Source organism: Engystomops pustulosus, chromosome 2 (assembly GCF_040894005.1).
Source record: "Engystomops pustulosus chromosome 2, aEngPut4.maternal, whole genome shotgun sequence".
NCBI lineage: Eukaryota > Metazoa > Chordata > Amphibia > Anura > Leptodactylidae > Engystomops > Engystomops pustulosus.
Genome location: NC_092412.1, coordinates 194,495,604 through 194,631,500, shown reverse-complemented (window position 1 = coordinate 194,631,500; position 135,897 = coordinate 194,495,604). Strand labels below are relative to the sequence as shown.

At 42.5% G+C, this 135,897-nt stretch overlaps 3 protein-coding genes, 2 long non-coding RNA genes and 1 pseudogene across 5 annotated transcripts in view; 4 read left to right on the top strand and 2 right to left on the bottom strand.

Moving 5' to 3' along the window:
- Positions 1-52,227: 52,227 nt before the first annotated feature.
- WDR77 (WD repeat domain 77) lies at positions 52,228-60,113 on the bottom strand. Its single transcript, XM_072137699.1, has 10 exons — positions 59,850-60,113; positions 57,910-58,095; positions 57,320-57,461; positions 57,199-57,248; positions 56,613-56,683; positions 56,053-56,107; positions 54,484-54,555; positions 54,242-54,350; positions 53,543-53,611; positions 52,228-52,957 (listed from the first exon to the last, which is right to left on the bottom strand). The coding sequence occupies exons 1-10, from the start codon at positions 59,932-59,934 to the stop codon at positions 52,801-52,803; spliced, it is 996 nt and encodes a 331-aa protein (XP_071993800.1). The 5' UTR covers positions 59,935-60,113; the 3' UTR covers positions 52,228-52,800.
- Positions 60,114-60,269: 156 nt separating this feature from the next.
- Positions 60,270-65,581, top strand: ATP5PB (ATP synthase peripheral stalk-membrane subunit b). The gene is made up of 7 exons (XM_072137700.1): positions 60,270-60,428; positions 60,762-60,798; positions 62,101-62,246; positions 62,509-62,672; positions 63,633-63,758; positions 64,526-64,705; positions 65,419-65,581. The coding sequence occupies exons 1-7, from the start codon at positions 60,401-60,403 to the stop codon at positions 65,488-65,490; spliced, it is 753 nt and encodes a 250-aa protein (XP_071993801.1). The 5' UTR covers positions 60,270-60,400; the 3' UTR covers positions 65,491-65,581.
- Positions 65,582-70,769: 5,188 nt separating this feature from the next.
- On the top strand, positions 70,770-89,514 carry LOC140119070 (uncharacterized). Its single transcript, XR_011853317.1, has 6 exons — positions 70,770-71,003; positions 71,553-71,596; positions 78,393-78,496; positions 84,527-84,624; positions 86,474-86,550; positions 89,328-89,514. It is a non-coding gene; the product is annotated as an uncharacterized lncRNA (long non-coding RNA).
- Positions 84,510-120,544, bottom strand: LOC140119071 (uncharacterized). The gene is made up of 3 exons (XR_011853318.1): positions 120,470-120,544; positions 86,321-86,430; positions 84,510-84,598 (listed from the first exon to the last, which is right to left on the bottom strand). It is a non-coding gene; the product is annotated as an uncharacterized lncRNA (long non-coding RNA).
- Positions 95,339-112,297, top strand: LOC140119991 (adenosine receptor A3-like; annotated as a pseudogene).
- Positions 120,545-131,436: 10,892 nt separating the features above from the next.
- Positions 131,437-135,897, top strand: part of LOC140119069 (adenosine receptor A3-like) — an 8,008-nt gene continuing 3,547 nt past the window's right edge. The window contains exon 1 of the mRNA XM_072137698.1: positions 131,437-132,115. Within this exon, the coding sequence (XP_071993799.1) occupies positions 131,733-132,115 (383 nt within the window). The 5' untranslated portion in view covers positions 131,437-131,732. The remainder of the gene's footprint in view (positions 132,116-135,897) is intronic.

Below are 135,897 nucleotides of genomic sequence, written 5' to 3'. Positions count from 1 at the left end.
AGGAGAATTATGTACAATTGAACGCAACAATGTTTCTTTCCATATTCAAAGTCAGCTCGTACACACTGCATCACAGCCATCAAGGAGTTAATCCAGTCAAGTGCACAGAGCACCGTCCTGCGTACACTGACAACAGAGGAGGGACCCGCTCCCCTCTGCTCCACACACACTGCTGCAATATATCACAGTCATCAAGGAGTTAATCTGTACAAGTATACAGAGAGAGATCCCGTCTACACAGATAACAGAGGAGGCACACTGCTGCTGCGATATATTACAGCCATCAAGGAGTTAATCTGTACAAGTATACAGAGAGAGATCCCGTCTACACAGATAACAGGAAGGACCCGCACATCCCCGTTTTCCACACACATTGCTGCTGCAATATATTACAGCCATCAAGGAGTTAAAGAGATCCCGTCTACACAGATAACAGGAGGGACCCGCACCCCTCTGCTGCTGCATATGTTCAGTGGAGACGGATATCTCCGCACACACTGCCCTGGTTGTAAATCTCAGCTGTCCATAGCCTACAGTGGGATAAGACAAATGGCCCAACACTTGTTGCACTGAAGGGACTGGGCTTCTCCTGGGGGCAGGGGCGGTTGGGTTCTGTCTTTCCAGATTGACAGATACAATAGCCAATAAGAGTCTGAATTCCATCTGCATGGACATAGAGTCTTCCTACCTTTGAACCATGGCAATTTTGTCCAAGGATTTTAAAAGATCAGCTACTGTGTTGGCTAAATAGTTGTTATGAAAAGGGAAGACAAAAGGTGATGTTTTCTCTGATTTGTTATCTGATTGCAGTAATGCGTGTATTAATACAGATATAAACACACATAATAATGTCCCATAATTAATAATAATCTTCCCATAATATCTGTTAATCATACAGTTTGGTAAGTCACATATTAGGAAGGAAAAAGGAAGATATAATTGTTGTAATGTAAGAGCTGTTGTCCAGTATTGAAATAGATGGTTTTATTAGGATAAAATTACAGTTCTGCTATGGGTCAGCGAGAAGCAATTGGTATTGGACTATGATTGTAAGAAGATCCATTGGGGGATATTTATCATACCCCGGTGCTAGTGCGTAACTCCACTGCTGCATTTTCGCAGTGCGATACATAAAGAGGCTTCAGTATGGGGCAGGGCACTGTGCAGCATTTATTCTACACTAGGCCACGATAAAGATCTGTGGCTTCTTTGCCATTTTCTTCTTTGATGAGTTCAATAGGAAGGATTATTTACAGATGATTTACTGCATGTCATAGTTATTTTTATGTTCAAATTGTTGTTATTAAGACATTACATGAATTCTTCTAATGTATCCTTCGTTCCCCTCCAAATGAAGAGAACATCATCAATATACCATTTGCGGGTAATGATGGAATTTGTATAGTCTTGCAATTTATCACTGAGAACCCGCTCTTCGTCGAACCACCCAAGGAACAGATTGGTGAAGGTGGGTGCGCAGGCTGCCTCCATCGCAGTTCCCTGACTTTGGAGGAAGAAGCGGGCATCAAATACAAAATAGTTATGTTTGAGGATGAAATCTAACGGTTTCAAAATAAATGGTTGTCTCATGTGGCTTATGTCATCGTATCTCTGAGAAATGCTCAACTGCCTTGCAGCCATCACCATGACCAATGCTGGTGTAGAGGCTCTCCACATCTACTGTAACCAGCCATTCATTCTCTTCCAGAGTGACATCAGAAAACTGTTTCAGCATTCTGTCATGTGTGTAAGAGGGAAGATTATACACATATTGGCCAAGCTCGTTGTCCAACCACTGGCTGCGTCTTTTAAATTTTTATGTACTTTGAGGAACATATGAAAGATTGCTATTTCTGGATTCCTGACAGAGAGAAAGTCATTTTCACAGTCCTCCTTCACCATTGTGCTATAATCTCTGAGGAATGCTTCAATTGGGTGTCCCCTTAAGGTCCTAAAGCATTTTTATTGAGTAATTGCCTTTTGGCTTCACTGGTATACATTTCTTTGGGCCAGATGACCACATTACTGTCTTTGTCAGATTGTTTAAATACAACATCCTCCAATTTTTCCCAAAGCAGTTCTTTCTTTGGAGGTCAAGCTATATTTACTTTGTGTGTCTTCCAAGTTTTTAATATCAAGGGAGACAAGATCAATTAATTAATTAATTTCTGGCCAAATAGATGTAAATTTTTTGACAACTTCAAATTTATTAGGCTTCGAGGGAACAAAAAAAACTTTCTTTAAGACAGAGGTCTGGGCTTCTGTCAGGGAGTGATGCGATAGATTTATTATCTGCTTTTCTTCCTCTCAATTGGTTGGAGTTAGTTTTTGTAACCTCCCCCTCCAGATATTCCTCTGTTTTCCCATCTCTGGCAATCTCTTAAAAAAGTTGTCTGTTGGACAGAAATATCTGTACTACTTTTTAGAATGTTAGTCAAAGTTCTAGGTTGGTCTTGGACTAGATCAGATTCTGCCTGATCCATTCAGCCTCAGTACCAGATGTATCACTGATTTCAGATCCTGTTGGATTTCATGCCTGTTCTGGTTTTCTATTGTATCCTGTTCTGGGTGATTTACTGGGGGTGGTGTTCCCAGCTATTAATGCTCCCCAACGTAAAGTCCCTCTGGTCCCTAATAAAAAAAAGAAAGACATTTATATTTTTTTTTACATGAGTATAATAAAAGTTATGTTTTAAAAGACACACTCACTCTTTTTCCACTCATCCCCTTTTTCACTTACCTAATATACTGACTTTCTTGGTGGTATACACCTGTGAGTGATCTACACACCAGTATTGATTCTCTTCTACTGCTATTAGAGAGGCCATGCCACATAGGCCGTCCTGTCTGGAGCGGGGCTGGGTAGCGGGTAGTAGCTGTACATGCAGGTGGAGGCTGAGGTGTTGTGCAGAGTGTAACCTGTGCTGCACGGTAGCAACTATGAGGCCAACAGTGTGAATGGCGATAACCTGTGAGACTGGTGATAGCAGGAGAGCATGGCCAGGCTCCAGAGTATCCACAGACAGTGCATAGCTTTCCTTACACGTCCTGGTTCCCCAAAATTGTTGGCAGTACATCAAATGTGCTACAACAGTGTCAGTGCTGTCTATGGTAGGCTGATCCAGGCATCCTGCCAGTGCCATATAGAAGAGCATATCTCAAATCTGTCACACAAAGTATTCTCCACAAGTATGAGACTCATATTTGACTATAAGGAAACCTGCATACTGACATCTGCGGTTGTGGTCCGGTACTGCAGTCCACGTGTTATCAATGTGTCACGTGTAGCTAACCAGAGAAAACAGTCTGATAGATGATGTCACTGGCTTGTCCAATGCCCTTTAAGGGTGTATAATTGTGTTACCCAGCAACAGTTTATAACAATGGACCACAAGCGGATGATACCTGACTTATTTTTCACTTTCCCATAAACTTCTATGGGAGGGTAGAGACCAAAACACTTACAGGAATAGGAAGTGCTCTAAGTTTTCTACAGTCTCCTCACAGATCAGTTAAAAACATGTTCATCCAAATGGGTCAGTTTAAATGAATGTGTCAGTGTGCTATCTGTAAAAAACATGGATGAAAACACATTGATGTGCATGTAACCATGGACAGCTTCCCGAGTATAGGGCAGTTTATCAAGACTGTTGTTTTGTGTTTTTGTCTTGTACTTGTAAACGCTGCAGAGGAATTGGGTGAAAATTATAATAAAATTGTTGAACAGAAGAGGCCACACCCCTTCCTGATGTTTTTGAAAAAGGGGTGTGCAACACAGATATATTCCATAAGTCTCACATTTTGGTGTACGGTAAGACTTGTATGAAAATGTGAGACGATTTCCATATAGTTGTTGCCATAAACTGTTTTTCAGTTGGAAAGTACCAGGGGCATAACTTTAGGCCATAGGCCAGGAGTGTATGATACCCATGCACACTTTCATACACAATTTAAATATCAAAAAACATTTGACCTTAGGGCGGTTTAACTACAACTCTGCTGGGAACAGAGCTTTTTGAATCAGTGGTCCGAAAACTATAGGACCCTTTCACAAGAATCGCATTTTCATCTTTGACCCACTTTCCATTATGAGGTTAAACACCGGAAAAAAAAGTTATTATATTTTGATTGATCTGACATTTTGGGATGCGGCAATACCTAACATGTTTATGATTTTTACTGTTTGTTTGTTTGTATTTATATCAGTTCTAGGGAAAGGTGGGAGATTTGAAAAATTTTTTTAATATAGTTTTTTTTTTTTTGCTATTTCTTAGACCCTCTAGGGTACTACTGTATTTCAGTATTTGGCATTTTTGCACAGTATTCATTAAAATGAGACACTGCAGAATCTGCAGAAACCAGACAGCCTCGGGTCTGCCGAGACTGCCAGGTCTGTCAGGGCAACTGATCTCCGGGGCTTGAAGCTTTGCCGAAGGCGTTTAAAGGGTTAACAACAGCGATTGGTGCTAGCACCGATGGCGGGTGTTAGCAGTGGGTGTTTGCTGCAAAATTCAGCAAATGCCCACCTTGTTTGGAGAGGGCTCAGCCTGTGAGCCCTCTCCATACCCTCGCAGGCGCAATGTGACGTATTACTACATCACATGTCGATAAGGGAATAACTTCATCCCTCAAACTATTTAAAACACCATGTAGGAAGCTTGTTAACCCTTTTAGTATTTTACAAAACTTCAAACAAAATGAAGGTTTGATTTTGAATGCGCCATGTCATAAAGCTGGAATCATCTCAGACTGGTTTCTTGAACATGACAATGAGTTCACTGTACTCAAATGGCCTCCACAGTCACCAGATCTCAATCCAATAGAGCATCTTTGGGATGTGGTGGAACGGGAGATTCGCATCATGGATGTGCAGCCGACAAATCTGCGGCAACTGTGTGATGCCATCATGTCAATATGGATCAAAATCTCTGAGGAATGCTTCCAGCACCTTGTTGAATCTATGCCACGAAGAATTGAGGCAGTTCTGAAGGCAAAAGGGGGTCCAACCCGGTACTAGCATGGTGTACCTAATAAAGTGGCCGGTGAGTGTATATTAGGAAGTATTTTCCCGAGTAAGAGGAGACCCCCCTATATGGATGTAACCCACTGTCAGGGCACATGGCGAAGCGCGGAATGGAAGGAGCGCCATTGAGCTTTTGTGTGTAAAGCTGATAGCCTCTCCACTAGTATGTAATATAAGTGGAAGAAACACTGAAATTGCACAACATGCTGAACAAACTACTAGGTCAGTGTCATGTACCAAAAACCAATCACTAATAAAGATAAAACATAGAAATATTTATTGGTATACTCTAAAAACACCTAAAAGGCACTCCCAAAATGTGCCATCCTATCTCTGTAAAAATAAGACAGAGTAATCCTCCTCACTAATGCCTAAATGTCTGGCATACACATGGACAAAGTGCAGATAGTAAAGGTCAATAATACAACAATGGAAGATAAACATACTAGCTGAATGGAAATGTGAATATTATAGATAAATATCACCCAAGTCCATGTGTGTAAGGAGGAGAAAACGTCCCCACGCGTGTCGCCGCGCTTTTGTAGTGCCATGATGTGTTTGCAGAGCCTCTGAGGCCGCATTCACATGTAGCGTTTTGAAACACAATACAACGGCTCCACCCGCAATTGTATGTTGAGGTAAGATTGCTTTTCCTTTGTGGAGCCTTTGTGTTGTGTTTTTAAATGCAACCAAAATGCCACATGTATTACAAACCATTATTCCAGAGAATTTGTAAACATTCTCCCTCATATTGTGGCCTCCTCTCCTCCCTTAAATTGTGGCCTCCTGTCCTATTGTCCCTCATATTGTGGGCTCCTGTCCTCCATTCTTTCTCATATTGTGGCCCCTGCTTTCCATTGTCCGCTTATTGTGGCCTCCTGTCCTAAATCTCCTTTATATTATGGCCTCCATTTTCCACCCTCTCATATTGTGGCCTCACACCACCACCTATTGTGAAAAGCTATAAGATTGACAATTCTATGGACACAATCAACTAGTTATAACAGATGAGGAGGGGCTCACCAGGCAGTGTGACCTGGCTACAGTCCAAAATAACACATGTATCATACAACCACCTACTGTGTCACTGTGGTCCTCCTGTTTTACCACACCATAAGCAAAAGCCATCACCTTAGCCAGCAAAACACACATAAAAGATGGGGGGCCGACATATTGGCAAACCTGGAGGTGGAGACGGATGCGGCGGCTTCAATCTATGCAACAGAACGTAGATACAGGTAGGCTCAGGCTTATAAGTCAAGCGCCAGGGCAGAGCTTCAATGTTGAAGCAAAGCTCTGTGAAAACTGGAAAGGTTTCTCAATTGAGTACAGAGCAGCATGTTACCTTAAATTATGTGAAATCTTGAATGTGTGCAAGAATAGGCAGCAGCTGCCTTGTAAGATGGAGCAGCTACCTTCACACAGAAACACTGCGTGTAGTGAAAGCAGGAGCGGATTCCGCCTCCTGGTCCCTTCTCTGCAGCTATAATGTGTTGGCTCAGGGACTAGGATGTTGGATAATACAGGATACGGTGGGACAGTGGTGAAAAACTGGGACTGTCCCGCCGAATCCACGACTGTTGAGAGCTATGCTCCATGTGGCCCATGATCTGGCCGCAAATTGTGTGGATGGATCATGGGCATCCATACATTTGTGTGAATGAGGCCTTGAAGGGGTTTTTCCAAGAGTCAGAGAAAAAAGGAAACGCTGCGTTTACAATTAAAAGGCAGTGAGGAGGAGTTACTCACAATCACAGATGAGATTATGATTCATAACAGTAGCAAAATTGCACTTATGAAGTAGCAATGAAAATAATTCTATGGTTGGGGGTCACCACAACATGAGAAACTGTAGTAAAGAGTCATGGTATTAGGAAGGTTGAGGACCACTGCTATACATCATAGCGACCTATGAGTTCCTGCTGCTTCCCTAAACATGATTGCAGTGCTGGTAATGGTATCTAGTAAGGCAGCATAAACTCCTTAAAGCATAGACATCTATGATATAAAGGGTCCCATCAGTGACAGTATAAATTTGCCACTCTCCGTTCCTAAAAAAAACACAGTCAATATAATGTCCCCTATGTGCTCTTCAAAATGACCACACTGTGCTCCCTAAATACGCAGATAATACACTGTGACCCTTAAATATGTTATAATATACACTCACCGGCCACTTTATTAGGTACACCTGTCCAACTGCTCGTTAATACTTAATTTCTAATCAGCCAATCACATGGCGGCAACTCAGTGCATTTAGGCATGTAGACATGGTCAAGACAATCTCCTGCAGTTCAAACCGAGCATCAGTATGGGGAAGAAAGGTGATTTGAGTGCCTTTGAACGTGGCATGGTTGTTGGTGCCAGAAGGGCTGGTCTGAGTATTTCAGAAACTGCTGATCTACTGGGATTTTCACGCACAACCATCTCTGAATGCACAGTACGTCGAACTTTGTGGCAGATTGGCTACAGCAGCAGAAGACCACACCGGGTGCCACTCCTTTCAGCTAAGAACAGGAAACTGAGGCTACAATTTGAACAAGCTCATCGAAATTGGACAGTAGAAGATTGGAAAAACGTTGCCTGGTCTGATGAGTCTCGATTTCTGCTGCGACATTCAGATGGTAGGGTCAGAATTTGGCGTCAACAACATGAAAGCATGGATCCATCCTGCCTTGTATCAACGGTTCAGGCTGGTGGTGGTGGTGTCATGGTGTGGGGAATATTTTCTTGGCACTCTTTGGGTCCCTTGGTACCAATTGAGCATTGTTGCAATGCCACAGCCTACCTGAGTATGGTTGCTGACCATGTCCATCCTTTTATGACCACAATGTACCCAACATCTGATGGCTACTTTCAGCAGGATAATGCACTATGTCATAAAGCTGGAATCATCTCAGACTGGTTTCTTGAATATGACAATGAGTTCACTGTACTCAAATGGCCTCCACAGTCACCAGATCTCAATCCAATAGAGCATCTTTGAGATGTGGTGGAACGGGAGATTCGCATCATGGATGTGCAGCCGACAAATCTGCGGCAAATGTGTGATGCCATCATGTCAATATGGACCAAAATCTCTGAGGAATGCTTCCAGCACCTTGTTGAATCTATGCCATGAAGAATTGAGGCAGTTCTGAAGGCAAAAGGGGGTCCAACCCGTTACTAGCATGGTGTACCCAATAAAGTGGCCGGTGAGTGTATATTAGCGTATAGTTTCCCCTCTCATTAATTCATTTTTATTGTACATACTCGAGTATAAGCCCACAAAAAATTAGCTGGGACCCCCCCCCTAACTCGGCTTATACTCGAGTTCAAGAAAAAACCCAGTGACGCCCTCCCCACCCCTCTCCCGGCAGGTTCTCTTCTATCGATCAATGCTCCGCTATCGGCTCCTAGTCCCCGCGCGGTCCGTCGCAGGGATCGTGTAGTCAGCCGCTCACTGACATTCAATTGTGTGCACCAGCATCGGCACACAAGCTGCTGATGTCATGGTGCCTGCAATAGACCGTGCGGGGACATGGAGCCGATACCTGAGCATCGATCGACCTGCCGGGAGGCGGGGGGGGGGGCGCCGGAAGGTGAGTACATTTTCTTTTTGCTGGCTATATACTACAGGGGGCTGGCAGGCTATATACTACAGGGGGCTGGCAGGCTGTATACTACAGGGGCTGGCTGGCTATATATCTACAGGGGCTGGCTGGCTATATACTACAGGGGCTAGCTGGCTATATATCTACAGGGGCTGGCTGGCTATATACTACAGGGGGCTGGCAGGGTTTATATACTACAGGAGGTGGCAGGCTATATACTACAGGGTCTGGCTGGCCTTATACTCAAGTCAATAGGTTTTCTCAGTTTTTTGGGTTAAATTTAGGGGTCTGGGCTTATACTAGAGTATATGCGGTAACTCCAGCAACTCCTCTTAAAGCTGCCTCACAGCTGCCCCGTTATAAATTTCGTTAACACATCACCCCCTTAGAAAAATAGCACAGCACCCCCATAGAATGTAGCACAGCACCCCTCATTAAAAATGTAGAACAACACTGCAAGACAGTAGTATTTGACAATCTGAACAGGAGGCGCCACTGACCATAAAATTAGCACGGTTAGATGCCGTGCCGTTCCACGCTGTATGAATTTTTACACTCTACAAAGCAGAGCACCCCATTAACTCTCATAGTCCTGAATACAAACACCATTGCCTCCAGCACTTTGGCAATCCCCTTTATCTCTTTGAATTGACTAATGTAAGAAAACCCCCCAGTATATATGTAGCCCTGCATGTGCCCCAGTATATAGGTAGCCCAGAACATGCCCCCAGTGTGTATGTAATACAGCACATGCCCCCAGTATATATGTAAGCCAGCACATGTCCCTAGTATATATGTAGCCCAGCACATGGTCCTATTATATATGTAGCCGAGCACATGACCAGCAGTATATAGGTAGCATAGCATATGCCCCCAGTATATATGTGGTACATCCAGAAATAAAAAAAATATGTATACTCACCTACCCACACTCCTTTAGCGTCCTTCTTGCTGCTGGTGTCCTCAGGAGGTGCCGATGACGATAGTGCCACCTGGAACACACGGCAGAAGGCAGAAGTAAGGCGGTGCTTCCTTACTCAGTAATCAGTGTTCTGTGCATCTCAAAGACACACCTACTGTTGATTACTATTGAGGACCAGAGCAGCACCCCCACCCACCATCATCCTGGGACTGGATTCAAGTACAGGGTGATGGTGATCACACAGACAGAAGGAAAGCCTTGTGCAATCCTAGGGAGAGGAGGGGCTGTATCTGAAGTTGATAATGCTGATCCCAGCTGTTTAACCATTAAGACATGAAAGCATGAAAGTGGTTTTTGGTTCTCTCCTCGCTACATACACATATTCAGAGAGGTACACGCTGGAGAACGCAAGCGTTTCAGGTGGAGAGGGATTGAGCGAGTCTTTAGGCCCACGAGGGGCGGAGACATGAAACGCAAGTTAATAAATCGGGAAACATACTGGATGTTCATATGAGTGAGTCGCCTACCTCGGGGGCTTAATATCAGGCAGGACTTGATTCTTACGTATTGGTATATACTTTATGCTTTTGTCATTGAGAAATATTGGCGTTGTACACACTCGTGTCCAAACCTGGCCTGGGATTGACCACTTTTTTCTATGACTTTCTATAAAAGTTTTCTTTGTGTGTTGTATGTGCATTTTAGTTTGGTATCTTAATGTATGTAAGCATTTCACCGAGCAGGACAGTATGTCTGGATACATGACAGATTGCATAGTTGATTGGTTGAGTATCTGTATAGGGTCTGTAGGATCTTGAGTTTTCGTATATGCACATATGTATTTTTCATTTATTCTAGAACTTGATTGTACTCACCCTATATAAGCGGAACTTTTCCTAGGGAATACTCGTGTTGTATTCCTTGCTTTGCTCCGTTATCACACATGTATTTTTATTTGCTCCCATTTTCATCCATATATGTGTTTTTTAATTATGTTCCGATCATGTGATCACAAAGGAGGAGTTTTCTCGCAACGTGATCACGACGGAGGGACTTTTAAAATGGGATGGAAGGTTCAGACTATTAAACCATGAGTAAGGCATACAGCCGAAACACGTAGGTCATGTTATCATTGGCAGGATTTGGGATTAGTGGATCCTCTGAGCCACCATGGGAAGTGGTACTAGTCAACACCAGGGACCGGAATCTAAGTGGAACCTGGTCTTCACCAAAGCCCGATGAAAAGCGAGATGGTCTTGCTGCGGCAGGGTACCACCAGGTTGCTCCACAGCCACTAGCCCGCGGTGGCAGCCGAGGACGAGGTACCTTAGCAGAAGACAGTGTCGAAGTCAGATTCAGGGTCAGGGCAGGCAGTAGAGATGCAAAGTCAAATCCAATCCGGGGTCAGCAAGGGAGGTCTAGGCCGATGGTAATGGGAACACAGGAGTACGGGAGCAGGAACGCAGGAGCACGGGAACTGGAACGTAGGAACACGGAAACAGAAATGCAGGAACACACAGGACACAGGGGAACTCATGAGCAGGAACACATAGGATCGCAGGAATATTGCAGGGGAGCTTTCTGTAAGGTAGGCACATATATCCGGCAAGGTGTGCAGGAAGAGGCAGGCTTGAATAATCTTGCTGAAAATGGGCAGCGCCAATTAACGGCGCGCTGGTCCTTTAAAATTACTGAAGGTGGGGTGCGCGCACCCTAGGAGGATGCGCACGCCACGCTGCCGGAGTCGGCGCTGGATCGTGGCGAGGTGAGTGACTTGCCGGGGGACTGGGGCAGTGGTGAGGAGCACGGGTGAGTATGCAACCTGGGAGTTAGGTTGCAGGAGCACCTGTGACAACCATGTGGATGATCATGTATTTTTAATGCATACTAATAAAGAAGATACAGTTTTTACTTTTCATCCGGTCTACATCCATCCTTATGCGCACGTGTGCTGGGATCTCCTGTTTTTGCTTCACGGTTTGCTCTTCCGGCTTCGGAGTGATCATCGTGCACCAGTGCCGACGTGGACTGAAACCTGTAGTTCAGGGTGAGCTGGACATTTTTCCATTTTTCCTACAGAGAGATGATAGGTAGATTGATGCTAGAAATTAAATGTGAAAGATAATATAGATTTATAAATAGATGATAGATTTACAGATGCATACATATAAAGTAGATTCTATATAGTTAGCTTGATAGACAATAGAAGATAGATGCAATAGAAGAGACATAGAGGATCGATTGATTGACAGTTGGAAAAACAAAGAGATCGGGTGCTATCCAAACAAGTGCAACATCCCCCACCGGGGCCTAGCCTTAAAGGGGAGGCCTGGAGACAGCCGGGGCCCGCGATACCGGAGTGGCTGGCGGTTGCGGCCTAAGCACGCTATTGTCACGGTGCTTGGTACGGGGGAACCGGAGGGCTGTCCTACAGCCTGGCAGGTCTCCAGCAGGGTGGTGTTGGCAAGAAATGATGAGGGAGCGGCTGCTATAGCGGATCTCCCTGGGGCAACCCCTTAATGTCCCGAGTGTGAGTCTCTGGGTGATGGACAGGGTGCCGGTGATGAAGGCAGGGGTAGTAGCAGGGACCAGGCAGAAGTTGAAGAAAACAACTTACAGTTCTTTATTGGAACCGCAGGAACATCAGCAACGTGCCTTTAACAAGATGGTGGAGTACTGGAGAGGTATTTGGAGGGAGCCACAGGATGTATTTCACCAGCCTGGATGTATAGGGCAGGCTGGGAGGCAGCTGTGTCCTAGAGGATGCTTCAGCTCGGTCCTGGATCTCTTCAGGTATCACCCTTGAAGGTAGGAATGATACCCCTTTTCCTCACTACACTACCTCCAGTCTTATCTTCCACTTCTCCTCTGGGGAGAGTCTCCTCTAGAACATTCTGGGCTAGGGGGTTTTATTACCTCCCTTTGGTCAGGTGGTGGCTGCTCCTCCAATTACCTCTCAGTGCACAATCACAGGATGTAACACAGACATTGGTCAATAGCATCTTGCATTATACAAAATACTTAACCTCTGCCTTGCCAGGCAGGATTAACCACTGCAATTTCCCCTTGATCCTATAAGGACCATGTAGTGTAATGTGGTGTTACCTACAGGTGGGACGTATTCGCAAGCACTACCTCGCCATTGCATCGGCGAGGGTGTTGCATACCCCGGGGGCAATTGAAAGAGCCGCCCTCGGCTCGACTACAGATGTTTTGGGGCACAAAGGGGGCTAAGGGCACTTCTGGGAAGTGCAGGCTATGTGAGGTGTAGGGACAAACCGCCCATGGTCCTGGAGACAGGCACCTGGGTTGGTGTCGGACTAAGACAAAAATGTAGCTGTATGACAGTTGGTCGCTGACGCCATTAAACCGAACTGTACAGTAGGAAAGGTGTGGTGTCATGTCCTGTAATCCACTCCTTGCACCAAGGCCTGTATATTTGTTTGATCAACGCTTCTTCCCTGGCGGCAATTATATGGTGTCTATCTGCATTGCGTTAGCATATGCGACACGAGTACCTCCTGACTGACAACCTTACCCATGTATGAGTGGCATCCAGGTGCTATCTGTGTAACACCCCCGGTCCCCTAAAGACCCGCAGTTTACGGACTACCCCCATGTGCAAACCTCAGTTTGAGGGATCAGGTAGTGGTCAGTGTTTAACATAAAAGACGGTCCGACACAGCCACACTACAACCTGAAAAGCCTATGAAAGGGTTAATGCAGACTACTGGCAGATATGACAGTGTGCAACAGGTTAGCAAAATCACATTGGCTTAGCAGCCCAATGGGTACACATCTTATAACATTGCAAACGTTACAGAGGTAGATAGGCTACTCAGGGTAGCACGGTAGTAAATGTCTCTTTCCTGCAAAGAAAAGGCATAAAAAGTGCAAACAGAATGTCCGTACCTAAAAAGGAAGGCATTAAGTGCAAAATGATAGTCAATAGACATAGCAACTTTTCCCTGGTAGTATCTGGCAAAAGTCTCTCAGAAGGTCTCTAATGACAAAGTCCATCTTCTGGGTACAGCCCTTGATGTGGGGGAAAAGTGCAATAAGATGCAAAGGGTCTCCTCTGGTGTGGAGGGACAGAGTCCTTTGAAGAAATCTCTGCTGTGGCAGAGGAAGGGTGCTATCATAGCACATAATCTCTTGACTGAGATAAATAAGGGTAAGAGTCTCAGGACAGTCTCTGGCTCTTTGGGGAAAATGGAGATAAATACAATATTTACAATGGACATAGTACCTGGAGAGGGCGACAGCCCTTCAGGGATTAGTCAGTATCGCTGGGTTCAGCAAAGACAGGATCCAGCTCCTGTAGGGAATCCTGTCTATCCTCAGCGGGAGTAGGTACCGGCTGGGGACACCCGGTGGCAGCAGTGGGTACTGCAGGTGCAGCAGCATCCTCCGGACCTTCAGGAGGAGGAGCGCTGTCGCCCGGGGTGTCGGCTGTTCCAGCCGGGGGCTCAACTGAGCCAGGGACCACAGAGGGGTCCAGGAAAAAGTAAACGGAGTCCAGCGGCCGTGCCGCGGCTCCTTCCAGCTCCGGTTCTTCCGGGGCCGGGTCATCACCCCATTGGTAACCGGCAAGGGGAGATGCGGGCCTAGATGGAACCTCCGGACAAGGTTCACTAGCCGGGATGTCTTCTCCCACAGAAGAGCCGCGGGACCTGGCAATGCTCCCGGCTGGGGAACCGGTGGGGGTGGCGCCCTGTATCATGCCCGGCCCATGGATAGCAATGGGACCCGTACTCACAATAACTGTGGATGGGGCATTCACGTGGGTCACCGCCCGGGGACTTGCAGCCGAGGAGGAAGAGGTGTTCGGGGATTCCGGCCACTCGTCGTCCTCATACCAGTCATCGTGCGGGTAGTAGCGGTCCTCATCGGAGTCGGGGATCCGGATCACTCCAGCCGCCCAGGGTCCTCGAGGTCCTTCCTGCAGGGAGAACTCGATGCACTCGCCTGGCTTGAGGTTGTGCTGGCTCTCCGGCAGATCAGGCCTCTTGACGGACCGGCGGGGTATAAATACTTCCCGTCCGGTGTAGTCCTGGGTAGCGAAGCCATAGCCCTTCCGCTTGTCGAAGAACCGGACCATGCCGGTGGTGCGGTTCTTCTCGACCCAAGCTCCCGCTGTGGATCTGCCGGCCATATACCGCTGGACCTCCTTCTCTCGGCGTCGCTGTTCCGAGACAGCGTCTCGGAGTCGCCGGCGGGTGGCCTCACCTCGGCCTTGAGGCTGCGGAGGTTTCGGTGCTGGGGCTCGTGGCTCCGGTTCGGGTTCGGATCTCCTCGGACGACAGGTAGGTGCCGGAACAGGAGCAGGAACCACCGGAGGGTCAGGAACCACTACAGCGGGGCTAGCAGGCCGCGCAGCAGGAGGAGCAGGCCTCGGAGCAGGTGGAGCAGCAACACTAGGCCCAGGCGTTGGCTCCGCAGGAGTCGGGGCCTCCCCACGTGGCGCCTCCACGTGGACCCGCGGTACCGGGATGGTAGCCGGGATGGGGACGAGGAACCGCCCGGGTGGAATTTGATACTGCGTCACCGTTTGGTAGCATGTCCTGGTGACGAAGGCCCGAGTCAATCCTCGGTGCAGCCGATGTCCAGCGGAGGGTCTTCGGACAGGCTGCGCAGAGACCACCACCATAGTCTCTAAGACCTCATAAAACTCCGGACGCTCCACCGGAGGGAAAGGCGGAGGACCCCACATGGCGTTGTCCTCTCTGTCCAAAGTCCACTCCAGTTCTGGCGCTTCTCTGAGGCAGGGCAGGAAGTCCGCCTCGAGCCAGTGGGAGGAGTCTAAGTCCTTCCCGCCAAGAGCTGTGGCGGGCTCAAATTTTTCCTGCGCCACAGGAGGCGGGGTTCGCGCCCTTCGCGCGTGGGTGGAGCTTGATGCGTCATCTGGATTTCCCGCCAGTGAAGGTTTTGGCGGGCTTGAATTATTTGCTGCGCCACAGTTTCTGAGGTAAAAATCTTCAGGCGCGGCAGCGCCGGATGTAGCAGAGCTGGTACAGTTCTTGCCAGGATTAACCTCTGGAGTGCGGGAGCGGCGCTCGACAGCACGTGGCAGCAGTATAACACAGTTCATTCCAGAAGCACACAAAGTCTTGGGCCTAAACCCGGATGGCAGCAGGGTTAGGCAGCACAGTCTTTTCAATAAAAGAAAGTCTTTAATGCCGTAATAAGGCACAGAAGTAAAATCCTGTTCGTGACGCCACTTGCAACATCCCCCACCGGGGCCTAGCCTTAAAGGGGAGGCCTGGAGACAGCCGGGGCCCGCGATACCGGAGTGGCTGGCGGTTGCGGCCTAAGCACGCTATTGTCACGGTGCTTGGTACGGGGGAACCGGAGGGCTGTCCTACAGCCTGGCAGGTCTCCAGCAGGGTGGTGTTGGCAAGAAATGATGAGGGAGCGGCTGCTATAGCGGATCTCCTTGGGGCAACCCCTTAATGTCCCGAGTGTGAGTCTCTGGGTGATGGACAGGGTGCCGGTGATGAAGGCAGGGGTAGTAGCAGGGACCAGACGGAGGCAGAAGTTGAAGAAAACAACTTACAGTTCTTTATTGGAACCGCAGGAACATCAGCAACGTGCCTTTAACAAGATGGTGGAGTACTGGAGAGGTATTTGGAGGGAGCCACAGGATGTATTTCACCAGCCTGGATGTATAGGGCAGGCTGGGAGGCAGCTGTGTCCTAGAGGATGCTTCAGCTCGGTCCTGGATCTCTTCAGGTATCACCCTTGAAGGTAGGAATGATACCCCTTTTCCTCACTACACTACCTCTAGTCTTATCTTCCACTTCAGGCAGGGGCTAGGCTCTTCCTGCACTGGTCTGGTATGCTAGAGACTCTGAGCTGCTGCTCAGCTAACTACTCTCTGCTTGTGTCCTACAGACCCAGAGGGCCTGACTAGGACCGGGCTATTCTCCCTTCTGGGAGAGAGTGCTCTCCTCTCTCTCCTGAGAGAGACTTCTCCCTTTCTCCTCTGGGGAGAGTCTCCTCTAGAACATTCTGGGCTAGGGGGTTTTATTACCTCCCTTTGGTCAGGTGGTGGCTGCTCCTCCAATTACCTCTCAGTGCACAATCACAGGATGTAACACAGACATTGGTCAATAGCATCTTGCATTATACAAAATACTTAACCTCTGCCTTGCCAGGCAGGATTAACCACTGCAATTTCCCCTTGATCCTATAAGGACCATGTAGTGTAATGTGGTGTTACCTACAGGTGGGACGTATTCGCAAGCACTACCTCGCCATTGCATCGGCGAGGGTGTTGCACAAGCATTACCCAAATAAAGTATCTAATTTAAAAGCCAAAAAAAGAAGGCAGTCCAATAAAGTGAAAAAAGTACAGCGTTTATTTCACCTCATGTGCAATGTTTCAGCTTCAGTCAGCCAGTCAGTGCTTGAAAAAGGCTGACTGAAGCTGAAACGTTGCACATGAGGTGAAATAATAATACAGTGAGCCCTGGGCAAATGTCCAGTTTAGTACCCCCTAACGCCGGCCATGGTCATATTTACTGTCACTGTTCTTATACTATTTTTGAAAGCCTTCTTGCAAATAAATGTTATTTTTTAATACATTTTAATGTTTCAAGCCTTAGTATTTGCCAGCAAAAAGAAGCGTCAACATTTTACCTTTGGTTTTTTCACTATATATACAGGGAACCACCATACTGAATATTATTCAAGCACTCCAGATTCAATCCTGACCTGCCAGTTTTCTGTCAGACTTTGCACGTTCTTTTAGGTGTAAACTGCTTGCACAGGTATTTAAAAAGTGTCTGCACCACAATTGTGTCACATGCTACCCTTTTGTGGCACGGCTGCACTAGGCATTATGCGACACAAATTAGCTGGTGTTTTGGTGCTCAGTCAGACCGTGCCCCAGATTTATCAAGCCAATCTGACATAATTGTGCCACACACCCTATGTTAAAGGTGCACCACAAAAAAGTTGTTGAACTCTGTCGGGCCAGTGCAGGGAGTGCCAGATTCATGATTTCTGGTGCATGTTCTTCATTAATCTGGCGCCCCCCGCATTTAGTGCAGTTTTCACTACTCTTTGTAAATGTGCCCCATTATCCTTATCTGAAGATAATCTTTCACTTGGAATTGCTATTTCCCCTTCCATTTTCTTTTATCTTTCTTACTTCAGATTATCCTCACGAAATAAACAAACATTTGAAAAATTGAGAGATATAATACATTTTAGTAACTTTAAATTTACAACTATCATGTGTCATGAAACAACAGAACATCTCAGAATCCGTTAAATGCATAAATAAGTTATGAGGTTATTCACACATGTTTTAATATTGTTTAAAAATTGTAATAATTGCTACTTACTGATATACTTTTTATAAGGAAAAATACTGTTTAAATTTCCTTATCAGTGCATTTTTCGTTCTTATTCTTAGACCTCCTCAGCTTGTCTGTGACCTATATGAAACTTGTATAAAAATGACCCCACCGATTACATTATTATTAGCCTTTCAGCAGTAATCACTAATCATTTAGGCATGTGTGGCCTAAACTAGGGACCAACTAGGGACAACATATCAGGCACTGAAATGGCATATTTCTTGAGTGGAGAGACGGAACATCTCCACTGCTATCAGCGCATGCTCAAGATTCGTTTGCAGGGGTCAGTGAGAAGAGTGTGAAGACAAGGAGGCAATGAGCCACTTGGAAGAGGGAGGTTTTATTATTTTAAAATGCCGGATGACTAGTGTTTTCTGGAGGATGACGGGGGTGGGGACTCTACTCCATGACAAATACTCCCCAAATTCCCAGGTCACAAGGTGTCAGGGAGCCAAATAAACTTGAATATAAGTTATTATTTGATCTAAAAATGCCAGAATTTTTATAAAAACTGTTTGGAGATATGCTGCTGTGGTATGAGTGGTATTTTAAATTTACAGATGTAGAGCTGCACCACTAACTGCTTGTAACTCCAACTCTCCTTTCACTTATTAACCCCTGGTACCCCACTAGTCTATGTAATCTTGCAGGTATGAATCTTTGAGCCACTCTGCCATCCTATTCACCTTGGACTTTGTATATAACATGATGGCGGCATTATTTATTTATTCATCTATTCATTCAATTATTTATCTAATTCTGATACATTAAAGGACAAAAGCTTGTATACCATTTATATGCCTGTAATCTGAAAGGGTTAACTGTTGTATTTCTATTATCATTGTTAAATGTATCTTCCTGAGGTTTACCTTTTGCTGTCATTGGCTGGTGGGCTCAGAGTGTCTAGATAGAGCTACAGAGATTTATATCTCTGACCACTGACACTCAGTAACGTTCCTGCAAGCAGACGATGTTCATTATTGTCCAGCTAATCTACATTCTGCCAGCTTCTAAAGGAATGAGTTATTGCTAACCTGCTTTTTTTAGCTTTTTGGAGGCTTCCTGTAAAAGGAACCGTAAGTTCTTTAAAGATCTCTACTGTGTGTGTCCCTGGCCTGCTACTAACATCACGGGCCTCCCACATATTCTTACAATTGGAGAATTTTGTAAATAGGCACAGAGTATATAAGCAAATGTAAAATAAAGTACAGTATCAGCAAAGGTTCACTAGAATTTATATCTGTGCGTATGGTTCTTGTTTTTTTTTTTTTTTTTTTGTGTTGCACAGAACTTCCTTCCTGCCTTAATTTAGTTTCTGCAAAAGAGTGTTAAATATAAGTAATACTAAAAAGAGATGGGTGATCTGTATAGTACAAGTTAGAAGGCAAAACCCCATTCTTTTGTTTACGATCTAACCAAACTGTAACAATTTGCTTTCTTTGTTTTCATAACAAACAAAAGAATTCAAGCTTCCCAGTGCATTGTATAAAATATTTCATGGGGCCATCAGGAAGTACAATTTGTCCTGCAAATAATAAGCCCTAAGATGGCTCTGTAAAAATCTAAAAGCTAAGGATTGTGGAATATGGAAAGTGAAAAACTGAAATACTAACTCAGAAAAAATAGGTCCTGAATGGAATTTGTCACCAGCTCCATTCAATCTCCACCAGTAAGGTATAAAATATCCTTTTAAGCATTTTCTCTCATAATCTCCACATCTTGGGAATTACAGCACCTTGAATCATTGTTTTGATATCACATTTTCACTAAAAACAGGTTGCAGAAGTCAATTACACCTGCACTGCACATATACCATTCTGCTTTCTCTAAGCATTTGCATTAGAATATAATTGTGTGTTATAACTCACCATGTACCCTAATAGAATCCTCTGTTTAGTCCCAGGAGTTGGCTCCGGTTTGGATGCATTTCAAAATACTGACTTGTCTGTGCTCTCAGCCCTCATCTTTGTGCTCCTGTACAGCTCCTCCCTCTTGCTCCTTCAAAGAGATAACAGCCTGGTGAGCTGACATCTGTGGGTGAAAGAGGAGCTCTACAGGATCACAAAGGTGGGGGCCAAGAGCTGAGCAGTCTGCAGCACAGACAAGGCATGTGTTGTTTTTTTAAATGCATGCAGATGATTCTGTCTGGGTGCAAGGTAAGTTATAATACACAATTATATTCTAATGCAAATGCTTAGTTAAGGCATATTTGCAATGCAACAGTAATGGACTTATGCAACATGTCTTCAGTGAAAAATAAGGTCCCTGGTGACAGCTTCCCCTTAAGATTATCCAAAGATACAGGTAGTAAAAAAGTGTGAATTGGATTTATCTGCAGCTTACCATTTCCATCTATGTCTGTAACTGGCTGTATGTCTGGTTTTATAGTTCACAGCAGGGCTTGGATGAGGCATTTTGGTGCTCTAGGAAGACAAGAAAAATTGTTCCCCTCCTCCAAACTTAGCCGAATAAGGGCCAATCTTAACAGTAAAAATGAAATGCACATAGATACCAATGACTAGGCCGGACATATAAATATTTACCAGCAATGATAAACAGTACAGATAAAATTTCTTTTATAAAAATAGACCAAAAATTAATTTACTACACACATCAATATATACCACAAATAAATGAACTGCACATCTGGGCTGCACTCGGGCACAGACATCATTTACTGTAAGGCTGCTGCTGTCTTCTTCTATATCTGTGTTGGTCTAGTCCAGTGGTGGCGAACCTATGGCACGGGTGCCAGAGGCGGCACTCCGAACCTTTTCTGTGGGCACCTGGGCCATTGCCCCAGTACACCAGACAGGACTCAAAGAATTTTCCTGCAGTTCCAAGCAACTTAAAAGATGCTGCTTTCAGTGATATTTTAAACTGATACTTACTTGGGACTGTAGAATGTGTAGACAGGCCTAATTATCTCTGACGGACTTCCTGCGGGCCCCATGATTCTCTGTGTACATAGGGACACTGGAAAGAAGCTACAATGATGCAAATTTTTCCTCCTCCTTTCTACTGTGTTGGTGTCCTCAAGAGGCCAATATGATTGAACATTGTTGAAGAACAGGGAGCAATAAGATACTGCTCTAATTTTGGTTGGCACCTTGCGATAAATGAAGGGGATTTGGGTTTGCAGTTTAGGCACTCGGTCGCTAAAAGGTTCGCCATCACTGGTCTAGTCCATCCCGCTCTTCTTCCTGTAGTCTCCTCATTGTTGCCAATCCTTTGCCATCAAGTAGAAAAGGTCATGGAAACTTCTCCCAGTCATGACTTATCTCTGCAGAATTTGCCACCAGGTGTCTGTGGCCTATGGAAAACAGCTCCATACTCCATCCCTAAAAATATCACTGTCAATATAATGTCTCCTAGATAACAGTGCCCCCTGCATATACAGATAATACACTACTACCTATCAAATTACTATAATATATACTTCCATATAATTTCCCCATTTATTCATCCGGTAGCCCCAGAACACTTCACCAGTGTATAGGTAGCCCATGTCCTCAGTATAAAGCCAGCCTGCCCCTGTAGTATATAGCAGCTTGCCCCTCTGTAGTATATAGCCAGCATGCCTCCCTGTAGTATATGACCAGTGGTTTGAAAAAACACTCCTTAGCGTAAAACGGTCCCATACCCACGCTGCTTATGAAATAAAGTTGTTTTATGGGTGAGTGCCACCACTGTGTATCTTTCATGGATCTAGTACTTTGATTCTTGATCGGGCAACCTCTGATCGACTGACCCATTGTTGCCATTATAGCGGTGAATCGATTTGCTCATGCGTAGTATGCCAGATGCAGACCATGGGTAGTGCCCATCTATTGAACTCTCCTATTGCATGACATCCCCTGTAGTATGTAGCCAGCCTTCCCCCTGTAGTATATAGCCAACATTCCCCCTGTAGTATATAGCCAGCCTACTCCCATAGTATATAGCCAGTCAGCCCGCCTAGCATATAGCCAGCCTACCCTCTCTAGGATAAAGCCATGCAGAAAAAAAAAATCATATAATACATACCTACCTGCGCTCCCTGCAACCACTTGGTCCATCTCTCAATCTATGATCAGGTGATACGTACAGCTTAAGATCTTAAAAAGACATATATTGCTGATCGCTACTTAGGGGATCGCCCCAGGATGGGAGGCAACGGCAGCACCCTAGGCGATCACCTACCCTCGCCTATTCCTTGTCCCGGGCCTGGTTCACAGAACCACAACCATCTACAAGGTCCTAGATACAATATAGTCCAAGATATGGGTTTCTAAAGTGATGCTCTCCCTCCAGCTTCTCAGCCTGCCTAATATCAACTTACACATAATACAGCAGACACCCATATGGAGAGCTCTCACCTCCTCCTCAACTATTATTGGGCATGTCTCTAAGGGAATTGGACTTTCTAGTATAAGATTGCACTGCCCAAGTCTTAGGCACTATATTAGTAAAATGACAGTAGAATAGAATAACCATAAGTTGAAAAGACTTTTGCACTTGTACTCTATGTAGATTCACTTATAATTATTAATTATAATTATTTCAGACCTATTCATATTCTACTGTCTAGTAGGTAATAGAGCTGTATTATGGTTATTTTGGTGTTTCTGTATCACTGTATCGGACTAAACTGTTACTATGAGTGGTAAATGTTAAACATAATCTGATTTAAAAGTAAACTTCTCTAGAAAACAACCCATCATTCAAAAACTATTTGGCGCTGTGCTAAAGGGTGGATCCAACTATTAAAAATAATGTTTATTTATAAGTAGCTGGCTTGATGTTCATATTTCCATGAAGAAGGGATTTCCCATATTCTTAAAAGCTGGAGAAACATACTGCCTTGTTTAATTTAAGAATAACTTATTTTTACAGCACAGGAGCTTTTTACATTGTGTGTTTTATATATACACTCACCGGCCACTTTATTAGGTACACCATGCTAGTAACGGGTTGGACCCCCTTTTGCCTTCAGAACTGCCTCAATTCTTCATGGCATAGATTCAACAAGGTGCTGGAAGCATTCCTCAGAGATTTTGGTCCATATTGACATGATGGCATCACACAGTTGCCGCAGATTTGTCGGCTGCACATCCATGATGCGAATCTCCCATTCCACCACATCCCAAAGATGCTCTATTGCAGTGATGGCAAACCTTTTAGAGACCGGGTGCCCAAACTTCAACCAAAACCTACTTATTTACCATCGAGTGCCAACTTGACAATTTAAACAGTAATTTATTGTTCTCTTTTGTACCACAACAGTTAATCGTATCAGCCCCCTGAGGACACCAATACAGTTGAAAGCAGGAAGGCAAATTCAGACATCATTTTAGCTTCTCTCCAGGGTCTCTCTGTACAGGAAGAATCGTGGGGCCAGTAGTAGGACCTCCAAAAATATTCTGGGCCTGTTTACACCTTCTAACTTCTCTTGCAGTTCCAATCAGTCAAAGATACGTCACTTTAAAAGAGTGCCAATAGCTGCATCTCAATTGTCTAGGACTACAGGAAGATTTAAGTCCTGTCTGGTGAACTTTGTCCTGGGGCGACAGCCTGGGTGCCCACAGAAAGGTCCCCGAGTGCCACCTCTGGCACCCGTGCCATAGGTTCGCCATCACTGCTCTATTGGATTGAGATCTGGTGACTGTGGAGGCCATTTGAGTACAGTGAACTCATTGTCATGTTCAAGAAACCAGTCTGAGATGATTCCAGCTTTATGACATGCCGCATTATCCTGCTGAAAGTAGCCATCAGATGTTGGGTACATTGTGGTCATAAAGGGATGGACATGGTCAGCAACAATACTCAGGTAGGCTGTGGCGTTGCAACGATGCTCAATTGGTACCAAGGGGCCCAAAGAGTGCCAAGAAAATATTCCCCACACCTTGACACCACCACCACCAGCCTGAACCGTTGATACAAGGCAGGATGGATCCATGCTTTCATGTTGTTGACGCCAAATTCTGACCCTACCATCCGAATGTCGCAGCAGAAATCGAGACTCATCAGACCAGGCAACGTTTTTCCAATCTTCTACTGTCAATGTAATTTCGATGAGCTTGTTCAAATTGTAGCCTCAGTTTCCTGTTCTTAGCTGAAAGGAGTGGCACCCGGTGTGGTCTTCTGCTGCTGTAGCCCATCTGCCTCAAAGTTCAACGTACTGTGCGTTCAGAGACGCTCTTCTGCTTACCTTGGTTGTAACGGGTGGCGATTTGAGTCACTGTTGCCTTTCTATCAGCTTGAACCAGTCTGCCCATTCTCCTCTGGCATCAACAAGGCATTTCCGCCCACAGAACTGCCACTCACTGGATGTTTTTTAATTTTCGGACCATTCTCTGTAAACCCTAGAGATGGTTGTGCGTGAAAATCCCAGTAGATCAGCAGTTTCTGAAATACTCAGACCAGCCCTTCAGGCACCAACAACCATGCCACGTTCAAAGGCACTCAAATCACCTTTCTTCCCCATACTGATGCTCAGTTTGAACTGCAGGAGATTGTCTTGACCATGTTTACATGCCTAAATGCACTGAGTTGCCGCCATGTGATTGGCTGATTAGAAATTAAGTGTTAACGAGCAGTTGGACAGGTGTACCTAATAAAGTGGCTGGTGAGTGTATATATATATATAATTATTTTTATTTTTTTTTAACACATTCGTGGATTACAAATATTGCATAGCTTTTGCTTTACCATATTTGGGAGTGTAAATTCTTGTTGATGTTAAGCCCATCAAGAAACCCTAAAAAGAGCTGCCTCTATGTCTTGATGCATTATCTCAGATATATATGCGATTGGAAAGACCCTCCAAACACTTGATGCCGGACAACCCTGAATAACAACAAAAAAATCTCATCATTGAATAGCTGCAGTACTACACACCTTGCGGGAACCTCAATCCCCTGGAGAATAGCCGCACTTGAATAGCTGATGGAACGATCTTCAACTCTACCGGAAATTTGATATGTACCTCAATAATCTTGAATAGAACCGTTGCAGTAGAGGGTCAAGGGTTATATCGCACTTGGCGGTCCAACTCTTCCAAATTAATTAGTTTCAGTGGATAATTCCAATTTGGGTGACCTGTCCCCAATCACCCCTTGGACCCATGGCCAATTCTTGCAGGTCCTGTTATGGCTTGGCCAATATTCAGACTACCCAGGAAATTTTGGGTCTGTCATATATAATATCTAATGGTAACCTATTGATGATACTACCTTTTGTACTTTGAAGCCCTTGTCATTATCTAGCATGTACCAGTATTTCCACATGCCATATTCACTGAAACAAGGGGCTTCTCTTTTCCTTTTCTTGTAACTAACAAACAAGATGTTATGTTTTATTGTTATGTCTTCAGTCATTGGTTGTTTGTACATGATATCGCCTGTATTGTACTCAGTGCTCACCCACACCCACCGGCTCAATAATAGTTTCTACACACTGCAACTGCATGTTAATAGCCTTTAGTGCCTAGATACCAGGTTCTTTTGTACCATCAACTACCGACTGTTTTTTACAGTGGACTCATTGCCTGTTGTATTTACACTGGGCGCGTGCGCATAATTTGATATTTTCTTCTCTTATGTATTCCTTTTGGCTTTGTATTCTGGCGCACGCGCTTAACATTCTGCCGCACCCGCGCGCATAAATACTCTGGCGCAAGCGTGCGCATAAATATTCTGACGCATGCGCGTGCGCATAAAATTTCTAACTATTGATGCCGGTAACCAGTACAACATTGGCATTCAGGCGCATCATTGTACCTTCCTACTTCCGGTCTCGGAACCATCTGTTTCCGGTCATGCGCATTGCAGTCTGTAACACGCCGAAATTGTGGGATAGGGGGTGAGTACTGGTATTTAAGGCAGGTCCAATTGTGCTGCTGTACACCCCTGAGGAAGTCGCCCAGAGCGACGAAACGCGCGGGGAGCTGCACACCCCTGCTTCTTTCTCCCTCCACCTGTATGCCTGCCTGCCAGCATTTGGTAACTAGCATTTGCACTTTTGCAAACTCCTGCTGCTACTTCTTGGCACTTTGTACACTTTAACACTCAGCACTTGCACTTTATAACAAACACAGGTATTCATTAGTCTATTTGGAGTTTTTGCATTAACTTTGTATGGCAGAGACTTTTTGTGGGCATATGCACTACTAAGAATCACACATTTGTTGAGTATACATATATTGGTTCATATTGTATAGTGAGTGGTAGGGACTATTGAGGACCACTGAGTACTCGTAGCAGGGGGTGTTCACTGTGAAGACCCACACCGGGGTCTCCGGTTGTCATTTCATGTACATTGCATGTTTTAAATGATTTTAAATGTATGTCGGATTTTGTTCTTGTTTGGATACAAATAAATATTTGAATTGCATTATCTATGAGCAACTTGTGGTGCATCTTGTCTCTCAGCTAGATTAAGTATTGTTGTATATATAAATCTGCTGACTTTGACTTACTATTTTTACAACCCTATTTGGTTGAAAATCTCAGCTTATGTTTTAATACATTTTTTTAAATAATTTGTGTTTGGCACAAACTTACATTAGGTTGGTATGGGCTGTCAACTGTTGATCAAAACAAATTCAATACCTAAGTTGCCTGCTTTCAAAAAATATATAGGTTTTAAGGGCACATTTCCTTTTCAGTGTGTTGTGAAATTCTTACAATTTCTAACTGAGAAGCACATTTTTAGTTATTTCATTTTGAGTGATTTCATGATGATTTGTTAATGTGAACATATGCTTATGAGGTGTGTGTGAATTCTACAAATGTTCATCTACTTTAGGAGTTCAAAAACAAATTATTTCTGTTTGGGGCAAAAACAGTTTGAGATGAGAGCTAAAGTCCTTGAGTCCTGAACTCAAATTATTATAAATTACATTTAGACGAGAACAAATAAAAATATGAATGACACAAAACTAATCGTATCACCCTATAAACATTACTTAACAAGGCCTATAAGCTCACGATGTCACAAATACATCTAACAAACACAGTCAAAAACATCCTACTTGTAATTGCAGCCATTATAGCTTCTGATAAAGTCTTGCAAATAACCTTGGGACAGAGGAACTTCGGTAGGACCTTTCAAAACTTGAGTGACTTATTGTATACATGAATCCACAATACAATCACAGTCAATGGCTGGAACACTCCACAGTAAGACATTTCTCTGGGAACTTTACACGGCTGCCTAATCTCTCCTCTTATTTTTAACCACTATCTAGATCCCCTATTCTACCATTTACAAATTACTTATAGCTTCAAAGGCCTAATGTTGGGGACAGAGTCATTCCCTAAACCATTATCAGAAGACATAACTAGGGTGGGGCAGCTGTCTGGTTATTGTCTAAATTTAGACAAAACGGAGGTGTTACTATTAAGGGGCCCGGCGAAGTCTCTTTGGATGGAAAACCTCCTTTTCACTTGAAAAACTTCTTCTCTCACGTAGAAGTGTGAGTTTATATCTCAAAGCTGCATATATACAATGCTAATATGACCCCCTACTTAAATAAAATGGAGCAAACTATTTCCAGATGGCAACATCAAACTCCCTGCTACATAGGCATAGCCAATTTGCTACAAATGGTGGAATTTCCCAAGTTGTTATGCATAATGCAATTTTTGCCTCTGATCCTAACACCAAGGGACATAAATGGAATTAATTACTTATATTGTAAATGTATATGGGATGGGCGATGTCCGACAATAGCATTCCATGTTCTACAACAACTCAAACAGAAGCCTATATTTCTCCAATATCTGGTTCTATAACTTGGCAGTCAATATGAGGATTATTAGAGACTAAATACATAGTACCTCTATTTACACAGATGTTTTAATAGACCAATATCTAGCAGTAGGGGTGGGTTTGGTTAACCTACTATATGTCACTTATGATAGTCTACCCACACAGACAAGGACCAACCCATTGTTAATGTCATCATGGCGATTGTGGTCAAGAATTAGAATTAACACTTTTGCCCTAACCCTTCTTATTCCATACACCTTTCCTTCATTTCACTTCTTTAAAGGTGTCAGGGTTCAGGAGTCACAGTCCAATGCAAACGTATTTGGTCCCCTTCAACTTTTCTACCTTTTACCACATTTCAGAATCAACAAGTGGGACACAATTGTGAAATAAAACAAAATGTATTGGATATTTTAAACATTTTTTAAAAGCAATAAACTGAAAAGTGGGGCCTGCAATATTATTCGGCCTATTTATTTTCAGTGCAGCAAACTTACTCCAGAAGTTCAGTGAGGATCTATCAATTATCCAATGTTGCCCTAAATGACTGATAATACAAAAAGATTTCACAAACTTTAAATATCCCACGGAGCACTGTGCAAGCAATCATATTGAAATGGAAGGAGTATCAGACCACTACAAATCTACCAAGACCCAGCCGCCGCTCTAAAAAGGGGTCAGGAACCTTTTTGGCTGATGAACGTCACACAAATGGTATTCCGTAAGAGCCCTACAATATGCACATGCTTCCCAATAGATAGGTAGCCCCAGTACATATTCCCAGTAGATAGGTAGCCACAGCACATTGCTTCCAGTAGATAGGTAGCCCCAGTACATACCCCCAGTAGATAGGTAGCCATAGCACATGTCCCCAAGTAGATCAGTATTCACAGCAGATACCCCTAAGTAGATCGGTAGCCACAGCACATGCTTCCCAGAAGATAGGTAGTCACAGTAAAAAAAAAAAATGAATATTCACCTACCTGTGCTCCCTGCAGCCAGGTCCTCATCACTCCCACACTCATCTCTTTGACCAAGGCTTAGATGCGCCTGGCTTGCACAAAGGATGTAGGAAGCGGTAACATTGCTGCCTGTGTACAGTGATCAGTACGAGACACACAGCAGCCATCACTATTTATTAAAGATCTGTCTGAGATCCAGATGCAGCCAACAAAAGAGCCACATCTGGCTCCCGAGCCATAGGTTCCTTACCCCTGCTCTAAACTATCTTCTCAAACAAGGAGAAGACTGATCAGAGATGCAGCCAAGAGACCCATGATCCCTCTGGATGAACTGCAGAGATCTACAACTGAGGTGAGAGAGTCTGTCCATAGGACAACAATCAGTTATGCACTGCACAAATCTGGCCTTTATGGAAGAGTGGCAAGAAGAAAGCCATTTCTCAAAGATATCCCTAAAAAACCACCTGGGAGACACCAAACATGTGGAAGGATGTACTATGGTCAGATGAAACCAAAATAGAATTTTTGGTCCACAAAGCCAGACGATATGCTTGGTGTAAAAAAAGAAACATAGCTCATCATCCTGAACACACTATCCCCACTGTCAAACATGGTAGTGGCAGCATCATGGTTTGGGTTTTTCATCAGAAGGGACAGGGAAGATGGTTAACCCCTACGGGACACAGCATCTTTTGGCCTAAAGGACGCGGCCCCATTTTTCAAATCTGGCCTGTGTCACTATAAGTGGTTATAGCTTTGGAACGCTGTGAGATATCCAGGGGATTTTGAGATTGTTTTCTCGTGACACATTGTACTTCAAATTAGTTTAAAAATTTGGATGAAATCTTTTGCGTTTAGTTATGAAAAAAAACAAAATTTGGCAAAAATGTTGAAAAATTCTTTATTTTCAACGTTCTAAATTCTCTACTTTTGATTCAGAAAGTCATAGCACCCAAATAAATTCATAACTTACATTTCCCAAATGTCTGCTTTATGTTGGCATGGTTTTTTCAGATTCCACATATTTTACTAGAATGTTATGAAGCTCAGAATTTGGGAGCCATTTTTCACATTTTTTGTAAAATCGCCAAAACCTGTATTTAGATGGACCTGCACAGTTTCTAATTGACACTGAGAGGCCTAAATAATAGCGAGACTCGTAAATTACCCCATTGTGGAAACTACACCCCTCAACGTATGAAAAACCACTTTTAAGAAGTTTGTTAACCCTTTACGTGTTTTATAGGGGTTAAAACAAAATGGAGGTGGAGTCTGCAAATTGTAATATTTTTTCACAATACACTCATTTTGGGTGGAAAATTAAACATTTGTAATGGATAAAATGAAAAAAGGCTCCACAAAGTTTGATACGCAATTTCTCCCGAGTACACCGATACCCTACATGTGGTGGTAACCTGCTGTATGGGCGCACGGCCGGGCATAGAAGGGAAGGAGGCGCCATCCGGAGCAGATTTACTGTCACATTGTACAGGCTATAATTTTTTTCTTTTTTTTAATGAGGACCTATAGGGGCTTATTTCTTTTGCCACATGAGATGCACTTTTCTAATATATAATTTTGGGGCATCTATAGCTAATTGGTGAGATTTAATTAACTCTTTGTTGGTGGAGGAAATGAAAATCATCAATTTTTAGGAAAATTTTTATGTGTTTTTTTTTTTGGCCGTTAACCATACCATGAAAATAGTATATTATTTTTATTCTTTGGGTCGCCACGTTTATGAAAATACTTCATTTATATATATTTTTTTATTTTTTCCCATTTTTACTGAATAAAAAGTAATTTGGCAAAATTGTTGTTAATTTTAGCATCACCGACTTACATATGCATAACTTTTTTATTTTTCACCTCAAAAATCTGTTTAAGGGCTTATTTTTTGCAAGAATGATAGCTCTTTTTAGTGGTCTTATTTTAGATTGCGTAACTTTTTAAAATCACTTTTTTAGAGCATTTTTAAAGGGCATTAATAAAAAATCATCTTTATCAGAGAGAGTTTTTTTAGGTTGTTTTTTACGGGGTTCACTTTGCGGATCTAATAACGATTCTGTTTTATTATACAGATTGTTACGGACGCAGGGATACCAAATATGTGGGGGTTTTGTGTATTTTATTCAATTGTACTGAATAAAAACTAATTTGGAGAAAATCTTATTCATTTTAGCATCACCATCTTTTTATATGCATAACTTTTTTATTTTTTGGCAGATAAATCTTGTTAGGGGCTTATTTTTTGCGAGAACAGTTGTTCTTTTTAGTGGGCTTATTTTGGAGTGCATAACATTTTTTAAATCACTTTTTAGAGCATTTTTTATAGGGTATTAATTAAAAATTATCTTTTTTCGGAACGTTTTTTGCGTTTTTTTCCTCCGGCGTTTACCGTGCGGGTCCAGTAACAATTCTGTTTTATTATGCAGATTGTTACGGACGCGGCAATACCAAATATGCGGGGTTTTTTTGTGTTTTTATGTTTTTTATACTTTATTAAGTTTTTTTATGGGAAAGTGACATTTTAGGGGCTTATATTTTTATGTATTAATTTTTTATTTATTATAATGTGTAGTGTTAACTGTTTTTGCATATTTTTACTTATACATACTTGAACTTAAACCAGTGATGCTCTGATCACTGGTTTAAGTTCAATACACTGCTCTACAATACTATTTTATTGTAGAGCAGTGTAAACTGTCTGAGCAAGCTTGCGCATGCTCAGACAGTTTACAGCCAGACCCGGAAGGGGTCTGGCTGCCATGGAGACCGGGCAGCTCCGGGGCACATGCCAGTCCTCGGAGCTGCCCGGCAGAGGATCGGATCCCCCGGTAAGCGGCACGGGGGATCCGATCCACAGCGCTTACACCCTTACATGCCGCGGCGTGTAAGGGGTTAACACCCGCGATCGGAGCCGGCTCCGATCGCGGGTGTTAGCGCAGGCTGTCAGCTGTACTAGACAGCTGACAGCCGCTGCTTCTGGTACCGGCTCCGTTCGTGAGCCGGTGCCAGAAGCAGGACGTTATAGAACGTCCCCGTGCGCTAAGCATCTAGCCCCGGGGACGTATTATAACGTCCTGGTGCGCCTAGGGGTTAAAATAGATGGGAAGATGGATGGAGCCAAATATAGGACCATTCTGGAAGAAAACCTGTTGGGTGTCTGCAAAAGACCTAAGACTGGGTCAACAAGACAATGATCCCAAGTCTACAATGGAATGGTTCACAAATAAATATATCCAGGTGTTAGAATGGCTAAGTCACAGTCCACATTCAATAGAGAATCTGTGAAAAGAGCTGAAAACTGCTGTTCTCAAACGCTCTCCATCCAACCTCACTGAGCTCGAGCTGTTTTCCAAGAAAGAATGGGCAAGAATTTCAGTCTATCAAAACTGATAGAGACCTCATACCCCAAGCGACTTGCAGCTGTAATGGCAGCATAAGGTGGCACTACAAAGTATTATATTAAAGGGTCCAAATAAAATTGCAGGCCCCGTGTGTCAGTTTATGATTTTTTTTACAAAAGTTTAAAATATCCCAAAAATTTTGTTCCACTTCACAATTGTATGTCACTTAGAATTACAATTTTATATCTTCACGTTTGAAGCCTGAAATGTGGCAAAAGATAGAAAAGTTTCAGGGGGCCGAATACTATCCACAGTTGCCTATGACATACAAAATGGGATAAAACAGTGTCTGGAATTACTGTACATTTACAAAATATACCAGATCTGACTAACAAAAAAATTAGATTTAGTACAAACCTACAGTCCTTACCATGTATGTAAACTTTGGACTTTGTGTTCTTCATATCACTTATTATATACACATAGGGTGGTCCTTAAAGTCACACACACAAGTGAACTGTCTATGAGGCCCTGGATGGCAGGACTGTATGGATGGCTGTATAGATCTGATAATATTAACTGGAACCAATACTGGTAGTATGTTAATAAAAAGAAGAATGTAGTAAACCTGGGTCAGGAAGTAAGAGATCTTATTAAGGAAGCTTTGCAGCCATTGATGCTCCACTGGAGGATTATCGGAAATATGCCAATACAATTCCCAGGAATGGGTAAGGAAAACATTGCCTCTTTTGGCAAGAAACCTGTGCATTGCAATCTGACCCAGCAGGGGAAGACACAATGAGGCACATTTACATAGAAATTCAGAAAAAGTACTATTTCCGTGTACAATGCTGTGTGCAGCGATTCACTAAGATTGTGCGCCAGAAATCATGAATCTGGCGCTTCCCCGCACTGGCCTGAAAGAGTTCACCATCTTTTTTATGGTGTGCCTTTAACAGAGGGTGTGCGACACAATTTGCAAGTTAAATATGGTGTTCAGTCCGAATCAGTCGGACCATTCGACGGCACGCCCCCAATTTGTTTCTATCACAGCTGTGCCACAAAAGGGTTGTGTGCGACACAATAGTGACACAGACACATCTTAAACACCTGTGCAAACAGTTTTAACCTACAAAAACATGCACAATCTGACAACAGTGCGGCACAAAGCCCTTAGTAAATGTGCCCCAATGACTTCAAGGGATAATTTGAGGCAAGATTCTTTTCTCATGTATTTAAGGTTTTTAAGCTCCTTGGGGGTGTTATTATCATACCTGCTGAGTTAAATGTAGGTCAGTGATGGAAGTTGGGGTACTATACAACACTGGGGAGTAGTAAAGATCCCCGGCAAGCTGTGTTCAAAACATAAGAAACACATCCAGGAGGTTGAAAGCCTTTTCTGAATTTAATGTGAGAAAAAAATGTTCTTGATTCCTTTCCAACTAACTGTAATCTATACAGTTATCTATACAGGATCAACCACCCTCTTGGTGATATTTCTTGCTTGTCTAAAATTACAAAGTCCATCAGATTCCCATCCAGGAGTGAGGAACCACTCCCAAATATTTATCAAGTAGATTGGGTTGCAGTGATTTTCTTGGTTAACCTCTGTCTTCTAACATCTATAGTTTTGAAGCATGTGTTAAGGATTTCATTGATACCATTTTTGAGTACAGATGTTGAGAATACCCTTTTTTAGGAGCTGGGTGCCCAATGTGAGGGTGACCCCATCTTTCTAGACAGGATACATTTACACACTGGAATACATATGTATTCCGTTAATAAATCTCACCCACATGTCTTGAAGTGTGCTGGGCTGTGGTTACGTGGAGGATTTCAGATATAGCCGTTATTAAATACATGGTTCATTTTCTGCAAATCACATTCACATCTCGGTGTTGGATTTCAGAAACAAATGTCAGGAGGACAAAAAATGAAAGCACAATAAATTATAGTGTCCTGGGGTAAGCTGTAGCTGAGCTAAACTGTGGTCACATTAAGCTGCAAATGACAACTCCCTGCATGAAGGATTTGTGCTCCCATCTGACATGAAAAAATCCAGTCCAACTGCGGTTTCCAATGGAAACCATGAAGGAAAATATTCATGTTCCATTCTTTCATTCTCTAATGGGATTTGGCTGTGCATCTAAGGGATTAGGCTATACACTGATGTAGCAAAAAAAATATTTGCTCTAAGTTAGTAATGGTTAGTAGCTAGTCAAATTTAATGTTAGAGATTATGTTAACCTATATACATATAATAATGCATGCCTTTCTCAATTCTCTGTCAGCTCATGTCTGCTTGAAGGAGGGGGGAGGAGGAGGAATATCTAGAAGGGCATAGAGAAGATGATGATGATGACACCAGGGACTCTAACACCCCCATGACTTGCTTCAGTTTGCTGGCAGGGAGCCAGGTATACTATTATCAACTTTTACAGGTGAGTGGATGCAGTATTGTTAATTATAAAAGCAGATTGGACAATAGTATTGAAAAGTCTATGGGAAAGAAGTCTTTAAAAGGAACCTGTCACCAGGAATGTAACTTTTAGCTGGTGACAGCTTCCAATAGCCTATGCTATGCTGATTTTAAAAATGCCCTTGAGACTATTCTGAATCATTGGAGAGGAGGAGGAGGAGGTGACCTCTCATCCCTCCATAGAGAATAGCGGCACACGGCCGTACACACGCCAAAAGATAGAGCATTCTCTATCTTTTTACGGTGTGCAGGCTGGATCGGTGCCACACATGTGTGGCACCGTATCTGCGCCGCGCCGCTATTGCCGTCTATGGGGACGTACATGCGGTCGCATGTACGTCCCCGCAGACGGCCATGTGAATGTGCCCTCAGTCTCATCTCCCATGTCTGTGTCATACTCTTCCATCTCCCTACCCCCAAACCACTTCCTGTCAGCTGCATTAAGTAGGCAGGGAAGGGGAATAGTGTGGAGGAGAGGAAGAATGCATGAGGAGACATGGGCACACAGAAACACAGACTGCGGCAGCTGCCCCCTTCCCTCCCACGACTCACCGCACACTGCTGGCAGGGAGCCAGGTAAAGTAAAGTAAACTATTATAAACTACTGAAATGATTCTCAATTCTGACAAAGGCATTTTGAAAATCAGTATAGAAAAGGCTATTGGAACCTGTCAGCTAAAAATGATGTTCCTGGTCACAGATTCCCTTTAAGTCTGTAATCGGATACTTTCTATGCCAACAATTAACTGGAGTGAAATTGTTAATGTTAGTGTTAATGTAATTTTTTTAAAACTTGCAAACTCGATAAAACTGTCAAAACCACAGGTACAAAGTGCTGCGTATTTAAAAATAGTGAGTATGACAAAGCAAGTACCGTATGTACTCGTGTATAAGCCGAGTTTTTCAGCACAAAAAATGTGCTGAGAAACCTCACCTCGACGAGTCAATAAAAAAAATAAACTTATATACTCACCCTCTGGCGGCCCCGAAGCTCAGCGCGGCTTCCCGATGTTGGCGCAGCTCCTCTTCTGTCTTCCCCGCTGCTCCTGTATGCTACTGGGAGCTGGCTGGCTATATATTACTGGGGGCTGGCTGTATACTGGCGGGGGGCTGTGACCAATGCATTTCCCAACCTCGGCTTATACTCGAGTCAAAAGGTTTTCCCAGTTTTTGGTAGTAAAATTAGGGGCCTCTGCTTATACTCGAGAATATATGGTACCTTAATAAATTTACTAAGCATTTATAGCAGTCAGAGGCTATTATTTAATCACATAATAGAGAATTTAGTCAGGGGGATCCATTTTAATGTAAGAGACCAGCCAAGTTATTTTATAGCATTAAGGAAAAAGCAGAAGCTTACACCAAACATTAAATACATCTGACTAATACTGACTAATAAGTATGGCAAAACAAATAAAAAATATTGAGACATGTCTTGTACCTGGCATTAAGAAGTAGGTGGCAGGACCACTATCTTCTTTAAGATGCAGGGTGCGGCCACCATGGATAGTACCTATTTTTCCTGCAAGTCTGTTAGATTTGGAAAATATAAATATATACTTTTTTCATGTTCCTTAAACCATTCCAGAACAATTTGCTCTTAGGAGGAACATGCATCTCTATTTCATCTCCTGCATCTTCCCCTGCATGAGTCATTTGCTGCTGCCAGACTTGGCCCTAGAGGTGTGCTTTTTTGGCAGTCCCAGAATGACCCATTCTAGAATATTCCTTTTGCAAGACAATCTGTATGGAAAGCCATATTTGATGGATGGATTCTTGACCACCTAAGAGCAAAGGAAATGCTTTGGTGCGATTGGTGGTACAAGTCTCCCCTTATGTTGAATACCCAGGGGATCTCACCTTGCTTTTAAAGGATACCTGCCATCAGTTTGGTATATGTGTCCTAATAAGAGGTTCCTGAGGAATATCATTCTATATGCCACGATCAAAGCAAATTAGCCTTAGGCGCTCAGGCTATGTGACCGGAGAGCCTCATGGAGCCTCATATTTTAATTTATGCCCTCCTCCTGTAGCGCTATCAGTCCTGCAAGTGCTTCTGGGGAGTGCATAAATTAAAATACAAGGTTCCCTGAGGCGCTCGGGTGACGTAGTCTGAGCGTCCCAGGGTAATTGGCATAACTTTTATAACCGCAGTTATAAAAGAAGTCCAGAGGAACCATTATTTTAGGTTATTATTGGCTGTTTTTTCAGTGAACTATGATTGGCCTAAAAGGCATATTTTGACGTGAACACCATGTTGCAAATTATGGATCAGAACACTGAAGTATTTGTGAATGTAGTATTTGTTAGTGCTGTTTTTAAATGTTATATATGAACAATTGAAAGAAGATTCCATTAAAAGCCTATGCAAGATACATAAAATATGATATTTTAGTCTACTGTGCACACACTGTACCATTTAAAAATCTGTACATCTTAACATGTTTTACACAGAGCAGTCTTATGTTCTGTTTCTCATGATCCAAATAAAGCACACATTCCGCCATCATCTTCATCTGCAGTGGAAATATCCATATTCTACTTTTAGAAAAACGATGGATGAAATCTGTAACAACAGAGAAGATACAGTTTGCAGAGAAATTTCTACAACGTGCCCTCAAATGTGCATAGGAAAAGGATTTCTAAAACCTCATTTTCTGTCTTTTGTCACAGATTTTAGATCTGGATTCCTTAGCAATGTACATACACTGTTTCCTTAAAATATTCCACAGCACTTTTTCCATGTTAATGATGTTTCGGTCTAATCTGAAGGACAATGATCTAAACAGCAGCAGTGTTTTGTTTGGTAAGACCTTCACAGTAGTGTGGATTCAGAATTGTCGAATTACTGTTTTTTTCCAGAGGACATATACTATAAATAATTTATATCTTTAACCCGGACTGTCCTCCAAGTCAAAGTGATTGTTCTAGAAATCTAGACAGACTCAGACACACCCATCAGAAAGACAGTGATCCCCTGATCCCCGTAAGTCCTTCAACTCCCTTTGGTTCAAAATAGCATGCAGCATAGTCTATAGAATTCATCTTGATTGCTTATTTAATGTCAGAATTATTAATAATAAATTCTATGACCACATAGCCAACTGTGTTTGCATGTTTTTTCTCCAGGTCCTCTGGTTTCCTTCTACACTCCAAAACATACTGGTGGGTTGATTAGATTTTGAGCCCCATTGGGGACAGGGACTGATTTGGCAAACTCTGTGCAGCTCTGCGTAATCTGTGTGCTCTATATAAATAAAGAATTATTGTGATTATTAACTGATATGACAGCATAGTGTTGTGCTCAGGGGCTGCACAGATCTAAATGCTGCCAGCTTGTGCATATCTCTCTGTGCTAATTACCTATTCAAGCCTTTCGTACCCATCAGCTGAAACTTCCTGTTCTGTAGAGATCATTTTACAGAATTTATCCCATTATAGTTACAGGTAGGATTACAATAAAAGGCAACATCCCTTTCTTTGGGTCTCTGGCAAATAGCACAAGATCCACCACTCAAAATAGATATTAACCGTAGAAAATCCTTAGTTAGGCTGCATTCACACTACAGTATGGGGGACGTATATACGGCCGACGTATATGCGGCCAATTTCCTTCCCACATACACTTCTATGGGACATGTCCTATCTTTTCCCGTATTATGGCGCCGCGGCCATACATCGCTATGGAGAGGGGCGGGGGTGAGCTGCGCTCAGCTACTCCTCATCTCCCCGCGCTGCTGTGTGCCCGCTGTGCTACGGTGCAGCGGGCACACGGTAGTGTGCATGTAGCCTTAGTGAGTATTTAAAGGGGGTTTTCCCACCAAACAAGTTAGGCCCTATCCGCAGGTTAGGGCCTAACTTGCTGATTGGAGGGGATCTCAGTGATCATAACCCTACAGATCACGAGAATGGGGGGGTCCGATGGGGTCAGAGATACCTCCATCCAACCCTTCATTGCTCCCTGAGTGGAAGCTCCCTGTGAAGCCACTCAGCAATCTCCGTCAATTCCATAGAGATGAATGGAGCAGAACGGACATGCGCGTCCGTCTGCTCCACTCATCTCAGACCCCGTGGAACTCTCCATTCTCGTGATCTGTGGGGCTCTCAACACTGAGACTACCACCGATCAACAAGTTAGGCCCTACATTTACCACCAGATTTACTGATGGTAGACTGTCCTCATTGACATATTCGTTACCTAAGGGGGGTAGTCCATGCACCTTTTTTCTTGTTTGTTTAAAGTTTCATTATATTGAAAAATATACTTTATAAAAATATGTAAATGAGCCAGATGTGCTCAGGCCGACATTAAAGGAGCGCCTCTTGGCTCCGCCTTCTTAAAATATGCACTCCCATTGCCACTCAATATGCACCCCACTTGGGTAAATTCGAACAGCACAAGTCCATTTTCTTTGTGCAGCCACAGTAGTAATCTTCCAGCTACAGGTTAACTCTGATGATAGATGTCCTATTACAGTAGCTGGCTAGAAGGCTGCATTCTAATAATATACAGAAGACAGAAAGAGAAAATATACAATCCGGCATTACAAAATGTTAGAATAAAAATGTGTCTCAATATTTGCTTTTCATTTGTAAAAAAAAAAAGTGGGTATACAACAATTAAACATTACAGTTTCAAAAATCTAATTATAAGATTCTACTACTGAAATAAAGAAAAACACTTCACATAACTATGCATTTTCCCATGAAAAAAGTAATAAAATTAGAAAAAATGCATGTGTAGTGTTGCCATAATAGTAGTGACCCATACAACAAAATGTTCACAGTAAAGGGCAATGTTAATTTTTTATGCATACCAGAAAATACACTAATTAGCATTAACCCATTTTACACAGTCTGTTCTAGAAGGCAGTAAAATGGTAACTTTTTGTTTATTGTCATATCTGTTACAACAATGAGGCCTATACTGGGTTGCTAAAGTATTCATACCAGAAGATGTACAAATCTTAACATTAATGTCGGTTTCTCTCCTGATTCTGCCTTAAAATACTGATGAAATACTAACCTGTAAAATTGGCCTTAGTATTAGTTACCACTGTTTTTCAAGCCTGAAAGAAACTAACTGAGGTGTCAGATTATATAAAGCTCTACGTAGGGGGCATCCTGCAAATGGTTTTGAGAAGCAGCAAACTCACTCATAGACACTGAAGAGATGAGAGCTCAATTTCAAAGAATGACCATAAACATTGTTACTCTTCATAAACATACACAGATCTACTGATTTCTTCAAGCTTTGTTAAAAGATTAGAGGACATCTACCACCAGGATGAAGGATTGTAAACCAAGCACACTGACATACTGACGTGTGCCCCCTCTGTCCGGATTTGCTCTTCTTTTAGTTTCTTATGTCCTGGTTTTTACAATAAAAAGGCTTTTAAAATTATACAAATGAGCCCTAGGGGCTCCATGCTCCGTAGGTGTTAATGGAGCCTGGAGCACCTCAGACTCATTTGAATAATATTTAAAGTTTTTTTATTTTAAAACAAGGGCATATGAAGCTTAAAGAAAAGTGGATCCTTCCAAAGGGAGCAAACACCGGTATGTTAGTGTTCTTGGTTTACAATCCTTCATCCTGGTAGATAAACTTTAGATAAATCAGTAGTGCATATGATAATAAACTTTGTAAAATACTTTATTAAAGAAATGTTTTACTGTGACCTTCTTTTCATCTGCCTTTCATCCTTGTTTAAGTAGTATTGTAAATCAACTTTCTGTTGCTAAACCCCACTATCAGAGATAATTCTTGGATAGTCTAGTCACCTCAGAGAGATACATCACCAAGGTAAATATTCTATAGGTATGGATGGAGTGAAACATTAAGGCCCCTTCTCCACTGGCGTTTTTCACGCGCGAGTTCTGCGCGTGCATTTGACGCTCAGAACTCGCATTGCACTCTGTCCCATTGTATTCAATGGGTCTTTCTTCATTTGCGTTGTTTTGCACGCGCGTGCTTGCGTTCGTTTGCACGCGCGTCAAAATCGCAGCATGCTCTATTTTTGCGATTCACGCGCATTTTTCACGCCCCATTCAAGTCTATGGGGACGTATCAAAAACGCATTGCACTCGCAAACATTGCAAGTGCAATGCGAGTGCAATGCGTTTTAAACGTAAGGGTTGCTAGGTGACCAGTATAACAGTATTTCCCCTGCTCGCGAACGATCATTTAATTAAAAAAACACAATGAAGAACAGTGAAGAATAGAATAAAAACAGTGAACACAGTGAACACAGGATCATTTAAGATAAAAACACAGTGCAGAACACAGTGCAGAATAGATTACAGATGTTCGGCACATCTGCTTACTTGTCGGGAGATACGCGCGGAGCGGTGCGAACAAAATAGCATGTGAAGAACAATATATATGTGTGAAGAAGACATTGCAGATGTATGGAAACATCTGCAATGTGTTCTTTACACACATATATATTGTTCTTCACATGCTATTTTGTTCGCACCGCTCCGCGCGTATCTCCCGACAAGTAAGCAGATGAGCCGAACATCTGTAATCTATTCTGCACTGTGTTCTGCACTGTGTTTTTATCTTAAATGATCCTGTGTTCACTGTGTTCACTGTGTTCACTGTTTTTATTCTATTCTTCACTGTTCTTCACATCTGCTAACTTGTCGGGAGATAATATACGCGCGCGGAACAGTGAAGAATAGATCGCAGATGTTTGCAACTTATCAGAAGACATTATTTTTCAATTAAATAAAACATTTTATTCCCGAACCTTGGTCCCTTTGAAAAAGTCCCATTGACTTAAAAAAACGCGCGTGAAAAACGCACCGAAAACGCAAAAAAACGCGAACAAAAATGAAACAAAAACGCAGCAAAAACGTCAGTTTTTCACGCATTGCACCCTGACGTGAAACGCAACGCTAGTGTGCAAGAGGCCTAACTCTCTGAAGTGAGTGGAGCTCGGAAGACTTTGAGATATACTGCTCACTACGGCAAAAGGCAGAAACAAGGAACAGCGAAGCTGCTTTTTACTTAAAAATTGACCCAATAAACCACTTCCAGTATGTTTTCAAGCAGATTAACACATTCCAGATACTGTTTCTTTGATGGCACATTGTGGGGCATCATTAAGAAATTCTATTTTGGACTGTTTCTGTAAATTGGTTGTATAAATTCATGAAGGGGTAGAGTTAAGTGATGAAGTCACTCTCTTCCCACGGCAGAGTAACTTTTCTCTAAATCTAAGAACCTTAAATAATCAAGGGCATTCCACATACCTCTAACTTTGCCTTTGGTGGCAATCTGCAGCATGATCAGCCACCCCACAAATAATACATGTGTTATATTTCAGAACAAGGAAAGCAAACAGGGAAATCTACAGCCTGTAGCACTCTAATCATTACTGGAGCAGATATTCCTCAGGTTCTGAGAGGAAGTGTCTTCCAATGCAAGTTACATCATCCCCCAAAGATGGATTACATACAAAACACTTTATTAACTCCTGAATATCTGTCTGAGTTGTTCTGTACAAATAGTCTGGAAAACCATCCCTTAAGCAAGGAAAGAGAAATACACTTTACTGATCACGTCATATCTGTGAGAGAAACTCATTATGTTGGCCAAAGATTATGAATATTAGTTCTGCCAAATGAACATTATAAAAGAAAGTAAGTGTTGTCTACAGATGTGAAATAAGCACCCCACCCATACACTAAAACATTCATGAGAGTGATATCCATTACACCCTTGAAAGTTCCTTATCGATTCATAATTGCTTTTTTTTATGAGCAAAACCACAAAGATACAAGCAGGGGGGAAAAAATCACCTGATTCATTGAAACATTTATGAAACTGAATAAGTGGATTGATGGGAAATTTCTTGTGTTTCAATATTTTCTTCATCTTCTAAATGCTGAATATAAGTCACCCTTTTCACATCCAGATAATGTATCAATGCGTTTGTCTGACATGGACCACAAAGTGGAAAACCAATGTCATTTACAGGAACCTCCACCTTATAAGAAAGTTAATGGTATACAACATGATACAAGTCTACTGGTGGACTGCTATATAAGGAAGTAATACAGTATCCAAAACATTTGTCATAGATTTGACCAAATTATAGTGCCCATTTAATTATACAACTCAAGGGGGAAATAGAAAATGTATTTTTCTAAAATATCCAAGTCATCCCTTGCCAAGTGCATCTGGATTGGTATAAAATTCAGGCCATCACAAAGTTACTTGAAGCTTTATTCAATTGAATGTTCTAAAAATATTAGCCAAACCCCCACTAATTGTGAGAAATGATAAAACAATATAGATATAGATATGGATTGCAGCTGTGGCTATGACTTGAGTATCAGAGATGATCTAATGGCAGATTAGACCTCTGTATGTGACTGGAGTATCCAAAATGATCAAACAATTGACAGATGATTGCAGCTCTAGATATGACTGTATAATCAGAGATGATCTATTCGCAGATATAAGACTGCTGTTGCTCCGGATGTGACTGGGATATCAAAGATAATTTATTGGCAGAATGATACTCCAGTCTCATTGAGAGCTGCAGTCATCTGAAACATAACATAACAGTAGATGATTGTAGTTCTGGATGTGACTGGAGTATCAGTAATGATATAATGGCAAAGATAAGACTGCAGCTCTGGATGTAACTGGATGTATCAGAGATGATACAACAACAGATTGATACTCCAGTTACATCCAGAGCTGCAGTCATCTTAGATGATTTACCGGTAGATAGATAATTGCAACTCTGAATGTGACTGGAATATCAGAAATTAGAGTAGATAGATTATTGCAGTGGATTATCAGAGAAGATCTAATGGCAGTTATAAGACTGTTGAATCTGGCTATAAATTACATAACACAGCTGTAACGTCCGTGCCTGAACGTCGCTCTATCCGCAGTTGGCAGAATACATGGCGTTTATTTGTGTGTGAACTGTGGCTTATTCTTGTGTTTTGGATTAACCGAGCCACATCCGGCTCCTTGCATTTCTGTCCTACCCAGCAAGGGTTACTAGCCTGATGGACAGTTCCCCCAGTGTGCTGCTGGAGGCGTGTCCGGGATCGGCTTTATATACCTGCCCATTCCCATCATACCTTGCTGGTTACCTGTCTATATCTGTTGTTTTGTCCCCGTCTCTGTCCTGTGTTTGTATTCTGTGCACCAGTGTGAACACTGGTCTATTCCTGTATTCCGGTTACCTGTTCAGTCCTGTATTGGTTTTTGTGCGCCAGTGTGAACACTGGTCGATACCTGTATTCCGACTACCTGTCCGCTCCACCATTCAGCAGCTGCCAGATGAAGTAAGTTTCCCCTGTCATGTTGTAGGGTCGCTCAGGGACCGTCAGTTAGGTTGCACAGCCCTGGGGCACTTATCGAACCCTGGGGCTGCCATTGGAGAACCGGTTCCTCTGGTAAGCTGTGCTGGGTGTTTGACTAAGGCTAGGGCATCAATATACAAAACTCCATAGAGCCTGGACAATCCCTTTAAAATTTATTTTACTGTTCTGAGGCTGGAAAGGATTTCATAGAGTGCCTGTTCTATAACTAATGTGAGAATTAAGGCATAGCATGCAACATGATTGATGCAGCACACGTGCATGCTATAAATCTGTCTGCATCGTGACTTGTGGGCACAGACGTAATAATAGACAGGGTTGGAATGTTTCCCATTCTGTCTAATGCAAAAGCAAAACTTGTATCTTTATAAAAATCAATGGCCTAAGCACATAGAGTGATTTAACTTTGTCAGACTCAGTAAACTTATACACTACATAATGCATTTTCATTATTGATTTCAATACAATAGGTTGTGTATTTAAGGGATCATCATCCTGATTTTAATAAGGTAAGACAAATGTCTTTTATAATGAAAACATCAGAGATAGCAGTCCTGTGTTTATGGGAGCTGCATGGTCTTCAAGTAAACAAGCAGTCCCTGAAATGGATGCATGGTTGTAAAGAAGACAAAATGGATCTGTGCAACTGTGGCAAGTGAACAATTGGGGTGGCTAGAAGGATGGAAGGTCTTGTGCGGCGTATTGGATTAACTAGTAACCGCCATTTTGGCCCCAATCTTTTGCTTTCACAGCCAGTAGACTCCCATCACCCAGTGATCACTATAACAACCTAAAAATGTACCGTATCACCATATTTTATATTGATACAGTACGGATACAGTGACATAGGTGCACATTTGGATGAAAAATGTCATATATATGGATACATAGAGCACAGAAATACAGTACTGGAGAAATCATACATTCATTTGAAAAAGGCATTATAATCAAAAAGTAGCATATTGATATTAATGAAAACATCAGCTGGTTGCACAAAAAATGCATCCTTCTATGGTCTCAAGTTCCGTTATATGCCCAGGAACTTGGCTCTTCTATCCAGCAGTAGGCGCACATTAAAGGAAACCTGTCATCAGATTTTCACTAATTAGCTTAATAACAACTTTCCATAGCACTATATTACCTTGTGCCCACAATGTTTTAAGCTAAAAATGCATAGGCCCTATCCCCAGAAAACAAAGTTTCCCTGGCCTATTGCCTAAAGGATCAGGGTTTCCCAAGGGCATGTGTTATTAATTCAAGGCAGTGTCTCTCTCACCTCATGTCTGGTCTTCCCCCCCATCAGTCCAAGGGAGCTGTAGGAGGGACTTGTCAGCAGACATGAGGTGAGAGACACAATGCCTTGCATTAATAACACGTGCCCTTTAGACACCCTGCAAGGTACGCTTACAAACTTCATTTTCTGGGGATAGGAACTGTGCACTTTATAGCTAAAAACAATGCTATGGGAACTTTTTAGCGAATCTGGTTACAGGTGTGTGCTCTATTGTGGGAATAACAGGAAGACACTTTATTTAGCTCCATACACTAAAGTCCAGCAGATAAGTTACAGGTGTCTAAATATACAAAAATACAGAAAATATTTTTTTAATGTATCAACATCTACTAAAAATGATATTAATGTTCGTGTGTCTAAATATGGGGATACATAAAATATTTTTTTAAAATGTATTAAAATATACTTGATCTCCATGACTGTACTGACCCGAAAAATATGGGTATGTGTAATTTGAATGTGAAAGCTTTGAACACAAAGCCTACAAGAACATGACTCAATTGCAATTTTTTGTGTCAATTTCACTGCACTTGGAATTTAATTCTGCTTCCCAGAATGTTAACTGGTGCTGCTAGGAAGTACAATCTCTCCTGCAGAAAACAAGCCCTCATACATCTTCTTTAAATGGCGACATAAAGTTGTGGCATTTGGAGTGCTAGAAGTAAAAATTGGATATGCAAATACAACAATAAGGTCCATATAATGCAGGACCCACATTATAAGAAAATCATGAACTCTAAACAATGTATGGCTTTACAAATACCATAAACGTAAAATAAACTTTTAAAATCATGCTAATGAGCCAGGAAGCCTCCAGAGGGGCCCTTTCAGCTTATTAGCATACTTTTAAAAGTAGAAGGAAGGATGGCAAATATAAGAAGATTACCACAGTCCCAGTGCCTGTATCTATAAGTTATTGCCCCTGGTTTATCATGCCTGATTTTGATTGTAGATTTCCTATAAGGTCAGCGCTGATAGATTATATGGAGAAAAACAATGAAAGTTTGAAGCTGCTGTACCAGTCCCGATTATAAAGTAATATCTATAGTACTTGTTTCATTATAAAGCTCATATTGTATTTATCCAGGCCACAAATAACAAAAAGGTACAATTTTTGAGTTGAGCTCCATCTTCTGGCTATTTCCCTAAACTGCAACATTAATACTGTAGTATTGAATGGGGAAAAAAGTGTAAAGCTACCGCTTAATCTTTCCAAAAGATTGAGGCTTTTTCTCACCCAAAGTCCATGAATATGTCAAGTGTCAAGGAACTTGGTTGATTGCAGCAGCCGTTCCCATGTCATTTAACCCTTTCAGGACCTGGCCCTTTTTTGTTTTTTCATTTTCATTTTTTACTCCCCATGATCAAAAATCCATAACTTTTTTATTTTTCCATGTAAAGAGCTGTGTGACGGCTTATTTTCTGCGTAACAAATTGCACTTCATAGAGATGGTATTGAATATTCCATGCCGTGTACTAGGAAGCGGGAAAAAAATTCCAAATGCAGTGAAATTGGTAAAAAAACGCATTTGTGCCGCCTTCTTGTGGGCTTGGATCTTACGGATTTCACTGTGCGCCTCAAATGACATGTCTACTCTATTCTTTGGGTCGGTACGATTACGGGGATACCAAATTTGTATAGGTTTTATAATGTTTTCATACATTTAAAAAAATTAAAACCTCCTGTACAAAAATTTTTGGGGGGATTTTGCCATCTTCTGGCGCTAATAACTTTTTTATACTTTGGTGTACTGAGCTGTGGGTGGTGTCGTTTTTTGCGGATTTTGATGACGTTTACAATGTTATCAATTTTAGGACTGTACGACCTTGTGATCACTTTTTATAGAATTTTTTAATTTTTTTAAATGACAAAAAAAGTGCCATTTTCGAATTTGGGCGCGATTTTCCGTTACGGGATTAAACGCAGTGAAAAACCGTTATCATATTTTGATAGATCGGGCATTTTCGGACGCGGCGATACCTAATGTGTTTATGATTTTTACTGTTTATTTATATTTATATCAGTTCTAGGGAAAGGGGGGTGATTTGAGTTTTTAGGGTTTTTTATTATAATTTTTTTTTTTTTAACTTTTTTTTATTTTTATTTTTAGTACTTTTCAGACTCCCTAGGGTACTTTAACCCTAGGGGGTCTGCACGATCCTTTCATATACTGCCATACTACAGTATGGCAGTATATGGGGATTTTACTCCTCATACATTACAATGTGCTGATAGCACATTGTAATGCATGGGTTAACCAGAAGTAGCCTCGGGTCTTCGCGAGACCCGAGGTTACCATGGCGACGGATCGCCGCTCCCCGATGACGTCACGGGGAGCGGCGATCCTCGAAAAGATGGCGGCGCCCACGCGCCGCCATGCTTTTAAAGCCGCCGGCAGCATTGCCGGCGGCGATCGAGGTGAAAACACCCGCGATCGGTGCTAGCACCGATCGCGGGTGTTACCGGTAAGCCTTTGCTGCAATATGCAGCAAAGACTTACCGGCTATGGAGAGGGCTCAGCGCGTGAGCCCTCTCCATGCACCCGTGGCCGACCCGTGACGTGCTATTACGTCACGGGTCGTGAAAGGGTTAAAAAAGGAACCTGTCAAATCCATGTTTGTGCTGCATATAATGGGACCTGCAGAAGCTGGCATCAACCTGATATCTTGAGGATAGGTTCCCTTTTGTACCACATTGCCACCTCATTTCAGGTTTTTATGCCTTTGCGATATTCTTTTCAACAGCTCTGTGAAAAGTGGTCTCATTGATGTTACATTTTGCTGGGACTAGGGTTTGGTGTGAATACATACACTGCCTCAAGTATTGGGACAAATATTGTAGGGATTCAAAGGATAGAATTATATATTCAAAAGTGACAAAGGGCATTTAAGGGCTTCCAAATAATTCATTTGTTTTGTTTACTAACCCTTTAACGACCGGGCCCCTTTTAGTTTTTTCACTTCCATTTTTCACTCTCACCTTCAAAAATCTATAACTTTTTTATTTTTCCACTTAAAGAGCTCTGTGATGGTTTGTTTTCTGCGTAACAAATTGCACTTCATAGTGACGGTATTTAATTTTCCATGTCGTGTACTGGGAAATTCTAAATGCAGTGAAAATGGTAAATGTGATTACGGGGATACCAAATTTGTTTAGGTTTTATAATGTTTTCATACACTTACAAAAATAAAAACCTCCTGTGCAAAAAATGTAGTTTTGATTTTGCCGTCTTCTGGCGCTAATTATCTTTTCATACTTCGGTGTACAGAGCTCTGGGTGGTGTCATTTTTTGCGACTTTTGATGACGTTTTCAATGCTGATATTTTCAGGACTTTATGACCTTTTGATCACTTTTTATAGAATTTTTTATATTTTTTTTAAAATGGCAAACAAGTGCCATTTGTGACTTTGGGCGCTATTTTCCGTTCCGTATTTCAGACTCCCTAAGGTACTTTAACCCTAGGTTGTCTGATCAATCCTATCATATAATACCATACAACGGTATGGCAGTATATGGGGATATATATGGCAATGGATCGGCGCTCCCCGATGTCGTCATGGGGAGCAACGATCCTCGGGGTTTTTGAAGCCGGCGGCAATCGACGGCACATCACTCGCGAACGTTGCTAGCACCAATCGTGGGTGTTACTGTGAGCCCTCTCCATGCACCGGGACCCGATGTGTGCCATACTACGTCGGTAAGGGGTTAATTTTCTGTCAATACCACTGTTTCAGGGCTTGTATTATGTGGAACAAGTTGGAGTTTTTAATAACATTGTTTTTGGTATATAGATCTCAATGATCATCTTTTATTAACTCATTCTAGGAAAGAAAACAGGATTTTTTTCCCATAATCTTTTACACAATAAATTTACAATGACTTTCCCTGTGAAATAAAATGATTAATGTATTCTCCGGGTCGAATACCCTCCCTAGGCTTATACTCAAGTCAATAGGTTTTCCAAGTTTTTTTGTGGTAAAATTAGGGGCCACAGCTTATACTCCAGTTATATTAACACATACACCATGGAGGAAATAAGCCACATATGATAATCTTTAATAATTAGCATTTTATTGCATGAATTATATATTTGATTCCCTACCAATGAGCAACAGTTCTGTCTCTCTCAGGGTGATGGCACACGTGGCGTTTTGAACGCGTTTTTGGCTCGTTTTTAAGCAGTCCATTAAAAAGCGCATGCGTTAATTCAAAGTGATCAGAAACGCATGCGTTTTTTGATGGACTGCTTAAAAACGGGCCAAAAAATGCATTCAAAACGCCACGTTTGCCATCACCCTCAGGGTGCATCCACACGTTGCCGTTAAAACTGCATGGTTATTGGTTTTTAAGTGGTTTTAGGTGCAGTTTTGTTAACAGGTAAGAGACATGAACTGAAGTTAAATTAAAATTTTGAAGGTTCAGTCACGTGGCGTTCAACACATGCGTTTCAAAATGCATAGCAACAGCTGAAGAGAGATTTGCCTGATTAAATTGATGTTAACATTTGTGTTTACAAAATGCTACCATCAACACAATGTTAACACATTAACTTATGCATTAACGGTTGCATGTGTATACATTAATGTTAACAGCAATTTAATGAGGCATATCTCTCTTCAGCCGTTTCATTTTAAAACGCATCCGTTAAAAGCCTGACTGCACCCTGATGGGGAAACCTGTTCAGTTAATGTTATTCACCTGTTCAGTCCGTGATATTTGCTTGTTAAAATATCAAACTGCACTTCCACATTGGCGTTGTTTTTCATGTCCGTAGTTCAGTGATTTCCACGAATGCCTCTTGTTTTTAATGGGTGTTTTCACATTGGCTGGTATTTTGACTGATCCATTGTCCATGGGAAAAATTATGAAACCTGTACTTTTTTTCACGGATGCGGATTACAGAAGTCTATGGGTGCGCAAAAAAACTGACGAAACACCAGTTTTTTTTCACGGAGGCTGATAAAACAAGGTGCAATGTTTTCAAAACAAAGTTAAACCTTCAGATTTTTCTGCAGACACAGAGACAAAACGGAAAAAAAATGGAGACAAAATGCAACGGAAACTGAACACCAACGTCAATGTGAAACTACCCTAAAACCCCCTCAAAACTGATAATAATGCAGTTTTAACTGCAACATGTTAGTGCACCCTCAGTGCTTTCAATTTTTCTTTATCTATCCTGCACCCATTACCTGTATTAATTTCCTGTATAAAAGACCATGAAAGACCTGTCCACACACAATCATACTCCAACCTCTCCACAATGGGCACGACCGAAGATCTAGGGACACGCAAAACTACACCAAGTCCGACCTGGTGTAGTTTTGACTGGTGGCCGCGCTGCCCGCTGGGTATATTTAGAGGCATAAGTCTGTGGGGAACATCAGAAAGCCAATAGAAGGTCATGTGGTCAGATGAGTCCAAAATAGAACTTTAAACTATCAATTCTACTTGCTGGGTTTAGAGGAAGAAGGATCAGTACAACCCTAAGAACACCTCCCAAAGTGAAGCATCGGTGTGGAAACATCATACTTTGGGGGTGGCTTTCTGCAAAGGGGAAAGGATGACTGCACCATATTGAAAGGATGATGGGGCCATGTATCGCAAGATTTTGGACAAAAACCTCCTCTCCTTACACATTTCCAAAATATAAAAAGAGAAAACCCATCTTACAATTTGTTATGCAATTTCTTCAGAGTACAGAGACCCCCACATGTGGCCGTTACTTGTTTTGTGCACAGCGAGGCGTTTACTAATCCATCCTATGTCCTATCTCCCATCTGTTATCTGGCAAACAGCTGATATATACCAAGCTCCAGGCTTCTTTACAGTCTTTTTCACCTAGGACCCTGTAAATAAGATGGCGGCTGATGGCTGGTTCAAGCAGCAACATAGTTGTTTAGTAAATTAAATTATTTTATATTGGTCCCTTATGAAGAATGGCTGGACCATTATACAACCTCTTGTGTCACCCCCTCATCCTCATAGTCTGTAAGCTCTTGTGAGCAGGGCCCTCACTCCTATTGTTCCATATGACTGTTTGTTCTTTGTAATGTAATATAGTTGTATTTGTCCCCTATGATTTGTAAAGCGCTACGGAATTTGATGGCGCTATATAAATAAAGATTATTATTATAGAAGGGAAGGAGGGACCTGCAGCTGCCAGGATATTAGTTTCCTCATTGACCCCTTTTGTAGGCTATAAAATTTTAGGTTTTTCCTTATTGGGGTCATATAATGGCATTTATTTAGCAGGATGAGGTGCTTTTTCCAGTGTTATCATTTTGGGGTTCGTATCTCCCATTGTTAGGAATTTTTTTGAGGGCAGGAGTAGGAAAGCATCAATTCTATACTGGATTTTTCTATGTCACTGGCAACACATCATGAATGCAACACCAGGCAGTGTAAAAATATGTACAATATTTCCCATCTGTACATAGAGCTTTATATGTCAGTAGTTGAATATTAGTAGACGGTCCATAAGTACAAGAAGTCAGAGCAGGGATTTGAAGAGACAGAGTGGTCAGTAGCAATAATGGGGCGTGGTTCACTGGTATCTCCGACTCTGCTCCTCTCTCGGGCTGCCAGAGATGAGTCAGAAAAGCTAATTTGCATTTCAGAAAAAAGGCTATAATTAAGTTACAGGGCCCCACTGCCAGCTAATTTTAGGTGATATAGTGAGGACTTGTAACCCTTTATCAGCAGGCTCTGTTAGTCGGGGGGGAGGGGGGGGGTGTTTGCAAAAACTGGTGACAGGTCCTCTTTAAGTTCATGTCACGTTCAGGTTACAGGTGCTAGACGTGGTGAATAGGCTCATTCCCACGACCATGGTATACACAGCCCAATGTGTGAATCGACTGCTTGATCCACAAATTATAGTTTAGTTCCTATTCCTGCTCATTTTTGTCCGTTTCATGGTCACAGACACATAAGGGGCGACACACGGGTCATGGGTCAGTAGGCTACACATTCTTTTGCAGGTAACCTATTGTAAAGGAAAAGGACAGATGTAAGGTGATGCATGTCGAACCATCCCATTGCTATATTCCTGTAGGTTGCAGGAACTACTAAAAATGATGAATAGTAACAATCCCTCCACCATAGCAACATGTAATTAGAAGGACATATAACGTAAACTATAAACATCCGTTTATTTTTTATGACTATTAAATTCTACAATAGAAAACAAATGTAAGCAAAAAGCAGCAAATAAAAGAAACACAGTATCTAACACAAGAAATACAAAAGTTTTTCTTCAATCCAATGACGCAAGTTATTAAATACCCCATGTTCCCCGACCAGGAGCCAAGTACAAGTGCTTTGTAACAAGTTTGTAACTGCAATATGCCAATGTGGCATAAAAGAACCCTGCCAAGTCAACACTCGTTCCATCCTTCAAAATACATAGGTTGTCATTGTGGCCATCATAGTAGACAATGTACATGTCAAAAGTAGAGCTATGTGATATGCCCTTTTGTGTGATTTCCTGCAGATTCCCTATTGTAAGAACTTCATTGTATTATTGTATCTCAATCCATACTATGTCCTTCTGACAACATTCAACCAGAAAAACAATGAAAAAAGGAGTTGTCAGGTGGACCTTACAGTAGTGCTACAACAGCACTGACAACCTATTAAACTAGAAGTATTTTTAAACGGTTTTCTCATTTTTCAACTACATGAAAGAGCATTTAAACGGGTAACTTTAGTCTTTTGTCTCAGTTGGTGGATCAGGTTGGTCATCCTTAGGTACGCTGTGATGTAAAACTTTATGGTCCCATCCGACTGTAGTAAAGCTTGAGAGATCAGTAGGAGACCATGCTACACCAGTAATAAAATCTTGGTGGGTTTGATCCTTGAAACTGGAAGGAAGCACAAACATAAGTAGTTACAGGATAATAGTAAATATATGCAAAAGATAATCCCTGACATATGCAAATAGAAATGTGTGAAAGCTTTCATCAGTCAAACCAGAAAGGATTATGTAGGGAAGGAAACATTCAATATCATAGAAAAATGAGCCCTTTATCCACATGAATAAATCTATAGTGCCGTTTATAGTTTAATATAAGTCGACCAGAGTATAAGCCAAAGCCCCTAATTTTACTACATATAACTGGGAAAACTTATTGACTTTAGAAGAAGTCTAGGATAGGAAATACATTGGCTACAGCTCCCCACTCCCAGTGATGAAATGCCAGTGCTGCCCTTCCCTAGTACAGAAATGGCCATGCAACCCTCCACCTGTAATGAAATGCCCTACAGCTCCCCGTGATAACGTAATGCCCGCTGGCGCACACTATGACATCAGCAGTGGTGACAGCGACGCGTCAGAGTGTGCAAATATAAGCAGAGTCGGAGTTTTTCAGTCCATTTTTTCTGCTGAAAAACTCGGCTTATAAACAAGTATATATGGTATATATGCACAATGAAAAACTTGTTCTTACACTTCTGAAGAGTCAGAGTTCAGGACAACAACTGAACAGTCTTCACTGATGGAGGCCAATAATGGAGAACTGTAAAACACATCAGGTTAACAATAAGTCACATTTGTTTTAAAGACATTGTCTGCGGATACAAAGTAGTTATGGAAAGACTTCATGCTGGCAAGGGATAAAATCATTGACAGAGGGGATACTAGGAAACTTTTCAATAGAGTTTAAGCAAACAAGCCTCCCTATTCCATTTTTTCCTCATTCCATGTTCTGAAGCGCGAAGCGTTTGAGAAACTTAAGTCCGTACACATACCTAGAAATTATTTTAACTGATAATTCACCTTTGTAAGGAGCAAAATATATTTAGGGTGCAGTGACATGTGACGTTTGCCTTGCATTTCTAAGCACAAGGGGAGGGCCTACACCCGATCACATATGCCTTTCCATGTTAACCAGCATCCATTGAAGTTTCCATTGAAAAGCACATGCTATCAAGCTGAGGCCGTTCCTGTGTGCTTCATTGCGCTTATAAATGCAAGCTTCTATTCCGCATGAGTTTGCGCCTAAGCAGTCTTCACAAGCTGATGGCAAAGGAGCGGAAACGTACTGCAGATCTGTTGTTTGCAGACAAAGAGCAGACCTAGCATGTAGCCCACAGCAAACCAAAGCTGTAGTGTATAATAAGCTCAGTTATAATATTGCCATTCTTACCTATGGTCCGAGTATGCCAGCCCTGTTATAGACCTGGAATGTGCTTCCACTGCCTGGGCAGATTCTGGATTTTTTAGATTTACAATGTAAACTGTTCCCGTTTCATCGCCTGTTGACAACAAAAATAGACTTGCAGAATATATTCTTACTCATAAACCCAAGAATATAACAGAACTAACCAAACTCAACAATTTGTAACTGCAGAAGACTCTAGAGGAAAACAAAATGTCACTGCCACATACCACAAGCAAAAGTGTCATCTTTGTTTGGATGCCAGATCACATAAGTAGGGGAAACATTTGAGGCACAGACATCTGCAAGGGAGAAAAACACAATATAACAGGCTGCAATAGCAGAAACGGAAAATGTGTTATGTACAGGTGAAAATGACAAGTTATTTACATTTTATACATCCGTTTTGACCACCACCCTTTTGTCTTAAAGGAGATCTACCACTAGGATGAAGAATTATAAACCAAGCACACTGACATACTGGTAACACCTAGGTTTTAGGTGTTAATGGGGCCTGGAGCCCCTCAGGCAAATTTACAGAATGTGTAATTCCTTTTTTTCATAAAAACAAGGGCATACAAAGCTCAAAGAAGAGCAGATCCTTCCAGAGGGGGCACACACCAGTATGTGCTTGGTTTATAATCCTTGAACCTGGCAGGAAATGTCCTTTACGTTTTACCCTGATAAACTGTGCTTCAGCCCAGGTTGTCAAGGGCATACAGCCTGGTAAAGTTTTACTATTCTGGATAAAATATCCCAAGTTATATAACTGGGCGATATCGGCAAAAGTAAGAAAAAAAAAAAAATTACTCCCAGCTGTACAATTGTACATTGTGAAAATTTTAACAAAAAATTAATCTGTTAAAATGTATAGATCCAATGCAATTCTTTTTTAATTCATCCATAAAAGACTCATCAGAGTAATGTGAGCATATGGAACTAAGCACAGGGATATATAAAATGAAAATACATTGGTTATACCATACCAAACAACTGGACAACACGCCACATAGCCCCGACACGTGTTTCACAATATCACTTCCTCTTGGGGATTCTCTTGCTCCCCCGGAGTAAGCGATATTGCGAAACACGTGTCGGGGCTACGTGGCTTGTTGTCCAGTTGTTTGGTATGGTATAACCAATGTATTTTAATTTATATATCCCTGGGCTCAGTACCATATGCTCACATTACTCAATTCTTTTCTACTATATTGTTATGTGTGCAGTCTTATGTATTATACATTATGGGATATTATATTGGATAACATTTACTGTGACACTTTTTAATTTGTTTTTTTACTGTTGGCTATACAGGCGGTCCCCTACTTAAGAACACTCGACTTACATACGACCCCTAGTTACAAACAGACCTCTGGATATTGGTAATTTATTGTACTTTAGTCCTAGGCTACAATAATCAGCTATAACAGTTATCACTGGTGTCTGTAATGAAGCTTTAGTGTTAATATTGATTCTTATGACAACCCAACATTTTTAAAATCCAATTGTCACAGAGACCAAAAAAGTTCTGTCTGGGATTACAATGATAAAATATACAGTTCCAACTTACATACAAACTCAACTTAAGAACAAACCTACAGAATTTATCTTGTATGTAACCCAGGGACTGCCTGTACTGTAATTGTTTTATGGATGAATACAGATTTGTATTGTATTTATATATTTAAACTGATGATTTTTTTTCTTCAAATTTTCAACCATTCTGGATAAATAAAAAGTATATTGTATCCTAGATGAGCAATATATACACATACACACCCGTTATAAATATTACTTACTAATGCTCTTGGCAGGTTTAGGATTCCTTGTGTCCCACAATAACACCCTTTTATCCTTTAATAAAGGGAAACCATATAAAGCATTAAGCTATTACAAATAACTATGCACTTTCAGTTAAGATATCTACTAGCAACAAACGCAGAGAATACTTAAAGCATAACTAAACCTTTGAAGCTATTTTTTCTATTTCAAAAATGAAAACGGCAAGTGACAATACATACATTAATGATAAACTTTGTAATATACTCTATTAGCCTTTTCCATTTCTTCAGTCCCCACCTCCCAGAAGACAAATTATGCAAACACTACCATTGATAGGGAACCTTTCATCAGGATTTCACCTGACAGATTCCCATAGTCTTTTCAACACCAGCTCCTAAGCTGCTTGTACAATTAACATTTAGGGTTCCACTCGCTTTTAAAAGTAGATAAAATAACCTGGTTACCTGACAGCTAAATGGATGGAGTCATAGGGATATCTGTCATACTGCTCTCACATTGATTCCTCCACGTATATGTTCCAGGGATTATTTTACCACATATTGGTATGGATCCTTACCTCACCACAAGAGAGAAAAACATCTTCTTTGCCAGGGCACGTGGACACACAATTTACTTGGCCGGAATGTGCTAGGACACAAAACATATAGAAATAAACATAGGAGTTTTTTTGATAGAATGACAGCAAGCTGAGATCTAGAAAACCATGAGTAATCGATACAGAAAGTTTATTGGAAAGCTGTATAATAATTCAATCACATTAACATGTATTTGCTGAAACGGGAACACCCCTTATAAGGTTACTAAAAATAAAAGCCTGACAATGGATGCCTGTACACGATGTAGTCCTGTCGTGTGGAATGGGCTTATTGCTGGGTCATGTTTGCTTGTACTTGGCATCTGTCAAACAGAAATGACAGGTATGGCAAGTAACACATGTATGATGCCACAGCATCATACTCAATAAATATCAGAATCTAAATATATAGAGTGAAAATAAGTCTTTCTGCTCCAGCATTTTCAGCTCATAAATAAAGAGCAACATCCCCCAAGTATCAGGCAGACATTGCTTGTCATATAGGGCATGCTTGCCAAAATCCCTCCAATCCATTCAAAGCAAAACTAGCAAACAAAAGCAGCTTTACCTTTATAGGCCTTTAGTGGAGTCTTCTGTGAGAGATCCCAAATCTGCACACTGAAGATAGATAAGAGTTCAGACATCTGTAATAAAATACTGATATTATTTTACAAAGCTTCAAGTCTAACCTGAAATCCTTGCTCCCACTGACAGCAAGCGTCCCTGCAGGGAATACGCTGACTGACGTAACAATGTCGTCGTGTTCGTATTTGGTGAATTTATTCACAAGAAGAGACTCATTATCCAACAGCTCCCACAGCTCCACGGCACCTGTAATGTATAGGGATATGTCATACTAAGCATAGGATAGAGCTGAGATGGGAACAGGCTGCCATCCCTAAGCTCATGTGGTTGGAGTTACAGAAACAGGTGATGGCAGCCATTTTACACACCAGGTAACTTCCAGAGATGTGGAAAAACGAGAATAGTGTAGCAGGCGGAGCCATGCCGCTTCCGTAACTCTCATTCACTTCTATGGGAATTAGGAAAACCGTGTAGAATAATCGCATTCAGCCAATTCAGTGTAGTAGAGATGGGCCTATTCTCCTCTCAATAGCCTTTTAATATCAAATTATGCCAAAGGCAGTTTCCTCGTCTCATTCACTTTAGAATCCAATAGATATGACAAGTGTCTCGTCAGGACAATCACCTACTTACATCCACAGGCGAGTTTCTCGGTCAAGAGTTTAAATGCATAGAACATAAAAAATGTATATACCAGAATCAGCAGCAACAAGGATTCCTCTCTCCAGGACCCAGGCCGCATCCGCTATGCTGGTTTCTGTCTGTACTCCTGCTGTACACAGACTTTCATTGGGTGCTCCTGTAGGATCTTTGAAAACCCAAATGGAACCTCCCCAAGTCCGAGAATTTAGACTGGAAGCAGAGAGAAGCATGGTGCCATCTGCAAGGTAATAATGAAAGTAAGTACCTGGAATATCATCACTGGGTCAGAAGAGAAGTTTCATCAATGACTTAATACAACCTGTAAGGGAACTCTTACCAGTCTAGTGACCTCTCAACTCAAATGGCTGGAAATCTACACATGTGGTGTAATGTCTGTGGAGTTTATACCAGTAATAATTCTGAAAGCATCAGAATCTGCTGACATTTCCAGTTTTCTGATGTTTTTTATGCCACCATTCTGCTGCGGTAGAGGGGGAATGAATGGGTGGTAGAGCTCAACCTTTGCATTATGAATGTTGATTTCCGCAGGGTTAAATGACACATTGCAGATCATAAATATACTGCCTTGATAATATTGGAAATATCCAATACCCTGATTTATTCATGACAATAAAGGATACAGCAATGTTATCTAAACCCATCACAGAAACTTCATCCGATATGGATCTAGCATGGTATGACACCTGGGTGACAATGGGGATATGTACATAAAAATTCTGTGCTATTTTTGTGCCAAAAATATGTGTCTAAGAAGTTTTGCACTAAACATACAAAGTGTTTTAGACAAATTTGTGACATGTGCAAAGAGGGATATGTCTTTTGGAATAGTGTGATGTAGCTGTTACCTTTAGAACGGTTGTGGTACATTTCCCCCCACAGACACCTGTCCCACGTATAGACCCATTCAGACTGCTGAGTGTGGTCCAGGACATCCAGCATAGCGACACCGGTCCCCGCGCACCGACATCCAGCATAGCGACACCGGTCCCCGCGCACCGACATCCAGCATAGCGACACCGGTCCCCGCGCACCGACATCCAGCATAGCGACACCGGTCCCCGCGCACCGACATCCAGCATAGCGACACCGGTCCCCGCGCACCGACATCCAGCATAGCGACACCGGTCCCCGCGCACCGACATCCAGCATAGCGACACCGGTCCCCGCGCACCGACATCCAGCATAGCGACACCGGTCCCCGCGCACCGACATCCAGCATAGCGACACCGGTCCCCGCGCACCGACATCCAGCATAGCGACACCGGTCCCCGCGCACCGACATCCAGCATAGCGACACCGGTCCCCGCGCACCGACATCCAGCATAGCGACACCGGTCCCCGCGCACCGACACCTAGCATAAAGACAGAGGTCCCCGCGCACCGACACCTAGCATAAAGACACAGGTCCCCGCGCACCGACACCTAGCATAAAGACACAGGTCCCCGCGCACCGACATCTAGCATAACGACACCGGTCCCTGTGCATGGGTGATAATAGTCCTTTACTGGGATGATAACTGAATCATGTGTGCTGCTGACTCATTTTGATCTTGCAGTGGATTTCTATTGGTATGATAGGTGTGCGATACTTCTGTGAATACCCATTGTGTATAGTTTAGTATTTTTTGTAGGTTCCTGGAAATCACAGCACGGTACACCTGCTGGTTTTATGGGGTGTCCTGGGCTGTAGGTTGCCTCTCATTGAGATCCCTCTGGTGTGTATGACATGTGGCGGTACAACGAGAAGAATGACTGCAACATACAGCCCATGTCCTGATCCTGGAAGACAGTGAGGGACGTGCAGGGGACAGGAAAAGTAGGAAGGGTAGGAGCTGGAGAAGAAGATGATAAGTGATGCACCCATGCTCCTCGGGATATATGGGACAGGTTACATGACTATACACACTGCGCCATTGTTCTTCTCATTATCCTGTTAGTAGAACCCCCCCGAGATAACCAGTGACTGCTGACCTCTGCGGTACCGCACCACGCCCAGCTGGCTCTCCATACAGGCCGGGGCCCTCATGGGGCTCCCCCACGGACTCGCTTTGCTCATTCCCAGCCACACGTGTAGCTCTCTCCCCGGTCACTGAACGCCTTCCCGCCAGGCACTGCGGCACCAGGTACCGCCCACCCGTCACTGGAGACACGCCTACAAGTGCGTGCCCTTGAGACGGTGACTATGAAGCTGACAAGGAGACATGTTTGAAATGGTTAAACAATGAGGAACTAGCTGTAACGTTCATTTCTGCTAGACAACTATGAATGCCCATGAGACAAGTGACCAGCTACTCTGGCAGATGTAACGTGTACACGTACAGCGCGGTTATATTGTCTTCCCTCACTTAAGATGGCGGATCTGTAACGCAGCGCCGGCTTGCCATAAAGTGACGTGTGAGGTCATCAGAGCGGGGCGTGTCCTGCGCCATCTTGATCCTTGGGCTCTTGTCAGGGACACTGAGGGCACCGGTGTGAGCGGCTGTCTACTTGTTACCTGAGCATCAGTGCGGAGCGGCGCCACCATGCTGTCCAGAGCCTCCCTGGTCACAGGTCAGTGGTGAGGTGATAGGCTATAGACATGGCGGCCTTAATGTCTGTCTGAGGAGACCGGGGCCGCAGGCTTCTGCACAGGCCGTGTACATGGCTATGTGTTCCCGTCAGCTCTGTACATGTGATATAGATCGTCCTGGAGATCTCATGTGCTGTGACCTTGAGACAGATCACGGAGGGGACACTGATGGTCTGGGAATAGAGGTTACATAGGTGAATAGTGAGTGGTCCGGGCATTGAAGGTCAGGACACACAGGTCCTCCGTGCACTGAGATGCTTTATCTCTAGTAAGCTTTGTGTGGGATAAATAATGATATTTCTTCTTATTTGCAGTTTCCAGCCTGAAAAAGTCGGCTCCTGTCACGGCCGGGTGAGTGTTCCTTGTATTGGAAGTTCCTAAAGATCCTGCCCCCTCCTGACTTGTCTGTCTGTAGCCTGTGCCCACCAGTGTATTCAGTGTGAGACACTCTCCTTGCACTGTGGGTTCTACGGACTGGACCTGCGATCACTGAGCTGGACTCTGCAAGAGTAAAACCCCAGCAGCGCATGGGGCAGGTTTCCTGCAAGAAATGTCTCAGCATTTAGGAGAGGGGGGGTTTAGGATGCACTTTATGCCAAAACTGGATAAACTGATTTAAATAGGCTACGTGTAACTCCTTAAAATCCTTCTGTATAGATCTGGCACCATATACAACAATCAATGTCAGATGTGCTAGAACATAGAAAACTCTGTGATCCATTCTGGTATAAGCTTCCAACTGAAATTTCACCCCCATGTCAGCAGGGAACTGATGTCTAGGCTACATGACCCCTTAGCAGTTGGTGCTCTTTATCTGGACTGTGTGATCCTGATAGTGCAGTGGTTAGGGCAGTACTCCTGCCCAATCAGAACCTGCTTGTACTCTACTAATCTCTAGGAAGTGTATCACAGGGGTTAGCACAACATAGTTATAAGGATAGGTGCTCCAGGATTGTTGTACATTGGGGAGTATATGGCAGTGCGGGGGCAGGTCCCCTTTAAGGTGGCCAAGTTTAGTCCCAAAGACTCCGCTGAGGACATTACTATAGGGGCAAGAATAGTTCTACTTTTTGAATAAGATGAGCAAAAGTGCCAAAGAAAACCCATTTTCAGATACTTCATTTGGACCAGGTACAAACAGGAGGAATGTGCACCATCCGCAGGGATTTTAACCATTGTGGAAACCAATGGTCTGTTGTAAATACTAATGTAACGCACTGTGGGTTAACCCGCGGCAACTCTGCCCATGTGTGTCCTTAACAGCTTTTCTGGTCTTTTTTCGGTAGTTTTATACTGATGACCGCAGGGTTGTTCTTGGTATGTGATCACTGGAGTTTTTAACACGCCTCAGGTCACCTTCCAGCACTTCATAGAAAACACTATGGCAAAGCCATAAATGCATTAAAAACTCCAGAAGGAATATAAATTTCTTAAAGAATTTTCAATAAAGTAAATTATAGTTTGTTATACAGTCTGTGTTATAACTGGGAGAGCAGGAATAATACGTGTGACAACAGCAACTTGTAAAACCTTTTTTTCTTTATATACGGCACATACAAGTAAATAAATGAAGCTCAACTCAGTAGGGACTGTCTTGTATCTATCTGTTCTATGCTCCAGTTTCTATAATATAATCTCCGTTTCTACCATCAGTGTCTTGAACACATGCCGATCTTTCCACACTGGACAACCTGCCCTGGCCCCTGTACCTCCCCTTCCAGAGAAGCCAGGGAAAGTTCGCCATGGGCTTATTCCTGAAGAGTTCTTCCAGTTTCTGTACCCCAAAACCGGAGTCACAGGTGCGGTGTTTCACTATTGTGCATTTATTGCAAAAAGATCACATGGACTTTTTTGTGTGTGTAGAGATGCCATAATAATCACTAGATTCACTAATATTAGCTGAGCGCTGTATCCTCCTGGTATCCTTCAGCTTTAACTTTTGTTCTAGCGATTGTCAGACGCCTTGGCACCCACACGCCATGATCACAGCCGTGTCACATGTGAGATCCAGAATTGTCAACAGAATTGTAATATTATGTGTATTTTTCTTTTGTGTTTTAGGCCCTTATATGTTTGGGACTGGTCTTCTTGTCTACCTCCTGTCTAAAGAAATCTATGTCATAAACCATGAATCTGTTGCTATGTGTTCTATGGGAATCGTCAGCATTTATGCCATCAAGAAGTTTGGCCATAAAATTGGCGAATTTGCTGATAAGCTTAATGAAGTAAGTTGGAGTGTCTGGGACATTTATGTGACAGGGAAGAGAGCACAGAACCAGATGGCCTCACTTTCTAGCTGCAGGGATACTGTGGAGAACATTATTATGCCTCCTGTCAATCCAGATCCCTTATACCATACCTATCTTGTATTTAAGTGGGTCTCTGGAGACATGACCTGAAAAAATTGGTCCACAATGCCCAAAATTTTTCATATTATGATGTTGTACCTCGCACAGAGCCCCCCTTCCTCTCTACATTCTCTAACCAGTTAATCTTGGCAGAGGCAAGTGCTCCACATATCGCAAATTGCAGACATATGGATACGTATACAGAACTCCTCTAATTTGTGTAAGTGCATATCATTAAAGGTTGGACTTGTCTTTTTCCAGCCTTATAAACTATGATATGTAACCAGGTGGCAGGCTCTGTTCTTAGGCATTTACCATTAGTAAAGACACTGATGGTAAACACATTTTCTAACAAAAATGGATGTGGGACAGCCTGTGAGCATCATAGAGCGTTGGGGTACACGTTCTAACATCTAGTAATGCTCATCTTCACGAGGACCTGTATTTGACTTCCATTGCTCCTTACATCTACATAACTATTTAGTTATATATAAACGGAGTACAGAGGGCATTCCTCCACAGGAATATCCAGCTGTTTGCCATGTCTATTTTGCAGTCTCCCCATCTGGAATGCTCATGGGTAATAAAAAACATTCCTACGGCTGTTTTCCTGTATGTGAGAAATGGGCCAGAGGCAAGTGTGCAACTTGCCCTATGCATGTAACAAATGACATTGACTTCTGTGGGTCATTCCTCATATAACAATCTTATCACATGTTGTGCTTTCTAAAGGTAAAGAGGTGGTCAAACAGTTTTTGGTCATGTGTTCTGAAGCTAAGAGGTTCTGCCGTGTCCTATGTTTTTGGCTTAAACATATACCCTCTCGTTTTTCTTAAGGAAAAAGTTAGTAAAGCTGCAGCAGTGAAAGAAGGTGCCATCAAGGACCTTGAAAGCGCAATTGAAATCGAAAAGAAAGAGCAGTGGAGAGTTGATGGACGGCAATATCTTTTTGATGCTAAGAGGGTAAGAAAGAAATGGCATTTGTATGTGTAAAAAAAAAAAGGCCTTATTTGTGGCTTACAATCTATAAAATTTAGTGTACATGTGTACTTTGCCTAAAGTTTATACAATTCTGGTATACATCCAATCTTTTCATAGATCTTCCCCAAGAATGCTCTTGATGCTCACATAAATGTTAAAGGAAACCTACCACTTGAAGTGGCAGGTTTCAGATGGAAATGCCAAGCACCAGCTCAGGGTAAGCTGGTGCTGGAGCTTATTTTTGTTAGTGTTTTAAACCGCTGTATTGCGGTTTAAAACTTTATAGCCGGCGCAGGGAGGTACACGCTTGACGCTTACCATGCACGCGACCGTGCGCGCGGCTACATAGGAAGTGAAGGAGAGCCGCGCGCATGGTAAGCACCGAGCGCGTACCTCCCTGCGCCGGCTATAAAGTTTAAAAAGTGTTTTAAACTGCAATACAGCGGTTTAAAACACTAACAAAAATAAGCTCCGGCACCAGCTCACCCTGAGCTGGTGCTCAGTATTTCCATCTGAAACCTGCCACTTCAAGTGGTAGGTTTCCTTTAAGGTTTAGTTGGGTACCTGGCTAAAGCAGTGTCCAGATGCTGGGTCTATGATGGGCTCAGCTACATTACTGAGGAGAGGATATAAAATACCTAACTTTACCAATTACTAAAAACTATACATATTGCACAAAAGAACTAAAATCAATGAATAATTAGATTCCTAATTTTTGTGGAATTCTTATTTGTCTTTGGAATCTACAGAACAATGTGACAATGCTCCTGGAGATCAACTACAGGGAAAGAATGCTTACAGTCTACAATGAGGTGAAGAAGCGTCTGGACTACCAAGTAGCTCTGCAGAATCTCCTGCGCCGCAAGGAACAAGACCACATGATCACCTGGATAGAGAAAAATGTAGTGCAGAGCATTACTCCACAGCAGGTATAGGAATAGTTCTCACACGCAGCCAGGACATGTCAGATGCTGCTGCTATTTCACCCACTGAATGGGTTCCAAACTTTATGCTGAGGGGGATGAATATTGATTAAAAATGTGTCAATCAGGTGTCTGCAAAAAGCTTGCAAAGGAGGTTTTCACCCACCTTTTTATATACTGGGAGTGTGTTGGGGGTAGGGAAATGCAGGATTTACAACTTCTGAGCTCCATTGTAGAAATCTGTTATAGAGAGCTGTGCACTGAATATGAATAGGCCTGCGTATCCTATTGGGTGCACACTGTTCTGGAGCGAGGGGGCAGCGTTATCGCAGCTGTGATAGCTGCAATTGTGTTTTAACTTGTTAACTTTTTTCACAAACCAGTAGTTTAAGGCCCCTTCCACACTAGCGAGTGTGATGCGATGAACTCGCAACGCAAGCTGCCGGGAACGCACGGCCCGAACGCTGCACCGCGGGAGTGAACTCAGCATGTCAGTTCACTCCCGCGGTGCAGCGTTCGGGCCGTGCGTTCCCGGCAGCTTGCGTTGCGAGTGTGATGCGAGTTCATCGCATCACACTCGCTAGTGTGGAAGGGGCCTAAGAGGTTCCCTTGGTATGTGAAATTTTTTTTTTTTTTTTTTTTTTGCAAATTTTAGTAGATTTTTTTTTTTTTAATTTATTTTCTTATTTCAAACTGACAAACTGTCTTTTTATTTACAGCAAAAAGAGAGCATCGCAAAGTGTATTTCTGACCTGAAACTTCTATCCAAGACTGCACAAGCAACTGCTTAAATCTTTTTTTGGAGGATAATTGTACAGATAAGGATCCTAACTGTTCATCAGTTGTACTGTGGATAACTCTTAAATACATATTTCTACACACCATGGTAGTTGGGGTTTTTTTGTTGAATACTTAATGCTGCTGTACATGCCTTTCACCACACTTTATGTTTTGGACACTTATTGAACTTCCTTTGAGCTTTTATCTGGTGCAAAGAAAGCCAACCAATAAGTGGTGTAACGTTAGAACTTCACCTTTAAATAGGTGAGTTTTGTGCAAGGTAGTGATGGTGTTCTTTAAAAATTAAACCTAAACATTCTCACACCTTTTTTTTCCCCTGTAATCCAAAAAAATAAGCAAAATCAGACACATGCTAGGTATCTCTAAATGCCTGATATATGAAAATCTAAATCTGGTCTATAATTTTAATAAGTGATCAAAAGTTCAAACAGTTCCCAAAATTGTATAAATAAAAATGTCTGATTGTCCTGCAATAATGGCACCTTAACCATCTACATAGACTGAAGTATAATGAAGGCCATTGTTACCTCTAGGAAGTTTTCTCACAGATAAGCCCTCATACAGTGTAATAAAAAGCAGAATAAAGTTCTGGCTTTAGGAGGAAAGTAAAAAAAAAAGCTATGGCTTTAAGGGGTTAGGAAGGTATAAGGTTTCTGTTCTGTAAACGTTTATGGAAATGCTGCCAAAAATGCTTCCTCTTCATATTAATGATGGGAAAAGGCGGTATTGTTATCAGGTTTAGGATCCCTAAAACAGAAACCTAACCTTTTAACTCCTGGACTAAAGCTGGTGAGCCCGTTCCTGTTTGTAGCAATGTTGAGAAACTTTAGAGTACCTGTCATCTGTAAAAAAAAAAAAAAAAAAAAAAAAAAAAAAAAGGGGCACTAGGAGCTTCTTACTAATGTAAGCAGCCGTAGTGTTACAACAGATTTAGCAGTGTTGCATTGCTAGCGTTGACACTGCCTGTACAATAGAAACGCCGGACCCCACTGTAAGCGGCCGAGCGGGATTAGGAGCAGTGACTGCTGCATGAAGCTCGGCACTCACCGCTGTCTTATGGAGAAGCAGCGCCTTGGACCGTCCCTTCATGAATACACACGACCGCTTACAGTATGGTTCGGCGATTCAATACTCGCTGACCATCTCACTATTGTGCATGTGCAGATAGTGGAGACAGCCAGATCATCTTCACTGCTATCTTTATTGTGCAGAAGACCGTGCAAGTGTGAGTTTCGCTTGCAGTACAGGCAGTTGCGGATTAAGTGTCCGATTGGTTTTCCAAACCAACATGTGCCTTGATGTTAGGACTACTCTATATCCTTTATGTTATACTGTCCATAAAAGTTATTTAACAATGAACTTCACACACGCTCTTAGATATCACATCTATTTATGAAAGCCAATCGCATTCCCTAACTGCATGAAACCATCCACCCCAACTAGTGTCCAGACCAGATCTCCCAGACAGTGTAGGAGATGTAAATGCTGCCCCTGACCCGGCCTCTATGCTCCCTGCAGCTGATCTCCCCCATCATAGTGTAAATACTCACGTATAAGCTGATGCTCCTAATTTTGCAACAAAAACAATAATAAATAAAAAAAATGGGAAAATTTATTGACTGGGGTATAATCCTTGGGGTAGGAAATGCAGTCGCTACTGTAATAAAATGTCCAGCCACAGCCGCACTTCATTACTTATAAATCCCCCCTTTAATGAAATATCCAGCCCAGATGCCCCCCTTTAACAAAATAGATGGTCCCCCTTTAAACCTTTTTTTGTTGTGCGCTGTAATACGGTGCGCGTCAGGTGCGGGTGCATGGAGAAGGCTTACGGCTGAATCCTCTCCATAGCCGGTAAGTCTTTGGAAAATCCCCATATACTGCCGTACTGTAGTATAGCAGTATATGGTAGGATCAATCAGACAACCTGGGGCTAAAGTACCCTTGGGGAACTGAAGAATAGTAAAAGTAAATTTAAAAAAAAAAGTTGAAAAAAAATCTAAAAATTCAGGTATCGCCGCGTCCTAAAATGCCAGATCTTTCAAAATATAACTGTTTTTTACTGTTTAACGCTGTAACGGAAAGTTAATATTTTGCCATTTTGAAAAATATAAAAAATTCAAAAAGTGATCAAAAGGTTGTACAGTCAAAAAAATGGTAGCATTGAAAACGTCATCAAAAGTTGCAAAAAAAGACACTACCCACAGCTCCATACACCGAAGTATAAAAAAAGTTATTAGCACCAGAATATAGCAAAATAAACATACATTTTTTACAGAAGGTTTTTTCATTTTCGTAACTGTATGAAAACATTATAAAACCGATACAAATCTGTTATCCCCGTAATTGCACCGATCCAAAGAATGAAGACCTGCCATTTGGGGCAAACAGTGAAAGCTGTAAAATCCAAGCCAACAAGAAAACGGCGCTAATGCGTTTTTTCATCATTTTCCCAGTACACGGCATGGAATATTAAATACCATCAAATTCCATGAAGTGCAATTTGTTACACAGAAAACAAGCTGTCACAGAGCTCTTTACGTGTAAAAATAAAAGTTGTAGATTTTTGAAGGTGGGGAATAAAAAATGGAAATGGAAAAAAAAAAAAAAGGGCCAAGTTGTTAAGGAAATATCCACCACAAATGGCCGCCTTTAATAAAATGTCCTCCCCAGATGACCCCTTTTAATGAAAAAATGGAGCCACGGTGCGGGGGAGAAGACCCAGAAAGGTGAGTATACCGTTTATTTTTATGGCAGATCTTCATATAAGGCCAGAGGCCTTTGGCTTGTGGGTGCCCACGTCCATACTGCCTATATGGAGATCCACCATTAAGTACAGGAAGAAGAAGAGGGCCGTTTTCTTTGTATAAAATGTGAAAAGCGTTTTGCGGAGGGTGAGGGAACCTGGTGGTTGCTCAAACCACACCTCAGGGACACAGGAAACATGCTGGCAGGGAGCCAGGTAAAACTTTGATGTCTGTGGTGACATGGGAAATAAAAAATGGGTCTCTGATGACAGGTTTCCTTTAAATCAAAGCATATTCATGTATGAAAATGGTCCAAACCTTAATCCCATTAAGAATCTGTAGCTTGAATTGAAAATTGCAGTGCACTTTCTCCAACCAATCTAACTGAGCTAGAGATTGGGCAAAAAAGGCCTCTAGAAGTGAGTACCTGTAATGTTTAAAAATGAGAAAATGGGGTATAAATACTTTTGAAAACCACTGTAGCTTATTTGAAATCTAGGATCTCAGCTGAAGTACCAAGAACAGCAGCCTGGTGAGCTTTGGAGAGACTGAAACGTTTAGTGCCCATGTAACCACTGTTATGCCTGGTGTAAACGGTTTTAATAATAATAATTCCTTTATATAGCGCACACAGATTATGCAGCGCTGCACAGAGCTTGCCAAATCTGTCTCTGACTCCAATGGGACTCACAATCTAATCAACCTACCAGTATGGTCTTGAGTGAGGGAGGAAACCAGAGGAAACGCAGAGAGAAAAAAACTCTTTGCAGATGTTGACTTGGACCCTGGACCCCAGCGCTGCAAGGCTGTAGTGCTACTCACTGAACCTTCATGGTTTTATAGAATTTTCAACTTAATTTTCTCTTCAGCTCTAAAATAAACACTACACACAAAGCAACATATTTTATTTGTACCCCTACAGAGGTATACATATTGTTTTATGATTGGCATATACACATATCCTTCTCTTTGTTGTACAGATACTACTGTGTGTACCGCTGACAAGTATTATCATAATGGCGGTGTAGGAGGTAATCTTTTACACTATAATGGAATGAATGTAAGGGATTGATTAATTTATACAGCCTGTAGGCCAGTAATAAATGTATAGTAAAAAAGATGGGAAAAAGATCTGGCTGCTGCAACCACCACTAGAGGGAGCTCAGTACATTGAAAACAGAAACTCATGGGAGCTGTTAAAAATGCCAATGCCCCCAGGTGTTTAAAGGAAAACCCTTTGATTGCATAATCCTATGTGTAGAAAAACCATTTCTGGCGTGGAAGTGGTAGAAAGGGGGAAATAACAGTAATAAGCTAGCATTTGCGATTACTTCAGGGCTTCTATAGCATTGGGGCGGCGCAGAAACCCTAATAGATACCCCCCATTAGGTTTGTTCTTAAATTGAATTTATATGCAAGTCCAAACACATATATATATTTTGTAAGTGTAACTCCAGACAAGTATTTATTGGTCCCTGTGACAATTTGATTTAGAAATTTTTGGGTTTACAAGGGAACAAAGATTAATAATAAAGCTTCATTGCAGACACCTTACAGTATATAAAGCTCAGTAAATTACTGGCATGCAGGAAGTCCATTTGTAACTAGGGGTCATCTGTAAGTCGGGTGTCCTTAAAGGGCACCTACCACCACAAATCTACCTATAAAGGTAGATTGGGTGGTAGGTGCATCAATGGGACGTGAGGATAGCCCTTTTAAGGGCTAATCCTCACGTCCCCTCACTTTTTTGATAACTTTTATTCCACATATATTTAAATTTACTTATGCGGCTACTGGGGCGTGGAGTAGCCGCATCTGAGGTTACACGAGGCGGCTACTCCACGCCCCGGTAGCCACTTTACCCCTCCTACTCACCCATCTTCATCCGGCGATCGTCCTGTTTCGGAGCAGTGACCGCGCAGGCGCGGGCCTGCTCTTCTGCGCAGACGGCAGGATCGCTGGACGAGGGCGCGCAGCTATGCGGAGCTGCGCGCCGAAGATGGGTGAGTAGGAGGGGTAAAGTGGCTACCGGGGCGTGGAGTAGCCTCCTCATGTAACCTCAGATGCGGCTACTCCACGCCCCAGTAGCCGCATAAGTAAATTTAAATATATGTGGAATAAAAGTTATCAAAAAAGTGAGGGGACTTGAGGATTAGCCCTTAAAAGGGCTATCCTCACGTCCCATTGATCCACCTACCACCCAATCTACCTTTATAGGTAGATTTGTGGTGGTAAGTTTCCTTTAAGTCAGGGATTACCTGTACTTATTGTCCTTAAGTTGCATTCACATGATGTATGGCCGTTGTACCGTATTATGGTGGGCATACATCGGCGAGGGGGAGAGCGCTCACCCCTGCCCATCTCCATAGCTTTACATAGAGCCCGGCGCCGTATTCTGTCAAAAGATAGGACATGTCATATCTTTCTACGGGCTACAGAACGGTACGGGTGCACCGTGAAGCCATTTCAATGTATGGGGGACATATAAATGCTGGCCTTAGGCTACATTCACATGGATGACATATATAAGGGTGCAAAAACATAGTGTATGTACAAGTACAGATAACTGGAGTCATTGGTATAAAGCAGAAGTGGGAAACTGGGAAGTAGATAAAAGTACATGTGTTACAGACCTCACAAGCACAATGGTTACAGACACTTCTAACGCTTCACAAATTCTATGAACATTTCCTTGTATTACAGTAGTTAATCTACCAAGATACATCTGCGGCTTCAGCTGGATAGAAGAAATAGTGGTAAGTATGTGTTTATTCTACCATGTACTGTACAATACACTAACTGATACATTTGGAAATGTGTTATCGACTTGGTCTCAGGTTGTGTAAGTTACAGCTGCAGGTTTTTGTGTTTGAGAAACCTGAAGAAAACTTGATTTTGACTGCTTTTCTTAAGTGTATAAGGATGGGAACGCATACTATCATGGAAAGAAAGAAATGTGCGGTAGTTATGCTTAGTACTAATGATTTCTATAACATGAGACTCCTTAATACACACAATTACAGAATGATCACACAATCACATACTTATAGCCTGCTATGTCCTCAAAAGGGCCACCAACACTTCACAAAAGCAGTGCAGATACAGCTAGGTTTTCTAAGGAATCATATATGGAAGCAATGTAGCAGGTTACAGTACATGGCATTTCTATAGCATCTTCTTATCATCTGTAATATATCTATACAGATATAAAGAGGTGAGTCTTTACATAAAGCAGATCATAATATTGATTAAGCATATCATAATATTATGAAGCATATCATGATAAAAAATCTTTTTTCTCCTAGAGGGCAAGCTAGAATAATGGGGTCATCACCTTCTAAACCTGAAAGTAAGTTACCTTAGTTTTGTACCAAACAAATCTCATAATGACAGGGATTTAGTCTGCTCATACTAATGCACTAAAATGAAAAGGCTCTCTTTTCAAAACTGCAGAAGGGACATGAAAAATTCATCCAATGTACTTCTACTGCAATTCATCTATTTAAAAAAAAAAAAAAAAAAAACCTTCAATTGAGCTGCAAAACTACACCTGGTCATGGTGCAGTGAGCGACTTATAGAAAATATAGCGCAGGTCCTATCTTTGGACTGATTTGCCGCACAGCCACTGAGCTTCCTATGGAGGAACACTCACTCCGCTTCCCTTTACCACCCAGTCATGAGCTTTGCCAATTTCTGATGACAGGTTCCCTTAAAGTGGTGTCTCTATGCTGCTGACAAAGAAGTCTTCTTCTTCTTTAAAACCCTTACCCTGGCGCCACACGTGGCGCTTTTGTCTGCGTTTGCGAACGCAAACGCAGACAAAGTCGCGCCCACCTGGGCGGGCCTCGGCCCGATCGCATCGGCGTTTCTATGGAAACGCCTGCGATCGGGAACGAGCCGCCGGTGTTTCGTGTTAATTTAACGCCAAACGCCGGCGTCTCGTTCCCGATCGCAGGCGTTTCCATAGAAACGCCGATGCGATCGGGCCGAGGCCCGCCCCGGTGGGCGCGACTTTGTCTGCGTTTGCGTTCGCAAACGCAGACAAAAGCGCCACGTGTGGCGCCAGCCTTAGATGGCAGTACAATGAAATACGATGGGGGATTTAGCATTAGGCAGGCTTCTTGGGACTGTTCTATGACTGTCTTTGGAGTGGCTTTTGGCCCTTAAATAAATTTGTTTGCCTATATACCCCTGAGCGGGGTGGGGGTGGGGACTAAAATAATTTCTCAACAAATCTTGCTCTTAAATGGAAAGTCTCATAGCAATACGTCATTTCTATTGTGAGAAATCGCCTAACCAGCTTAATGAATTTGTTTATGTTAAAGTGACTTTGCTTTGGTCTCTGTTCATTTGTCACAAAACTGTAGCTGCACGAAAATGCTATACATAGACCGAAAACTTAGATACTCACAAATGTCATGCGCTTTTATTGTAGGTCTACAAAACTGCAGGAAGGCCTATATTATGTGCATGGAATATTGTGACATGTTTCTCATTTACTAATGCAGGAAGGTCCTCGGCAATACCCCAAAGACTGCTTTCCATGGTCTCTTTCATCACACAGCTTGTTCCCTATGACCCCTTTACTATTTAGAGACTGGTACTCATGATCCTCTCCTCATTTAGAGACTGCTCTTTTTGACCTGCTCCTCATTTAGAGACTGGTCTTTATGGCCCTCTCCTCATTTAGAGACTGCTCTTTATGACCCCCCCCCTCCCCATTTAAAGACTGGTCTTCATGACTCCCTCTCTATTAAGAGACTGGTTTTTATGACCCTTTCCCCATTTAGAGACTGGTCTTCATGACCATTTCCCCACTTAGAGACTGCTCTTTATGACCCCCCTCCCCCTCCCCATTTAGAGACTGGTCTTCATGACTCCCTCTCTATTAAGAGACTGGTTTTTATGACCCTTTCCCCATTTAGAGACTGGTCCATTGCTTTAGTGTTATGCTCCTTGCCATTCAGTTCAGTTATTTTAAACTAAAACATTTGTATTACTTAAAGGTGACACAGCAGTTACTGAAGACTCCATAATAATGCAGAAAGATACCTGTGCAGTCTGCAGGCAGGTGCTTATGAGGAGTTTGGGCCCCGCAGCCCAGTAGAAAAAAAAATGATTTCACTCATTAAAGGGGTATCACAGGAATAAGCATAATTCATATACAAATGGGTCCTTAAAATATAAGCTAATGTGCAATTAGTAGTTTGCTCCCATTGGCAGAAAAATGCTGTTGACATACACTATAATGAAGAATTAAAATGTTACTGGCCCTTTAATCAGTCTGTTAATTTTCTCAGCACGGAGTAGACACAGGACAAAAGATGGCCATTTGTTACATGTCCACACCACATGTCCTGCACCTGCCTAGGCAGGTCATGTGATCCCTACGTTTGGCCACTTATGGCCAGTGTTGTGGTGAGACATCATCTTAGTGAGGTAATGTGCAGTGATGGCAGTTACACATCATTACTATGGTAACAGAGCAGGACAGTCTGATACATCATCACCGGGAGCAGAGCATAAGAGGTAGGAGGAGTTACTGAGAACTAAAGGATCATGGGAGTTGTTTCCTGTGGCAGCCATCTTGGTGATAACTCCACCTACTTAAGAAAGCCCATAACATTTTGTGAATCATAAAATCAATATATTTAATCTCCATTCTGTGACTAATGACATTGAGTTTTGTTATATTCATTTATTTATAGCATCATGGGTTTTAGTATCAGACGTTCATATTCCCGGAATACTCCTTTAACTTTCTCAGCCAAATAAATTACTGAATAATAAAACTACCATTGCAACTGCGTAATGCCTGCATAATACCCCCACACCAACGCCGGGAGCTACAGCTAGTTTTCCATAAAATTGAGACACAGATCTCAAACAGAACCAGTCATGTACCTTTATTTTTTTTACAATCATTTGTTGCCATGACTAGTGTAAGTTTGTTTTTGATTTTTTGGGAAAAGTGAGAGACTCTGAGAAACATACAACAGTAAAACTATTGGGACATGCAACTATTGGGACATCACTGACTGCTCTTATGTTAATTTTTGCTATTTTTATTTACACCAAATTACGTATTGACCAGTCTCAGCATTCATAATAAATTGTGGACTGACTGACTTTAGAATAACACTGAGTAACGACGGACTAACCCCATCATGAAGTTCTAGGCTCATTATTATAAGGGCAAAAAGGGGAAATTAGAAGACAAAATTTCTCTGTATGACCCCCAGCTTTTTTATTCTTTGATGTAGGTTGCTATGTAAGGTGTCTGTTTTTTTTCAAACAAGTTAAGGTTTTCATTTATACTATTGGGAACTGTAGGACCTTCTGTTTTTAACTCAAAATCTTATGGTTGGCAAAATATTGAAAAAGCAGCGATTTTACTGTATTTTCCATTGCGACATGAACCATATAGGATGATTATTTTTTTAGTTTTTATTTGAATACATTTCCGAATATTTTGTACTTTGAACCCCAAGGGGCCTGATTCATTATACCATATACTGTAATCGTACAGTAGGCCAGCAGGGTGTAATAGGTAATCTTTAGAGATGAGCAAGTACACTCGTCCGAGCTGGATGCTCGTTCGAGTATTAGAGTACTCGGAACGGCTCGTTGCTCGGACGAGTATTTCCCCTGCTCGAGCATTTAATTAAGAAAAGACAGTGAAGAACAGTGAAGAATAAAATTAAAACAGTGAACACAGGATCATTTAAGCGAAGAACACATTGAAAGAACACAGTGAAGAACATCTGCTAACTTAGCCGAAGACACAAGCGCCGACGCTGGATCAGGCATGCAGGAGCGGAGGCTGAAGTGGAGCAGAGCGGGGGCTGGAGCGGGCAAGGAGGAGTGGAGCAGGCATCACGGAGTGGGCATAGAGGAGCGGAGCGGGCATCACGGAGCGGGCAAGGAGGAGTGGAGCGGGGGCTGGAGCGGGCATCACGGAGCTGGCATTACGGAGCGGGGGCTGGAGCGAAATGGAGTGGGCATAGAGGAGAGGAGCAGGCATCATGGAGTGGGCATCACGGAGAGGGCATGGAGAAGCGGAGCAGGGGCTGGAGCGGGCATGGAGGGGCTGGAACGGGCATGGAGGAGCGGGGCTGGAGCAGGCATCACAGAGCGGGCATAGAGGAGCGGAGCGGGCTTCACGGAGCGGGCAAGGAGGAGTGGAGCGGGGGCTGGAGCGGGCATGGAGGAGCGGGGCTGAAGCGGGCATCACGGTGCGGGGGCTGGAGCGGGCATGGAGGAGCGGAGCGTGGGCTGGAGCAAAATGGAGTGGGCATAGAGTAGAGGAGCGGGGGCTAAAGTGGAGGCTGGAGCAGGACCAACATTCCGACCCAGTGAAGAACACATTGCAGATGTTCCGAAAATCTGCTAACTTATCTGAAGACACGCGCGGGTAACAGTGTTCTTCACAATAGTATGTGTTTTGTGTAACCTTTTTGCAATTTCCTTTACAGCTTCAATTTCCTTTCAAAATTATTTAGACTTGAACCACTTACAGACAGACATGACGACATATATGATGTAAGGATACTTGAGAGAACATACACAGTTTGCTTAAGAAAACAAAAGTCTCAACAAAGTGTTCATAAATAATAGCATGCATTATATTGGTCAAACATCTCATATAGCCAGGATATTTTTTTTTTATTGTAGACAGTAATGGCAGCACAATGGGGCAGATTTATCAAGCTGTCTGAAAGTCAGACTATTTCTAGTTGCCCATGGCAACCAATCACAGCTCCCCTTAAAAATATTCATGAGCCCTGGTAAAATGAAAGCTGAGCTGTGATTGGTTGCCATGGGTAAGTAGAAAGATTCCGACTTTCAGACAGCTTGATAAATCTACCCCAATGAGTCAGTAGTTAGTACTGCTATTAGAGATGATCACAATGTTTCACAGAAACTCCTCTTTGCATGTGCTAACTCAAAAGGGGTTTCTCTCTAAATAAATTTATGGCATTTTCACAGAATAAGACATAAATATCTGACACAAATCTGATACACCTATGATCTTCCAAGATAACATTCCTGAGTGTCCAACCCCTCCTGGAATCCAGGCTGGTGAAAGTTGTATTTTATGAAAAAGTAGTAATGAAGAAGAGCAAAAAAGTAGAATTTAAAAAAAAATTCTTATAGAAGTAAATGGGAGTTATGGTAAACATAAAAAAAAAACATTGGGGCAGATTTACTTACCCGGCCCATTCGCGATCCAGCGGCGCGTTCTCTGCGCTGGATTCGGGTCCGGCCGGGATTCACTAAGGTAGTTCCTCCGCCGTCCACCAGGTGGTGCTGCTGCGCTGAAAAGCATCGTAACGCACTGGAATACACAGAGCCGGGCTGAGTGAAGGTAAGTGCAATTTTCGCGACACATTTTCACATTTTTATTTTTTTTTTAAATGTGGCGGTTTTTCCGAATCCGTCGGGTTTTCGTTCGTCCAGGCCCCCCGATTTCCGTCGCGTGCATGCCGGCGCCAATGCGCCACAATCTGATCGCGTGCGCCAAAATCCCTGGGCAATTCAGGGGAAATTGGCGCAAATTGGAAATATTCGGGTAACACGTCGGGAAAACGCGAATCGGGCCCTTAGTAAATGACCCCCATTAAGTTTCTTGTAAGTTTCAGAAACAGTGTACTCTGAGAGTGAGTAGGTGGTGGTCGTCACTATATATAACAAAAGTACCACAGTCTCAAAGCTTACATTTATTTTTCGTCTTATGTGTCCATTATTTTGTCATCACAGAATAAAATAACAGACAACACTAGTGGTTGTGTGAACTTAGCCTTCGGCTACATTCACATTGACTTTGGCTATGGCCGGGCAAGAACATGTTGGCACGCTGGAGAGGAGTTGGGATGGGCGCTGCTCACCTCTCCCATTTCCATAGCAATTAGCGCTGCATGGTGCTGATACGGGGAAGATAGAGCATGCTGTGTGGCACGTTGTGTGTGGAACAGTACTGCCACCTGGTTGCCATAGATGTCTATCGGTGCGTATATCTGGCCACAAAGCACACAGCCTGTGTGAATGGGACCTCACACTGTTTCTGTAAAATCAAACAGTATGGATTTAAAGGGGTATTCTCGTCTCGGCATTCACATTCAGTTTCATTAATCTGCCATATTTAAACATTTCTTCAATTGGATGTTATTAAAAAAAATTATCCCGTGTGAAGATAATTCCTCATAAATGTAGTCCCTTAGAAATGAGATGGCTTCCTCGGATACGACCACGTCACTCTCTGGCAGCGGTGGCCAGACTTGCGCTATAGGGTCCTGCCGGACCACCTGGATTCAGCAATCATTACCACAGGACGGATGTGGGACATGCAGTAACTCCCGGACATTTCATATACCAAAACCTTTTGTTTCTTTGTGCAATCCCTCCAGCAGAGGTGGCCGTATCCGAGGAAGCTATCTCATTTCTAAGGGACAAAATCACTACATTTATGGAAAATTATCTTCACACAGGAACATTTTTTTTAATAACATCCAATTGAAGAAATGTTTATTAATGGCAGATTTATCAAACTGAATGTTAATGCCCAGACGAGAATACCCCTTTAACTGTTAGAACGGATGGAGAGTTGTAGGGTGTGGTCTTTGGTGTCAGTCCCAGAGGTGGGATCCATTTAATAAGACATACTGTGGGTAATGCTATAATGGACTTATAATGGAGTAATTTGGGAATTATGCACCATGTTCACCTTCTCTCCCAGGACATACTGTGGCAAGTTCTGCTAGAATACAAACATCTAACTGCCTCCAAGAAACATAGGCCTCAAAGCGTGTTTGAGTACCAGACAATCCTTTTCATCACATGGAGCTCCGCTGCCCATCACATTTATTAAAGTGGCTTGGTTCCTTTTAAATCGCAAAAAGATGCAAAATTCATAAAAAATTGGAGCATCTACACCAGGAGGGGAGTGAATAAGCGATTTTATGAGATTTTTTAAAAAGTCATAACTGTGGCTTTACATTGCATTACACTAGCAGTGCTTCTATGTCTAAGGACAGTGCAATTAGCAGTTAAAAGTTTAAAAAAAAAATACAAAACTACTTTTTATTACCAAAAAGTGTGAAAGAAACTTTTGATAAATAGTTTTTTTGTCCTATTCTTATTTTAGAACCAACCACTGTGTCAACCACCACAATAGTGACCACAACAACAACTATCTCTCCAACATTTTCATCTCAAACAACACTTGTCTGACCGTACAGAACACTGCAGGTATGTAAAGCTAATGAGGATAAGGAGCAGCACAAACTTTTCTTTAAAAGAGGTTTTCAAAGTTTTAGGTATTGATGACCTACAATACAGTGCTAAATGCAAGTGATTAAAGTTATGTTAAAGTTTAACACAACACAGTCAATATTTTAAAAGTCTGTTCACTGTATTGTAGCATGGAGGATAGTCCTTGCTGGACTGGGACACAATACCCGGTAATTTTATGCTTCATGCTTTTATCAACAAACAAACAGCTTTAAGACATTAGCAACGAGTTTCAAACGCACAATGCGTCCTTCATCATGGCTACTGAATAGGTAATAAAACACTTGTAGTTTTACTTGTCGTAAAACATTGTTCTTAGAACAGTATTTTCAATGTTTTTATCGATCTATTTTGATATATGTATGTTATAGGCACATGGGAAATGAGGGAGGATTAACAGGGGCCACAATGAGAGAGGTGCATTACAGCCCATATAGAACATGTATTTTACTATCTGTTCAGTAGCCATGATGGAGGACGCATTGTGCATTTGAAACGCGTTGCTAATGTCTTAAAGCTGTTGTTTGTTGGAATTTATAACAGGACTGCGGTCTACAATAAATGCATGAAGCATTGCCTTTGAAATGACCGGGTATTGTGTCCATGTGCTGGATGGAAATACTTGGTGTTTGATGTTAAAGTTTAATAAGGCTAATTGAGGTTGATAATAGGGCTTTAAATATGAAATTATTGTTAGCGGCTGGGGTTAATCACTAATGTTGGAAGGTTTCATGGATAACCTAATGGTCCTTTGTGTATACATATCATAAGTTACCAGCAGAGTGTGCTGTATAATTAAAAATGCACTTATTTCCGGAACAGTCCTTCAATGGACTTTTATTTAAACATCCAATCCATCATTGGACAATATATACCGTATATACTCGAGTATAAGCCGACCCGAGTATAAGCCGAGGCCCCTAATTTTACCACAAAATACTGGGAAAACCTATTGACTCGAGTATAAGCCGAGGGTGGGAAATGCATTGGTCACAGCCACCCCAGTGTATATAGCCAGCCAGCAAGCCCCTGCCTCAGTGTATATAGCCTGCCAGACCCTGCCCCGGGGTATAGAGCCTGCCAGACCCTGCCCCAGTGTATATAGCCTGCCAGACCCTGCCCCAGTGTATATAGCCTGCCAGACCCTGCCCCAGTGTACATAGCTTGCCAGCCCCTACCCCAGTGTATATAGCCTGCCAGCCCCTGCCCCAGTGTATATAGCCTGCCGCCACTGCCGGACAGATCGCACAGAACATATACAGGGGTCGCCGGAAAGGTGAGTTTAGATATATTTATTTTTTTGACTCGAGTATAAGCCGAGTTAGGGTTTTTCAGCACATTTTTTGTGCTGAAAAACTAGGCTTATACTCGAGTATATAAGGTACATGTTTTCCAACAACCTTTTCAAATTTCTGAAGAAAACTTGTTGGAGATGTCGCATAGCTACAAGGGGCCCGCAGTGTCGGGGCCCAGCTTCCACAGTACAGTAGGCAGCTAAGAAATGTTGGGAGAGGGCGGGAGGCTAGCAGGACTAGGAATATCTCATCTCTACTTTCTGGTGTCTACCTCCCATTTTCCTAAACCATAGCCATTGTGCCCATTGCACCACCCCCAAACAGTAAAATATTGACCTTAACGACTTGGCCCGTATTAGTTTTTTTCATTTCCATTTTTCACTCCTCACCTTCAAAAATCTATAACTTTTTTATTTTTCCACATAAAGAGCTGTGTGATGGATTATTTTTGGCGTAACAAATTGCATTTCGTAGTGACGGTATTTAATATTCCATGCTGTGTACTGGGAAGCGGGAAAAAAATTCCAAATGCAGTGAAAATGGTGAAAAATTGCATTTGCAGTGTTTTCTTGTGGGCTTTGATTTTACAGCTTTCACTGTACGCCCCAAATGACATGTCCACTATTCTTTGGGTTATTGTGATTACGGGGATACCAAATTTGTATAGGTTTTATAATGTTTTCATACATTTACAAAAATTAAAACCACCTGTACAAAAATTTTTAAATTTTTTTTTACCATTTTCTGGCACCAATAACTTTTTCATACTTTGGTTTACGGAGCTGTGGGTGGTGTCATTTTTTGCGACTTTTGATGGCGTTTTCATTGCTATAATTTTTAGGACTGTGTGATCTTTTGATCGCTTTTTATTGATTTTTTTTATATTTTTCAAAATGACAAAAAAGTGCCATTTTCAACTTTGGGCGCTATTTTCCGCTACGGGGTAAAACGCAGTAAAAAAAATGATTATATTTTGATAGATCGGGTACGGCGATACCTAATGTGTTTATGGTTTTTACTGTTTATTTATATTTATATCAGTTCTAGGGAAAGGGGGGTGATATGAATTTTTAGGTTTTTTTATTATCATTTTTTTTTTAAACTTTTTTTATTTTTACTTTTACTGTTTTTTAGACTCCCTTGGGTACTTTAACCCTAGGTTGTCTGATCAATCCTATCATATACTGCCATACTACTGTATGGCAGTATATGTGGATTTTACTCCCCATTCATTACAATGTGTTGATAGCACATTGTAATGAATGAGTTAAAACGAAGAGGCCTCAGGTCTTCCATGGCGACGGATTGCCACTCCCGCATGGGCACCGCCATCCTTTTGAAGCCTCTGGCACCATTGCCGGCAGCGATCGTCGGGAAAGACAATATGCAGCAAAGACTTACCGGTTATAGAGAGGGCTTGGCCCTCGGGAAGGGGTTAATGACCCACACATAGTCTTATGCCCCCTTCCTTTGGCCAACCCTGATAAGGACTTATGTAATACCCCATAAGGCAGCTCAGCAATGTATAATTCTCTCTTTTTTGTCCTTCCTTTACTTTTTTCCCACTTTTATTTATCTCCCCAAACTTAATACACTTACTTTCTGTAATCCTACCCCCTCCCCTCTCCTCCATCTCACATTGTGGCCACTGCCGTCCATTCCCGTCATATTGTGGCCTCCTGCTGCTGGACATTTCCTTAGCAGGGTAGGTTGCTGGACATTTCCTTAGCGGGGTAGGTTGCTGGACATTTCCTTAGTGGGGGAGGCTGCTGGACAATTCCTTATGGAGGGAGGTTGCTGGGCATTTTATTAGTGGGAGGAGGCTGTGACCAATGCATTTTCTACCCTAGGCTTATACTCGAGTCAATAAGTTTTCACAGTTTTATGTGGTAAAATTAGGTGCATCGGCTTAAATATGGGTAGGTTTATACTCCAGTATATATACGGTACTTTGGCGCATGCTCCAGCAGCATACCAACCCGAACAAAGAATCCAGTTTAACCAAGAATTTTACTTATATCTTTTAGTGACATAAATCACCTCAATACAATTATTTTCTGCTAACACTAGAACTATCATATATTTTTGTCCATATTTTCTTTTAACTTTCAGGACAGTAAAGGATGGACATGAGTTGATTATTTTTTCACATTATTTCAGACCCCTTAGGGTACTTTAACCCTGCAGGGTCTGATTGTTCATAATATTTACTACAATACTACTGGTTTATGGTCGTGATCGGTGCCAGCACCGACTGCGGCAGTTACAGGTGGTTGTCAGCTGTGTTATACAACCAAATTCTGCTGTATGTGCCTGTTTCTGGCTATGAGCTCTCTCCATATACCCCTGCAGCACCAGCAAAAAGCAACATGTAATAGCAAGTTTTGGTAAGAGAAGGGGTTAAAGCAAAATGGAGTATTCTTAAAAGTCACCTGATCTCAACCCAGTTGAGCTGCAATTCACTTGTTAAAGTGAAAGCCCACAAGCAAATGGGAACTGAAATTCACTGCAGTAAAAGAAACATAACATCTGGTGATGTCCATGAGTTTAAGACTTCAAGCAGTCATTGTCAACCAAGAGTTTTTAACTAAGTATTGCAAACTCTCATTTCATTTACATTTGTTTAATTTGTCCTATTATTTTTGATGGATTGTGTTTAACCCCTTAAAGGGAACCTGTCACCAGTGACCTTATTTTTACTAAATACAGGTTGTAGAAGCCCATCACACTTGCAGTACAAATATGTCTTTCTTCCTTTTGTAAGCATTTGCACTACAATGTAATTGTGTGTTATAACTTACCTTGCACCCTGACCAAAATCCTCTGTTAAGTCACAGGGCCTGACTTTGGTTTGGATGTATTTCAAAAAACAACATGTGACTTGTATGTGCTGCAGACAGCGCTATCTTAGTGCTCCTGTACAGCTCTTCTCTCTCCCACTGATGTCAGCTCACCAGGCAGTGAGCTCTGTGAGGGAGCAGGAGGGAGGAGCTGTACAGGAGCACAAAGGTGGGGGCTGAGAGCTGAGGAGTGAGTAACACAGACAAATGTTGTTTTTTGAAATGCATCCAAACCAAAGCCCAACCCCTGGGACTACACCGAGGATTCTGTCAGGGTGCAAGGTAATTTATAACACACAATTATATTTCCATGCAAATGCTTAGAAAAGGCAGAGAGGCATATTTGCACTGCAGCTGTAATGAGCTTCTGCAACCTGTCCCTGAAAATGAGGTCCCTGGTGACAGGTTCCCTTTAATGACGCATGACGTGTTACTACATCATGCTTTGGGTGTGGGTGTTTGGAAATGGCTCACAGTCTGAGCCATCCCCATAGATGGTGTATGTTTGCTGCATATTACAGCAAACACCCACTTGTAACACTCGTGGCCGACGGCATTAAAAAGCAGGCAAAACTTGGACGCTGCCATGTTTGCTTGGATCTGAGCTCCCCTTTTTAAAAAAAATTTTTTAAATTACATTAAAAAAACCCCTAAAAATTCAAATCACCCTCCCACCTTTCCCCAGAACTGATATAAACAGTAAAAATCATAAAAATGTTAGGTATCCCAAAATGTCCGATCTATCAAAAATTAATAACGGTTATTCCCAGCATTTAACCCCGTAACGGAAAATAGCGGCCAAAGTAAAAAACAATCCACTTATCAAAATTTCAATTAAAAGTTATCAAAATGCTGTACATTCCTCAAAGTGGTAGCATTGAAAACGTTATCAAAAGTTGCAAAAGATGACACCACCCACAGCTTCGTACATTCTTACAGTTATTAGTGCCAGAAGATGGCAAAATGAAGGATTTTCTTTTGTACAGGTTTGAAAACATTTATAAAACCTATGTACATTTTTTATCCCCGTGGTCGTACTGATCCAAAGAATAAAGTAGACATGTCATTTGGGGCACACAGTGAAAGCCTTAAATTTCAAGGCTTTGAAATGCATTTTTTCACCAATATCACTGCATTTGGAATTTTCTTTCCTGCTTTTGAGTAAAGGGCATAGATAAATAAATACCGCCACTATGAAATGCAGCTTGTTTTGCAGAAAACAACACACAGCTCTGTACATAGAAAATAAAAAAGTTATGGATTTTTGAAGGTGGAGAGTGAAAAGTGAAAAAGCAAAAACTTAAGATCCTCACATGTTTATGCAATCATTTTGTTCAACCCACTGAATTAAAGTTGAAAGTCTTAAGTTCAACTACATCTAAATTGTTTAGTTCAAAATTCATTGTGGTAACGTACCGTACCAAAATGTTAGAAATGTTGTCTCTGTCCAAATATTGACGGACATAACTATATCTTGTGCCGCCCAGAACAGGAAAGTCCTAAACAACTGTGATTGTCGCGCTAAATCCAGGAAGGTTGGAAGGTTTGCAACAATTTCAGGTCTGCATTTCAGACCTGTGCACAGTTTGCGCCCTATCATTTGCAAAGAAAGTGTCTCCATACCTGGGTGTGATCTTATGTACAAGCACATGGATGTTCAGAAAAATACTTCATTACCTTTTTTGGACTGTACTATGGATTTTTTATTAATGGATCCATAAGGTCAATATGCCAAACTAGGGCATATGGGGTAACCATCAATGTGTGCATTATAAAATGTGAGAGCTCGATATACATATCATGAAATTGTAAGTAAAATGTTCAATGTACCTGTTTTTCATCATTCATTACAGTGGTCACGTTGAACTGGTCCTAGCATTTTTTGGAGGAGTATTGTTTGCCCTTCTCATATGTGCCATAGTTTACTGTGTAATAAAGATTAAAGATAAAGGTATGTCAAACATATCATTTACTTAATTATCGTTATAACCAGGCCTCGCATTACGCCATGGAAAAGGAGGCAAATGCCCAGGGGCCCCTGACCTCGAGGGGGCCCCTCGGCATCTGCAGTATGCAGAGTCGAACTGGCATTTGTATGGCAGGGGCCTCTGTCGGCTCCAAGTTTCAGTAGACCCCTGGGGGACAGAGCCTCAGTGGGCTCCTTTGCAGTGAACCATCTTGGCAGCATTAAAAATTCAAAAACTAAAACAGTTTACTGTTCCCTAATTTATCATACCAAACATCCCCCTTATATAATCCTATTCATCGGCCATAACCAACTGCTCAAGTATCACTCCAAACTGCACTTCAGGTTCTGGCACACATCACACTTTGACCCTGGATGCGCGGCTACTATCTAAATTCATGAAGGGGGACAGTGTATAAAATTCATGGGGAGGAGGAGCAATATATTTATATAAGTGAAGTGAGGAAGTATGTAGAGGTCCCGAAGGGGGGCAGTGTATATAATGAGGAGGCCATTATCTAAATTCATTAAGGGTGCAGTATATGCAATTCATGAAGGGAGGAGGACAGTGTATATAATGAGGGAGGTCGTTATCTAAATTTATGAAGGGGGGCAGTATATACAGGCCATGAATGGGGCAGTGTATATAATGAGGGGGCCTTTATCCAAATTAATGAAGGGGGTCGTATACACAGGTTATTAAGGAGGGGGGCATCGTCTAAATTAATGAAGGGAGCGGTAAAGGAGGGGGGCAGTGTAATGAGGAGGCCATTTTCTAAATTCATGAGTGGGGGCACTTTATACAATTCATGAAGGGGTGCCTTTATCTAAATTCTTGAAGGGGGCAGCATATACCGTTCATGAAATGGGGGGCAGTGTTTATAATGAGGGGGGCCATTATCTTAATTCATGAAGGGGGGCAGTATATACAATTCATGGGGAGAAAGGGGCCCTGTATATAATGAGGGAGGGTCATTATCTAAATTCATGAAGGTTGGCAGTATATGCAATTCATGAAGGGGGGCAGTATATACAATTCATGGGGAGGGGGGAGTATATATAATGAGGGAGGGCGATTATCTAAATTCATGAAGGGGGGCAGTATATACAATTCATGGGGAGAAGGGGCAGTGTATATAATGAAGAAGGGCCATTATCTAAATTCATGAATAGGGCAGTATATGCCATTCAAGAAGGGGGGGGGGGCAGTGTATATAATGAGGAGGGTCATTATCTAAATTCATGGTGGGTACTATATACAATTCATGAAGGGGGGCAGTGTATATAATGAGGGGGTTATCATCTAAATTGATGAAGGGGGGCAGTAGAATGCCCCCCCTTCATGAATTTAGAATGTTAGTAGATTGTTCATAAGCTAAGTAGAATGTTACTAGTAGAATGTTCATAAGCTAAATAAAAATGTAGATAAACCATGAACTATGATAATGTAAGCACATTGTCAGCACACAGCATCTCATAACACAGAGGAATCATGAGAGTCCCCGCCCACACTCTGGAATTTTACAATGACCATCACTGAGTTATGGGAACTTGTAAAGTAACGGGGTTAAAAATGATTGATTTAATAATTATTGTTTAAACATCACTAGGGATGAGCGAAAAAAGGCTGCAACGCAAAGGGGTTAAGACAGCTAAACAGATGCTGCTACAATACACTTACCACTAATCAGGATGGAGATATTTTCATGCATGCGTCGAGGTGTGTGGCTTCTTATCTAGATGTCAGGCTGATCAGATTCCAGGGAGGAGACTGCCTTGTCATATACAATCCTTTAATAAAATTAAATAATATCAAATTTGTTTTTCGTTTAAGTTAAAAGAAAGTGTGGACCAACAAGACTCGTACGTAGAGAACAGGAATCTTCTAGTGGCGTTGGTTGTCACCACGTGGTAAGCTCTGATTTTAAGTTTAGGAAAATAGTGTAAAATAAATAACTTCTACTTTTTTACACTTTCTGCTGCTCTGGTGCTGCTGCCGCTGCAGGACCATAGTGTATCCTTAACCCCTTAAGGACGGAGGGTTTTTCGCCTCATTTCTCGCTCTCCAACTTCAAAAATCCATAACTTTTTCATTTTTCCGTGTACAGACCTGTGTGAGGGCTTATTTTGTGCGTAACAAATTTTACTTTCCCGTAATGTTATTTATTTTAACATGCCATGTACTGCAAAGCTGAAAAAAAATTCCAAATGTGGAAAAATTGAAAAAAAACCGCACGTGCGTCACGTTCTTGTGGGCTCAGTTTTTACGACTTTCACTCTTCGCTCCAAATAACATGCCTACTTTATTCTTTGGTTCGGTGCGATCGCGGTGATACCAAATTTATATAGGTTTTATTGTGTTTTAATACATTTTCAAAAATTAAACGAATGTGTACAAAAAAGAAAAAATTTTTTTTGCCATCTTCTGACGCTAATAACTTTTTCATACTTTGGCGCACGGAGATGTGTGAGGGGTCATTTTTTGCGAAATGAGGCGACGTTTTCATTGCTACCATTTTGAGGTCTGTGCGACATTTTGATCATTTTTTATTTCATTTTTTATGTTATGTAAAAAGGTGTAAAAGTCGCATTTCGGACATTTGGGCGCCATTTCCCGCCTCGGAGGTCACCGCCGGCCGTAACCGTTTTTATATTTTGATAGATCGGGCATTTTGGGACGCGGCGATACCTAATATGTCTGTGATTTTTACTGTTTGTTATGTTTTATATCCGTTCTAGGGAAAGGGGGGTGATTTGAACTTTTAATATTTTATTAATTTTTTTTATTTTTTAAACTTTTTTTTTTCTTTTTTTTTTCACTATCTTTTAGACCATCTAGGGTACATTAACCCTAGATAGTCAGATCGCTGCTACCATATACTGCAATACTTCTGTATTGCAATATATGGCATTTTTGCAGCACATTCATTACAATGAGCCACTGGCTCATTGTAACGAATATGCAGCTGCCAGATAGCCTCGTGTCAAAAGAAGACACGAGGCTACCATGGCAACTGATCGCCGCCCCCCGATGACGTTCGGGGGCGTGGCGTTCGAAAAAAAGATGGCGGCGCCCACGCGCCGCCGTCTTTTAAACGCCGCCGGCGACTTTGCCGGCGGCGTTTAGGGGGTTAATAGCCGCGATCGGTGCAAGCACCGACCGCGGTTATTAGCGGTGGGGGTTTTGTGCAAAATGCAAAAACCCCCACCTTTGTATGAAGAGGACTCAGCCCGTGAGCCCTCTTCATACATCCCTTATACCTCTGCGCCGTAGAGCTACGGCGCAGAGCGTTAAGGGGTTAAAGGGGTATTCCCATTTGAGCAAAACAATGTTATTGTTTGTATGATATACAATATTATATGATATTCCAAAATCCTTTCTGTATTAATTCTTCACAGTTTTCTAGATCTCTGTCATTCTATAGGAAGCTTCTATGTTAACTTCTAGTGGACAGAAATCTGACCATGGTCACACAGGTGCAAAGATCGTTATAACACAAATCTCAGATTACTCTCTATGATGCTAACAAGACATGCAAATGTGTGACCATGGTCATATTCTGTCCACTAGAAGTAAACATATGAGCTTTCTATCAAATGAAAGCAAGCAGAAATCTTGAAAACCTTGAGGAATTGATGCAGAAAGTATATTGGAAAATTGTGTAACTTCTCTTCTTACAAACAATAACATTAAATTGCGGAAACGGAAGCACCCCTTTAATTGTTATGTTTGTTTGGCACACCCGTGATTGCTGTGTCAGCTACCAAAGACGCTATCAGGAACCAGTAAATTAACAGATAAAATGACTGTGGGATAAACTATTGTCATAAATAAAAAGTTAAAGACCTAACATTGGGTAAGCCTTACTATCTGTTTGAAATAGTCATGAACAATGGTAAAGGTGCCAGGTATACAATATCTTGCTATTTGCCATAGTCATTGACACATAAGATTTGGATGAATATAAAAGGATTTTGCTTGGAAATTCTGAGAAAGATCTTACTGTATGTGTAAACACACATTTGTTAGGCATCAGGATCTCTAAGTTTCCATCTGACTAGTGCTCCTGCACAGTGTAAGAGTCTGTGAAGCTGCATCTTAGAGGTGCACTGATAAGGCCCCCCCCCCCCCAGAGCCCCTCCGGTTCATTATCATAATTGCTGCTTTTAGAATGAAGGAGGCCATGGATAAAAAGTATAAGATGATACCACAGTAATCTTCTCAGAGCTATAGTACATATCCAGAATACTCCGTCCTTGTCTCAGTTCAGTCTTCAGGAGCAGCCATATAATTTTATTTAAATTTTTTTTTAACTCCATGTGATATTTCTGCCTTGAAGGCTATACAAAAGAAACATTGATATAGATTTTAGATTTGAGACAACACAGCACTCTTCAATTGTTTAATGAGAATAAAGGATTTGTTTATTGCACATGGACCGGGCAGACAATGTATGAGTGTTATATGTAGGTGAAAAACTATGTCTAGTGAGTAAGATATTACTAACTCTATAATCTTGCTATATGTACTGAGTACTGATATTCGCCTGGAGTTAATTGCGTGCCTGGAGTCAAGTAGGATGGAATTGTTTTTGAAAAAAAAAGTGGACATGTTTCTGTGGTTTCAAAAAAATACTATATAATAATAATTATCTGTTTTGTGTTGAATCTAGACTTTTTTATTTCAGGAAATTACAGATGAAGAGGTATCATATGCAACCTTGAGGTTCATCAAACCATGACCATCATTTGTTGGCAATCTTTTTCCATTGATGTAACATCCAACGAGTTGTACAATATACCTGGAAAGGGACCTGTTACTTCTCCTGACATGTCTGTTTTTGTAAATACTTCTATTCCACATAAAATAATTATAGGTCCTCTCTTCTGTGTAATATTTTTTTGTTATTATATCTAGAAATGCATCTTGTCGTAGCCAAGTGGCTGTGTCCCATCTGGGAATGTGTCATTAATCTCTAGATGTTCCAGAATTCTTATTTTATGTAGATTAATACTGTAGGATAGATCAGGAAGGCGCTGAACTGGTTAATGCAGGCAGAAAAAGGGTTTCATATGCTGTGTAGTGACAGAATAAAAAATCAATAATATCCATTTTTGTTTGCTTCCAGAGAAAGAATTAAAGGGTTAACAAACTTCTGAAATGCTGATTTGAATAGGTTGAGATGTTAGGTTCATAAAATGGTGTCACTTGTGGGGGTTTATACTACACAAGCCTTTATAGGGCACTTCCAAACTGTATTGGTTATCAAAAATTTAGCATTTTTTCAATCTCTTGAAAATCTGAGAAGTCGCTACTAAAACTTGAAACCTTCTCACATCCGTAAAAAAAGGAAACGTAAAACAAATTATGGAAATAAAAAGAAGACCATGGCAAAAGGTTTCTAAAAAAAAAAATTGTGGTGTGACTTTTTGTCTAAAAAGTAGAACATTTGAAAATTTTCATTTTTTTCAAATTTTTACTAAATTATTGAAATTTTACCCCTCAAAAAAGAAATTGATCACCAAATGACACTACTAACATAAACTACAAAGTCTCACGAGAAAACAGTCTCAAAATCACAGGGGTATCTTAAAGTGTTGAAAAGTTATTACCACAGGAAGAGACACTGGTCAAATTAAAAAAAAAAAAAAAGACTGCTGAGCCTTAACCTGCAAACAGGCTGTGTCCTTAAGGGGCTAAGACAGAGTACTAAAAGTAAACATTGTATTGTAAAACCAAGTCCCCAGATTTTTTTACCCAATGCGGAAGAGAAGGCAACGCTGTATTAAATACAGTGTATAGTCTGTCAAAGCTCTGTTGATACATTTTGTCAAGAATCCATCTCCATTTCATAGGGAAATAGGTCTGATGTTCACTGCAAGGAAATTGAAGGTCCTCTGCCCACAAAAGTACACATGCAGGGGGTCTCTTTAGGAAAGGACCGGGAACATAAGCTCGGTAGCTGAAAAAAGACTTGGACAATCCCTAATCTAAAGGTTCATTTCTAGCAATGAATGGTGGTGAGCGATTACATGGCTGAAGCACCCAGAAACACATTTTGCATATTGCTTTGACAGGGGGTAATTAAAGGAAACCTACCATCAGGGATCTACCTAGCAAGGTAGATCCGATGGTAGGTTCCTACTATCGAGCTCATCCCCATACTGTATGTGGCTAATATAAGAGTTTAGCAGAACCTAAGAAAAACTTATGTTATATTTATGCAAATTATCGTCCGTGGCTACTTGAGCGTGGAGTAGCCAAGCCATGGAGCAGGAGTAAAGGCTACTCTATGCTCATGTATCCTTGGTCAATCCCAGCTTTCAGCGCGTCCCCACTGTGCTTCTATCTTCTTTTCTGAATTCTCGTTGGGAAGCCGATATCATCCCACCTACCAGCACGCCCCCACGCCGCTTTCTAGTTGCATGTGCAGAACTCTGGCTTCAACAACAATGCCATAAAGAAGGGAAGAGCATGGCGGGGACAAACTGATAGCCAGGATCGGCTCCATGTCCAAGTAGGCGCAGACGAGAATTTTCATAAATATGTAAGTTTTTCTTTAATGACAACATACAGTATGGGGAAGAGTACGATAGTAGCAACCTTGTTACATAGTTTCCCTGATGGTAGGTTTCTGTTAAATGTCTGTTTAACAGGGACTCCTTGCATCATACTGCACTATTACAATTACAAATCCCAAACCCACACTAAGCCTTATTGTGGTTAGGAATTAATTTTGTCTCCCCCTCCACACCAATGGTGTTTGCCATGTCCACTTCCTAAATCTAGATGATGAGGAACTGATACAGATAATAGTTTTCTACTTCTCACTTCTTTGGTAGGTTAGTATATTGTGATGTACACGCTGACATTTAACAAGAAAGAAAAAATAAGCCGGCACCAGCCTTCTGCATTATTTCCATCAAATCTGGGGCATGGCTGCAAAATTTGAATAACAATAAAAACATTGGTCCTGGTGTAACTACCAGTTCACATATGGTGTTTTGAGCGCTACCCTGTTTATCCATGAGTAAGTACACAGGGAAGTATTTTTTTCCTTGATCTACACACTCCTTGTATCCCGAAGGAATCCATTGCACATGCTGAGGACCATTATACAATTTTTTTTTGCATTGCGTTCTAAATGTAAACTTTTTTATTTTGTCACCAATGTCAATGGTTTTTTAATTGCATCATTTTGGGGTACACTTTTCACCTTTTTTAAATTCCATCAGAGGATGAAATGAAAACAACAATTCTTGTTTTTTTGTTACAAATTTTTAGCCATGTGTGATGCCATGACATATTGGTCCAGATTTATTAACTGGCTTGCACATGTATTAATGATGCGTTTCCGAAAGTACTGTGCACATAAGTGGGCGTTCTGGTGCACATTTGCACTATGCACGACATTTATGGTGGCAAGTCTGAAAGGAATGTGGTGCACCCCATTGAACAGAGTACAGCAGAAAAAAACTGGTCTTCATGAATTTGTTGACCGCTGCACTGTTTGCCTCACTGTAAATATGGCCCATTTCCTTTATTCCATTTGTTGCTTCAATTGTGGGTGATAACAAAAATGTAATTCCCAGAAAACCCCTTTAAAGCTTCTGGCCATGTATAACTTTTTGCCAACCATAATGGTAAGAGTGGAATTCTGACTAGAGATGGGTGAATCGATTTGAACAAAGTGGAATCCATTCCGAATATCAGGAAGACTTTAATTCGTCACGAATACGAAGTTTACGGTGATTCGTGGGAACAAAGTTTTCCCCCCCTTTATTAGCAAAATGGGCATGTGCACAACGTGTTACATGAGGCAGAGAACTCTGGGAAGAAGAAAGGAACACCCTCGATGACATATGCAGACCTGTAAGCCAATCATCAACTGGCAGGCTTATGTGATGTCACACAGCCCTATAAAAACAGACGGCCGTTTCCGATCTCGGCATTAGACACTGCATATGCTGTTTCCAGCGTCTAGCTGTTTGTACTGATTTCTGCTCCAATCCTAGGGTGTCCATTTCAGCAAATCTGTATACCCCAAATTGCAACTCTTTTTTGTTGCTGAAGTTACTAGCAAGACCTCTGTGTAAAATCCACATAGTTTCTGGAGTGATTTTTGTTCAGATTACAGGGTGTCCGTTTTGGGGTATCTGTATACCGCAAATTTAAAATGTTTTTTGTTAGTAAAGTTGAGAGCAAGCGATACGTGTCAAATCCATGTAGTTGATTAACCACTATGTCAGAGAGGTGCTGCAGGCAGAAGTCACAGCACAGTAAGGGGACATTGCAGCAGGGGTGACTCTGTGAGGCCAGAACTGCCATTGTCATCTAGGGGCGGTGTGTTGATCAACAACCAAAAGGTTGTCGATTGGTTGACTAGGTCATCCACTTCCTCCCAAATAACATCTGACAACCCCAGCCTAGAGTCCGTGGGTTTGTCAGATACAACACTTAGCTGGCATGGCACAGGAGCAGTTCAGCGGCCCTCACCTGTCCTCAACCACCTGTCCTCCTGATCTTTTCCCTCAGCCAGAGATCTGGGCTCAGGTGGTCTGGGCTCAGCGCCACTTTACAGCGAGCCCAGTGAGGTGGAAGTGAAAAGGTGGGCAGACATCCGCTGCTTCATGCAGTAGGCAGGAAAGTAGAGATGTGTAGAGTGGCACAGGAGGTTATGGTGACAGGAGAAGAGGAGCAGGAGCATCTGGAGAAGGTAGAAGACGAGGCAGATGACCCAGAAGCACCATGGCATTATACAGTGGAGATAGAGGCCGGGAGTCCCTCAGAGTCACTTGCGCAGAGGGCCCACGGCATGCTGCTTTGCCTAACTAGGGACATCCGAATAGTCAACATCTGGCATAGGGATGACTTTTGGCTCCCCACCCACTTGGACCCTCACTACTGGTGTCAAAATGGGTGACTTTATTCCAGCTGCCGAGAGGGAGTAACAACTGGCGTACTATAGAGAAATACTGTGCAGACAGTTGGTTGCTGCCTTTGTGCGCGATTGTCCATCCTCTGTCAGATTTGACCAGGAGATTCCTGGCAGTCATCGCTCACGTACTACTGCCACGGCTGCTGTGGGGAGATGACGGGGTAGGAGCAATGGCAGCTCCATCAGCAGCAGCTTAAGTCTGGAGTCCTAAATGAGCAGCTTCCTTCACCAAACTGGTGAGTAGGGTAGCCACCACCAGCAGCAGGACATGGAACAGACAGCTGGTGGTGGCCTACTTGGACAGAACTCTACCACCCCAGGTGGAGGATCCCCTGGACTACTGGGCAGCCAAACTTGATGTGTGGCTGCAACTTGCAGAGTTTGCAATAGAGAAGCTGTCCTGCCCAGGCCAGTAGTGTGGCATCATTGGCCATTGAAAGCGCCACTGAGCGCGAAACGGCCCCGTTGCAAAGACTTGCTTATCCCTGCATGTGATTTTATGCTTCTTCACCTGAATAAAGGACGTTGCACTTTTCTAATAAGTGGGTGAGTGCCGTACTTTCTTCAACATGTTGCTTCTCCTGTTTTGCACCTTAGTGCAAGCTATAGCTTTTTTATATTTCTGTCACTATAGCAGTATTAGGTCATGTTTTCTGAAGGGCAAATTGTAGTTTTTAAAAGCACTTTACCATGCAACATACAGTAAATAATGTGAACAGAGGATCAATACAATTACAGTCATACCAAATATAGTTGAAGGATGAAGAAAATAGGCAAACGGAAAACAATACAAATATGGTCAGCTCACCCTATGACGTACTGAAAACCACATATGAAGTCCTTCAAACCGAAAGGAGAGGGAGGGAGGAAAACGTATTTGCCAACGGTGTGAATATGATCCAAGGGAAGAAATTTACTCCTCCAGCACACAAAAAATTTGGTAAAAAATCTTGGTTCCTTTATTTAATCCATACTGGTACAAATATAAAATCCAATAATGGCATAAAAAGTAGGCAAACCTACGCATTTCAGTCCTTTACATGTGTCCCTTATTCATGGACTCTCCAGCATGGGAGAGAGAGGTGCAAGGGCATGCATAATTAGCAGCCCGCGGAGCCAGACATCTTGTCCCTATGCTCTGTGCTGCCAATTATATGTTTGTTTTCTAGGTGATCCATGTGTGTTAAGCTTAGCGCCGGGAACAAAGTGAAGTGGAGAAGAGGTGAGTATTTGTAGCCTTTTTTTTTGTTGCTTTTAGTGGTTAATTTCCTTTTAATGCATTTATTTTTCAGCTGATATTTATATAACAAGGGTCCCAAAAAAGATTCATGTATGTGGTGATTTATGCATTCAATCTCCCATATGACACAATCTACCTTGAGATCATGACTAGAGCCAGACCATCTTAACGTGTCATTTTAGTATCACTGAGGAGTGCTAGACGATTGTTGTGTTTTTGGATGAATATCCTGAGTCTCTATACTGTCCACATGCACGCCGTAGAGGTTGAGGGGTAAGTGGAGCACTGGCACTTATGTAGCAATCTACCTTGATAGTGCACGATTGCTGGAAATGCCAGACCTGTAGTCAAATAAGAATGTTAGTTTTTTTTATCACTATATTGTTTCTTTTTCTGCATGGGCGCACTGTTAAGGTGTATGCCCATGAATGTGTGCCCACATGGTTAGAGCCAGGCGGGCACACGTCAGGTGCACTGGAGACGAAAAGTACGAAAAGATTAAAAGACCAGTCTACGTACAATGGTGCATATTTTCACTGTTGTGTATATTACTGTAGAGATAGTCACTGGGGTCCTTGCTATTATTGGAAATATTCTTGTGATTTGGGCAGTGAAGGTGAATCCTTCTCTTCAAGATACAACCTTTTACTTTGTTGTGTGTCTGGCAGTAACAGATCTGGCAGTTGGAGTGTTTGTTACACTGTTAGTCACTATTTTGGAGTTACAGCTATATTTTCATGGGTGTTTGTTCCTCTGTTGCATGATCATCATATTCACCAATGCATTCACCTCTTCTCTACTTGCTATAGCAATTGACAGATATGTAAGAGTCAAGAAGCCAAGCAGATAAGAAGTACATTTTAAATATTTACAATGTTACAGGCGGGATATACACAGGTCAGGTCACGATCAAAATCAAGCAGGTAATAGATACCGGTAAAACTGAACTACAAACACAGGGAAGACAAGACTCAAAATAACCAGCAAGGTATGATGGGAGTAGTCAGGTATATAAGGCCGATCCCGGACACGCCTCCAGCAGCACACTGGGGAAACTGTCCATCAGGCTAGTAACCCTTGCTGGGCAGGACAGAAATGCAAGGAGCAGGGTGTGGCTCAGTTAATCCAAACACAAGAATAAGCCACAGTTCACACACAAATAAACGCCATGTATTCCGCCAATTGCGGATAGAGCGACGTTCAGGCACGTACGTTACAGGTACACTTAAGACTTATCCATAGCAAAAAGGATGGAATCTTTTATTGCTAGGGGTGTGACTAGTGATATCCCCAGCAATTACAAAAAGGAAGGCCTGCAATTGATACTAAATAGGGCTCAGACTAGGATGCCAACTCTAGAAGTGGGCAAAGTCAGCGACCACCATCCATTAAATGGAAGCATCGGACTGCAGTCCCGAAGAATAACATGGGGGTGGCAATTCAGTCTCTATACCTACACCTCTGCAAAGTCATGCATACACCCATATTATGCAGGAACAAAACCAGGTTACCAGGTCGTTCCACAGATGCGACTATGTCCGCAGTGGCAGCCAAGGCGAGGTACACAGACGTTGAATAGAATCGTAGTTGGGGACAGGTAGGAGGTCAGGACAGGCAGTACAAGATCAGAGTCAGGGACGTAGCAATAGGCCAAGCCAGGCAGCGAAGGAGCGTAGTCAGGAACGGAACCGGGGTCACACTGGGAAATCATAATAACAGCGCAGGGCATTGGAACAAAGGTTTCTCTAGGTCACAAGGCATGAAGATCCGGCAGGGAGAAGCTGGTTATTAGGAATTCTGGGAAATGGGCAGCGCCAATTCAAAATGTGATGGCCCTTTAAAGCTTCTGAAGCCGGCGTGCGCGTTGCCTAGGAGTTGGGGAAGCGCGCGCATGGCCAGAGGACCCGAAACAGGAACAGGGACAGGTAAGCGGCGTGGGCGCCGCATTTGCGAGCAGAGAGGGGCATGGGTGAGCTTGCAACCCGAGATATGGGTCAAAGGAGCACCCGTGACAATCTGGACTTTATTCTGTATTTATGGGCAGGGCACAGTACCATTTCTCTTGTCATGTATACAGGGTGTAATTCTCAGTATCTGGACATCATTCTGTATATATGGGCAAGACACAGTACCACTTCTCTTCTCTCTCTACTAAAGGAAAATATAAATGTTTTCTATATTTTATTTCAGCTACAGAATGTTGATAACCAAAACCAGCATTAATTTGTGTATTTGTATTTGCAATTGGGGCACTGGTCCCTATGTTCAGATGGAACAACAGAGCAGCTTTTGGAGAATAAAAAAACGCTCTCCTCATATGTCATTTCCCTAATGTCATAAGAAGGGACTACCTTGTCTTCTTTTCCTTTTTTGGTTGGGTGTTTTTTCGTTTATGTACAATGATGTCTTTGTATTTGGAAATTTTTTGTATAATAAGAAAGCATTTGAGACAAAGTGCCTCCAACCTGCGTGGAAATAAGTCAAATTATGGCAAAGAGCATAAAATTACAGTTTCACTTGTCTTTGTTATGGGTCTGTTTGTTGTGCGTTGGTTACGTATATCCATTCTGAACTGCATCAGCTATTTTTACCCTGATGTGGTACAAACATCCGCATTCCAACCTGCTCTGTATCTAAACATTGTGTTGTCACATCATAATTCTGTAATAAATCCTATCATCTATAGCAGTGGTGGCGAACCTATGGCACTGGTGCCAGAGGCGGCACTCGGAGCCCTCTTTGTGGGCACCCAGGCCATCACCCCAGCATGAAGTTCAATAGACAGGACTCAAATAATCTTCCTACAGAATCTTCCTACAATGATAGGCAAATTTGCCCTCCTCCTTTCAACTGCGTTGGTGTCCTTAGGAGGTCGAACTATTGAAAGTTGTCAAAGAACAAGGAGAAATAAATTCCTGCTTGAATTGTTGCACTGGCACTTTACTATAAATAAGTGGCTTTTGGTTGAAGTTTGGGCACTCGGGCTCTAAAAGGTTCGCCATCACTGATCTATAGTATTAGAATAAATAAATTTAAAATACAAATATTGTGCAGAGAGCAAATACTTGAAGCCTCTGGCACAGAAAACAAACTAGAAAAATTTAATTTCTTTTCATTCAAACAGGACTAGATATCTTTTTCAATTCTTTCATGTCCTTTTTGTAATTATTCTTAGTTCACCAAATCTAGTTTTTAAAGGGCATTTTGTACTGCCCACACATTACATTGTGTACATTACACAATCCCTTAAGCTTAAAGGGGTTGGCCAAAATGGTATCTCATGTTTTAACCATTCGGTAACTTAGCATTATACAGTTATTAAAACTTTTGCACCACTTTCTTGGAATGTAAAATAAAGACCTCTGATTTCAGATAGTCATGAATATAAAGGTCCTGGAGATTGGTTATGGACAGTAAGAGATCACAACATCTTCGGCCATTTTATGGACATGAATGGCAGCTGAAGAGGCAAAAGACATTTTTTAAACCATGAGCATTCATTTTACATATCTTATATTTGGTACCTTTCCGCACTCCGGATGTACAGCTGGGTACCTTTCTGTGGGCACTCAGGCCATCACCAGAGATGACTCCAGGTATCTTCCTGCAGTCCCAGACAGCCCAGGACTTGCTGTACACAGATCTATTTTAAAGTGACAGCTCTACCTGGGACTATTTTCTGCTTTATTGGTGCCTCAGGTGCTGATATCAATGAAATCTGTGACAGAGAAGGGAGTATAAATCACAAATTAAATTTCTGTGTTGGCACTTTGCGATAAATAATCGGGTCTTTGTTGTAGTTTGGGCACTTGGTCTCTAAAAGGTTTGCCATTACTGAGCTATATGCTTCAGGTTGCAAGAATGTAAAAAGTGATGAGTTATATTTGTCAAAAACCTAGATTAGAAAGATCCTAATAGGTTTGTTCTCCTATTATGTATCAGCGCATCTGGTCAGAGTCATTAATTGGCAAAAACATACTGACACAAAATTCTGGGTATATTTGGAGGCTAGTGTTTTCTCTATTGCGTTCTCCGACCCCCAGCGTGTTCGGAACTGCTGGGACATGTGGTACCTCTGACTGCATAAATTGCAGCTTCACTAGTCATCTGGGCCAGTGTTTGAAATCCCTTCATCACTCGCTCTCTGCATTAGGTTTGACTTGCTCTGTATTTTTATCGTTGTGACCTCGGCTAGTTTTTGACATTGACTCTTTGCTTACTGACTTTGTTCTTGATGAACCCTCTCGTTGTGACTCTGGCTAGTTTACCACACTTTTGTGTTTTATGTTTGTCAGTCTGTTTGTGTTTCCCTTCCCACACTTATCCAGTGTATTTCGAGTCTTCAAGTAGTCGCCCCATGGTTTAGCGTGGGGGAGCTATAGGAAGGGATAGAGGTTGGGGCAAGCTCAGGGCACACTATCCCCTGTCTTCTGTGTAACCCAACCTTAACAGAAACACTGGCCCACACATAGGTCTGCATCCTGTATCCGACCTGCTACATTCTTTCCTTCCATGGAGGTTTCGGGGCAGACAACACCGCAGGCTCCACCACCACCTGCACCAGAACCTAAGGTTCCACTCCCTGACTTGTTTTTTGGTGACCGTAAGAAATTTTTTCATTTAGGGGGGGGTGTAAACTTTATTTTTCTTTACGCCCTCACTCATCGGGCACCGAGACACTAAGGGTGGGCACGGTCATTTCTCATTTGCGCGGTGATCCGCAAAATTGCGCCTTCTCTCTCCCACCTGACTCTCCATCCCGCTCTTCTCTTGATGCTTTGTTTTCTGCTTTAGGCCAGATTTATGACGAACCTGACCACCGAGCACTTGCAGTTTCCCACCTTAGATCTTTGTGTCGGAAGATTATTGTGCCCAATTCAGACAGTATGTGACTGACTCGCAATGGAACGACTGTGCCCTAAAAGACCAATTTATGTCTTCGGACTGTCAGACCGAGTACAGGACTTAGTCTTAGCTTATGCCGAGCCTCAGACATTAGATGAAGCTATGACTCTATGGCGCTCACGGACTCTAAAAGCGGCATTCTCGTCAGCCCCAGTTTTGGTTCAACCTGACCTCTCTCTACTGTTTGTTGTGGAGGTAGATGCCTCCGAGGTTGGAGTAGGTGCAGTGTTGTCTCAGGGGTCCTCCACTCTCACCAGACTTAGGCCCTGTGCATATTTCTCTAGAAAGTTTTCTTCCTGTGAGAGGAATTATGATATTGGTAATCGAGAGCTCCTTGCCATTAAGTGGGCATTTGAAGTCTGGCAACACTTTTTGGAGGGAGCTCTTCATCCGATAACTGTGCTCACGGATCATAAGAACTTAGTATATTTGGATACTGCTAAGCGCTTGAACTCACGTCAGGCTAGATGGGCCTTGTTTTTCTCTCGCTTTAATTTTGTGGTCACCTACCGACCTGGGTCAAAAAATATGAAGGCTGATGCCTTGTCCTGTAGCTTCAAGACTCCTGAGCTTCCAGAGGCTACTGACAGTAATATTTTGTCTCCAGGTGTTGTGCTGGCAGCTGTCTCCTCCCACCTCTCCTCTCAAATTTTAGCAGGACAAAGATCTGCACCTAAAGATCTTCCAGAAGGCAAATTATTTGTTCCTCTTTCTTGTCGTTTGAGAGTGTTGGAGGAGACGCATTGCTCGGTATTGGCAGGTCATCCGGGAATGCGGAGTACCTTGGACCTCTTAAAGAGAAGTTACTGGTGGCCTCACATGGTTTTCATCCTCGTTTCTCCATTTCATCTGTGCCTGTCTCTAATATTCCTCGGGCGGAAGCTGTTACATCCAAGTTGCGCACGCTCTGGTCGCAAGTTCAGGAGAATATTCAGAGGGCACAAAATTCTATGGTCCAACAGACTGAAAGACCCCCCTTATCCTTATCTCTCATTAAAATTTCCTGCTTAATACGTACCGTTTTCCTCCCCCATAAGAGTTTGTTAATAATAGCATGAATAAGTGCAAACCATTTCTTATCGATCCAAAATGGGCAATTACACAATACGTAGGGAATTTGAGGCAATAGTATAGTTTTAACCAAAACAACCCTCTCTGCTCGATTTAATGGGACAGAACTCCAGGTTTTCACCTTATGTTTTAATTTCATCAAAAGGGGAACCAGGTTCAATACGATGTAATCGCTCACCTTGGAACTAACCCTTAGACCCAAATACTCCACCGATTGAGAGACCTTTAAATCTAGATGTTTCAGATTGACCAATGAATCTTCATCCAAAGGTACCAGAACAGATTTCAGTACATTAATCTCAAAGCCAAAATATCTTCCGAACTCAATCATGCTGAGGACCATTGGTACGGAAGTTCCTGAGTTTTTAAGGCAAAGAAGGATATCATTGGCGTATAGCATGACTTTATCCATAGGGCCCTCGACCCCTGCTCCTCCAATCCCTATACTGGCCCTAACCTTAATTGCCAGTGGCTCAATAAACAAGGCAAACAGCAAAGGAGACAGGGGGAAGCCCTGTCTACTACCTTGTGTCAAAGAAAAAAAGGAAGAGAAATCGCCGTTTACCTTAATGCGCGCTTTTGGGTCTATATAAAACAGTCTAACCCATTGCACAAATCTCCTGCCCAGTCCAAATCTTTCCAACACTTCCCAGAGGAAGTCCCACTCCACCCTGTCGAAGGCCTTAGCGGCATCCAACGACAGGATGGAGCGGGACACCCCCTCCCCCAACCTCAAGTTAGTGCTAATGTGTCGGCCTCCCACAAAGCCGCATTGATCTTTATGGAGCAGATCTGAAACTATTAACTTCAATCTATTGGTCAATAATTTGACCATCAGCTTAGCATCCGCATTCAGAAGCGAGATTGGGCGATATGAATCCCCCTCCTCTGGATCTTTATTTTTTTTCTTAATCAAAGCAATACCTGCCTCATACCAAGAGTCGGGGAGTCTACCGGCCACCTGTGCCTTTTCCCATACCTCAACCATCAGTGGGAGGAGAAGGGAACCAAATCTATCATAGATCTCCAATGGCAACCCATCTAAGCCCGGAGACACATTACGTCTGGAAGAAGACAGTGTCTCCTCCAGTTCCTTTACCGAGATTGGACGAGAGAGCTGAGCTCTCCTATCTTCCGTCAATACCGGAATGCTGATACCATCCAGATAGCATTTAATATTCTCTACGGTAACACCTAGATCTGAAGAATAAATACCTTCGAACAACTGCAAAAATACGTCTTTAATTTCACTCTGGCTATGTACAATTTCTCCGAAATTGTTTTTAATTGCAAGGATTCTATTATCCTCCTGTTGTTTCTTAACTTTTTGCAGAAGCCTTTTAGACGGTAGACCACTCTCACAATGTTTTGACTGATCAAAAAATAATAATTTTTGTGTAGCTTTATGAGACAAGAATTTATTGTACGCCTCTTGGGCCTGAATAAATCTATCCAAGGTACTTTATGATCTCTTCTCTTTCAACTCCTTTTCTCTCTTTTTCACTGCTTCTATTAACTGCTTTTCCTGCTTGGCGAATTGCATTCGTAGGTAAATCACTTCAGAGTTTAATAAACCTCTCAGGAAGGATTTAACTGAGTCCCAAAAAAATCCATGATTATCAATAGATCTATTAGCGGAAATAAAATAAAGAAGCTCTTCCTTAATTCTATCTTCATTCATTATCAGGGATAGCCAGTGTGGATTTAATTTCCAGAATCTGCAAGAAGGAGTGATCGAGTGGGATAACTCCAAAACCAGCAGGGAGTGATCTGAGATTGACCGGTTATCGTATCTCATTTTTTTGATCCATCCCAAAGCTGAGTCATTTGCTAGAGCGAGATCTATCCTTGATAAGGAATTATGTAAACGATTAAAGCATGAATATGCCGACTTATCCCCGTGTATAAATCTCCACACATCAACCCATCCTATTTCCTGACAAAATCTTGCAAAAGGGGTATCATTAGCATCCAATTTCGCAAAACTGAGATTTTCCTGTTCGATCATCTTTATCAGAAAATACACAGTTAAATACACAGTTAAAATCACCAAGAAGCAGTACAGGGCCTTCCCCTACCTTCTCAAGGAACCTAAGTAGAGCTAGCAGCACATCATATCTAAAGGGAGGGGGTGTGTATATCCCTGCCACAGCACATTTGGTACCCTCCAATATACTGTAGAGGAAAACAAATTTGCCGTCAGTGTCACATTGACAGTTAATAGCATTATGGATCAAGATTGAGACCCCCCTAGAGAAGGATGAGAAAACGGAACTATAAATCTGATTTGCCCATCTTCTTTGTATTAAATACAAACTCTTTAATATCAGTATTGGAGAATAGTCTATATAGGAAGGGTTCTACAGTGAGTATAAATATAAGAATCAACAAGGGACACCCTTGATGTGTGCCATTCGTGCCTATATACCATGTAAACTCCCAATTAATGCTATTGAATGCCTTTTTGGCCTCTGGAGATCAAAGGAGTGATGCAATCTTTTTACTTACCACGTACTGGATTGTATTTATAGCTCGAGTTGTCCCATCCCTTGCATCTCTATTAGGCAAAAAGCCATTCTGATCTTTATGTATTATTTGTTGTAGAAACAGAGTAATATGTGAATCAAGTATTTTGGCAAACAACCTAGTATCCACATAGAGGATAGAGATGTCTATGTTACTCAGGCATATGACAATTATGTGTGTGCTCTCAGTGCACTTTGGTGTAAAAGTGAATTTCAGGTAACAGAGTTAAAGGCTAAAATAAAGGTAGGGGGGTCTTCCTTATTACTGCCCTATGTAAAGGGACTCTTAAGTTCATCAAGTGCTGTTTCAGGTAGTTTGAGAAAGCCTGAATGGTTGATGCCAAGATGATGCTCTGTTCTTCTGGATTTTGTAGGTTAGTTATATTATAAAGACATTGTAATACTTGCTATAAACTTCCCCAATTTGGGATGCTACTTACACAATTTGGTCGTCACAATCTTTAATTTTAAAAATGTAAGTACAAGCTTTTTTTATCTTGAGGACCTAGCTAGCGCTTAGCTGGGTTTATCTCCGAATTCATAAAGTCTCCTTTTACATTTTTCTAGGTCAGCCTTTGCTTGAGATAGGGTCAAATCTTTAAGTTGCTCTCTCAGTTGGCAAATTTGGACCCAACATTGCATCTCTGAGATCTATTATGCACACTTTCCAAGCAAGTAATTTGTGTGAGCAGGTCAGATTTATAAGTAATATAAACATTTTTCTCGGCGCACCGCACTAGGGCACAGCGCACCATGCCTGCGCCCGTGCATGCGGCAGATTCCGAAGTGCCGGAGAGCCGGTGACACCGTGCACCTTTCCATAGTGCAGTGCGCCAAGATAAATGTTAATATTACTTATAAATCTGTGATACTGGGTTTATTATATTATGTAAAATATGCTCTGGCACCAGCTCACCCTGAGCTGGTGCCATGTATCTGTGTGTAATAACTACCACTTTTAAGTGGTAGGTTTCCTTTAAGTGTAGCTGAACTCTTTGCCTAAATCCGAACACTAAAAATAAGTGCAGCCTCCTACCCTGTCCTGGTTTCATTCCTTAATGGTGTGCAATCTGCCGTGCCCTATTCTGGTCTTGCTACCAGCTCTTTTGACCAAGTGCAGGCTCATCTACCCCCAATCAGGGGGCTCTAACTGCTTAAAGATCTAAGGAGAGGTGAAGCAGAGTTAAAGCAGTGCACATTGAAAATATGAAGAGCTTTGGACATAGTTCAGGGTAGCTAACTGATATGCCACCCTCTTAGCAATGCTAGAAACTGCCGCTTGAGGCAAATGGCCCAACTAGCTTCATCACTATTATACAGACATAGAAGATGTGAGACCCCCACAGACTTCAGCATTTATCATATTGCTATTATTCAATCAATTAACATTATGATACTGTTAAAGATATAGAAAAATGTCTGCTACTCCTGATTTCATGCTCCATCATGTCCAATTAACCTTGAAATAAGCACCCACACAAACAAAAAAAACTGATAACTAATAAATTATCAACTAATTACAGCCTCCCGCCAAAAGTCAGCTAAGGGTACTACACAAGAGTTATCTTTATTGAGAAGGTGAAATGTTGTGGTTTGTAAAATTGGTGGAATATAGAGACACATTCTTTGAAGTGCTATTAGTTCAATGGGGTAAATCCGGCTGACACGTTCCCTTTAAATGAAATCTACAATCAAAATCAGGTATAATAAACCATAGACACTTACTCCTAAATCTAGGCACTGCGACTGTTGTAATTGTCTTATATTTGTTATCTTTGACTTCCTTCCTTCTAAAACCAACTTCTAAAATGATGTCAATGAGACAAAAGGACTCCTGAGGGTGTTACCAGAGTGCCTTTGAGCTGCAGATTCACACACTGTTACATCGTGCTGAAATGTTCTGTAATGTATTGAAATTACATAAAGCAGAAAAAAGGGGGAGCCAAGGGTAGGGGGAGACAGTGAAATAGCCTGTTAATCAGCAGTATGAAGGGGCTTTGGTGACACTGCCCTTCTGACTCATTAGCAGAATCATAAAAGTTGATTTCATCAGCAAGGAGGCCATTTATAACAAATATAAGAAGATTACCACAGTCACAGTGTCTGGATTAAGTGTTCATGAATCCCTGGTTTATCATATTTGTTTTTGATGATAGATTTCCTTTAAATGCACAGCTGCTATCATGTCATTAGTTATATTAGTTATCATTTTAAACTACTACACCTCATCAAAAGCAAAAGTTTAATACTATCATGGGCCTTGGGCTGTAAATAGATTGTGGCCTCTCCAATGGCCTTGAGGCTTCAAATGATCTGTTGTGTTACATGTATTGCATAAAAACACCAATATAACAAAAAAAAAATAAACTAAAAATATTAAATAGGGACAGTTCTAAAGCCAATCTTACTATGTTGATATGGCACCTGAACCAAGCTTACTACATAGATACACAACCACAACAAATAATACTACATAGGAACATTACCAAACCCAAGATTACTACATAGAGACAGGACCAGAATCAAGCAGTGCAATAAAGACAGACTTATAATGCACCAGATTTATTATAGTGTCTGATGCTGTATTTAGTATTAGACCATCTATCTATCTATCTATCTATCTATCTATCTATCTATCTATCTATCTATCTATCTATCTACAGTTTGATAGCTGGATATCCACCAAAATCATCTTGCAGGCATCCACCCTGATCTTCTCAAGTTTAGGTCTTATATAGTGATACCATATTTATCAATTATTCTTATACATGTTTCTTTCTTTTTCAGAATTTAAGAAGCTGTTCCTGGATGTTCCCCTGCGCTATATTTTTTTCTCCTATGATCAACAATGTCTATCTATTTTTGCAACCTTTTTTTTGTGTATATGTCAATGGTCATCGGATCTCCATCGATTGCGCCACCAGTTGCATTGGCTGAGGCTCCACTATCATTGTTTCTACATTTGTGTATGAGAGCATGTTTGCCCAGTGTTCTGTGTGCTGGCGCCCCTGGCCGGGGACTTGGTACGCATTGTTATGCTAGTGGCGTGACAGGGAGGGGGTACAATGTTTTGTAATGCTGCTCTGTTGCTTTTGCCCCTGGGAGGGATTTGTTTTCTCCGGGGGGTGTTGGTCGGAGCCCTCATTCCTTGCCACATTTTTTCTGTCCCGCTTGTGTGGTTGTAGCGTCATGGCATACTTTACACTGAGCATATCTTGTATTGCCTCTAGCCTAGATCAGGGTGTACATCACCCCTTTAACTTTTTTTCGTAGCAACTCTCTGTAACCTGCACATGTTCTATATAGCAGACAATGGTACCAAGCTGCCGTTATGCCGGATAGACTGTCCATTTTTGTGGCGCACGCGCATTTTGGCGCATCCACATTGTGGCACACGCATCGGCATCTGGTCACCATGACAATTTGATACACAAGCCGGATTTATCTGGCGCATGCGCATTGTGTCGCACTTGGCGTGCGTTCCATTTATGCATTCCACAGCGTCTTTATTGTTTTTCACACGCTGTGTCAGTTCTTGGGAGGATCGGAGAGGACCACAAGCGTGGGGACACATCCAGGAGGAGACAGGGAATTAATTCCCTCCGGCACTAGCATTACAGCACTTTGTGGATAGAAGGTTAGCGGCTAATTAGCACGTTGGAACATTGTTTTGTATGTATTTTTATGCATATTTGTACAATTCAACACTAATATGTAAATATGGTAGGCGGATCTTTGTTAGTCACATGACCTTGTATGTTTGTATAAATTTCCGCTGATTGCACTATGTAAATGGCTTGAAAAAGGCTCTCTGGAGCCGAAACTTCGCTATTGTAATATGTGATGGAATAAAAGAACCACATTTATTTTTTCACCACAAACGGAGTGCTGCACGTTTTCTTCAAATGTCTATCTATCTATCTATTTGTGGATTAGTTTATGCCACAATTTATGCCCGATTTGGTACCCAAGCAATGTTTATTATAATAAATACAGCACCCCAGCCAAGTTCCAAAGCTCCAGACAAATATTAGGCAACATAACTAAATTGCCAGAAACAAGCTTATTTATCACAACACAGGTGACACTGAACTGCAAGCCTTAGAAAGGCCTTAAAATTAATTCTAGAGGGGCCAAGAGAAAGACCACTGTGGAAAACAGTGACTATAAAGTTGTCAGAAACAAAGTCTTGATGGGGCTTTGCAGAGTATCGGTCTGCATACTATAAAGGAAGATGTAGCCCTAATCAGATGCAGTCACAGAACGATGGTTATGTACTGCCAGAGGTGGGTTGAGGGTGGGTTCCCCTGCAGTACAAGTATCAGTGTAAGCTGAAAAGGGCATATTAAAATCACGACCTATCAGTAGAGTCACTTTCGGCGAAGTGGACATTTAATAAAACGCCTGGCGCAAGAACTTGATTTGGCTTGTATTCAGAGTGAGGGGAGCTCCTTGCACAATTACACATATTTCCCATTGGGATCCGAGATCACATCTGTCACTTGGAGGGGACTGGATGGAGCAATAAGTGCAGCAACACAATAACTTCTCCTCTCATCTGTGGTAGAGAATGAGGTGGGATATCATCACCTAGCCATCAGAAACCTCCAGTGATTGGAGATGCCATTGTCCTAGAGCTGGGATAGTAATGGTTTTAATTGGCGCCACTTATACAGCATTATCCATGGCAAGGCTGCAAAGATCTGCATTGCAGCTCCATGTAGTTCCAACGGGTTGTCCTTTCTAGCATTTGCCATGACGTTTTCCTTTAGTTCATAGTCTCTGGGTCTTTTTGCAGGACCCTTTGGGCCAAGAGCTCTTTTTGCCCTATCAAATTTGATTCTGTGAGTATCAGGCTCACCTAGGATTTTGTTGAATAGTGATTAAAGGAGTGCTTTGACATCTTCCAAATTCTTGGTTTCCAGAACACCTCTGACTCTAACAATGTTGCATCATCCTCGGTTGTCTAAATCTTCTGTATGATGATTCATGTCTCATAGTAAATGAGCCTGGTCTATAACATTATTATGGAGCTGGGTTCTGGTGTTATCGGGTGCAGCATTCACAGGTAGTTGGGACAGCATAACACTACTGCCAACCTCCTGATGGTTGTGTAAGTGAGAGACAGCACACTGAGCCTGTGATAGCTGTGGGGAGTCCTCCACAAAAACCTTGTCCCGCTGTAGAGTTGTGTACACTTGTGCAGCATTCACAGGTAGTTGGGACACCATAACACTACTCCCAACCTCCTGATGGTTGTGTAAGTGAGAGGCAGCACACTGAGCCTGTGGTAGCTGTGGGGAGTCACCCACAAAAACCTTGTTCTGCTGTAGAGTTGCTACTGACATGGTGTTGCCATAACTGCTTGATGGGATTCCGCCATGTCACACCTGCCGTCCTGATGACTGTGTGAGGGGGGACTGAGATGTGGTGCTACATCTGTGGCTGGAGGGTATCATTGGTCTCTCCTGGGTGAGGCCCTCATGGTCTGTCTATTAAGCTGCCTTTTTCTACATCAAAGGGTGCATGTGAATTTGAGGTCTGGGTCCTGTTTCCCACACAGGACGTGCGGGAGAAGCCGCCTGCTGCAGTGCATATAATGGCAGCTGCTGACAAGTGGCAGCCATTTGAATGGAACATGGGGTGCACTCACCAGCTCTTCCGCAAGCTGTGACTGCAATTGTGAAACTGCGTCATCCTTACAATCCTTACACAAAAATTGACATAACCAGTTATGTCACCAAGCAATGTCCATGTATTGGTCAGATACCAGGTCTACTCAGGTGCTTAGAAAACAATTAACATGCTGCAGATTTTACAGTACAGCACTAATCAGGTGTGCTCACAGGCAGACAGAATAAAAAGGATATGTCCCTTGTATGGAAATGTTTGTATTAGTAGATACTTATATTCTTCATGACGTAAAAATTCTGGAGCATCTTTTCGAAGAAAAACATCTTGTGCTATTGTGCTATTTTGTTCTTCCTTCTTAAAATATGAGAAAATAATTGTTGCTCAGTAATTAAAATGAAAGGTCCTGTCCAATTTTAATTTTTATTTACTAGAAAGCAGAATGGAAAAATTAAACTGAGATAACGTAGTTGATCTACAGCATGTCAGGATTTGGGATCAGTGGATCCTCTGGACCACCACGGAAGGTGGTACTAGCCGACACCTGGGAATCTAAGTGGCACCACCAGGTCGTCCCACAAGTGCGACTAACCCGCGGTGTATCTTTGCAGGAGACAGTCTCGTGGTAAAGTTCAGGCACAAGTCAAGTCTAATCCGGGGTCAGCAACAGGACGTCCAAGCAGATGGGAATGGGAACACCGGAACGGACTGGAACACACAGGAGCACGGGAACAGGAATGCAGGAACACACAAGAGCACAGGAACAGGAACGCAGGAGAAACACTGGGAGACTTTCACAATGGTTAGGTAGCACAAAGATCTGGCAGGGTGTGAAGGAAGAGGCAGGCTTATATGGGTTTTCTAAAAACCTAGGAGTCAGGTATGCGCGCACGCGCCCTAGAAGTCGTGATCACGGGGGCTGAGGGGAACGGGTGAGCCCGCGACCCACGATATGGGTTGCAGGACCACCGTGACACAGCACTTTTCCACTAGCCTGTGGAAAACCTGTAATATTATCCCGATCAGTAAAGTGCTGTGACCACAATGTCTGAATGATTATAGACCAATCACATTAAAATCACTGATTATGAAAATTCTCGAGAAATTTGTGATTTGGATTTAAAGAAAATTGTAAAACCTATTTTACATCCTTTGCAATTTGGCCAACAACAAAACATTATTGTAGAAGATACTTCTAATATACTTGTTGAATATGGTATAGCTGGACGCCTCAAAGACCTCAGTATGGCTGACCTTTTTCAACTTCAGTAGTGTGTTCAATGCTATTATTCCAGTACGACTAGAAGAGAAACCTAGGACCATGGAGGTGTAGAAAGGGCAATTTAACTGGCTGGTGGACTATTTGAGAGCTCGCCCACAGAAAGTCTGTATGGAATACACATGGTCGGAAGAGGAAGTGTGTAATATCGGAGCCCCAAAGGGGACGCTTCTGGCACCCTTTTTGTTTATTATTTATACCTCGGAACGAACCTGAATGTTTTTTACAAAAATATTATATATTGGTAGCACAGAGGAGTAAAAAGTACAATGTTATAAATATTTAGGTGTCATAATAGATGACAAATTAAATTGGCATCAGCAGGTATGAAAACAATTTACTTTTTTATGCAGATTGTGATCTTTTAATGTGAATAAGGCAATGCTTTACATGTTTTATTAAGCAGTGATGAGTGCATTATTACTTATGTTGTGAATCTTCACTACACAGAATAACTCTCTTGTGAATACCTGACTTGATCAAGATATTTTTGCTATGTGACCTTTGTGTGCTGGTCTTCATTTGCAAGATCTTTTTCTTTGTGTTTTCTGCTATCATATTCTTTGTGTTGGTTGCAAGTACCAAAATACCACGGTACTGCTTTACTTTTTTTGTTCATAATTTTTAATACTGTATCCTGTATTATACTCAATAATAAAACAGTTTAAAAATACCGGTACCCATATTACAAACAAGGCCTGCTCCTAATAAATTTAGATCTTTAGTATCAACCACAAAAAGCTCTATCACTCAATGTCACTTATGGAAAATGCTGACCTGCATGTTTCTATATATTGAGAGTAAAACTGTGATAGCCTTTATTTTGAGATACAGCCACAAACTAGCTAGACCAATATATGTTGTAAATGACAGCACTTTTTTCAATATGTGTGAATACACAGCTTTCACTTTTTCAACATCCATTGTGCATTGTGAACTCACCACATGGGATAATCTTTTACCACTTTTATAAGACCCTTAGGGGCCTAAACACTTATGACAGGTTCCCTTTCAGATAATTTGTTTGAATTTTAAGCACAAAATATTCCCTCTTATAAATTTATAGAGCTTACTTATAGGCAAACCTGAATACATATTCTACTTCCTCTGGAAAAGATCATTAGAGATTATAACCATACTATTTCCTTTCACAGCTGAAGGACATACTACAGGCCGGAACAACATCTTGTTTATAAAGAACAGTAATACTTCAACCAAAGAGGTTAGAAGCATTATATATATATATATATATATATATATATATATATATATATATATATATATATATATATTGTGAGAAGGTACAAGGGGCCATTATTGATGGCAGATATGTGTCACCGAGGTGCCTGGCCTCAGTGAAGTGAGCCGGTTAATGTTTGGTCAGGAACCTTACGTTTCTGACAATTGTTAATGTAGCAAAGCTGCTTAATGCAGTTGATCCGGGCCGGCTTTCATTGGAGTAGTCAAGAGCAGGGTGGGTGACTACTCCCACATATCCAGGCCAGGTTTTGGCTGAGAGATAAAGCCAGGAAGCTCAGGTGAGCTGGGGGATGTGTTTGCAGTCTGGAAGTCTCTGCTATACTGCATGCAGAGCTGGAGGTGTTACACAGCCAAGGATCAGCAATAGTGACATTGTTTGGTTATGCTGCTGGATGGAGACACAACCTACAAAGGACTGTGAGTCAAGCCTGTTTATATGGACTGTATTTTCTGTTATATGCTGAAGCAAGCGATTCTGTTTCGTTAAACTGTTTTGGAAAGAAATAAAACAGCTACCTGGACTGTTACTGAAGTTGCCATTTGAGTTGATCCCCTACAATTGGTGGAGGATGCGGGCATAATCCCCTGGATATATTGTTTGTTTAGAGCAAAGGCTTCAGCTCAGAGCCAGCACACAGCAGCTGCCATGGAGGAGGTGATCAAGCACCTTGTGCAGTCAAACTTGCAGCAACAGAGAGCACATGCTGAGGCTTTCCAAGCCCAACAGGAGACCAACAAGCTCCTTGTCCAGCAGAGAGTCCAGCTCTGCCAAACCGAGATGATGGTCACCTTGTCAGAAAGACTGTAAGGGAAGCATTGCAGAAGATGACCCCGGAGGATGACGTTGAGGCGTTCCTCACAGTATTTGAGCGAGTGGCTGACCGGGAGAAGCTGCCGCCAGGTCAGTGGGCTGAAGTACTGGCTCCATATTTAACTGGCGAGCCCCAAAAGGCGTATTATGACCTGGCCCTGCAGGATGCCAAGGAGTATCCCAAATTAAAAGCGGAAATACTGGCACGGCTTGGTGCCACCTTAGCAGTCCGAGCACAGAGGGTGCACCACTGGGCCTATAGCCTGGACAAGCCGCCAAGATCACAGCTGTTTGACCTTTTGCATTTAGTCCAGAAGTGGTTGCAACCAGACACCTGCTCTCCAGCCCAGATTGTCGAACGAGTGGTTGTAGACCGATTTATGCACTCGCTTCCCCGTGCCATACAGTGCTGGGTTGCACAGGGTGACCCCCAGAATGCAGATGATCTAGTGGGACTGGTGGAGAGGTTCCACACTATGGAGAAATCCCTGGGAGGGTCAGGGGATATGAAATCCACATACTGGGAGCCCCAAAAAGATTGGAACTGTCAGAGACTGGGGCCTAAAACCTCTCATTATGGTCGCTCCAAGGACAAAGGGAGGTACAAACCAGTGACCAAAGGGATACCCCGGGAGGTAATTTGTTGGAGATGTCATGCTGCGGGTCATATGGCGGCCCAGTGTCCCCTCACCACAGAGCCCATGGATTGCTATGTGGGTCACCGCAGTTCCCTTTTTGCCCAGCCTGCATGCAGTGCCATACCAGCCAAGGGGGAGGGACCACAGATGTGTACCCTGATGGTTAATGGGACTCTTGTTTCAGGACTGTTGGACTCATGGAGTTTGGTCACTCTCATCTCGGCCACTCTCCCTCACATTATGGCCCCTGGGAAAACTCTGGGTGTCACATGCATCCATGGGGACACCAAGGTTTACCCAGTGGCTCAGGTTATGCTTGGGACAGACCAGGGTACTGTGTTGCACAATGTGGGGGTTGTTAAACAACTGATGTATGAGGTAATTGTTGGACGTGATTGCCCTCTGTTCTGGGACCTGTGGGCCAAGGCAGCTTTGCAAAGTTCCCCAGAGAACCCAGTCAGCTCTGTTGATGGAAATCCTGAGGAAACACCAGGGTTTCCTCTGAATGTCCTAATAGGGGAGAATGAGGAAGATTCAACTTCAGAGGAGGCAGCTGTCCCTGACTTAAATGTATCCAGGGAAAATTTTGGCACAGCCCAACTCCGGGACATGACCTTAAAAGGGGCGCTAGAGAATGTTACAGTGTTAAATGGGGCTGCTCAAGAACCTGGGGCAGACAACCGGTACCCACATTTTGCCCTGAATCAGGACCTTTTATATCGGGTGACTAAAATAAGGGATGAGATAGTAGAGCAGCTACTAGTCCCAGGGCCATATAGACGTATGGTTATGGATATGGCCCATTCACATGTGTTGGGAGGTCACCTAGGGGTGGACAAAACACTTGAGAGGGTACTACAACGATTCTATTGGCCAGGTTGTTACCGGGAAATCAGAGATTACTGTCAATCCTGCCCTATCTGCCAGATCACATCCCCAGTGGCACATTTCCGCAGCCCTCTGGTCCCTTTGCCAATTATTGAGGTCCCATTTGAAAGAATAGCAATGGACCTGGTAGGACCCTTGGTGAAGTCAGCTCGGGGGCATCAGTACATCCTGGTCATTGTGGATTATGCAACACGTTACCCCGAGGCTGTCCCCCTAAGGAACCCCTCCTCCAGAAATATTGCCAGGGAGTTGTTCTATGTTTTTTCCTGTACAGGGATTCCCAAGGAGATCTTAACGGACCAGGGAACCCCGTTCATGTCAAAGGTGATGAGGGAACTGTGTAAGGTGTTAAAAGTCACCCAGTTGCGCACATCAGTGTACCACCCCCAGACAGATGGTCTCGTGGAGCGATTTAATAAGACCCTGAAAGCCATGCTGAAAAAGGTGGTAGAGAAGGATGGGCGAGACTGGGACTGTCTTTTACCATATCTTTTGTTTTCGATTAGAGAAGTGCCCCAATCCTCCACTGGGTTTTCACCCTTTGAATTACTTTATGGCAGGCACCCCAGAGGTCTCTTAGATGTGGCAAAAGAAACTTGGGAAAGTGAGGTTACACCATATAAGAGTGTGGTTGAGCATGTAGCTCAGATGCAGGAAAGGATGTCCAGGGTGATGCCAATTGTAAAGGAGCATCTTCTCCAGGCCCAAGAGTCACAGGCCAGGGTCTATAATAGATCTGCTCGTGTGAGACAGTTCCATCCAGGAGATCGCATACTGGTGTTAGTCCCTACTGTGGAGAGCAAGTTCCTAGCAAAATGGCAGGGGCCCTATGAGATAGTGGAAAAGGTTGGGGAGGTCAACTATAGGGTCCATCAGCCAGGGAAGCGGAAGCCCTTCCAGATCTATCATGTCAATCTGATCAAACCCTGGAAAGAGAGAGACCCCCCTGAGGCTTCTTGCCTAGTGACTCAATCGGAGTCAGCCATCGAAGCCATAAAAATTTCAGAGACCTTATCCCCTTCCCAAAAACAACATTGTAGGGAAATGTTGCAGAGGAACAAGGATCTCTTCACAGAAAGCCCTGGTTGTACTAATGTGATAGAACATGACATCCTCACAGAGCCTCATGTCAGGGTAAATTTAAAGCCATACAGGATCCCTGAGGCCCGTAGGGAGGTAATCTCCAAAGAAGTCCACAGGATGTTAGAACTGGGAGTGATTGAGAGGTCCAAAAGTGGGTGGTCCAGCCCCATAGTGTTAGTGCCAAAGCCAAATGGTGAGTGGAGATTCTGCAATGACTATCGCAGACTCAATGAGGTATCCACAGTGGATGCTTACCCCATGCCCAGGGTGGATGAGCTAATAGAGCAATTAGGGCCAGCCAGGTACATCAGCACCCTAGACCTTACTAAGGGATATTGGCAGATTCCATTGTCTAAAGAGGCTAAGGAAAAAACAGCTTTTTCCACACCTGAGGGGAGTTTCCAGTACGTTCGAATGCCATTTGGGTTGCAGGGGGCCCCTGCCACTTTCCAGAGAGCCATGGACCAGGTTCTACGTCCTCACAGGAAGTATGCAGCAGCGTACTTGGATGATATTGTCATTTTTAGTCATGACTGGGAAAGTCACCTCATTAAGCTTCAGGCTGTCCTAAATTCTCTAAGAAGGGCTGGATTTACGATTAATCCAAATAAATGTGCCCTAGGAATGGATGAAACCAGGTACCTGGGTTACATAGTGGGAAGAGGGGAAATTAAACCCCAACTGAATAAAGTGGAAGCTATTCAGAATTGGCCCCGCCCACTTAACAAGAAACAGGTCCGGGCATTTCTAGGAATTGTGGGATACTACAGGCGATTTGTCCCCAGGTTTGCAGAGATAGCAGTTCCTTTGACTGACCTCACAAAGGGTACAAAGTCGGCAATGGTGCAGTGGTCTCCAGAAGCAGAGGGGGCTTTTAAAGAGTTAAAGGAAGCCTTGTGTAGTCAACCAGTGTTGATAGCTCCTGACTTCTCCCGTGAGTTTGTGGTCCAGACAGATGCGTCTGATGTAGGTCTGGGTGCAGTTATGTCTCAAATAGTCAATGGGGAAGAGCACCCAGTAATTTATCTTAGCAGGAAACTGTCCCCAGCGGAGAAAAATTATGCCATCATTGAGAAAGAATGTCTGGCCATAAAGTGGGCACTAGACTCCCTCAGGTACTATTTATTGGGAAGGAGGTTCAAACTAGTGTCAGACCATGCCCCACTAAGATGGATGCGGGAGAAGAAGGGGAAAAATGCCCGGGTCACCCGCTGGTTCCTGGCCCTACAAGATTTTTCTTTCACAGTGGAGCACAGGCCAGGAAAAATGCAGGGAAATGCAGACGCCCTGTCAAGGGTGCATAGTCTGGTGGCTAAAGGTGCCAAAACCCCCGGCTTTTGTCAGAGGAGGGGGGTATGTGAGAAGGTACAAGGGGCCATTATTGATGGCAGATATGTGTCACCGATGTGCCTGGCCTCAGTGAAGTGAGCCGGTTAATGTTTGGTCAGGAACCTTACGTTTCTGACAATTGTTAATGTAGCAAAGCTGCTTAATGCAGTTGATCCGGGCCGGCTTTCATTGGAGTAGTCAAGAGCAGGGTGGGTGACTACTCCCACATATCCAGGCCAGGTTTTGGCTGAGAGATAAAGCTCAGGTGAGCTGGGGGATGTGTTTGCAGTCTGGAAGTCTCTGCTATACTGCATGCAGAGCTGGAGGTGTTACACAGCCAAGGATCAGCAATAGTGACATTGTTTGGTTATGCTGCTGGATGGAGACACAACCTACAAAGGACTGTGAGTCAAGCCTGTTTATATGGACTGTATTTTCTGTTATATGCTGAAGCAAGCGATTCTGTTTCGTTAAACTGTTTTGGAAAGAAATAAAACAGCTACCTGGACTGTTACTGAAGTTGCCATTTGAGTTGATCCCCTACAATATATATATATAAGAAAAAGGAAAGTCCAAGCAGCACAGCAATTATCCAAGGAAAAAGCAAATAGTGATTATGTGCAAAGCCGTAATGGGTCCGGGCAAAGAAAAGGATCCTCCAAATAATAAATGATGAAAAGGCAGCACAAAAAAATTCAGGTGTAGATATCATACATATATATAGTGTGAGTCCTACCAATTCATACAAGTTTTTGTCTTCTAGATTTCCCATCCACACAGTTTTGCATGATGCCCATGCCGCTTACTCAGAATTAGTGGATGCTAATACTTCCTTCCCCAGAGGTAAAAGCCTAGTCAGATAGTTTCCTCATAACCCATTTCAAAGTAGTTCCAATACTAATAGTAAATGTGTTTTATTGTGCAATAAATGTAGAGTGCAGAAAATTTTTTATCTATAATAAAATACAGAGGGAAAAAAATGCATGAAAGGGTGAGGTTATCTGTCCTAGTTATACACAAATAGATGGTGAAGGCGAGAATCAAGTTGAATGAAGTATGGTTTATTCCTATAGTACCGTGAGTTGAAAACTGAGGCTTCCGGATAAATGCTGGAAATTTCCTTTTGGACTGTTCAAAATTACCCTGCAGGTGGGTGGGGTTATGCCCACCAGGGCCGGAAAGAGGTGTATGCAGATGTAGGCAATGGCCTAGGGCGCCACTTCTGCTCTGCCTGTGGGGGGGGGGAACAGGTGGAATGTGCAGAGCTGACAGCCAGGGCTGGATATTCTCCTCTGCACAGTACTGTGCTGTCAGCACCACCCATCTCTTCATGCAGCTGCATCTTTGTAACCTACGCTCCCTGCCTTGACCTATTGCTTCGTCCCTGATCCCGTGCAGCCCGTCCTGCCTGTCTCCGACCACGTTTGCTTTACGAATCTGTACTTCGCCCTTGGCCGCACCTGTGGAACAACCTTTTGGTACCACGCTGCAGCAAGTCCAACCATCTTTGTGGCAGGCTCTGGTGAAAACCGGGTACCACTTATACTCCGGTCCCAGGTGTCAACTTACGTCATCGTCTGCAGTGGTCCAGTGGGTTCACTACACCAGGTGCCTGACTAAGTGTATATAAATGTGAAATGTTTGGATGTAACAACAGGATTCCAGGTGCCGGGTATGGTGGCATTGTCATAATATTTAACTTTATTGTCCTCCTAGGTATCAAAATGCCTTGTTCCGGCTATGATACCCACATCTAGTTGTCACACTATCAGAGTCTAGTCTATGGGCGGATACCTTTTAATTGAATAAAGTTCACAACTGATATTTTAACAGACTGAGTAACTGATTTGTTAAAAATTATAGCATGTCCTTCTCATATCTGTTTTTCACTTATCACTCATAGACTGTAGCTATGAGAATCTGTGAAGAACGGATGCCAGAGTGATGCAAATCTGCCGTGAAAAAACAGACATTATCATCTTCATCAATAATTTTTGCAACCTGAGTGAAGTTGGCCCACCCACCTTGTTCAAATCAAATAAAATTGGTGTCAAACGTTTGTGCTGGTTTGTGCAGCAGAAATTTTTGTTTGTGCCGCTATCATTTTTAAAATATTAATGAAAGTTTCCAGAGGTCATCAGAGGTCAACCAGCCCCCCCACATTGCCCAAACCAAACGAAACTGGTGCCGAACAATTCTGCTACGTTTGTGCTGGTTTGTGCTGCTCAAATTTTTGTTTGTGCTGCTTTTGTTTTGAATAAATGAACAAAAAATTAAAGTTCAAAAGTTCAAGCAGCCCCCCCACATTAACCAAATCAAACCAAACTGGTGTCAAACGTTAGTGCTACATTTGTGCTGGTTTGTGCAGCAAAAATTTTCATTTGTGCCGCTATCATTTTTAAGGTATGTTCAGGTGTTCACATAGGTTAAAGGTGTTTAGGCTGAACTGGTAAAAAAACAAACCTAGTGACACTTCCCTGGTTTGATCACCAGGGGGAGCTAGCAAACACATTGTACTTTGGAAGAAATGAACTCTGATGACCTCTGGAAAAAAGTATGAATATATTAAAAATGATAGCTGCACAAACCAGCACAAACATAGCACTAACGTTTGACACCAGTTTTGTTCGATTTAGTTAATGTGGGGGGGCTGCTTGAACTTTTGACCTTTCATTTTTTGTTCATATATTCAAAACAAAAGCAGCACAAACAAAAATTTGAGCAGCACAAACCAGCACAAACGTAGCAGAATTGTTAGGCACCAGTTTTGTTTGGTTTGGACAATGTGGGGGGGCTAGTTGACCTCTGATGACCTCTGGAAACTCTCATTAATAGCTTAAAAACGATAGCGGCCCAAACGAAAAAATTTTCTGCACAAACCAGCACAAACGTAGCACAAACGTTTGACACCAATTTTGTTTGATTTGAACAAGGTGGGGGGGCCAACTGCACTCAGGTATTTTTGCAACGTATGCATGCAGGTAAATTTAAATTCTTTCCACGTGGGAGCCGCTTGACTGACCCATAAAAGATGCAATTGTAATGGCCCGGTGAATATTGATTCAATTAAGATGTTTATATAAGAGGTGTCCATCACATTTTCTCCATTAAATGGGTACTGTACAAAGGAAATACCTCCAAGGCAAAGGCTCTCATGCTTGCTTAATGAGAATCCTTAGCAACAGACAGTGCTCTATGGGAGACAGGACACTAGTCAGGTGAAGGCATTACGGGGGCCAAGGGACAGCACTGTAGAGTTTGTAGGAGTGCAAAGGTGACAGAAACCAAAAGACTGAAGTAAATCCTAGGGATCCAAGCCTAATCAATATGAAATCTACAATAAAGTCATTACTGGATCATTTATGCAGTAAAGTGCTGTAAGTAATCTTTTTAATATATCTTTTTAATGAGAGAACAGATTTAATGAAAATAAAACCCTAAATTAGTCAGGGGCACTTCAGAAATATGGTATTCCATTTACCATTTTGTACTTGATGTAATGTCACCTTTAAATAATCTTTGTACCCAGCATGTTGCTTTTAATGATAATAAATAAAATTGTGAACACAAACCAAAATGCCACATGACGCCATTCTTAAACAGATGGGTAGACTAATGCATCAAAGATATGGAAGATATTGTGCAAAAAAGGTTAAATCTTACCCATCCGTAGTAGGACAAAAAAGGGAGATATAAACGGAGGCAGGGGAAAGGCAACAGATGTCATTAGTGGGTCCAGGTCAGGAATAAAAATGCCCCTGGTATGCCCTAACATACATGTATCCTAATACCCCGAAATATGCTCCCGTCCTTACAAGGACAGTCCTAGGCTCGCCCTAGTACAGGAGGCCTTAGTACACCCTATTAGATCAGCTTCCTAATGCATTTCCAGGACCATACATAATGGTCCTTTCATCAGGAGAAAGTTAAACATAACAAAAGATAGTTATGAGCATCGCTGCTGGGCCCATGTTAAGAAAGGACTCAATGGAAGTCTCAATACTGCAGCAACTAACCATTGCTCAATGCCTCATCTATAAAGATTCATACAAGCACGGCCCATCCCATTTCTAACCACACCCGTCTTCTCAGGGAAAAGAGAGGGAACCAGCACTCCGGCATGGTTACTCCCCAGTCAGAAGCGTTCAGACACCTAAAAGAAAAAGGGGGGGGAGGAGAGGAGGGGACGGAATAAACTTCCCCGCTATCCATGCCAGGTACTTAAGCTCACCTGAACAATGGCGGGCTGTAGTACAGCCGGAGGACACAGTACTTCAGCTCCAGTGGGAATACTGTTGACATTACCTCAAACAGCCAATCACATGCACTTGCCATGCGCAAACAACACTCCTTAACTATAGTGATATGGAAATGCCGTATTCTCCATACGCGGTTGAAACAATAACAGTGGTCATGTGTCAAACCCAAACAGACACTTAACCGAGGCACCAGATCGCGATCCAAACACTCTCGTACTGCTAAATAAAGGACACGATACCTCAATATGCAACTATAAGTGTGCATATAAGGGAATCACAATATAGATAATATACAATGGCCTGACTAAATAGGTATTTTTGGACACACATAATCGGAGATCAATTCAGAAATTTTAAAATGTGAGAAAATGTGTATGACATGATAAGACCATCCATGACCTGTCATGAAAGAACCAGTGCAATTACAAAAAGCAAGAGAACAATTAATTTTCATTGAGGCAACTGTGTCACATTTATATATCCACCTGGCTTCCCAATGAAGGATGGCATGATCCCAATCACCAGCCCTGGGATTGGGGGTAACCACATCAATACCCATAAATCTGATCTGTCATCGATACGGCCCCATGGCATGTATTGAAATATCGGGCCACGGGTGTATCTCGATTATGGGTAATGTCGCCTAGATTCACCCATATCCATCTCCTCAGTTACAGTTTGGTCTTACCAATGTATTCGAGGCCACATTTGCATACTGCTCTATAGATTACTCCGCACGTCCTAAAATTTATAAGGGAGCGTATGGTAAAAGTTTGTCACGCAGCAAGCCACACAGCCACTGCAGCAAAAATTATGGGTGTAATAAAATGACTCCTAATGAGATGATCTAGAATGGAGCTTCCCTTTCTATATGTAGTCTGGGGGGGGGGGGGGGGGGGGTGGCCTATTACATCCTGAACATCGGGATCCATATTCAGAATCGCCCAAATTCTCTCAATAGTTTGCCTAGCCACCATCTTGATGGGCTCAACAACAGAGGATTCAACAATGATCGGATTTAACAATGAGGAACGATCAGCCGAAAGTGCATCATTATAAGCATGGCGTAATACACTTTCAGAAAACCCTTTGTCTTGGAATCTGCAACGTAAATCCCTGGCTTTTTTTTTTTAAATCATATGTGGTAGAGGAGGTATTCCCCTCTTAACAGGGAAAGATTAAGGTTGGTGGGGGCTCCTATATGCACAACACCTCCTATAATAACTAACTATATACAGTTCCCCTATTATAACTATATACACAACACCTGCTATAATAACGAACTATAATAATAAGTATACACAGTTCCCCTATTATAAGTACATACACAACATCTGCTATAATAACTAACTATATACCCCCCGCCATAATAACTATATACAGTCCAATGTAAAAAAATTAAAATTGTACTTCACCTTCCTCTGTTCCCCGGATGCGCGCCGTCCTTGTCTTCTTCCCTCGGAGGTTATCCTCGGAGGTGTACCAAGATGGTGGCCATCTTAGTTTAATCGTTAAATGGCAGGGCAGGGAACTTATTGCTCCCTGGCTCTGCCATAGGCTTAAGTCTGGGCATGATCATGTCTGGTAATTACAGCCTGGACCCACAGTGGGCAAATTGGGCTGTCAATCGACCGCTCGAATCGCCTACATTTGGTGGGGGCCCCTTTAAGGGCAAAGTGGTGTGCCAATCAGATTTTGGCACAATCGCGCCGACTTTCATGCGACACAAATCGGGGGCTTGGCCGTCGGACAACCCGACTGATTCAGACCAAGCGTGGGATTTAACATTCAAAATTGTATCGCAAGCCATGCACTTACATGCACCGGGAAGAAGATGGTGAACTCCGGCGGACCTGAGCGGGGAAGCGACACATGCAGGAAGCTGAATGCACAATCTTAGTGAATCACGGCAGCTCCGAATCCTCGTTGTACAACGCACCTTGGGGATCGCGACGGGTAAGTAAATGTGCCCGGTTGTGAATAAGAGAAACCTCAAGGAGTCACATGATAAAGTCATTATGAGAGCAATATTGCGTACCTCGGATTTGCAAAAAATTTGAAATGTCATGTAATCTGGACTGATGGGGGATGGAAGAATACAAAGCCTCAACATCAATGCTTGCTAAATAACAGTATGACCCAACAGTAACATCATCTAATCTCTTGAATAGATAAAGAGTGTCTATAGTATACGAAGGTAGAGATATTACAAACTGCCTTTAAATGCGGTCTAGATAGACACCAAAATTCTTTAAAAGACTATCAGTCCTTGAAACAATGGGTCTTCATTTAGGGGTTTTGTACCCTTATGAATTTTTGGTAATGAATAAAATTTAGACATCAAAGGGTGTCTGGGTAGCAGAAATTTATATTCATTATTACTGATCAATTCATAGTCGTTGGCATTGTCCAAAATCCGTTTAAAGAGGACCTGTCACCCCCGAAAACTACCCCCACCAAATATGTTCCCCCTAATCCTGTCCCCAGCCCCTTTATATTTATTCAATTTTTATTAAAATTTGTGTTTGTAAGTTTAGTTTTAATCGATCCGACCTCTTACCAAATAAGAGGTCGGATCGTCGTACACGTCCCCTTCAGGTAAGAGGTCAGATCGATTAAAACTAAGTTTACACAGACAAATTTTAATAAAGATTGAATAAATATAAAGGGGCTGGGGACAAGAGTAGGGGAAACATATTTGGTGGGGGTGACAGGTCCTCTTTAAGTTCTCCAAAGAATATAGGCAGGGGATTATTAGGCAGTACAGAGTAAGATTCTTTATCCTTAAGTAAACGCAAACACGTAAGTTTATAATCCGAAGTGTTCATAACCACTTCCTTCCTCCCCCTTGTCGGATGATTTGATTGTAATCAAATCATCCTCTTGCAATGTTCCCAATGCAAGAAATTCAGATTATATGGAATCTGCGGAGAAAGAAAAGTTTGTAAGTCCTCAATCACAAGGTTTAGAAACACATCAATAGGGGAAGTGTCTCCTTATGGTGGAAATAGTGTATTTTTAGGTTTTAGACTAGTGAATGGGACCTTCCCGTCAAGTCCAGCCTCACCTTGCAACCCATATAGTAACCTCACATTACATAATAGATACACAGAGATACAGAGTTCTTTGCTCATCTGAAGATCCTTCCTCTTGTGAAACTTGTGCCATTTGAACTTCCGAACAAATAGATAAAGGTCCTTTATTAGCTCAAAAACGTCAGTATGACCAGTAGGTACGAATGAAAGGCTTTTTCTTAAGACACATTTCCACTGTATTCAAAGATCTAGCTGATAAGGTTACTACTAGAGTTGCATTTGCTGGGTTGGTTGGTGGACACATTTCCAATGTATTCAAAGGTCTAGTTGATGTGTTCACTATCTGGATTACATTTGCTGGGTTGTTTGATGCAGTGCCCTCTTGCTCCTCAGTGAGTAGTTTTGATCTAAAAAAGCCCTGACAGTTGTAGTGGGGGTAGATGGAGTGTCTTTCTTACATCTTCCACTATCTCTACCTCCTGTCCTCCAGCCCCCTGTCCTCTATCATCCTCCTGTCCTCCAGCCTCCTCCTGTAGCCCCCTGTCCTCAATTCACCTCCTGTAGCCCCCTGTCATCCACCCTCTTCCTGTAGCCTCCTGTCCTCCAGCCTCCTATTGCATCCTCCTGTCCTCCAGCCTCCTCCTGTAGCCTCCTCTCGTCCAGCATCCTCTTGTCTTCCAACCTCATTCTGTGGCCTTCTCCACTAGCCCCCTGTCATCCAGCCTCCTCATCCTGTAGCTTCCAATCCTCCAGCCTCCTCATCCTGTGGCCTCCTGTCCTCCAGCCTCTTCCTGTGGCCCCTATCCGCCAACCTCTTTCACCTGTCCTCCAGCCTCCTCCTGTCCTTCAGCCCCCCTGTCCCCTATCCTCCTCCTGTCCTACAGCCTCCTCCTATTACAGCATCCTCCTCCTGTCCTCCAGCCTCCTCTACCATCCTCTGGTCCTCCAGCCTCCACCTCCTGTCCTCCAGCCCCCCTGTCTTACAGCTCCTCCTTCAGCATCCTACACCTGTTCCCCATCCTCGTCCTCCCCCCGGTCCTCTATCCTTCTCCTCCTCCAGCATCCTCCTCCTGTCCCCCAGCATCCTCCAGCATCCTCCCGTCCTACAGCCTCCTCCTCAAGCATTCTCCTCCTTTCCACTAGCCTGCTACAGCATCCTCCTCCTGTCCTACAGCCTCTTCCAGTATCCTCCTGTCCTACAGCCTCCTCCTCCTCCAGAATACTCCTCTTTTCCTCTAGCCTGCTCCAGCATAATCCTGCCCTCTTGGCTTCTTCTGTAGCCCCCTGTCCTCCATCCTTCCCCTGTAGCCTCCTGTCCTCCAGCCTCCTCCTGTAGCCTCCTGTCCTCCAGCCTCATTCTGTGGCCTACTGTCCTCTATCCTCCTTCTGTGGCCTCCTGTCATCCAGCCTTCTCCCCTGGCCCCTTGTCCTCCAGCCTACTCCAGTAGCCCCCTATCCTCCAGACCCCTCATCCTGTAGCTTCCAGTCCTCCAGCCTCCTCATCCTGTGGCCTCCTGTCCTCCAGCCTCCTCCTGTGGCTCCTATCCTCCAGCCTCTTCCTCCTGTCTGCCACCTTCCTCCTCCTGTCCTCCAGCCTCCTCCTGTCCTCCAGCCCCCCTGTCCTCTAACCACCTCTTGCCCTACAGCCTCCCCATCTTGTCCTCCACCATCCCTGTCCTCTATCCTCCTCCTGTCCTACAGCTTTCTCCTCCTGTAGCATCCTCCTCCTGTCCTACAGCCTCCTCCAGCATCTTCCTATACTACAGCTTCCTCATACTCCAGCATCCACCTTTTGTCCCCCAGCTTCCTCCTGTACTACAGCCTACTCCTCCTCCAGCATCCTCCTCCTGTCCTCCAGCCTCCTCCCCCTACAGGCCCCCTGTCCTCTATACTCCTCCTCCTCCAGAATTCTCCTCCTGTCCCCCAGCCTCCTCCTGTCCTCCAGCCTCCCCCTCCTTTCCCCTAGCCTGCTCCAGCATCCTCCTGTCCTCCAGCCCCATTCTCCTATCTTCTATCCTCCTCCTGTCCTCTAGCCTCCTCTTGTCCTCTAGCCTCCTCTAATTCCAGCATCCCCCCCCTGTCCTTTAGCCTCCTCCAACTCCAGCATCCTCCTCCTGTCCCCCAGCCTCCCCTGTCCTCTGTCCTCCTCCTGTCATCTATCCTCCTCCTGTCCTCCAGCCTACTCTAATTGTGGCCCCCTGTCCCCTGGTATTAAACAAAAAATCCCTGTAACTAACCTTACCTTGATCTCCTGTTGCAGTCACTTCTGACTCTCGGAGGGCGAGGGGTAGGGGCGTTGCTAGGGTGGTAAAAGATCCGGGGCACGAGCCCCAATGCATGTGTATCAGAATTTTAGTAATGCCCCTCTGTAAATAACCCCCTCACATTGGCTGTGCCAATAACAACTTTACTGACAGTGTATACAGCTACAGAAACCACAGGAGAAACCCCTACTTTTTCCCTCCAGTGACTGTGGGTGACGCATCCTCCATCTTTTCCATTAGACATCACCACATCTTTTGTTCCTCATTGTCCCTATATCTTGGACAGTTTTATCCTGCAAATGAGATCAAACTGAGGCCTGTCCTAGTGCCATGTGTGAACACGCCCCAAGAAATGTCCCCCACACAGCCCCCCAGTAACGTGCCCCACACAGATACCCCCAGTAATGTCCCCCACACAGCCACAAAGTAATGACCCCCATACATCTACCACCAGTAATGTCCGCCATACAACCACCCCCGAAATGTCCCCCATACAAACCCCCGGTATTGTTCCCCACAGCCTCCCAGTAATGTCCCCCACAGCTACCCCAGTAATGTGCCCCACACAGCTACCCCCAGTAGGTAATGTGCCCCCACACAACTACCACCAGTAGGTAATGTGCCCCCACACAGCTACCACCAGTAGGTAATGTGCCCCCACACAGCTACCACCAGTAGGTAATGTGCCCCCACACAGCTACTCCCAGTTGGTAATGTGCCCCCACACAGCTATTCCCAGTAGGTAATGTTGTGCCCCCACACAGCTACTCCCAGTAGGTAATGCGCCCCACACAGCCCCCAGTAGGTAATGTCCCCAACACAGCCCCCAGTAGCTAATGTGCCCCCACACAGGCCCCCCAGTAGGTAATGTGCCCCCACACAGCCCACCAGTAGGTAATGTGACCCCACACAGCCCCCCCAGTAGGTAATGTTCTCCCACACAGCCCCCCCAGTAGGTAATGTTCCCCCACACAGCTCCCCCAGTAGGTAATGTTCCCCCACACAGCCCCCCTGTAGGTAATGTGCCCCAACACAGCCCCCCCAAGTAGGTAATGTGCCCCAACACAGCCCCCCCAGTAAGTAATGTGCCCCCACACAGCCCCCCCCAGTAAGTAATGTGCCCCCACACAGCCCCCCCCAGTAGGTAATGTGCCCCCACACAGCTACCCCCAGTAAGTAATGTGCCCCCACACAGCTACCCCCAGTAAGTAATGTGCCCCCACACAGCCCCCCCCCAGTAGGTAATGTGCCCCCACACAGCCCCCCCAGTAGGTAATGTGCCCCCACACAGCTACCCCAGTAAGTAATGTGCCCCCACACAGCTACCCCCACTAAGTAATGTGCCCCCACACAGCTACCCCCAGTAAGTAATGTCCCCCACACAGCCCCCCCAGTAGATAATGTCCCCAACACAGCCCCCAGTAGCTAATGTGCCCCCACACAGGCACCCCAGTAGCTAATGTGCCCCCACACAGCCCCCCCAGTAGGTAATGTGCCCCAACACAGCCCCCCAGTAAGTGATGTATCCCACACAGCACCCACAGTAGCTAATGTGCCCCCACACAGCGCCCCCCCCAGTAGCTAATGTGCCCCCACACAGCCCCCCCAGTAGGTAATGTGCCCCCACACAGCCCCACCCCCAGTAGCTAATGTCCCCCACACAGCCCCACTTACCTCAATGATGCAGGTCTATGTGTTCACTGTGTGTTTCCCCGGGATGTCATGTGACCATGACATCATCACAGGTCCTTCAGAGTATTAGAGGCTGCAGCTCCTGCTGGGGAAAGCAGTGACTGCACTCCTTCTCATCACGATCTGTGGAGATCGTGATTAGAGAGAGGAGGATGCGCAGGGAGATCCGGTGCTCCAGCCAAAAGAGCCCCGGATCTTTTGACCTAGTGACGCCCCTGGCGAGGGGGCAGCGCCAGTCGAAGGGCGGAGCTACCTCCTCACATGAAACGTGCAGACATCATGTGTCCTCTCCTGTCCTCTCCTGTCCCCCAGCCTCCCCTGTCTTATATCCTCCTATCCTCTATCCTCCTCCTGTCCTCTATCCTTCTCTTGTCCCCTAACCTCCTCCTGTCCCCCAGCCTCCCCTGTCCTCTATCCTCCTCCTGTCCCCCAGCCTTCTCCTGTCAAATATCCTCCTCCTGTCCCCCAGTCTCCTCTTATTCCCTATCCTCATCCTGTCAAATATCCTCCTACTGTCCTCTATCCTCCTAGTATCCCCCGGCCTCTGCCTGTCTTCTAGCCTCCTCCTACTGTCCTCAAGCCATCTCCATTCCTCCAGCCCTCCTGTACTCTATCCTCCTCTTGGCCTCCAGCCTCCTTTTATTGTGGCCCCTTGTCTCCTGGTATTAAACAAAAAACCCTGTAACTTATCTTACCTTGTTTCCCCATTGCAGTCACTTCTAGTTCTCCTGGGCTCTGACTCTCGCAGGGGGCGGGGCCAGCAGAGGGGCGGAGCTACCTCCTCAGATGACTCATGCAGACATCCTGCGGGACAATGCAGGGGAGATGGGGGGAACTCAGGACATTCTCCCACCTGCTGTGACAGCGGGACAGAGCCCAAATTCCCAGGACTGTCCCGACGAATCTGAGACAGTTGGGAGGTATGGTCATACTTTGCACCTTCTATTAATTGGATCTGTTTATGCCAGAAAGCTATGCCAAAATTCTGCCGTGTTAGCATTATTTATGGTGGACAGACTTTTTGGCACTCCCCATTTTCACAAGCCATGCCTTCTTTGTAGCAGCAGTAGTTGTAAATGTCTGAAAACTGTCAAAAACTCTTTAAATGTGGCACACACTGATTTTTGGTGCAAATCCAGACATAATTCTGTCATAAACAAATTGATAACTTATTACTGTACAGATGGAAACTTTATTAACAATAAAATCAAAAGTTACAAATAAAAGCTTTGTTTTACTCAAATTTCTAAAGCATTATATTCACCCCGACAACCATGCATCACTCCATATAACACTAGGAAACTAGTGCAGATACAGTAGAGGGGGTTAATGCCACTCCTACTACTGCCATGTCATAGATGGGTTGCTGTCTGCATGTGGAAGGCCTGAAAACTAAGACATTACAGCTACTGAAAACATCACTACTAATTTCTAACATCTATTGTATAATATGTATTTCCATTCAAGTAACATTCAACTACAACACATTAATCACTACATTTGTGGATAGGTGATTCCTTTATGTCTATACGTGTACAGACATCAGTTCGAACACCTTGCCCATTTAAGAAGTTTCTTTCCTGCTTTGTCATTGCGCAGAATAGAGCAACTTCTTTAGAGCTTAACACCATATTGTAAGATTGTTATCTTTTAGGAAATTACATAACATCAGGTTACGCTAAGTTACACTGTGCTAATGTATGCAGTAGTTGGATGATAATCTTAAAATTACATTTTGTATCTGGTTGAGGGTTAGAAGGACTGGGTTATTACTCAAATCATTATAACTAGCAATTATAATTGAAATGTAATTATTATTTAACCTTATTGTAAACCAAGCATACTGACATACTGGTGTTAGCCCCTCTGGACGGATTTGCTCCTTTTTAAACTTCTTATGACCTGGTTTTTACCCAAAAACTATGCAAATGAACCTGAGGGGCTTTGGACTTCATAGTTGTTAGTAGAGCCCAGAGCCACTCAGGCTCATTTGCATAATGGGCACACACCTTTACTTAGTTGTTTATTTCCTCCCCTTAGAATGATATGATCAATTAATTAAACTTAGTTAAAATCAAGTCTGCTTCTGCTTTGACACTCCACCTGAAGCCTCCTCTTCCGCCTGTTCCTATGGAATAAATATATTTGTTTGACCTTTATTCTGCATCATGTCATTAGTATTTTTTTAAAGTCATGCTTTAAAAACATTGCCTCTTATCTACCTTGATGGCTGCCTTACAAGGTAGATAAGAGGCAATGTTTTCCTTATCTCATCCTGTAAAAGGTGTTTTCATATTCCCCTTCATATTCTCATGACTGCATTTCTAAAAGGGGTTGCCCACTTCGGCAAATAATTGATATTGTTTGTGTTTGTGCAAATAAAAGTTATACTTTCTGTATAAACTTTTAACATTCTTTTTTTAAATATCTGCTTGCTGTCATCCAACAGAAAACTTCATTCTATACTTCCTGTAGATAAACACTGGTCCATGGTCATTTGATGTCACACAGTTGGTCAGCTCGCTAGTATCACACAGCTCTGATTACATTGTATGATATATCAAGCCGTAAACCTGTGTGACATCACATGACCATGGACTGGTGTTTATCTACAGGAAGTAAAGAATGACGTTTTCTTGTTGGATGACAGCAAGCAGAGATTATTTGCTGGAATGTGCTTAAAGTGAGCAACCCCTTTAAGTTTGTTAAAAAGTAGAGAATCTTTATTAGTTATATGACAAATACCTCTTTGTGCTCAGCATGTATAAGGATAATGAAACTCCCTTGTCATACAGACAGAATGTAGAGCAGTGGTTCTCAGCCTTTCTAATGCTGCGATGACCCCAAACCATGTACAAGAAAATAACTACTATAATACTGCCCCTATGTACAGGAATATAAGTACTATAATACTGCCCCCTCTGTACAGGAATATAACTACTATAATACTGCCCCCTATGTACAGGAATATAACTACTATAATACTGCCCTCTATGTACAAGAATATAACTACTATAATACTGCCACTATGTACAGGAATATAACTACTATACTACTGCCCCCTATGTACAAGAATATAACTACTATAACACTGCATCCTATGTACAAGGATATAACTACTATAATACTTCCCCCTATGTACAAGAATATAACTACTATAATACTGCCCCCTATGTACAAGAATATAACTACTATAATACTGCCCCCTATGTACAGGAATATAACTACTATAATACTTCCCCCTATGTACAAGAATATAACTACTATAATACTGCCCCCTATGTACAAGAATATAACTACTATAATACTGCCCTCTATGTACAAGAATATAACTAATATAATACTGCCCCCTATGTACAAGAATATAACTACTATAATACTGCCCTCTATGTACAAGAATATAACTACTATAATACTGCCCCTAGGTACAAGAATATAGCTACTATAATACTGCCCCCTATGTACAAGAATATAACTACTATAATACTGCCCCCTATGTACAAGAATATAACTACTATAATACTGCCCTCTATGTACAAGAATATAACTACTATAATACTGCCCCCTATGTACAAGAATATAACTACTATAATACTGCCCTCTATGTACAAGAATATAACTACTATAACACTGCATCCTATGTACAAGATTATAACTACTATAATACTTCCCCCTATGTAAAAGAATATAATCACTATACTACTGTGTGACCCTTAGTAAATGTGCCCCAATATATTTTGATATGTTGAAGTAAAGGATACTAAGGGAATTGCTGCTTTTCTATATGTAACGTTTCCGCTATATACAAACTTTGCTTTGTCAGCTTTGTATTAAACATTTACATTATAATTTGCTTAAAAAAGGGAAATATTTGTTTCCGTTTGAGGAACTTCTCTAAAATCGCAGAGGCATACAAAAAGATATTCAGTGTGATTTCCACAAAGCTTGTTTACTACTGCTCCTCGATGGCTGTATGTGATCGGAGCATCCTGCCGTTTGTTGAGGTTTCAAAGCACAGCACCCTTCCTTTGATCAAACAAGGAATGACAGCAGGATTTACCCTGTGATTGTGATCTCCTAGGAGGAACTGTCATCACTACGGGAGTTTTTTTTTCTCTTTTTCAAACAAGAAAAAAAAGCAAGATTTATTTTTGAAAGGTTTGTGCAATGGAACAATAAGCAGCGATTCAACGCACCGCATCCCTTCAAATTTATGACCACCTTCTTTGGATATATGTTTTTGGATGTCGTCATTAACTATTAACATGGCACTGGACATGGCAAATGAAACAATGGATTTTGATCACTACAGCAAGGCATATATTGCCGCGGAGGGTGTGATAGGAATATTAGCTGTTTTAGGCAACACAATGGTCATCTGGGCAGTAAAGGTAAACCCAAGCCTGCAAAATACAACATTTTTCTTCATTGTTTCCCTTGCATTTGCAGACCTTACCGTGGGCATCCTGGTTATGCCTCTGGCCATTGTAATAAGCCTGGGAAAACATCTGCATTTCTACTCCTGTCTGTTCATGTGCTGTCTACTGATCATTCTGACCAATGCCTCCATCCTATCCTTGCTTGCAATATCTGTTGACAGATACCTGAGAATTAAAATTCCCACAAGGTATGGTACATAAACATTTTAGAATTGTGTAACTATTGATTATTCCATTTTCTATATTTTGTGTGTATAAATAATATTAGTTAATAGATTTGTTGTGATGCATGCTATATTATGTCTGCATAAATTTATTGCTGAATTCGTCTGGAAGATGATGCGATATAGAAAAGGTTGACTGACATTATTGAAAAATATACATTTATGTGGTCTGATAATAACATGGTATAAGCATTTGATCACTAAAATTCTTTTATAAAGGTAGAGCTGTTCATATACCAGTAGCGTCCAGTCAGTTTTTTTTTTTTTTATGCAGACACAACTGATGAAGTTTTGGGGAGGTTTTGTCAGAAGAGTGATAAAAAGGAATTTGATTCTAAAAACGATCCCATTGAATTCTTCATACATCAGTTCCCCTCTAGCTTCTTTGTATCATACAGGGAGAAACTGACTAGAATTTCAGGGTCCCTGACTGGTACATTCTGTGACACCCCCTTTCCTGTACATATTAGTTTCCCACTTTAAGTTTAGATTTGGTGTAATAGTAGTATAATTTTAAGACTATCATGGCCCCTGGGCTATAAAGAGATTGTGGCCAGAGACAGTGCAAAAAGCAATCTTACTTCATAGACACAAAAGCAGAACCAAGCTTAATATATAGAGATGTTACCTAAAGCAAAAATACTACAAACATACAGGACCAGAACTGAGATCACTACATAGATATGTTACCTGAACCAAGCTTACTACATAGATACAATATCAGAATCAAGCTTAGTCCAAAGATACGGTACCAGAACCAAGTTTGATACTCAGACATGATGCAAAGCTTACTACTTGTATATGTCACCGGAATAAAGTTACTAAATACATATTTTAACTGTACCAAGCCTACAACATAGAAACAGCAACACAAATATAGGCTCAATGCCAGGCTTACTACATCGATTAAAGGGGTTTTCCCACAAAAGAAAATTCTCACATTTCAATCCCCTAGTGATGGTAACACAATATAGATCATTTTAACCCCTTACTTTACAATTTTACTCATTGTTATTGCCGTTTTAACTATCACTCTCTAGGCTGCTCAGTGTAAAATTCCAGGGTGTGGACGGGGCCTTTCTAAGCAGACACATCTAGTTCTGTGGGTGACAATGTAGATACATTTTTAAGGTACAGGTGGTGTATATACACTTTGATCTGGCTTCTGACAATGTACTAACACACTGACACATAGAAAGAGATGAGACAGATCACAGATGCATGAGATTACACAGAGGCTGACAGACACAGGCTGTCTGACAGTGGATGACAGACTTTTACACTGTAAGCTCCTCTACATCTCACAGATATGTCCCTCCCTCCCCCTTCCCCTGGATCACTTATCTCCTTGTAGTTTGTAGTTTGCAGCCTCTCTCTGCTCACCATCTCCTGGCAGGATGTGAGTGTCTCTGAGCTCTGTGCAGGGGGCGTGCCTACAGGCTCAGAGCAGAAAGACACAGAAATCTCATCTGCACATTCTCACACAGAATCTGGTGCCATACAAATATATTGTCAGACTCCAGGGGTAGTGGACCCAGTGCACCACCATGGACGATGACGTAAGCTGACACCTGGGACCAAGCAGGTTGGACTTGCTGCATTGTGGTACTACCAGTTCATTCCACAGGTGCGACTTTGTCCGCGGTGGCAGCCAAGGTGGGGTACAAAGACGACAGGGAGACAGGGAGCACAGGATCAATGTCAGGAACAAAGCAGGAGCTCAGAGCAAGTGGAACAGGATCAAGTACAGAACCGAGGTCACAATGGGAAATCCAAACACAGGCACAAGGCAGGGATACAAGCTTTCACAACAGCATAGGCACGAAGATCCGGCAGGGAATGCTGGGAGAGACCGGCTTTTAGGCAATTTTCCAGGGGACGGCCAGCACCAATCAGCAGTGCGCTGGCCCATTAAATCTTCGCACGCGCCCTAGGATACAGGGACATGTGCGCCAGGATGCTGGAGTCAGAGCGAGAACAGGTAATTTGCACGAGAGTGGTGCGGCAGGCAGTGAGGAGCACAGGTGAGCCCTCGACCCACGATATGGGGCCTACACTACACTGTTATAGCAGTATTCGCCCCTTAGAAATATATATAGGGCCACATTTAATAAATATGCTTACATGAAAAATAATAAAACTAATACTAACCCGTCTTCTAATGGCTCTTCGGTCAGCCGCAGCTTCACCCAGAGCTTCACTGCATAGTACTGACGCTTTGCATGTAAATCACACCTGTGTCTTAAAAAGACAGGTGCAATTTATTTATCTGGTGGTCGATTCGGACGGCAACGGGTGTCCCAATCGTCCACATTAGAGCAGCAAATTTGGGGCAACTGAAAATGTGTACAGCAGGACTGATAGAGACAGGTTGCGGTTACATCTGTGAAATGCTGCATTTTTGTTAATAACAGTGAAGTAGAGAATGTGTTATTTTGTTATCCGGAGTACATATAAGAAACTTGTCTTTATGGGAATACCCCTTTAAGGACCAGAAATAAGAAGGGTTGGGCGAGTAGCATTTTACTAGACCAGATTTATCAAAGTATCTAATTCTGGATGATAAATCTGATATGTTAAACGACTGTCTCCACACAGAGATGACCTCTTTGATCAGAGCAATCTTTTATTTCCTCCTAGCCACCTTGTTCGCTTTTTCCAGCTAAGCTTTCTCTATGCAGATTCAGTAAACATTTTAGCAAGCTTCTTAAAAACTTAATACTGTTCTGTTGCATCCATAAAGATCACTATTATGCCCCCTCAGTAGTCAGTGTAGTAACACTGCCCACAGTAGGCAATATGGTAACAATGCCAAAACAGTAGCCAATATAGTAACATAGTGACCACAGTAGCCAACATAGTCACTGGGACCCCAAAGTAGCTTATATGGTCATAGTGCCCCCAAAGTAGCCAATAGTTCTAGTGCCACTTCAATAGCAAACAGTGCCAGTTTCCCCCACAGTAGGTAAATCACCATGCGCTTCACAGTAGCCAAGTCATAGTTGACCACCACAGTAGCCAAATCACATTGCCCCCCTCAGTAGCCAAGTCATGGGCTATAAACTCACCCTACCTAAATAGTAAAAGTGCCCCCAATCCAGTATGGATTTGATGGCTTAGAAGGACACTGCCACCAGCTTTTACACCAATAAAATAACAGCATCCTCAGATATAGTATGAAATATACTTTATGGAATTTTATTTTTTATGTTAAATCGCCTGTTTACATCTTATATTGAGATGAGTCAATTTCAGAAGCTGTAGGGAGGAGTCTCACTTCAGATACTTTTATCTTATAGCACCTAGAACCATGATTGGTATTATATTAAGGGGTCTTCTACTTTCAGCAAATATGATATTGATATTGTTTGTATAATGAAAAGATAACAGTTTTCCAGTATCCTTTATTTATAAATGCATCACAGTTTTGTAGATATCTGCTTGCTGTCAATCTATAGGAGACTTAATTGTCTTATCGGTCCATTGTCCATTGTCATATGAGGTCACACAGGTGCTCGGCTGGTAAGAATCACATCCAAGCTGATGTGTGTTATAACAAGCCATGCACCTGTGTGACATCACAAGAACACATGTGAATGGTTCACCTGGCACCTCATCAGTTTATCTTATCAGTTGCCATGACATATAAAGGGAATCAGGGACTATTGAAGCCTTTCTGCTGCCTGATGAAAAAAATGATTGCTCCCATTAAAAAATCACAAGAAAGAAATCTTGGAAACCAACTG

What these genes read in the sequence shown, in the direction of transcription:
- ATP5PB (XM_072137700.1), top strand. Translation starts at nt 60,401, where the DNA reads ATGCTGTCCAGAGCCTCCCTGGTCACAG. An exon ending in CAGAGCCTCCCTGGTCACAG is followed by an intron (nt 60,429 to 60,761) that starts GTCAGTGGTGAG and finishes TCTTATTTGCAG; the next exon opens with TTTCCAGCCTGAAAAAGTCG. An exon ending in CCCCAAAACCGGAGTCACAG is followed by an intron (nt 62,247 to 62,508) that starts GTGCGGTGTTTC and finishes TTTGTGTTTTAG; the next exon opens with GCCCTTATATGTTTGGGACT.
- WDR77 (XM_072137699.1), bottom strand. Translation starts at nt 59,934, where the DNA reads ATGAGCAAAGCGAGTCCGTGGGGGAGCCCCATGAGGGCCCCGGCCTGT. An exon ending in CGTGGTGCGGTACCGCAGAG is followed by an intron (nt 58,096 to 59,849) that starts GTCAGCAGTCAC and finishes ATTACCTTGCAG; the next exon opens with ATGGCACCATGCTTCTCTCT. An exon ending in TAAACCTGCCAAGAGCATTA is followed by an intron (nt 54,556 to 56,052) that starts GTAAGTAATATT and finishes TCTCCCTTGCAG; the next exon opens with ATGTCTGTGCCTCAAATGTT.